Source organism: Plasmodium brasilianum, chromosome 1, assembly GCF_023973825.1.
Source record: "Plasmodium brasilianum strain Bolivian I chromosome 1, whole genome shotgun sequence".
Taxonomy (NCBI): Eukaryota; Apicomplexa; class Aconoidasida; order Haemosporida; family Plasmodiidae; genus Plasmodium; species Plasmodium brasilianum.
Genome location: NC_090114.1, coordinates 302,794 through 436,104, shown reverse-complemented (window position 1 = coordinate 436,104; position 133,311 = coordinate 302,794). Strand labels below are relative to the sequence as shown.

The 133,311-nt window shown below is 25.4% G+C and overlaps 20 protein-coding genes and 1 pseudogene across 21 annotated transcripts; 11 read left to right on the top strand and 10 right to left on the bottom strand.

Annotated features, from left to right (window-relative positions):
- Positions 1 to 860: 860 nt before the first annotated feature.
- Positions 861 to 14,224, top strand: MKS88_000428 (HECT-type E3 ubiquitin ligase UT; the record flags this gene model as incomplete). The annotated part of the gene is made up of 8 exons (XM_067215317.1): positions 861 to 941; positions 1,444 to 12,108; positions 12,449 to 12,545; positions 12,759 to 12,880; positions 13,054 to 13,214; positions 13,441 to 13,575; positions 13,763 to 13,899; positions 14,199 to 14,224. 8 exons carry the CDS (start codon positions 861 to 863, stop codon positions 14,222 to 14,224), a joined length of 11,424 nt encoding a protein of 3,807 aa, XP_067075667.1.
- Positions 14,225 to 15,849: 1,625 nt separating this feature from the next.
- On the top strand, positions 15,850 to 20,063 carry MKS88_000427 (annotated as a pseudogene). Its single transcript has 2 exons — positions 15,850 to 16,846; positions 17,008 to 20,060. Coding segments are annotated over exons 1-2 (4,050 nt in total).
- A 971-nt stretch (positions 20,064 to 21,034) lies between these two features.
- MKS88_000426 (phosphoinositide-binding protein) lies at positions 21,035 to 23,692 on the bottom strand (the record flags this gene model as incomplete). The annotated part of the gene is made up of 1 exon (XM_067215295.1): positions 21,035 to 23,692. One exon carries the CDS (start codon positions 23,690 to 23,692, stop codon positions 21,035 to 21,037), a length of 2,658 nt encoding a protein of 885 aa, XP_067075666.1.
- Positions 23,693 to 25,687: 1,995 nt separating this feature from the next.
- On the bottom strand, positions 25,688 to 34,018 carry MKS88_000425 (uncharacterized protein; the record flags this gene model as incomplete). The annotated part of the gene is made up of 1 exon (XM_067215284.1): positions 25,688 to 34,018. The coding sequence occupies one exon, from the start codon at positions 34,016 to 34,018 to the stop codon at positions 25,688 to 25,690; it is 8,331 nt and encodes a 2,776-aa protein (XP_067075665.1).
- A 3,650-nt stretch (positions 34,019 to 37,668) lies between these two features.
- On the top strand, positions 37,669 to 41,076 carry MKS88_000424 (tRNA m5C-methyltransferase; the record flags this gene model as incomplete). The annotated part of the gene is made up of 1 exon (XM_067215274.1): positions 37,669 to 41,076. The coding sequence occupies one exon, from the start codon at positions 37,669 to 37,671 to the stop codon at positions 41,074 to 41,076; it is 3,408 nt and encodes a 1,135-aa protein (XP_067075664.1).
- Positions 41,077 to 42,170: 1,094 nt separating this feature from the next.
- Positions 42,171 to 53,382, bottom strand: MKS88_000423 (basal complex transmembrane protein 2; the record flags this gene model as incomplete). The annotated part of the gene is made up of 2 exons (XM_067215263.1): positions 42,171 to 44,581; positions 44,625 to 53,382. 2 exons carry the CDS (start codon positions 53,380 to 53,382, stop codon positions 42,171 to 42,173), a joined length of 11,169 nt encoding a protein of 3,722 aa, XP_067075663.1.
- Positions 53,383 to 57,124: 3,742 nt separating this feature from the next.
- Positions 57,125 to 66,511, top strand: MKS88_000422 (uncharacterized protein; the record flags this gene model as incomplete). Its single annotated transcript, XM_067215252.1, has 1 exon — positions 57,125 to 66,511. One exon carries the CDS (start codon positions 57,125 to 57,127, stop codon positions 66,509 to 66,511), a length of 9,387 nt encoding a protein of 3,128 aa, XP_067075662.1.
- A 1,425-nt stretch (positions 66,512 to 67,936) lies between these two features.
- MKS88_000421 (uncharacterized protein) lies at positions 67,937 to 80,095 on the top strand (the record flags this gene model as incomplete). The annotated part of the gene is made up of 1 exon (XM_067215242.1): positions 67,937 to 80,095. One exon carries the CDS (start codon positions 67,937 to 67,939, stop codon positions 80,093 to 80,095), a length of 12,159 nt encoding a protein of 4,052 aa, XP_067075661.1.
- A 1,080-nt stretch (positions 80,096 to 81,175) lies between these two features.
- Positions 81,176 to 83,992, bottom strand: MKS88_000420 (uncharacterized protein; the record flags this gene model as incomplete). The annotated part of the gene is made up of 1 exon (XM_067215232.1): positions 81,176 to 83,992. One exon carries the CDS (start codon positions 83,990 to 83,992, stop codon positions 81,176 to 81,178), a length of 2,817 nt encoding a protein of 938 aa, XP_067075660.1.
- A 123-nt stretch (positions 83,993 to 84,115) lies between these two features.
- On the top strand, positions 84,116 to 84,894 carry MKS88_000419 (uncharacterized protein; the record flags this gene model as incomplete). The annotated part of the gene is made up of 3 exons (XM_067215221.1): positions 84,116 to 84,265; positions 84,634 to 84,698; positions 84,777 to 84,894. 3 exons carry the CDS (start codon positions 84,116 to 84,118, stop codon positions 84,892 to 84,894), a joined length of 333 nt encoding a protein of 110 aa, XP_067075659.1.
- A 2,407-nt stretch (positions 84,895 to 87,301) lies between these two features.
- Positions 87,302 to 87,940, top strand: MKS88_000418 (uncharacterized protein; the record flags this gene model as incomplete). Its single annotated transcript, XM_067215210.1, has 1 exon — positions 87,302 to 87,940. One exon carries the CDS (start codon positions 87,302 to 87,304, stop codon positions 87,938 to 87,940), a length of 639 nt encoding a protein of 212 aa, XP_067075658.1.
- Positions 87,941 to 88,709: 769 nt separating this feature from the next.
- On the bottom strand, positions 88,710 to 90,812 carry MKS88_000417 (uncharacterized protein; the record flags this gene model as incomplete). Its single annotated transcript, XM_067215199.1, has 10 exons — positions 88,710 to 88,796; positions 89,006 to 89,078; positions 89,200 to 89,336; positions 89,463 to 89,529; positions 89,652 to 89,744; positions 89,894 to 89,988; positions 90,149 to 90,238; positions 90,379 to 90,456; positions 90,593 to 90,657; positions 90,809 to 90,812. The coding sequence occupies 10 exons, from the start codon at positions 90,810 to 90,812 to the stop codon at positions 88,710 to 88,712; spliced, it is 789 nt and encodes a 262-aa protein (XP_067075657.1).
- A 1,957-nt stretch (positions 90,813 to 92,769) lies between these two features.
- Positions 92,770 to 99,090, bottom strand: MKS88_000416 (erythrocyte membrane-associated antigen; the record flags this gene model as incomplete). Its single annotated transcript, XM_067215188.1, has 1 exon — positions 92,770 to 99,090. The coding sequence occupies one exon, from the start codon at positions 99,088 to 99,090 to the stop codon at positions 92,770 to 92,772; it is 6,321 nt and encodes a 2,106-aa protein (XP_067075656.1).
- Positions 99,091 to 103,115: 4,025 nt separating this feature from the next.
- MKS88_000415 (uncharacterized protein) lies at positions 103,116 to 105,296 on the top strand (the record flags this gene model as incomplete). Its single annotated transcript, XM_067215177.1, has 1 exon — positions 103,116 to 105,296. The coding sequence occupies one exon, from the start codon at positions 103,116 to 103,118 to the stop codon at positions 105,294 to 105,296; it is 2,181 nt and encodes a 726-aa protein (XP_067075655.1).
- Positions 105,297 to 106,514: 1,218 nt separating this feature from the next.
- Positions 106,515 to 106,943, bottom strand: MKS88_000414 (uncharacterized protein; the record flags this gene model as incomplete). Its single annotated transcript, XM_067215166.1, has 1 exon — positions 106,515 to 106,943. The coding sequence occupies one exon, from the start codon at positions 106,941 to 106,943 to the stop codon at positions 106,515 to 106,517; it is 429 nt and encodes a 142-aa protein (XP_067075654.1).
- A 1,456-nt stretch (positions 106,944 to 108,399) lies between these two features.
- MKS88_000413 (uncharacterized protein) lies at positions 108,400 to 112,146 on the top strand (the record flags this gene model as incomplete). The annotated part of the gene is made up of 1 exon (XM_067215155.1): positions 108,400 to 112,146. One exon carries the CDS (start codon positions 108,400 to 108,402, stop codon positions 112,144 to 112,146), a length of 3,747 nt encoding a protein of 1,248 aa, XP_067075653.1.
- A 1,150-nt stretch (positions 112,147 to 113,296) lies between these two features.
- On the bottom strand, positions 113,297 to 113,830 carry MKS88_000412 (cytosolic iron-sulfur assembly component 2; the record flags this gene model as incomplete). The annotated part of the gene is made up of 1 exon (XM_067215144.1): positions 113,297 to 113,830. The coding sequence occupies one exon, from the start codon at positions 113,828 to 113,830 to the stop codon at positions 113,297 to 113,299; it is 534 nt and encodes a 177-aa protein (XP_067075652.1).
- Positions 113,831 to 115,012: 1,182 nt separating this feature from the next.
- Positions 115,013 to 120,313, bottom strand: MKS88_000411 (uncharacterized protein; the record flags this gene model as incomplete). The annotated part of the gene is made up of 1 exon (XM_067215133.1): positions 115,013 to 120,313. The coding sequence occupies one exon, from the start codon at positions 120,311 to 120,313 to the stop codon at positions 115,013 to 115,015; it is 5,301 nt and encodes a 1,766-aa protein (XP_067075651.1).
- A 1,512-nt stretch (positions 120,314 to 121,825) lies between these two features.
- On the top strand, positions 121,826 to 122,947 carry MKS88_000410 (centrin; the record flags this gene model as incomplete). Its single annotated transcript, XM_067215122.1, has 4 exons — positions 121,826 to 121,900; positions 122,049 to 122,157; positions 122,686 to 122,787; positions 122,907 to 122,947. The coding sequence occupies 4 exons, from the start codon at positions 121,826 to 121,828 to the stop codon at positions 122,945 to 122,947; spliced, it is 327 nt and encodes a 108-aa protein (XP_067075650.1).
- Positions 122,948 to 128,465: 5,518 nt separating this feature from the next.
- Positions 128,466 to 128,968, top strand: MKS88_000409 (uncharacterized protein; the record flags this gene model as incomplete). The annotated part of the gene is made up of 2 exons (XM_067215111.1): positions 128,466 to 128,702; positions 128,870 to 128,968. 2 exons carry the CDS (start codon positions 128,466 to 128,468, stop codon positions 128,966 to 128,968), a joined length of 336 nt encoding a protein of 111 aa, XP_067075649.1.
- Positions 128,969 to 129,852: 884 nt separating this feature from the next.
- Positions 129,853 to 131,811, bottom strand: MKS88_000408 (chitinase; the record flags this gene model as incomplete). Its single annotated transcript, XM_067215100.1, has 1 exon — positions 129,853 to 131,811. The coding sequence occupies one exon, from the start codon at positions 131,809 to 131,811 to the stop codon at positions 129,853 to 129,855; it is 1,959 nt and encodes a 652-aa protein (XP_067075648.1).
- Positions 131,812 to 133,311: the final 1,500 nt, after the last annotated feature.

Below are 133,311 nucleotides of genomic sequence, written 5' to 3'. Positions count from 1 at the left end.
TTTTTGTACACCACAAAACATGCCAAAAAATAATAATCAGAAAAAAAAAAAAAAAAAAAAAAGCACTGTGAAGTTGATATTTATTTTGTATATATAATTTTTTTTTCTGCGTGAAAGAAAAGTAATAATAATAATTGTTTAATTTTACTACTTGAAAAAAAAAAAAAGATGACATAATAAATATAATATTAACTCTTTTCTTTTATGAAGCTATTATTTTTTATAATAAAAGAAATACGTACAGCAGCAACAGTTATACTTTCATTTTATTTTATATTTTAAAATATTTTACTGTATTATATAATTTCTGCTGCTTTTTTTTTTTTTTTTTTTTTTATTTACAGAATTTATTTTACTTTTCCTATTTTACTAAATTCTATTTTATTTTTTTTTCATTTTTGGAATGAATGAAACATACTTATTTTAGCTCTTTTAAAAACAATCCCATACGTACATATATTATATATATATATAATATACACGTATTTATGTATGTATATATGCATACATATACACATGTCCCCAGCAAATATACATAAATATAAATACATTCGCCATATACGAATTTACTTTTATATTTGCACATATTATATATAATGCATTTTCAGATTATATTTGATTACTTTTTTTAAAATAAAAAAGATATTAAGAATATATATATATATGTATATAATTTATTAGCGCTATATCAAGGCATAGGCATATACAGTATATTATATATATACATGTATATATTTTTTTTTTTTCATTATTTTATAATTATTCATTTTATACGAATTACGTATAGTATTATATATACCTTTTTAATTCTTTTTCTACATTAGATATAAGTATGCAATATTGTGATTTAATTAATTATAATGAAAAAATACTTGGTTTTTGAAAATTCTCAGTATTCGTATATCATAAATAGTATAAAAAATGGGGATGAGTCGGAAAAGGTAAAATTTGTATTTTGTTTTGATAAATTGGTGTTTATTTTTGTAAAATCGTGTTGACATTTTGTGTATATACATTTATGTTCGTATGTACTTTCTTTTATGTAATGATCTTCACACCTTTTGCAAAATTTCTTCGCAATTTTTTGCGTTACATCATATTTCTGGGTGTATATATGAATATGCATACTAACACACATACTAAGATACACACTTGTGTATTTGTGCATATACAGTATATCTGTATGTATATCAGAATGTGGGCATATGTACAATGTTATATTATGCAGCTAGTTTCTTGTATCATTAAATAGGACATTGTAACGTTTTATTGATGCCTAGTCTTTTTAGCCCCCCTGTGTTTGCATTTTTAATAATTTCTCCTACTAGATTCATCCATTTTGTTATTCTGTTTATATCTTATATGTTATGTTACATATGTTATTATATGCGTGTATGCGTATGTATACATTATGAATGTATATTCTTTGTGTTATTTTTACAGTTAGCTGCGTTGAACGATTTTTATGAACAACTGAATTTATCAGCAGACGGTGGATTAAGCAATTCGCACCTGGAAGAATATATAAATGTGCTGATTCATGTAATTAATAATCCACACATAAGTTATAATAGTGTATATGAAAGGAATGATAATAATAACAATAGTAGTAGTAACAAGAATACGTCAAAAAGTTGGGGTAATGAGAAAAAATTAAATTCAGATAAAATAAATGACTTAGTTGGTAGTGGTTTAAATAGTTTTTTCAAGATAATACAAGAGCATATTGGAGTTTATACGTCAGATTATGAGGATATTGATAGTGAATTAGACTATAGTGAGAGTAAGGAGGAAAAGAAGAAGAAGAAAAAAAAAAAAAATATAGATAAGAGCAGTAATAGCAATAATGATAAAGATAAGAAAAAGTCAGTCGAAATTTTGGATGTGAAGAATGAGGACGAAGAAGTAGTCAAAGTAGAACAGGAAGATAAGGAGGAAAAGGACGAAAAGGTAGAAAAGAAAGAACTGAAGGAGCTGAAAGATATTAAAGAAGCTAAAGAAACTAAAGAAGCGAAAGAAACTAAAGAAGCGAAAGAGCTGAGTGAGATGAAGGAACCGAAAGAACTGTATAGTGTTAGTAAAAAGGAAATTGTAATAAATTCTGAGGATGATGAAAGCAGCGATTATTTTTCCTACTCAGAAAACTCAAGTAACTCATCGAGTATTACAAGCGAATGTAGTATAGAATCAGAAAATGAAAAAATATTTCTTAACGATGCATGTGCCATAGATGTAAAATATATTAACATTATATATACGGCGACATGTTGTATATATACCATTTTAGATATATACCCCAACTCAATAAAATATGTAATTAATAATAAAGACGGTGTGAATATATTAAATAAAAAACTAAATGATATAGAATATATAGATGTTGCTGAAGTAATCTTAAAAATATTTGAAAAATTAGTAGAAAAGGATCCTATGCTTATATTAAAAAAAAAAAGTATTAAGTATATGTTAATGCATATAGATTTTTACAATGTTAATATTCAAAAAAAAATATTTTTTTGCATCATTCAGATGATTAATAATATAAAGAAATATAAACATATTACAAAGTATATTACACCATATTGTAACATATTTGTTAATTTTTTTCATTTTCATTATATACATATATTAAATATTATATGTACCTTGTGGAGATCCTTACTTGATAAAATGATTTCCTTACGACTGGAAGATGAAAATAATTTACGAAGAAAAGAACAGCGTGAAACATCTGAATCAAATGTTGATGCAAGATGTATATTCAAAAAGAATCACAAAGAAACATCCTATTTAAGCAAGTTAATGGAAAAGGGGAAAAAGAAGAAAAAAAAAAATGATAATAATGGTAATAGTAATCTTAGCACTTATGAGGAGAAGGAAAGAGTGGACATGCTGTCCTCCTTTTATGTATTAAAGGATGAAAAAGAAAAGAACGTAGAAGTAGATCAAGGTGAGGATGAGGAGATTATAGAAATAACAGATGAAGAGCATGGTTGCGATTTTATGAATAAGGAGAATGTGTCATACACTAATATTAAGGATCGTAGTAAAAACGCTAACAAGGAATCAAAGAAAAAAAGGGATACATCGAGTAATAAGAAGATTAAGAAGAAGCCAAAAAGGGGCACCAAAAAAGAAGAGGTGAAAGGAGAGGAAGAGGAGAAGGAGAAAGAGGAAGAAGCAGAACTTGAAGAACAAGAAGAAGCACAAGAATTAGAACAGAAAGAAAAACAGGAAGAAGAACAAGGAGAAAAACAAGAAGAATTAGAAGAAGAATTGGATGAAGAACAAGAAGAAGAACAAAACAGAACGAAAAAGAAAAAAAAAGGAAATAATGATAAAGAAAAAATGGTTGTAACTAAAGACGTGAACACGTCTGATAGTTGTAATTACGAAAAGACGAACAGAAGCAACAGAAAGGAGAACAGCAACTTAAAAGAAAATAAGAGCAATAATAGTGTTATCAAAAAAGGTAGTAAAAAGGGAGTGAAAAAAGAAGAAGACGTATATATTTTAGATGACGAATACTCTGGTTGTGGCACACGTAAAAATATCAATTCGAATAAAAATATTAGTTTTCTTAGCTCCTTTTTGAAAAATATTATGGATGATAGTAAGGTGAAAGAGAATATATCTTCCTCAATCGGTGAAGATTCACTTTGTAAAGAAAAAAATAAAAAAGTTAATACAAAACATGGGAACGTAAATAATATTATTAATAGTAATAATAATAATAATAATAATAGTAATAGTAATAGTAATAGTAATAATGATACCAATTCGGCAAAATTTAGGAACAGCTTAAGAGATGCAAATAAGGATGAAGGAGCGCTTAAAGATGAAATGAAAATAAATAATAATGCGAACCATTCGAATAAGTTGTTACAAAATATGATTCATTTAAACAGTAATGAAAGCACGTATTTAAAGTTAAGTGCAGAAATAGAAAGTATTTATAATATCAACATTCGAAACAATATAATAAAGCTATTAATTGAATGTCAAATAGAGGATAATTTATATGCTTTTATGGAAACGTTTTATATAATATCCATATTAGTGCATTACAGTAATAATATACTAGAAAATTTTTGTAATAGTGACTTTTTAAATAAGTTCAATGAATTTCTGCAAAATAAAAAATTTCAAAATAATAATTTTTTAATAATTTATATTTTGTTTACCTTATATTCTTTTCTTCCTATGTGTACCTTTGATGGTTTACTAATTTACGAATTTGAAAAGAAAAAAAACATAAATGATAAAATGTTTTTTGAAAATATAGAAAATGAGAGGAGTGAAAATGATAGTGTAAATAAAGAAGAACAGGAGGAAAAATCTACCTATTTTGATAAGGAAAAAAAAGGTGGTGAAAATTTTTTTAATTACGACATGTGTAGATATATATTGTATAAATTTCCTGTAGATGTTAAGAAACATAAGTTAATATTTTATAAAAATAATTTTCACTATTTACTAACTTTGATTAGAATAATTATACCAAATATATATTCAATCTATGAAGAAACGTTATATTACGATATTAAGTATTTGTGCATAGTTATTGCTTTATCAGTCTTTATATCAATGTATAAAATTTCGTTTACATATTACAATAATGCACAATTTGTAGAGTGCTTAGAATATATCTTTTCTTTTTATAAAGAAATATATTCTTTTATTAGAAGTATTATTTTAAATAATTTATCCGAATCCTCAGTTATTAGTGGAATTGTTATATGTAGAATAGTTGAGCATTTTATATTTTTAATTTCGAACAATCCAGCTTACTCATTATTGAGAGAAACAATGAATAGGGGAACAAGCGACGTGAACAAAAATATTATGGACAATGTTAGTATCTTACATGGCAGTTATAAACCGAAAACTATTAATCGTAGCACATGTAACAAAGTGGATGATATTTCGAACAATACATACATGCTAAACAGTAGCAGAAGTTGTTTCTACTTAGCTGTTTTAAAAAATATTATAAATAAAATTTTACTAAAGAAAAAGGAGGAAATAGATATGCTGGGAAAAAGTAATTTCATTTGCAGTAATAAAAATATATATAACATTATTTTTTCATATTTTTATGACTTGTATTATAACGGCTCAGATGGTGGTCCAAACAACAACAGTAGTAATTGTGGCAGTAATATTATAAGTGAGAGGAACTTGCTATTTTTTAATAGAGATAGAGAATTGAAAAATGTTGCATTAGAATTTATGACTATATTTTTAAATTATGAAAATATGAAAAGATGTAAAAATGATAACGTTTCACCGCTGGTTATAAGTGAACTAATTGTAGATGAGGTTACGTGCTATAACCAAATGGTTTTGTGTTATTTCTATTTAATTAATTTGTTTTATAATTTATCAAAAATGAATGAAGATGCATCTATATACTTCTATCAATATAACATTGCAAAGCGTTTATATTTTTTTTTATTTCAAAAATTGTTTTACTGTGATGAGCTGAAAAATGTAGAGAAGGAAAACAAACGAGGGAAATTGTTAGTGCAGGATGATGTACTGTTTAGAGAAAAGAACAAAAAGAATGTTTTGAATTTATTAAAAAGTATTGATAGAAATATTAGATTATATATATTTTTATTTGCATTATTGTTTGTTAATAATAAGAAAAAGGAAGAAGTAGTGCATGGTTTATTTTTAAATAGTGTAAAAATGCTGTATTCTATGGTTTATGATTTAGTACAAAGGAATATAGAAGATATTGATGAAAATAAATATAACACAATGAAATTACTAGTAACAAATATTTTTGATTCATATCATTATTATCTGATTATGAATAATCTTTCCTTTACGAGTTGTTCAATACTTATAAATCTAACAAAGGAATGTTTAAACATGTATGATAATTTGCCCATATACTTTTTTAGAGAAAATGCTTATAAGAAGGAATGTGAGGAAGGAGGAGTAGCAGCAAAAGCAGGAGTATTGAGAGAAGGAGAAGGACAAGAAGAGGATTTGGAGAAGAAGCAAAGTAAAAAAGGGGGTAGTGTAATATCATGGAAAGGAAATTACGATGATTTCCCATCCCTAAAAATTGATAACAGTAACTTCACCAATTTAAATTCAAGAAATAGAAGGAGTAATAATGAAACTCTAGTGAAAAGCACAAAACAGAAAAAGAAAAAATGTAAGGATGATCCAAGTAATAATAAAGATTGTTTTATAGAAAATATTGTAGAGAATAAGGTAGATTCATGTGTGCATAATGAAGAAACTGAACTTTTAAAAAATAGAACTTTGAAAAAGGGAAATGAAATAGAAAAACAGAAGGGAAGAAACAAAAATGAACTAAGGAAAGTAAAAGGTGCCGATTTGGATATGAATCATGAGAAAATACAAATAATAAAGAACATACAGAAGGAGATGAAAATGAAGAAGGAGGATAAGGAACAAGAGCGGGAGAAAGAAAAGGATAAGGAGAAGAAGAAGGGCGAACCCAAAGGAACACCTGTTTTAGATTTCATAAAAGAATTAGATAAAGAAGTAGAAATAATAAGAGAAAAGGTAAAAGACAAAGATGTTGACATAGTAACAGATAACTCTATGTTTAACGCACAAATGAGTAGAGAAAAAATAAAAGGAAATAAATTTACTGATAACAAAAAAGAATATAATTTATATGATTATTTTAGTACAAATAATTATAAATATTTGGACTATATACCGAAGGATTCTTTTTACGAATACATATTTAACGATAATAATAATAACCTAACAGTTGATAGGAAAAAAAATAAAAGCATGTATAATAACTATAACTGTCATTTTCCTATGCATTTAAGAAGAAACGGATTATATATTGATAATATTTCTATCTTTAATTCGTTGAACAAAGGAATACCTATTTCTATGCATTTAGAAAAATTGAAAACTGATATGAATGAAGAGGGAGAAGAAAGAGTTAAGGCACAAAGTAGAAGAGAAGGAAATTTTTTAAAAAATGACAGAACTAGCAATTACGTGGAGGAATTCTCCATGAGTTCTAAAACGAACAATGCAGGTTATAAAAAATCGTTAACCGATAATGTTTCAAGTGGAGGTAGGAATATTAGTATTAGCGGAGGAAGTAATGTTAACATTAACATTAATAGCAGCAGTAATAGATTGCAGAGAAGTCAGAAAAATCTTCAATTGGATCGAAATTTATATACCAAGGATATCACACATCGTTTGCTGTACTATGGAAGAAATGCGTTAGAGAAAACAAAAAATATGCAGGGATCATTTAACATATTCGAATCTTTTAATAAGATAGAAAACTATATAAGGAAAAATATTAATAAGAGTAATAAGAACTTTTACCCAAAGTACTACTCAAAAGAGGATGATTTAGTTATCATATCAATTAATGGTGTTGATGTACATAAGGATTCATGCCTCTCTGAGTACTTAATAAAATTAAGTGATTTGTATTACATGAACAGAAATTCTGCTTGTATTAATGAAGAAAATATTTTTTATAATATAGAGAATTTTTATGTTTATAATGATGTTATAGAAAGTTTACCAACAAATTATTACAACGTTAGAAATAAAATAAAATATTTATGGAACAATAATTCTAGTAGTATTAATAGTACTGGTGGAAGCATAGGTAATAGTGCAAATTCTCATAGAATAAATTACAAAATTATTAAGAAAAGAAAAAACAATGAACGATATGAAGAGTTGTTAAATGATGAACTAATTAGTAGTAAAAGTAGCTTGATTGGCACTTCAAAAAAAAAAAGGACTAGTAGTAGTAATAACAATACTGTTGTTGATTTTTATACTGAGGAGAAGAGGAAATTATATGAAAGTCAAGATAAGGAAGATGATATATGTTCCTATGTTGATTCGGTTACTTATAAAAAAATAAAGACAAGCATAGATACACCGTTGTGTTGTAAAATTATTAACGAGAAATATAATTATTACAACATATCTTTCGATTTAGTAAAGCATTTGTATAATTCTAATGAGCTATCTGATATAAATAGGAACTCGGACGAAGTAGAAGAAAGAAACAAAAAAAGGAATTTTTTTGATATGTTGAAAAATGGAATTAAGAGCAATTTTCAGAAAGGAGAAAACAATTATAACGAAATGGAGGAAAGAGTTTGTAGCAGCACTGTACTATACTCAAGTAAAGATAATCATTATGATCATTATAATCATTATGGTGAAGAGGATAATGGAGATGATGATGTTATTATGTGGTGTGACAAGAAATATAATTCCGAGGAGGGAGATGAGAATTCATCTTATTTAATAGATTATATAAAAGATAAATATAAAAACAAAGAAATGAATTTCTTCCTTTCTGAAAGAAAACATGTAGAAAGTGATTCTATGTATTTATCAACCTATTTAAAAATGGAAATGATGAAAGTAACAGAACTTATTTTCCTTGAAGATCATTATATTAACAAGGATGTTATGCTCAGTACCCATTTGCATAACGCAAGTTTTCTAATGAACAAGGAATTTGGAGGTAGAAACAAATATAGTTGTAGAAGTGATATGGAAAATATTGAGAGGCATCGAAATAGGGAAAAAATGCTATTTAAAAAGTATAAGAATAGTAGTAGTTATTCCGAGGTAGGGGCGAATGATGCAGATAGAACTGTGGATAGTACTTCGGAAGAACTGGGCGATTCGTCGAAATGGCATAGTAGCAGTATTTACCATAATGAGAAAGAATTTTATTTGCTATATAATTACATGCCAATGTATAGTGAAATGATTAGAACAAATCATATAAAAAACGATGTAGAAAATGATACGTCAGGAGAAGCAGCATTGGACGAATTTTTCCAAAATCAAGAATCAATAAAACAGAAAGTAGATTCTCGTAGTAGAAACATGCATTACTATATGGGGAAGAGAAATAATGATGATAAAGATATTTTTATAGAGAATATGTACAATTTTTTATTTTATAAATTTTTATTTCTACTGTGTAAACATTTCAAAATGTGTAACATTCCGTCGCTCCTTAGTTTTTACATGAATAACAAACACGAAGAAATGATAATGTGTAGAGAAAGTAATGAGTCAAGCAATATGCTTAATGAAGAAACTATGAACGAAATAAACAATATGAAATATTTATTTTTTGAGAACATCAATGAGAGTGAAGAAAGCATGCCTTCAGTTGGAATAGAAGACATAAAAAAGAAGCACTTCGTTCTGAACAGTTTAAATAACAAGGTAATGTACTATTTAAACAATCCTTTATTTATATTTAGTGAAAAGTTACCATCATGGGTGTATAAAGTGTTTTATCTGTTCAATTTTGTTATCGATATTGATATTAGATTGCTCTTTTTTGAAATAATATATTTTGGGAATTATAGAGGTTTATATAATTATAAACAGAAAATAAAAGAATTAGTAGAAAAGTTTAATGAAAAAGTAAATTTTGGTAATAGAATTTTAACAGAAGAACATTTATTATCTGTATGTGCAAATTATACATATAATTGTGATAAAAAAAAGTTATTTAATTTTTTGTCTGATAATACAACTTTAGCTTTACCGAGAACAAAAATTAAGTTACATCGAAATAAAATGATTGACTCATCTTTTCGCATCTTTAACCATTTACATTTTATTAATTCGAATTATATTACTCCGTCTTATTTAGATATCGAATTTTTTAATGAGGAGGGAACAGGTCTTGGTCCATCTTTAGAATTTTATAATGAAGTAATAGAGGAATTAAAAAAAGAAAAGCTTAAATTATTTAAAATTGAAGATAATTATTTATTTCCCCTCTCCTACAAAATTGATTTGAATAATTTCGATTTCAATTTATTAAAGAAACCCAAAAATTCGGAATTAATGGGTTTGAATAATAATAATAGCAATAATAAATCGTATAATTCGTTAATTTCGCACAATTTGCACAATTCGCACAATTCGTATAATTCATATAATTCCAGTTCATATCAATCCTCATCAGTAAACAAGAGAGTGAATGTGATTAGTGAAGGGACAAATGCAAGCAGTTACAATTCTGTTAATAATTTAATTAATCATTTCCTTTATTCTATGAATTCAAATATATTTCAAAAGGACAGTAAAAGTTTTAATAAGAATTTGAGCAAGTACGATGATATGTCTGAAGTTGAATTCTTAGATACTAAAATCGGAAGTAAAAAGAGTAAGAAGCATATTGAGAATGTTAGGAAAAACAGCAAAAAGGGCGATAATAACACAATCAATGTTGGAAGTAACAACAATGGGAATAACAGCAGTGGTGGTAAAAACAGTGGAGGTAAAAACAATGGAGGTAGCAATAGTAAGAAAAAAAGTACGATGAACGCAGATGCCAGTGAACATATCAACAGTAACAGTAACAGGAAAAAAAAGAAAAAAGGGAAGGATCAAGAAAAAGCTATAGAGAAGAAAAATAATAAAAAAGAGGAATTATCACCCAAGGTAGGAATAAAAAAGACAAAACAAAAAAAGAAAGATAATAACAATAGCAATGATGATTATTATAAAGATAATAGCTATGAGGATGATAATGATGATGACAGCTATGATGAACATTATATGGATGATAACGACGATACACATACACAGAAATCTTCGAGTGTAGCTACTAATACGTTGTCATACAAAAAAAGCGGCACTTTTGACATAAAGGAAGAGAAGGTAAATTTGGGTGAAGAGGAATACGTAAATTCAGAAAAAAATAAAAAAAAAAGAATCAGAAGCTATGCAGGACAGGATGAAACATGCGCAGAAGAAAATAAAAAAAAGAGTACATCAACTGATAGAAAAAGTAGTACCAAGGAAAGAGCAACGAGAAAGGAGAGCAAGGAGGGGGAGATGAATGTAGAAGAAGAGGAAGAAGAAGAGGAAGAAGAAAACGAAGAAGAAAACGAAGAAGAAGAAAATGATGGTGGTGAATATGACGAGGAGAGTAATATAGATAGTGATGAAGATGATGATGACTATGAGGAGTGTGAAGAAGACGACGAGGATTACGAGGAAGGGGAAGACTTTGATGCAGATTATGCAGACGAAGGTGAAGAAGAAAATCAATTGGAATCGATGGAAGGAACAGAGAATGAACAAAAAAAGAAAAACACAGTGAAAAAAAAGAAAAATGAAAAAGTAGCAGGAGGTAATAATAATAAAAATACGTCATCAAAATTTAGCGAAATTAAAGATTTTTCAATACATAATTCTTCAAATAACGCATCAGTAGAAAAGTCTACTGAAGCCATTGTTGATACATCGAACAAGGCAAAAAATAAAAATAACACAATTGTGAAAGATGAGATAAATGGAAAACAATGTTGCAAATTATTAGATAAGAATACAAGTAGTACCAAAGGAAAAAATGTGGATGTAGTGAAGAAAACTAAAATCGAGAAATCGAAAAAAGACAAAGGTCAAAAAATAATAAAAAATGAAGGGGAAAAAATTACGCATAATAAAGGTGAGGAAATAGAGGAAGAAAATGAACTGAATGTTGATATAGCAGATGATTACGAGAAAAAAGAAACATATGATAAAGAAAATAAAGTTGTACAAATGAAACAATATAAATTATTTACAAAAGATTTTGAGGATCATTTTTTGAAGGAGGATAACAATATGCAGATAAAAAAAAAAAGTGAACAGCAAAAAAAAATGAATACTGTAAATAATCAGGTAAAGTTAACCCAAACAGTAACACAAAATATAATTAATTCTCTTTTTAATGAAATAGAAAATAAAACACCTGTACAAGAAATACGAGATAAGCCAGAAAATGAAAGTATTGAAAAAATTGAAAGTACAACGACTAACAAAAAAATGAACGAATGTGTTAATAAAAAAAAGGCCAATGAAAGTATAAGTAAAAAATTAAATGAAAAGAATAAAAAAAAAACAGGAAATAATATAGAACAGGATACGTTAGAAAATAGATTATTTAAATATTTCAAGTTGTTGGGTCAACTATGTGCCAAAATTTTAACAGATAACAGAAATGTCAACATTAATTTACATCCCTTATTTTGGTATCTCGCAATGAATAATTCCGAGTATGTGAACATGTCCAAATTACATCACTATCAAGCGGTAATGCAATGAACAGGAAAAAAGACAAAAATATATAACAATAAAATAAAGCAATATAAACAAATGCGTGTTAAGAGGATGTGTATTTGTAAAATATTGACGTGTACATACGTAAATATGCACATATATATATATATATATATATATATATAAATGCATGACAGATTAAAGCAATAGTATTTTAGCTTCTTAATTCGGAAGCATTGTTTGCCATATGTATTTTTATATTTATCTATATTTATTTTTTTGTGAGACCACGTAAGCATATATAGATCTGCACAGTTATGTTTGTATTTTATTTATTTTATTTTTTTTTGTTTTGTATGTATTCCTTTTGCAGGTTGACAAAGTAAATATGAACAGTATAAATAAGTTATTAGAGTATAGAAGAGAAAACAGAAATGTCGAGGATTTATACCTTGATTTTACCTTATTAGGTAATTAAATTTTTTTTTTTTTTTGCATTTAAATGTTTTAGTTTTATGTTTGTAAGATAGATCAAGTGGGAGTTACATGAATATTTAAGCAAACAGGAATGCAGTCATGTGAAGATATGTACACACTTCTGTAGATACATTTATGTATGTCATTTTTTTACATGGAAAATTTTATTTCAATTTTTATTTTTTTTTCTCCACATAAATTGATAGGAAGCTATCCGCCTATTGAGCTGATTTCGAATGGGTCAAACACTCCAGTGAATAATGAAAATTTAGATTTGTTCATAAATAAAACTATTGAATATTCATTATATGAAGGAATAAAATTTCAGGTAAATAATTTATCACATGCATAAATTTAGCACACTTATGTGTACCTGTTGCATATGTTTATGATATATATATATATATATGTTTAAACAAACGAATGTATACGAAAAATTTACAAGATTCACCTTAACACGAATAAATAAATATACTAATATTAATGTATTTTTCATCGAAGATATGGGCTTTTAGGTTTGGTTTTAGTACTATTGCACCACTAATTTGTACCAATATTTTTGATGAAGACGAAATTTGCGAATTTTTATTTGGAAGTAATATTGAAAATGATGAACACTGGACACAGTTGCATTTATCAACTTACATAAAACCAGATCATGGGTAAAAATAAGAACAAAGATCTTCAAATTAAGGGCAAATATGCTCAAAAATTAGCGTATTTAATGTGTATAATTGTGTATACGTGCATTATGAATTTGTACACGTGTAAATTTGTTATGTATTGGTAAATTTGCATTATATACATTTATGCGTACGTATGTTAATATACATATATATGTATATGCTTATATTTGTACGTATTAATACATATTCACCCCATACGTAGGTACACGAACGATTCTGTAACATTTATTACCTTAATCGAAATATTATCCGAATTTAACAAAGAGGAGAGGAAATTATTTGTAAAATTTTGCACCGGAACGTCAGCTTTACCAAATAATGGATTTGCGGCGTTAAAGTAAATAATAAAACATACCCGTAAAATATTTATTTTATATTTTTAAACTAAAACGAATGAGCATTTTTTTTTTTTTTTTTTTTTTTTTTTGTATTAACGAAATATATTTTATTTTATTTAGTTAATAAATATTCCTTATTTTGATGTTTTATATTGTATATTATGTTAATAATTAAACTAAATGTAGGCCCTTAATGAAAGTTGTCAAAAAGGAAGATAATAACGATTTGCCGAGTGTTATGACTTGTACGAATTACTTGAAAATACCAGATTATAAAAATAAAGAAAAGTTGAGAAACAGATTACTGTATGCTATTAATGAAGGTAAAGGAATATATTACTTTTTTTACGGGTGCATTAAGTTTATATATATATAATATATACACATAAAATATCTTACTATCGTTACATACTTGTATGTACATACGTGTGTGTATTATACAAATGCTTGATGGTAGTAGTTTCAAGTAACGCTTATCTTCTCCAAATCGTTATTATTCATACTGCATACGTGTACATATATATATATATATATATGTATATACATATATGCGCATATATGGAAAATTACCCCATATTTAGCAATATATGTACTTATTTTTGCGTATTTTTTATTTTCTTAGGTCAAAAAAATTTTTCCCTGTCATAGTTGCATACAACCGGGACATTTTTTTTTAAAATATGCATATTACATAAATCAATGTAACTTCAACATATTACCAAATAGCTTTTTTTTTTTTTTATTCTTTTTCTGTTTAGTACTTTCTTTTTTTATGATGTTTTATGAATTGTTGTTTAATGGTAAAAAATGACTACTTTTTTGCAGTATTGTAAAATTTTAAGGGAATATTTAGCACATTTATTTTTGCGTGTACATATGAAAAAATCCTGTGTGTATTTTTTTTTTTTTATTATTATTGCGTGCATAATGATTGTGTAATATATAAAGAAATATATACGTGTATACACCTTCATTTTAGCATTGTTCGTTAAAAAAGAATTATATATATATATATATATATATATATATATATATATATATATATACGTATTCGTGAAAATACGTATGTGTGAAGTATTTATCTGTTAACGGCACAAATTTGTTTAAAAAACTATTAAATAAGATTGTATAAAAAAAAATATGGAAATTAGTAAAATGTGTAATATATTTTTTTATTAGCACAAATTTTCTTGATTTGACCTAGGTGCATAATTCTAATTTTCAGATAAGTTGGAGAGTATTATTACGAAGTAATTCATTTAATTAAAATAAATGTGTGTAATAATGAATTGGTATATAAAAAATTTAATATATAAGTATATAATTAATTTTTTTTTTCTTTATATTTATTGTATTTTTATATTTTTATGGTTGTAAATACGATAGACAACTTTTTTTTTTAAACTGTATTTCATAAATGAAATAGGAAATTTACACTTCAGAACATAAAAAAAAAAAAAAAAAAATTAATTGTAAGTAGGAATAAAATTAGAAAAATTCAAAAATTTTAAAGTTGTAAAAAAAAAAAAAAAAGGATAAAAAGTATACAACATGGTAACAAAAAAAAAAAAAAAAAAAAAGAAAATAGAACAAAATAAAGAAAAAAGTAAAAAAAAGAAAAGAAAAAATTTTCAGTGACAACTCAATTGAATTTTTTGTTAATTAAGTGTTATCATAAAAAAAAAATTATATATATATAATATATATATATTTATATATATAAGCTAACGTAGGACATTTAATACACATTTTATAATAAAGAATACTAATTATTATGGTAAAATTCTAAGGAACACTTTTTCCAATTTAAAAAATATCGTATTCCTAATTTAGTTTGCTTTGTAAATGAATGCTACATTTTATTATACCTAACAACTATGTATACCTATGTACACAAATGTAAGAAGAGTCATAAGCCTTTATATATGTATATACAGATATATGCTTATATCATACATACATCACATAGCGCATAACAGATGCCGCATTTTATATAACCTAGACTACAATGAAGAAATACTGAAGAATAGTAAATTTCGTTAATAATATTATCAAGAGTAAATATTAATATTTATTTTTTGTCTTGGTTATGTTTTTATATTCCATTTTTCTTTTGTAACTCTGCTACTATTTATTTCCCTTAACTAAAATAAGGGAGCTTTATTTGTTCTTTTATTTATTGTAGTATTATGAAAAAAAAAAGCTTTTATATCTTAGCTTTTGTCGTTTGAATTATGTATGTCTCCAAAGAAAAGAAAAAAAAAGTATATAACATGAAAATACATAAATGTTTTTTGTGTAACTATTTACTCAAAATACTCAGAAGGAAAAGGAAAAAAAAGAAATGTAAATTGAATATTAAGACTCATATAGAAACGGCAAGAGACAAATATATTATTGAAAAAGAGGACAATTTAAATAGTACAAAAAATGAAAAGTGTTTGAGTGATATAAATTATGGTTTATATGTAACAGATAATACAAATAATGTGCAAAGCAATGAGAAAGGGAGGATGGTTAGAGACACTTCCACTGCTATAGTTTGTATTGATATTGAGAATATTTATTATGCCAATGCTGGTAGTAATAGTAGTAGTAATAACAATAGTAACGGCAATTGTAACAGCAATTGTAACAGCAACTGTAACAGCAATTGTAACAGCAATTGTAACAGCAATTGTAACAGCAATTGTAACAGCAATTGTAACAGCAATTGTAACAGCAATTGTAACAGCAATTGTAACAGCAATTGTAACAGCAATTGTAACAGCAATTGTAACAGCAATTGTAACAGCAATTGTAACAGCAATTGTAACAGCAATTGTAACAGCAATTGTAACAGCAATTGTAACAGCAATAGTAATAATAATAATAGCACCGCGACAACCATAACATCAAACCGAGATAACAATAATGGTAGAAATGCGAGCGTTACGGGGGTTGGTAATTTTTTCTATAGCAATAATCAAATGGAGAGGGGTGATAATCAGTACTCATGTATGCTACTGCAAGTGCGTGATAAAAATGAAAATTCAGCATATTCTGGAAAAAAGTCATTAATAAGAAATATGAACTTAAAGATGAATTATTCTTTGGACAGGTATTATTTTAAACTTATAACATATTACAGAATTCAAAAAGTAAAAAAATATATTGTAAGATTGTTATATGTTATTCATTCATATTTGTCGTTAAAAAAGTACACCACTGCTATTAACTTATTACAATATATCAATAATTTGGAAGATGAGAATGTGATTCATGAAAATTGTAGATTAAAAAGAAAAAAGAAGAAAAAGAAAAAAAAGAAAAAGAAAAAGGAAAAAGGAAAAAAAAAAAAAATGTATGCTCCTTTTTAAATGTATCTTGTAATTTTACATCTATATGGAATAAATTATATATTTTATTTTTTCTCAAAATATATAAGAAAGAAATTGAAAAAAAATATTTTTACAACAATCCCATTCTTGAAATTCGGAAAAATAGATCTATTTATTTATATAAAGAATTAGTGAGGAAGTGCATAAGAGTTATAAACTTTCTGGAAATCAAGCGAATTAAACATAATAGACTGGAAAAAGAAACAAAAACATTTGGATTGCAGAACTATGGTGATATTACCAAATTTATGAAAAGGAGAATTTTAAAAATAAAGTATTTAAAGAGTGTAATTTCCTTGTACAATAAATTTTTAAAATATATTGATAATACCTTATTTTGTAATATATACAAAATAATTAGATGTTATAATTTTGGAAAATACAGCATAGATACTAATAAAATTAAATATAAGCATTATCATAAGAATAAGAACCCTTGTATTACTTATATATCGGATAAACTATCAAATAAGGCTACAGCTAGAAATATAAAAGACGGGATCCGTATCAATGCAAAATATATGAGGAACATTATGCTTTTTAATAAAAGTAATAAAAAATATATTAATGATGGCAAAATTCAAATGTACGTTAGGGGAAAAAATAGTTTGAACACGAAAGTGTATAAGAATTATAACTTAGGTCATTCTTGTTTATCAGTAGAAAATGGTGCGAGTGCATCTACTATTAGAAATAGTGAAATAGAGAATAAAGGGGATATTACTAATAATGTGTTAAATTTAAATAATGATAATAGTAATAGGAGCGCTGAATGTTTGTCTATAAAGGTCAAAAAGGAAATTAAAACTATTGAGACTAAAAAAATAAAAGTGCAAGGAAGGACGATGAACCAAAGAAAACATTCAAGCAGTAGAAGTGAGTATTATTACTTAATAAAAGGGAAAAACGATATGACCCAACGTAAGGTAAAACGAATGGAATGTGGAATAAGAAGAGTTACAGGAAGAAGCAATATGCATGTTAAAAAGCGTTATGACAAATATAACAATCATATAAAGGAGAGAAAAAAAAGGAAAAATATATATAAAAATAAATCTTTCAAGAAAATCGACAAAAAGTATATTATTACAAAAATTAAGGTGCACACCGAACGAATAAGAAACGGGTGCGCTGTATATAATGCATCAGTTGTTAACAAGGTACACAATGAATGTTTTGAGAAGAAACTATATGAACATAGTAATGTGGAAAAGGAAATAATTGTTAATACACTAAAGGAAGGTGAAGAACATTCAGCTTTGTGCATTCATTTTGAAAATGCAGTTGCCATTTTAGAAGATAAAGAAAAAATAAATGGGAAAGCAGATAATGCAGAAATTTATGAAAAGGACGAAAAAGATAATATCAGCAGTACAAATAACGAAAAATACAATAACTCTAGTGAAAACAACGAAAATTTTTATATCTTGAACGAAAATGAAGAACACACTGATCAATTTAATGTTAATAATTCAAAGCAATACGAGTGCGATAATTTGTGTCATAACGAGTTAGTTGGAAGTGGAAATGAGAAAAGATTTGTAGAATGCTTAAAAAATTGTGAACATATAAAAAATAATTTTAAAATGGTGAATTTGTTAAAAGACAATTGCTCAAATTTTGTTTATAAATGTTATGATTTAAATAATAAAAGAAATGTTGCTATTAAGAGTGTAAATAAGGAAAAGCAGTTATCAATAATGAGTTATAATACGTACATAAATATATATAAAATTGTACAAAAGATAAACAATGAGAATGTAATAAAAATATATGATGTATTAGAAAATCAATCTCATTTTTTTATTGTAATGGAACTATGTGAAGGTACAGATTTAGTAGAATATGTATCGAAGGAAAATATATCTTTTGAGAAAGCAAAAAATATTATCTGTCAGTTGTTAAATGGGATTAATGCACTACATGCACACTCAATTATTCATCGAGATGTTAAATTAGACAATTTAATGTTTAAAGATAAAAAATTTGAGAAACTTGTTATAATTGATTTTGACATGAGTATTTATATTTATGGTAATGATGAGATTCCCATGTGGAGGGATACTTTCTCTTATGCAGGGGTAACAAAAGACGATTTTTACAAAAATAATATTGAGGTTAAAAGGGTTCCGGTCAATAAATTAGAGGAAAATACCGTTCACACAGATGAAATTTATACGGATGGTGTTAGGGGAAAAGACGTTCAAGCGAGATACGATCAAGAGAGAGATGCTCAAGCGATAGACGTTCAAATGAAAGACGGAAAAACGGGTGTGCTTCATATGAATGATGTTATGGCAAAAGAGATGGGCAGGAGCGAGTATAAGACAAATCATTACAACGCGAAAGTGCCCGGAAATATTCTGTATAAGAATCCGTTTCCAACAAATAATTTCGACTTGAATAATGCATACACAAGTAAAATTCTAGGGAATACTGAAGAAAGAAATAATATCATGATGTACCCCCCTTATTCAGAGAATTACAAAAAGATAAATAAAAACAATAATAAAACTACTTCTCTTAATTACAATAGTATAAATGAAATGGAAAATGGGTTATTATCTTCATGTACAGGAAATACTGAAAAAACATTTATTAATGAAGGAGAGAAGGTTATTTACAATGATTTAATTATAGGAACAAAAGAATATATGTCTCCTTACTGCTTAAAAGGTATATATAGTATAAAAACAGATATATATAGTATAGGTGTAACTATCTTCTTAATTATTTTTAAAAATTTCCCATATATATTTGAAGATAAGGCTACAAATAAATGGCAAAAGGAAGTAATTAATAAAAATAAAGAAATCGTCATACCATTTTCTTTTTTATTTCATAATATTACGTGTTCATATTATATAAAATTAATGGATTTACATTTAATTAATAATAATATATATTTCTGCAAAAATAGTTACCTACTAGACAACAATTTAAAAGAAATTGAAAAAATACAAAATATAAAAATTGACTTTAATCAAATCAAAATAAATCCTAGAAATATTTATTTAATAGAAATTTTGAAAAAAGCATTATCACTAGATATAGAAGATCAATATAGTTGTGTTTCAGAGATTCTGGAAAACAAGTTTTTTAGTTGAACAAGCTTTTTCATGTGTTGTTCATATATAAAACGTTCTTAGCTATCCCTATTTTCTAGTAAATTAGCAGGTGAGTGAAAACGTGCATAAGGGTGTACGTGCATAGGTGTAAACAGGGGTTTAAGTTTGTATGCGCGCATACACATGTGTGCATGTATATACACGATCATATATATAAATAAATAAATGTGTATATATATATATATATATATATGTACATATATGTACATATATGTATCCATTTTTTCGCATGTTTACACATAGTTATTCCCAATTTTTTAAGAATGTTTCTTGTTTTTTTAAGTGTTTAAATTCAAAAGTTTTATCCATTTTTCCTTTTCCTTTTTCCTGTTTATTCAACAAATGCAAATTAATGGTTTAAGCACGTTCGATTTTTTTTTGTTAATACTTATTAAGCTCCTTTTTTTTTTTTTTAGTATCTTATGTTTTTGTAATTTTCTTTCATTAAAATTAATTTTACAAAACTTTTGTAAACATATTTAATTTAAAAGAACTGTTTTATTTTATCTGTAAATATTTGCTAATTAAGGTTCCTATGTTTAAAAAAAAAAAAAACTTCACGTGAAGTTCCCATTTCGCGTGCGCACATATATATATATATATATATATATAATGTGTACGTATAAATATATATATATAATAAGCATGAATATACCTGATACTACAATGTAAGACTTTTTTTCATCTTTTTACTCACTTTTTAAATTACTTTATTGTGCGTTGCGATAAAAATAGAGATAATGAAAGATTTCCGTTATTACGCGATAAACAACACATAAATGTTTTCACAAAAAAAAAAAAAAAAAATTGACTATAAAAAAGGTGAGCTAAAAAAATAATAAAATAAAATAATAAAATAAAATAATAATAAAAAATAATTATAAAAAATAAATATAAAAAATAAATATAAAAAAAAATATGGAAATAAAACATACAAAAAAAAAAAAAAGTTATCTAAAAGCTGAAATTAAATCATCGTCTTCATCACTAACATAAACAATATTGTTTTTTGCATTACCAGAGTGATCCTTTTCATTCACATCATTTATGTCATTCATATTATTTATGTCATTCATATTATTTATGTCATTCATATTATTTATGTCATTCACATCATATAATTCATTCATATTATTTTTGCCATTCACATGATTTATATCACTAAAATTATTGATGTCATTCATATTATTCATATCACTGATATGATTTACATCATTCATATCGTTAATTTGAAAAGAATTAACCTTATCGACGCGCGAACTGTTGTGCACCTCGTGGGGTGTGGAGTAGTTATTGTTAATCTCATGTGAATCAGTTCCATAAGACATATATGCATTAAGATCCTTTTCATATATGTAGTTTTTATGAATATTGTTACTACAATTATTTATATACACGTTGTTAGATCTATCTTGCGTATAATTCGGTTCATAGCCTTGATTTACATTTTCGGTCGATATATTATTATCCTTCATATTTTTATCTGATATACTTTCACAAAAAATATTTCGGCTGGAATCATAACCGCAATATGGGATATCAGGAGAATTCATCCTTTTATCAAAATCGAGATCTACACTGTACTCATAATTACTAGCTTGTCTTTTCTCATTTTTATTCGAAATAACACAAACGTCTAAATTACTCGTATGTGAGGAAAATTCATGAGGTTCATTCGTTATTACACTTTTATCATAAAAAATATTACTCCTTGAAGATTTGGTACTGGTTACAATTGTTGACTCATTGTAATTAAGAAAATTTTTTTTATATTTCGTGGTATCACAAAATTTATAATTATGTTTTTTATTGGATTCTTCTAATAAATTATCTATGGACATGGATTCACTTTGTACACTACCTTTGCATTCCTGATCGCTGTTGTCACTTTCGTTAAAATTGAAAGTATTTCCATCTGCCATATTATAACTACATTCCCCATCTTTCTTTTTCCCATTCTTCACTTTATAATTATTTTTAATTTTCCATATTTTAAAACTGTCTAAATCATTTTTCCATATCTTTAAATTTCCTCCATTTCCACCTGACAGTAAAAAACCTGAACTGTTCAGAAATTTTAAATAGTGAACTCCATTTGTATGACCATGAAAGGATGAGATAATTAAACCATTTATTATTGACCAAATAACAATAGCATCTTCGTATCCTGCATATAGAATTTTTTTATCCTTATCAACACTCATAGACAACACTGCATTGTCGTAAAATAACGGGGGAACATATTGTGCTGACATATTATTGTCAATAATTAATTTTATTACATTCTCTTGGTTTTCTTTATTCAAGCTTCTTGAGGAAGGCGTATCAGTTCGATCGGTCAACTTGTTAAACATGTTTCGCTTTACTTTATTGTTGTACGTGTCCAATGGATATTCATCTGAATGATCATAAATTGGATAATTATTAAAATTACTACTACTATTTTTGTTATCACATCTGTTCAATGAAACGTTACTTATGTTGGTGGACATAGAATTTTGTATATTATTATTCTTTGCGCTTTTTGCATCATTACTGTAACGATAATTATAGCATGCAATAATATTGTCATATCCAATGAATAAATATTTATCTGTATTAGTAAAGCAACTAATTATTTCCCCATTTTTTAGTTCCTTAGTATCTAAATAAATAGGAGGGTTAGTAGTCATGTTATACACAAAAAATAAGGAACAACTTGTACCAATAACAATATTGTTATATTCTAATAAATGACAAGTAGTAATTTTATCATTATCTAATCTTTTGTTACATCTTCCTCCACTTAAAATTTTATAATCCTCTAAATTTATTAACCTAAATGCATTATCATATCCGCATGTACAAAAAACTTTATCATTTATTAACATCATCTTTAGTATAGTATCATTATGACAGAAGATATATTTTATATAAGTTAATGTTAATAAATGTGTATCTATTTTGTATATATGTATTTTCCCATCATCTCCTGAAATAATAGCTTCATTTTTATTTTCTGAGCATATAATGTTCCTCGCTTTGTAAACTGTTTGTTCTCTATATGTTTCAATAAAAGTAGAGGTAAGATCATTATTATAAGAAAATATTTTAATCTCTCCAACCATATCAGGTTCAATTATAGACCATAATTTTCCTAATTTACTTAGATTACTTTTGTCTTCATACACGCAAATCATAAAATTATGTTCTTCATTAATATATAAATCACTTAACGAAAATCTTTGTGAACCTATACTATTTAACAATTTCGTTCTTACTATTTCCACTGATAAATTAATCTTGTCATAAAACAAAATAAAATTCAAAAATAGTGCACAACATCTAATGTCCGGTCTAACAAATAAATTCTGTATATAAGAATGCAAAACTCTTTTTCTATAGTTTATATACTCGTCATTTTTATAAGACATCAATTTTCTTTTTGGTAAATTTGGTAATGCTGAAAATCCAAAATGTAATAATTCGCAATGTAATTCTTCAAATTCGCTATACCTTCTACTTATTTCATATTTCAGGTCTTTGTATTCAACTAAAATAATGTAATATACTTTTTCATCTTTCACTTCTACTCTTTGTATGCCAATATTAAATTGTTCTAAGTCCATTATGTGGGCACAGGGAATATTGTACAATTTGCTGCTGCGTTGTGGCCGCTGTGTTGTTGCTATTGTATTGCTGCTACTGCGCTTTTACTAATTTATTTTGATTTCCACTTTCAGCGCTTCGTAATAATTAAAACAAAAATAATGACGTTAATGATCTGAAAATTCTTTTTATGGTAACCTTTTAAAAAATAAATTGTACATTAGGCTTGTTTACAAATCCAAAAAAAAAAAAAAAAAAAAAAAAAAATGGGAATAACTGTAGCTCAAAATGCTTTACAAGGAACATAAGGAAGAAGTAAAAGATATGTAACAAAAGGAAGAAAACAGGATATATATATATATAAATATATATATAATTACGAAAGAAGAGATTATATATAACTAATGGGAGAAAAAGAAGATATTCAACAATACATAGAAAAATTACAATAATTATCAGCTTTACAAATGAAAAACAATTACAGAAAAAAAAAGTGTAACTCTTATTAAAAGTATATTGCAGCAGGAATAATACATTGTCAAATAATTTAGTTCATTTTCAGAGCTTGAATTAAAAATTATATACACATTTTAACGTGTTAGATTAAAAGAAATAAAAATGTACATATATATTTAACATATGTAACGACTAAGTTTTACTGTATCACACAAAAAAAAAGATGATAAAAAAAATTAAATTTCAATGAAGTAGGAAATTTTTTTTTTGTTTTTTATTGCTTTTATTTAACAATACATAATTATTTAAACCTCTTAAGTTATTATAACAAATAAACAAGCAAAAAAAAAAATATAATATAAAAAAAAAAAAATATATATATTACCTCAGTAGGTTTACATAGTATATATGGTCGGGCATATAATTTAAATTTGATCAGTATGCCAATTCAGAATATTACGCAAAAAAACAAAAAAAATAAAAAAGGAATGCGGACAAAATATATTAATAAGAATTGGTTAAAACTATTTGTATAAATATGAAAATGTTTTATTATTTTTCTTTTTCTTTTTTTTTTAAAATAATATATATACAGGTTTAATATATGTACACCGAACATGTAGAAATTTGTATACTTCGTTGATAAAAGATAAATGTTATTGTGTGCAAACATTTTTATGAAATTGATATTTTTTTTCTCTTAGAAATATATTAAACGTGTACCCAAAACAGGCACATTTCATGTGCATATTTGTGTATTACCTATTTTATAAGTACATAAATTTAAAACTAACTGAAAAGAAGAATCGCAGTTTTTTTTGTTCTTTTTTTATTTTTTAGTACCAAATAATGTTATATTTTTTATGCTGATACTGAGGCTTAACAAATAACATACAAAAAAGAGGGCTGTTGATGAACATCAAATTTATTGTAATATTTTTTAATAGACAAATAAAATATTGTTTATAAGTTTTAATTTTATTTCCCTATAATATGTAATACTTTATTACGGAATGAAAATAAAGTATTAGTTACTCATGTAAAGTATGAGGGAAAATAAAAAAAAATAAAATATTTTTATATTAATATACACAACGCAAGCAAAAGTTTCATTGATATGACAAAAAGTGTAGCAAGGAAAATTTTGTGTACAATGAAACATTTTTCTATATTTAAAAAAAAAAATAGGTAAAATTATATAACTATTTCAATGTTACACGTTAAAAGGATAAAATTAAACTCAAGATTAATCCTTTAATCATTCACTCATATATTATTGTTATAAAAATGTATAAAAGGGGTGCATATATATACATATATAATTTTACCAGTATGGTTAAACTTTCGAAGTCGTCTTCACGCATTGTTCGATTTTTATTTTTTAATTTCTATCAATATGCTCTACCACTATTCTTATTACACTATTATGTTTTATATAATGATATTCCATATCATGTAATGCATTACTACTAACATTTTTTTTTTTTTTTTCTCACCTCTTAATTTTTGCTCATCATTTATGCAATCTTTTTTACATATTTATATACACCTATCCTCCCTCATTTTTTTTTATTTCTTTTTTTGTTATTTTTCTTATTTTTGGTTTTTTCATTGTTGAACGTAAATGTATTTTGTTTTTGAAGCTTTTTGATTTTTCCCTCTTTCAAGGAATTTGCTTCGTTAATATTTCCTTCGATATTTATTTCTCTGTCTATTTCGGTGTCTATAAGATCTATCGTATTTTCCTGCATTATGCGACTATTTTCTTCATTATTTGAGGATTCATTTAATAAGGTTAAATTATCAAGGGAAATTTTAGGCATCGGAATATTATTTTGGGTTTGTTTGTTATTTAATGTTGTTGCTTTTCTACATCCACCCATATTTGTATATCTTAATAATGATATTTTTGGGTCATCTAACTTTTCATTATTTTTACTCAATTCACTAGGACCTTCATCACCCTGGAATGTTTTTTTTTCTTCTAAATATTCACTTCCTTTATCTATAGGATATATAGAAAAACTTGATAAATCAGCTCTACTGTTATCAGTTACACTATGAAACTCTTCTTCATCTGTTCCTTTGTTAGAATAAATTTCATTATTTAAATTATTCATTCTACTTATTACATCTTCTGAAAAAACGTCTTCTTTAAAATGATTATTTATTATATTTGTTTTAACCACTTCCGTACTATTAATACCTACATCCGATAAATGTTCATCACTACTGTTAATATTATAAATTTCTTTATTTTTCTCAGTTACGAGGTGGGATGCTTTTCCCATGTGGTCTTTGAAAACGCTATTATGTTCTTCCTTATTTTTATTATCACACTTGTTAGCACTTTCTTCATTTGCTATCTTTTCAGTTTTATCTATTTTTTCCTTATGCTTTTCATTTGTTTCTAACGCTCCTTTTTCCTTGTCAGCAAGATCTACGGTTTCCTCCTTATTTGTTTTTCCCTCGTCTTTGCTTTCTTGTGATAGCTTGATAACCTGTTTTATTTTGTGTTTGTCACCATGTGCTTCCTCACTTCCTTTTAATTCCCTTTTTTTTACCTCTTCACTACCTTTTACTTCCTCACTACCTTTTACTTCCTCACTACCTTTTACTTCCTCACTACCTTTTACTTCCTCACTACCTTTTATTTCCTCACTACCTTTTATTTCCTCACTACCTTTTACTTCCTCACTACCTTTTATTTCCTCACTACCTTTTACTTCCTCACTACCTTTTATTTCCTCACTACCTTTTACTTCCTCACTACCTTTTACTTCCTCACTACCTTTTATTTCCTCACTACCTTTTACTTCCTCACTACCTTTTATTTCCTCACTACCTTTTACTTCCTCACTACCTTTTACTTCCTCACTACCTTTTATTTCCTCACTACCTTTTATTTCCTCACTACCTTTTATTTCCTCACTACCTTTTACTTCCTCACTACCTTTTATTTCCTCACTACCTTTTACTTCCTCACTACCTTTTATTTCCTCACTACCTTTTATTTCCTCACTACCTTTTACTTCCTCACTACCTTTTATTTCCTCACTACCTTTTATTTCCTCACTACCTTTTACTTCCTCACTACCTTTTATTTCCTCACTACCTTTTATTTCCTCACTACCTTTTATTTCCTCACTACCTTTTACTTCCTCACTACCTTTTATTTCCTCACTACCTTTTATTTCCTCACTACCTTTTATTTCCTCACTACCTTTTACTTCCTCACTACTTTTTCTTTGTTCACTTTTTTTTTTCCTTTCACCTTCTACTTCCTTGCTATCTTTTACTTCACTTTTTTTAGTCTGTTCAATTTTTTTTACTTCCTCAGTAGGAACCTGTACTTCCTCCTCCTCTTTCCCCATGGAACTAATTACATTTTTGTCATCATTTTGTATGCCACCACTCTTTCCTTTTACACTTTTTTTTTGTTGACTATTTTTAAATTTTATAAAGTTGACTAAGTCGGTAAAAGGGTTTTTTTCATTATGATAATGCAGATTACTGGAGGGGGCAGGTAAAAACTCGACATCTTTACTAGGGGCGTGCTCACTTACTAAGTCCTTTTTGCTTATATCTTTGAATTTATTACTAGACATTATATTTTCACTCATATTTTTAATATCATTAGAATTAATATCAGAGATAGGATTGTTTGTGGATATAGTTTTTTTTTTAACTTCTGTAAAAGATTTTTTTTTTTCTCTATAATTTTTAATATTATTACTGTCTAATAATATATCCAAGTTATTTTCTTTAACATGTATTGCTTTACCATAATTGTTGTCATTTTGCACTCGATCAGCAACAAAACTATTTACACTATGACTCAAATGGAAATATAAATTATTGTATGTATCATTGTTAATGGAATTTGTTGTAATATCGTTCTCCATTTGAGTAGTTATTTTTGAACTAATCTCAATATCTTTTTTTTGGTTAAAATTTGAGTTATCAGTTAAATGGTTAAGTGTACCTCTTTTCAAGGTTAAACCATCAAAATTTTTTTTTTTGTCAGAGTCGTAGGGTTCATTAGGTTTTACACTGTCCTTAACCATTTCACTAGATGATATATCACCGCGTTCAAATATAACAAAATATTCTGTTGCTTTTTTTTTATTTTCTACGTTCTTATTTTCCTCAACGATTTTTAATTTCTCATTTTCATTAATATTAGTATCACAAAGGTTTGTTGCTGATAAACTGTTCGACAAAAGAAGTTTTTCATTTTTTTCTGGACTTGTTGTTTTGCTATTTTCTTTTGTACTACTTTTCATTTTATCATTTATAATATAATAATTATCCTTTAAATTATGTACTTTTTGTAATTTTGAAAAATTTTCTACCATATATTCAAAATCCTTTTTACTATTAACATCACCATTTAAATAAGATTTATCATTTTTTTTATCAGGTGATGGTAAATTCTCTTTTTTTTGCAGGTTCATAGAAGAATTAAAATTTAATCTTTCATTCACAATTTTGTTGTTTTTTTTTTTTAAAATTTCTTGTTCATTAGTATGTTCCATTTTTACAGAATTGCTATTAAGAGATTTGTCTCTTTTTAGATTTTCAAAAAAGGACTTTCTTTGTTGGAATATGGAATTTGAGTTAGATTCTGGGAATCCTTCGGAGTTATTCCCCCCACCATTGCTACTGTCATTGTTGTTATCAAATTTACTGTTGTTACTATCATTGTTATTACTATCAATAATAACATCCATATTTGTATCATTCATGGTACTGTTTAAACTGCCGACAACATTCATATAATCCATTGGACTTGAAGATTCGTTTATGACATTTGTACCTTTTATGTTTGCACGAGAACTACTTAATAGATTGGTGCCATCATTTATCACATCACCTATTTTAACTGTTATTCCTCCTGTATTATTATTACAGTTGTTGCTATAAACGGCATTAGTGTTATCACTTGTACTAACTAAACTTCTAGGACCTATTGCATCATTGTGATTTATATCCTTGTCTAAACGACCATTATATAAAAGCTCTCCATCAGTTTTGGATTCCATTTTTAAATTATTTTCATAATTTCTATATCCTTCCTTTTCAGTATTTTTTACATCTAAGAGCATGATATTGTTATAGTTGCTTATATTTTTCAAGAAACTGCTTAAGCCTTTTTCATTAGGTTTTTCTGCTTTACTATTTTTACTTTCCTCATTTTCATAACTCTTCGTGTGAATAAAATCCATGATCCCTTGGTAATTTTTCGCTTCATCTTGCACGATATTTTGGTTAAGTTCTTCTATTTTTTTTATCTTTATATTATCCCTATAAGTGTACTTGTCAAATTGATTTATTTTAGAATTGTCATCAATATCACATATTTTAACAGTGTCTAAATTGGGGGGAATACTACTTTTAACACTATTTACGTCAGATGTATCATTTATTTCTAAATTCGTTATTTTTATTTTTTTCTCCATAATTTTTGCATTAGTTGTTTTGTCTTCTTCTTTCCTCTCTTTTGTATCTTCCTTTTGATCTTGTTCTATATTTATATAAGAAGGATTACCATTATTAGAATTAATGGAGTATGAAAATAAATTTTGCTTTATTTCTTTTTCTTTTTTATATTTTATATAATAATCATCAATTGGTATATGTTCAATACTGTTTATATTAACAGACTGCTTCAATATTTCTATATCCTTTTTTTCTAATTTTACCCATTCCTTTTGATACGTTGATGAATCGTTTCTTTTAATTAAATCTTTACTTTCCTTTGTATTAATTACAGTATCACTTCCGTTAAACCTTTGATTAGATTCGCATATCTTAGCTTCCCCTTTTGCATCAATATTGCAGCTTTTTTTGTTTTTATCATCATATTTTTTTTCATCCTTATTATTTTTTGAGCCGAGAATTTGGGGTTCCAAGGAACCTTCGGCTTTTTTGTATTGCTCATTGTTTTGTTCATTCATCGTTTCCTTATTCCGTTCATTCATCGTTTCCTTATTCCGTTCATTCATCGTTTCTTTATTCTGTTCATTTATCGTTTCCTTATTCCGTTCATTCATCATTTCTTTATTCTGTTCATTCATCGTTTCCTTATTCTGTTCATTCATCGTTTCCTTATTCTGTTCATTCATCGTTTCCTTATTCTGTTCATTCATCGTTTCCTTATTCTGTTCATTCATCGTTTCTTTATTCTGTTCATTCATCGTTTCCTTATTCCGTTCATTCATCGTTTCCTTATTCTGTTCATTCATCGTTTCTTTATTCTGTTCATTTATCGTTTCCTTATTCTGTTCATTCATCGTTTCCTTATTCCGTTCATTCATCGTTTCCTTATTCTGTTCATTCATTGCTTCCTTGTGTTGTTCATTTTTCATTTCCGTTTGATGTTCAATCTTCATCATGTTCTGTTCATTCTTCGTCTCTTTTTTTTGTTTATTATTTATGTCCTTTTGCAATTCATTTTTCATTTCCTTGTTCTGTTCGTTCTTCGTCTGCTTATGCTGTTCAATATTCATGTCCTTGTTCTGTTCAGAGTTCACCTCCTTTTTCTGTTCATTCTTTGTGTCCTTCTGTACAATCTTCATGTCCTCATTCTGTTCATTTTTCATATCCTCTTGCTGTACAATCTTCATCTCCTTGTTCTGTTCATACTTTGTCTCTTTCTGTTCATTTTTCATATCCTCTTGCTGTTCATACTTCATCTCCTTGTTCTGTTCATACTTTGTCTCTTTCTGTTCATTTTTCATATCCTCTTGCTGTTCATACTTCATCTCCTTGTTCTGTTCATACTTTGTCTCTTTCTGTTCATTTTTCATATCCTCTTGCTGTACAATCTTCATCTCCTTGTTCTGTTCATACTTTGTCTCTTTCTGTTCATTTTTCATATCCTCTTGCTGTACAATCTTCATCTCCTTGTTCTGTTCATACTTTGTCTCTTTCTGTTCATTTTTCATATCCTCTTGCTGTACAATCTTCATCTCCTTGTTCTGTTCATACTTTGTCTCTTTCTGTTCATTTTTTATATCCTCTTGCTGTACAATCTTCATCTCCTTGTTCTGTTCAAATCTTATCTCCTTCTGCTGCTCTTTTTTCTTTTCCTTGTAATAATCAATTTTCATCACATCCTGTTGTTCATTTTGCATTTCCTTTTGCTCTTTATTTTCCATCTTATTTTTTTCATTCTTCCTATCCTTGTGATATTCATTTTTCATTTCCTTTTGTTGTTCATTCTTCGTCTCCTTCTGTTCATGCTTCATCTCCTTATTCTGATCATTCTTGATCTCTCTGTACTGCTTACTCATTGTTTCCTTGTTCTGTTCATTCTGTCTCTCCTTCTGTTGCTGATTCTTCATCCCCTTGCATTGTACCTTGCTTTCTTTTGTTCCATAATAAAGTACACTTTCGGGCACTTTTATATCCTCAAAACCACTTACATTTTTTGGATCATTACCAGCTCCTTTTGCTCCTTCTCTATCTTCTTTTCTTGGAATGTTGATTGTAGGTGTCTGCTGATTTACAAAATTTATTTCTTTCACTACGTGGGGGATTTCAAAATGTTTATATTCTCTAACTGTTGATCTTTTCTGGTCCATTCTAAGTGTCACATTTTTTCTGTATTCCTTCTTATCAACTAAATTATCACAAATTAAGTTATTACTACCGATATGACCAATATTTTTAAGTATTTCCAGAGAATTGTTTTCATCATATTCTTTACATCCTTCAGAGTTAATCCTTGTTTTGGACTCCTTTTTTTCATACTTCTCTTCCATGAAATTATTAGTAAGGTTAACACTGTATTGATTATCTATGCCTATAATTCGTTCATTACCTTTTTCTTTATTTGAATTTTGCGAATAGCTTACAGTTTTTTTTTTGTTTTTATCTAAAATAAAATTATTTATTTGTTCTTCCACCTTTAATGGGTAAGAAGTAATACAGTTTTTTAGTTTTGAAATCTTTTCATTGTCTTTTTGTTTAAATTCTTCATTTATTTTGGTACTGTTATTCGACAGTAGAAGTATGGTGTTCAATTTTTTTATTTCTCCACCCTCTCTTTGTACGATATTTCTATTCGTATAACTTGATTTTTTCTTAGTTTCATACTGGTTCTTCATCTGTTTTGTAATATTATGTTTATAATAATCATCACTTAGAGTATTTTTATTCTCTTTCAGCAGTTGTTGCTTTGTGGGTTCCTGGATTTCCAAATTGGGTTCTATATTTTGTTTTATTTCTTTTTTGTTTCTTCTTCCTATAAAATTTTCAATAATGCGATTTTCTTCCTCATTAGTTACTACAAGGATTGTGTCTTTTTTCTTTAAATGTGGAGTAACATCATTTTGTGTGTCTTCACTTACTTGAGATACCATTTTCGTTACAGATATATTTGAATTTGCACATAACGAACTGTTCGAATGTTCCTGAGTATGTAAAGAGTATTTACTTGGTGTTAAATAATTCTTGTTATTATTTACATCTGACGAAAGTGTGTCACTTTTGTGTCCTTTTTCATTTTTTGCCAAATAATTGGAAGAATAAATATCAGCGCTTTTATTATTATCGACATTTTCGTACTTATCATCGTTTTCGTACTTATCATCGTTTTCGTATTTATCATCGTTTTCGTACTTATCATCGTTTTCGTACTTATCATCGTTTTCGTACTTATCAACATTTTTGTTCTTATCCATGTTTTTATTCTTATCAATACTTTTTTCTCGTTTGTTGGATTCCTTTTTTCTATTTGCACATTCTGAGTTATTTCTGCTTCCATCACTGGTTTGTACATTTATCCTATTTTGATTGTTTATATTTTCATTCTTCTTACTTTCCTTTTGTATAATGTTACTTGTTGATGAATTACTGTTGCATGGTTGATATTCTTCTTTTTTCTTATTTTTATTACTTTTATCTTTTACTTTACTAAGTTCATTTTTTTTTGTATATTTTTTAATTCCTGCATGAACAAAGCTTAAATCTTCGCTTAATCCATTATAAGATATACAATTGCTTTGTGAGAAGTCTCTGTATTGATTTTTCCCCACATAAATTGTTTTATTTTTTTCAATATCCCTATCTTTAAAATATAAGGAGAAATCGTTCTTCTCATAATAACTATTATTATGATCATTGTTATTATGATGATTATTTTTATGATTACTGCTATTACGAAGCTTGTTACGATGATGTTTGTTATGACGATACTTGTTATGATGATACTTGCTACTATAATTTTGATTACTCCAGTTATTATTCAAATCATCGTCATCACTTGAATAATCCGTTTTTTTTTCTATGCATATGTATTTTTTATTTTTGTAATGAGTTAAATAATATTTATAGCTCCTATCATATGTGTTTAGTTGGTTTTTTTCTAAATCTATTTGTAGGGACAACAGTTTTTCTTCTTTTACTTTGTCATTTTTTCCATCAATAATAATTTTTAGCTCTTGTAACCTCCTCTCTATATACCCTCTTTTTCTTCTTTTTAAACATATATATATTATAGCAACAAGTAATTCTAATACAAACAGAGGAAAAACAGTATACAACACTGACGAAAGAAATACTTCTTTAAAAGCATTGGATATATAATCTACATGTATAATTTCATAATACGACAATAATATAGATGTTAATATAGAAAAATGCACGAGTATATATAAGAGCAACGTCTTAAATGTGTTTACTATAAGTGCGTAAAAAGACACTACTACTGATATAAAAAAAATAAAAAATAGAGGTATATGATTATACAGAAATAACAATATACAAAATACAGTTTTTATTCCAAGTACAAATACTAAAAACGTAAAGTTTATTCTGCTCCAATCCGTTTGTTTTGAAAACAAAAACCTGGTGTTTTCTATTGCTTCTTCATTTTTCGGCATTTTTCCGTAACGTATGGATTAATTCTTACTGTCAAAATTTTGGTTGATTGGGAGAAATACAGTTAGTGAGAAAAAGAGAATGAAATATAAGATAACGCACAAATTGGTGAGCAAAAATAACGCACAAATTGGTGAGAAAAAATAACGCACAAATTGGTGAGCAAAAATAACGCACAAATTGGTAAGCAAAAATAACGCACAAATTGGTAAGCAAAAATAACGCACAAATTGGTGAGAAAAAATAACGCACAAATTGGTGAGAAAAAATAATGCACAAATTGGTAAGCAAAAATAACGCACAAAATAAAGGACAAACGAAAGGGGGAAAATTATATGCTTGCAAACAGGAATATCTTACATTCGCGCGGTATAATTATAAAATTAAAAAGTCACACACATGCAGACATACACAGATGGGGATGAGTAAATGGAGAAAAAAAAGGAGAGAGAAGGCATACAAAATACGATACATTAAGATAACAATATTGTGAAATAGAATAAATATGCAACAATATTCTCAGAAATATGCTCTAATTATAAACATGAATACGTAATAATAATAGAATATAATAGCATTACACCACGAAAACAAAATGAAAAAAAAAAAAATTTTACATTATATATTAAGAGAAACATTATGGTTGTAACACATTTCGTTTCTAGACAAAATTACATGAACTTTTAAAAAATGAAAAAATTCATTTTAAAAGATATGTAAAAGGGCTATTTTAACTTTTTTCTTTTTTTTCAAAGAATTATTAAAACTTAAAAAAAAAAAAAAATGTTAAATTTTTGTTACGCTTCAGCATTTGAATATATGTAACATATATGTATGAACACGGGCATTTGCTGATATTCTTGATAAACTATACACGTGCTGACATATATACATACACACATATATATAAACATACAATATATGACAAGTTCTCAATGTATGCACCTCAGCTGGGTAAAAATTTCATTAGCACATAAACATACATATATGTATGCAAATGTACAATAATTGTTACAGTTTAATTAAAATGAACTGATTGTTTTCCATTAAACTAAAAAAAAAAAAAATGTACATCCCACAAAGTCTTATAAAAGGCTTATTATTAAATAAGTTTCTCTTTTGAACAAAATTTTTATTTTTTCTCATATATTTTTTCTTTTATGCACATGCATATTTCCCTCATTTTTCATAAATAAGTAATAAATATATTTAATATATGTATGTCATATATATAAATATATATTTGTTATACATATAAATATGCATCTTTTATTTATATAGTACATATATATATATATTCATATATAAAAGGAATATTTTTCTTTTCGTTATTAGGTTACATAAATATGCATTTATGTATTCTAGCAAATTTTTTACGTATGAACAGCAAAAAATAGAGTTATATTTTTACTTTTTTTAATAGTTCATACTTTAGCATGGGCGAGATTTAACAATAAAATAAATAAATATATAAATATGCAAATAAATAAACGATATGAATAAGCGAAAAATAAACAGAAAAAATTGCTTAAGAATATAGCGTAATTTTATGCAAAAAAAAATAATTTTACTGAAAAATAAAATTTCAAGACCAATACAAAATAGCTAAGGTAAATTCTAAATCTAAAATGAACAAATCTTTCTAATGTGTTTTTGCTCCTTTTTTTTTTTTTTTTTTTTGTGTGTGTTGTATTAACATTAAAAATTAAATCCATCGATTCATGCGAAAAATACTTCTTTTTTCCTCTCATTCGTATTCATTTGTATAGGCCTTTCAGTTTATAATAAAAATTATTTTTCATGAAAAATATGCAATAATTTGTACTCCTTATATGCAGGTGTTAACATATATATATTCAATATATGTGCACTGTGAACCAAGCTAAAAGAAGTAACACAAAGCATTAATATTTCCATACATAAATACATTGTTTGGATTTGAATGTTGTGCATTTATCTTTACACAATTTAACATTGATGTTACCATTTAGATGTTTAATTAAAAGTTTTCGTAAGCGGATGTAACAACCAATCATTGATAATTTTTTTTTTTTTTTTTTTTTGTAACCATTTAGTCTTTTAAAACAGTACAACATTATCATACATACCAAAAGACAATAAGCAAATATAACATGAATACATAGAGTATAAAAAAAAAAAAAAAGTAATAAGAAAAGCAGTTTTTTGCAAATGGTGAGTATTATGTAGAATGCCATCTCCTTTACGATTTAAGGCCATTGAGATGTTGAAATGGAGTGCCTTAGAGTATTTGTTATTAAATAAAACATAGAGGATATTACATGTACATCCCCTAATTCTACGAATAATAAAAGTACAATATATAGTCATTTTATAGTATAATATAAATTGTACTTTTTATTTGAAGCATTCGACTGAGTCCTTTTAAGTGCACATTTTCCATAAAATAAGAAAAATACGAAAATAAAATTTCTGTTTTTTACCCTTTTCCTTTGCTACAAAAAATTAGATTAATACTGTCTTTTGAGCATTCATACACAATAGCGACTATATTTTATTATATATATATATGTATGCATATATAAACATGTATGTATATATAAATTTAGATGTATATATAAATACTTAAGTGTGCATATATGCACTAAGAACATTTCGAAAAAGCTCTGACACTACCAGGATGTAAACATTTAAGAAAAGTTTAAGTAATTTTAGGTAGATTTATATATATTAGTATATATATCTGCGAACAGTTTATGTTTTAAAAACGAATAGTAGTACTGTAAATAACAGGTACAATACTATACCGTTATATTAAAAAGAATATAATTTTATATCTAATTATATTATAATACTTCAAAGAAGAGGGGAAAAAAAAAAAACACTATTTCGTATTTGAACAATTCGTGATTTTATTTTACAAAATTTGTTAAAAAGAATTTTTTCATCTTTCAGCATAAAAAGGGGGGTGTGATAACAAAGAGTGTATTCTTTGTTGCATCAAAAAATTAATTAAAGGAATTTGTATCTTTCTTCTATTAAAGAATTTGCCCTTGAAAAACTTTAAAAATTGTGTCGCATGTATTGCAACGTGGCAATACAAGTAAAAAAGAGAAAATAGCCTAAAATGAGCATTCTTTTTTATATATTCGTAAAAAATAAATAAAAAAAGAAAAAAAAACTCATATACACGCTCATTTAACTGTTATTTTTGTTAATTATTTAAAAATATATTTTATTGAAATAAAAAAAAAAAATAAAAGCGAAAGTTCACAAATTTATAAAAATGAACCATGTCATATAAAAAGCAGCCTAAAAGGGGAAATATCGAATGAGGAAATATAAAATTTGAACAAAGAAAGGAATAAACATAGTATCTTCTTTTAAATTAAAGGAGATAAAAATAAATATTAGAACAAACACAATAAAGTGGTTAAATTAAATGCAAACGCTTTCCGTATCAACTGAGAGTTTAATGTTTATCTTTTTCTGCTTCCGTATATATATGTATATGTATATACATTTATATAAGTATATATATTTAAAGATATAAGTACATAAAACGAAGCGCAAAATATTTTCTTTTGTGAATATACGAGCATTTGTACATGAGTATATATATATTTATATATATGTATATATAGACATATTTGCAGCGTGGGAAAAGGCAAAAATGAAAGGGAGCACGAAAGAAATACCGTATTATGATAACAGCGTTGTTTTAGAAAAAAATGAGGGCTTCTTTAATTATTATGTGAATCAAAATATAATAAAAAAGGAAGAAATTGATAACTTTATGGAAATAATAAATAAAGAATTACCCATAACATTTCGTGTTTTAAAGAATAATAAGTATAGTGATTATATTCATGAGAATATAAAAAAGAAATTAGAATGCATCTGTAAGGACAATTATTCCATAATAAAATTAAATGAAGAAGATCATATGTATGAGATATATATAACACGATCACAGATAAAGAAAAATGAAAATTATAAAAATTTATGCAGTTATTTAATAAATTTAAATGAAAGTGGTTATATATTTAGGCAAGAATTAGTTAGTATGTTACCTATATTATTTTTAAAGTTAAAAGAAAATTTTTTTGTTTTAGATATTTGTGCAGCTCCTGGCTCGAAAACAGCTCAAATTGTAGACTATATGCATTTGATAAATAAAAAAAATGTAAAAAATTATTTGATAAAAAAATTTATTCAAAAAAATTGCTCAAGTATTAACAATTTAAGAGAAAATGCGGGTAACCAGGATAGCGATTCATGCTGTTCTGATATACGGGATTCAGAGGGTATTAATAGCATCGAAGGAAGTAATGGCTACAACGATGATGAATATGCGTATATGTGCGGAAATAGAAGCACAAAGTTTAGCGGTAGGACTCCTGTGGAGGGGAATGTGAAAACGAATGAACATAAAAATGTAAAAGAAAATGATGAAGGAGAACGTAATAAAACGGACACAGAAAATATTTATAAAAGTTACTATACCATATTAGATAACAATTTATATGATGAAAAATTGTTTGAGTACATTTTAAATGTAGACAATAATTTGTATAATGACTATAAAAAATTGATATCTAACAATAACCCTACGGGTGTAGTTGTAGCTAATGATGCTAATTTTAAAAGATGTTGTATGTTATTCCATCGCTTGAAAAATATACACAGTAATTGTTTAGTCGTAACAAATAATAATGCTATCAATTTTCCATATATTTATATAAAAAATGGAAAGGAAAATAAAGTTGAAAAAAAGTTCTTCGATTCAGTGTTATGTGACGTCCCATGTAGCGGTGATGGTACTTTGAGAAAAGACAGAAATATATGGTTAAACTGGAATCCTTTAAATGCTTATAATTTATTTCAAGTTCAAGTAAATATTTTAAAAAGATCAATTGAATTAACAAAGGAAAATGGAGTAATTGTTTACAGTACTTGTTCACTAAATCCTATTGAAAATGAAGCAGTTATTTGTGAAATTTTTAACTCAGTAGAGAATTTTAATTGTTTAAAATTAATTAATTTTGAAAATGAACTGATAACGAAATTGAACTTTAAAGAAGGAATAACTCAATGGAGAGTACTAATTGATGATATCTGGTTTGATACATATCAACAGTTTTGTGATTATTTAAAAAATAAAGAATCAAGTAAATATAAAAAAATTTATGATAAAATACAAAATGGAATGTTCACTCCTCCGAAGGAATTCATCGAATTAATTAACTTGAAATATGTGAAGCGCTTTTTTCCACATCATTATAACGCAGGGGGGTTTTTCATAGCTGTTATTAAAAAATGTGGTAAACTCAAATGGAAAGAAAAAGCGAAAAGGGAAAATATGAATAAGTGTATTGTAAATAAAAATGTAATAAGTAATAGAAATAAACTCGAAAAAGGGGAATTGAGGAAAAAGTACAAAAATAGAAAATACAAGAAAAGTAACAAGAAGAAAAAAAATAAAAATGGTGATCTTTCTTTTAATGGCTACAATATAAAGCAAAATTTTTCTCGTGAAATAGAAAATGAACAAAGGAAAATACTTGAAATAAAAAATAATTCACCTGAACAGGTCATACAAAATGGTCTTCGGAAAAGTTGTTCTCCAGTGAATAGTGATGGCTCTGTGATGGACGATGAGCATATTGAGAAAAATTACAACGTGGTAAACCATGACCTTATTATGAAGAATTATAAAGTGATAGACAATATTAATGATACCCGAAATTATCAAGTAATAGGAGATGAAGATATCACAAAAAATTACAACAATGAGGAAAATGGAAATGTTACAAAAAATGACAACTTGGAGGAAAATGACAACTTTGAAAAAAACTACAATGTGATCGATAGTGATTTTATCATAAGTAGTTGTCCAATACGAAGACCTCATGAGACAAGCAAGGGTGATGTAATAATAAACCTAATAAACAGGAAGAGCGAAGAGAAATTAAATAATTATAGCAAAAATGAAATGGATAGTAGTGTAGAATATACAGAACAGTATGATATTTTGAAGGAGAATAACAAAACAGCAAATGGATATGTAAAACCAAAAGGTAGTGTTCAAACAAAATGTAAAGTAGAAGATCAAATATATATGGGAAATGAAAAATTGACAAAGCAACAGGAATATGTAAGTTTAGATTATTATGAAAAGTTATTTTGTATAAATGATACATTAGAAAGAATAAAAAATTATTTTAATTTAAATGAGGAATTCTTGTCTATTAAAAGTAATTTATATATTCATTTAAAGGATGATAGCAATTTTTGTAAATTATCTATTAATGAAAGAATTAATTCGAATATTAAAAAAATTAATTTTGTTAGTAATTATACAAAAGATATTTTAGAATGTTATACCAAAATAAAATTAAAAATTATCAGTGCAGGAATAACAGTAATTCAAATAGATAAAAATAAAAAAAATAAAGTAGAAAATTATTATAGAATTAACTACAGTGGTTGCTTGAATTTTGTTCCTTTTTTTAAGGATGTTGATGCTTTTTTGTTAAATAAAATATATAGAAAGGAAATTATTAAAAATTATTTTTCACCTATATATGAAAATAAAAATAGGGTCTTTCATTTTGAAAGTTATATGAATCAGTTGATCGGAGAGAGAAAAAGCACTTTATCAAAAGGGACTACAAATAATACTAAGGTGGTCAAAAACGTAGGAGAAAATACGCATCCTGCGTCTTATGTAAATAATGAAAAAATCACGAATAGTCTAGGAGGTGAAGAAAATCTTTCAGAAGAAAAAAATAAGCATAATAAATATTCCGATGAGACTGAAAAAAAAAATATGAACACTATATGGGTAAAAAGTGATGTTATTTTAGATTTGATAAAAGTAGATAAATCAAAAATTAATAATATAACTAATGAAACTATTAAACAAACTGAAAAGTTAACAAAATATTCACCTAATATTTTATTAACTTTAAATAAAAATAAACAAATCTTGGCTATCCCATCAAATAAGGGAAATCTGTATGTAGACATTAGCATTGACAAAAATTCTATCATTATGTTGCCATATATATTAAATTAGAATTTTATGCGCAAATAGTATGCATGGGAATTATATGGACATGTAATTTTACTATTACATTACTATTATATTATTATTATGTTATTATATTATTATTATGGTATTATATTATTATTCTGTTATTATATTATTATTCTGTTATTATATTATTATTCTGTTATTATATTATTATTCTGTTATTATATTATTATTCTGTTATTATGATATAATATGGTTATACTATTATTATATTATTATATTGTTATTATGTTATTATGATATAATATGGTTATACTATTATTATATTATTATATTGTTATATTTCCACGTCTCTTAATATTTATTAAACATTTTGTTATTTTTCAGTTAAATTAAGTTGTTCCTCTTTTTACAGTTAAAAACACGTTATCCTTTTTAGCCTCTTTGTTGAACGCTTTAAAATGAAACCATATATTTTGATCGTGCGCATTCGGATATGCCTTTTTTTTTTTTTTCTTTTTTTTTTCTATGTTTTAACTTATTTGTTTATCTAGGACTTCTATGTGTGTATCACTTTAATTTTTTTTTTTTTTTTTTTTTTTCGTTTCATTTTTCCGAATTTTTAAATAGTTGCAACGTTGTAATATTCGTGCGGTTCTTATTTAAAATTCAGAATTCACACAAAAAATAAAAAAAATTTTGTTATTTATAATATAGTAAAACTTTTAAATAATTATAAGTTTGTTAATATTTTCAGTTTTTTTCTTTCATAAAAAATTATTAAGGAAAAAAAAAAAAATTACTTTTAGGAATTTATCTCAAATAATTGTGCTTTCGTAAGAAACGTATTTTTTCTTAGTATATTGTTGACAAAACAAAAAAACAAAAAACTTAAATATTTTTATAATCAGAATTGCAAATTAAAAAATACGCTAAATATATTGCAAGGGGTATGTCAATAAAATGTATAACAAAAAAAAAAAAAAAAAAAAAAGGATGAGTAAAAGGTTTAAATAAGGAATGACGTGTTGTTAATCTGCACCTCCGCTTCTTGTGTGTATTTTATTTATTTTTTTTTTTAGTTCTGTATATTCAGACACAGGTATACAATATTTTACGCGGACTATTTGGTTTTTTCATTTGCTATTACTCATGAACATATTTTCATCAATATCTTCTTCACTATTAATAACATTGTAAAAGCTATCTACTGAATAAGGAAATATTATAGGTAGAGCCTTATTTGGTGTGTGCGTATTTTTTTTGGGTAGTTTTACCTTATCTGCTTTTACATTGGTTTCACTTATTTTTTTAAAATTTTTAAAATTTTGAATAACATTTGTAAGCTTTTTGGGATCAATATGACTATTTCTTCTTATTATTTTGTTGTTGTTGTGTACAACATCGGTAGTATTTATTTCATTTTTGTTTTCTATACCTTTTCTTTGTATCTTCCTTTTTATTTTTTTCGCTGACAATTTTCTTCTCAGTTCTTGTACAAATTTTTTTTTTGGATCATAACTTATACTTCCCGGTAAATTACTATTTGCTTTTTTTATTTTATAAGCTAAAGCATTTTTCTCTTTATTTCGTGGGTTTTTCTTTTCATTTTTCTCCTCTGTATCCAACTTTTTCACATCACTTATAGCGCTGATCTGATGCTTATTACTGTCATTATTATAATTATTATTACGATAATTATTATTGTAGTAGTATTCTAATATTTTTTTTTTAATTCGCTCATCTGGAATATGTATATCTTTGATCGAAATTTTTTTTTTACGTAAATTTTCATTGTACTTAGATTCGAACGAAAAATCCGAATTTAGATGAACAGACTCATAATAGGGCATAATATTTTTCCTAGTTAGATTATTTTTTATAAAATTTTCTTCATCGAAGGAAATGACGAAGGATGCGTTATTTTGTCTTCCTTGTTTTGTTAAATCTCTATCTAATTCATAATTAGAATCAAATGTTATCTTAGAAATACTTTTATGGTTAATTTTTCTATTCGTTTTTGTGTACTTGTGTAGTTCACCATTTTTTTCGTACATTCTGTGTGTATTTATTTTTTTCAAAGAATTTTCACGAATGCTGCTTACTCTTCTTGGGTTGCTATTAACGTTCGTAGTAGACCTTAGCATTTGTTGTGTACTGTTATATAATGGGGAATAGCTGTTATTCTGTTTACGAGCACTATCATTACTGTAAGCCTCATCACTTAAATTTTCATTCTTATATTTGTTATGAATACTACTCTTACGATAATAGTTATTTGAATATCCTTCTAAGGTTTTTAAATTGATAGGATTTGCTCTCTTTGTAGAATTTTTTTTTTTATAATTCGGTTCATTCGTTTTTTGGATAACTTGTTGGTTTACCATTTTATTAATATCTTGATCAATCACTTGATCAATTTCTCGATTAGCTTCTTTATCATTCTCTTGATTAATTTCATTATTCGTTTCTTTCCAATTTTGCATGGTGTATTCATCGTTAAAATCGTCATCTGTGAATATTTTGATATTATGCATACTTATATCATTATCTGATATATTTATAAATTCACTTGCATCATCAATCTCCTTAGATATGTAACTCTGAACGCTACTATTTAATATGTTTTCACATTTATTTGAATAACTTTCATAGTCAATAACTTCTAATTTGTGTGATTCTTGCTTTAAAACATCTCCTACTTCAACGAAAGCATTTTTAGGATTATCTACGTGAACACCATCACTTTTACTACTTTTAATTTTGATGGTGGGGAATATATTACCTTGTTCTATCAATTCGACAAAAGATTCGTGTGTATCTTTTTGTAATTTTTTTATATCTTCTACGGTTTTGTACTTTTGTTGTTCTTTAAATAATTCTGTACGTATTTTTAAAAAAGGATACAAATTGTTTTCTGATTTCCATCTTTTATACTGTTTCGTTTCTATGTTTTCATAATTATTTGATGACATATTTGAATTAGAATTATCTTCTAATGCATCTTTTACAAAATTGGTTATGCTGGATGCATCACTATCTTCGGTACTACCTGTATCTGCACAAAAGCTATTTTTTTTTAAGGAATAATTATTTTTTTCTATATGTAGATTTTCAGGAGACCAAGAATATGTGCTAATAATGCTGTTAAAATGTTTAATGTAACCTGGGTTATAGAAGGGATTATTGCTGCTGCTGTTGTTATTATTGCTATTACCTTGACTATTATTATTGTTGCTATGACTATTTTTATGAATGCTATTATTACTATTGACATTGTTATTACTATCTTTCTCGCAGTGTCTATCTTTTTTTTTTTTTTCCACCTCCTTTTTTTCACTGTCCTCATTTATATTATTATAATTGTTTCGCTTCAAAAGTTCTGATGTAATTTTTGCATTTTTCTTGCGCACATTACAGTGTTTATACTGCGACACTTTTAAATTTTCAGACTTTGCTTTTTTAAGTGTTATTTTTGTGTTACTACCAGATCCGTTTTGTTTTCCCTTTTTTCTTTCTGTTTTCATTTTGTTCTCCTTCTGATTAGCTATTTTTTTTTTTTTTTTTTTTTTTCTTTGTTGGTTTATTACTGGAATTTATCATTTCGTCCGTGTCCTGTTTATTTGAATATATATTGCTTTCCGTTTTCATGAGATCATTTTCATATAAATTGTTATTTGCGTTTTTATAATCATTTTTAAATTCATCTGTTTTTACATTATTCGATATTATTGATAAATTACTACTTTTCAAATAATTATCTGACATACACTTTTCTGAATCAACAGAGTTTTTATTTATCAAAGAAGAATTATTCGCAGTAAAGAAAGAATTACTTGAAGTGCTTCTATTATAGCTCGTTGATTTTTCACTATAAATATTTTTATGCGTTAAGTAATGTGGACCATTTGAGGAGGGTATGGGCGTATCTTCAGTGTCTTTTTTTTCACCATTGTTTCCATTATTTTTGCCAATATTCTTACATTCGACATTTACCCAATTATCATTTTCCTTCCCTTTTATAATAATCTTATCCTCTTGATGGTGCGTTACCAATGTCGTAGAATGGTTTTCATTACCTATAACTAAGCTCTTGTTGTATGCATTATTTTCATCCTTTTTTTTCAATCTCATATAGCTCTCACTAAAATTCGCTTCTAAAAAATTGTCAATATTAGTGTGACATGTACTGTTCCTAGTATCATTAGTATTAGTATCACAGTTATTACTGGGATTTGTTTGTTTTGTTTCAGTATGCAACATTTCAACATTCAACGGTATTTTACCATCTTTTTTATCACTTGCGTTGTCCTCTTCTTTATCTTGTAAATAACCACTATTCCTCATGTTATTTTTTATGTTAACGTCTACTTTAATTTTTGAATTTTCACAAATTTCATAATTAACAAAATTTTTTTTTAAAAATGTACTATCCTTTTCTTCACTCTTTTTATCATTGATATTTTTATCTAATTTAATATATTCCATATTACATTTGTTCCTGTATATGTAATCTTCATTTATTTTTATATTCTCCGTATTAACATGTAAATCTTTTATTTTATATGAACTGTTCATAATTTTTTTATCAGAGGAGTTTATTATGTTGTCCATGTCATTTTTTGGAGGAAAAACAGAATAGTTCGAATATAATTCCCTCGTTTTTTTTTTCTTGTCCTTCATTTCTTCTGCAATTTTATTATTCCTTCTGCTTATGTTATTAGTAGTATTTGTTATATCACTATAGTGATCCAATAGTTTGTCATCCTTTTGCTCAAAATGTTTGTACTTATTGCCTGTGTTGAATTTCAGGTCTCGTTTGTTTATTTTATTTTTTTTGGTATTTGAATTATCATCATCTCGTGATCTATCATCTCGCGATTTGTCGTCTCTCGATTTGTCATCTCTCGATTTGTCATGTCCTGATTTGTCATCTCTCGATTTATCATCCCTTGACTTGTCATCTTCCGATTTGTCGTCACCCGACTTATCATCACTTGATTTGCCATCATCTAATATACGATGAACTTTAAAAGACGCTTCCCTTTCATTTACCTCCTTACTTGCATCCGCTGCCATTGCTTTAATACTATATTCGTGTATTTTCCTTTTAAAATCATCAATATTTGCAAAACTATTATATGCAAAAGACTCATAAAATATATCATTGCCAACTAATAACCCCGTTAACTCATTATCAGTTGATGAACTAGCTTCAGATATTTTGTTTTGAAAACCATAAATTCTATTAAATATATTTTTATTAGGTTCATGTATATTTATTTCTTTCTCTTTATTTAATATACCCATATTACGTTCATATTTTTCGTCTTCACAATTTACATAATCATTTTGTTTTGGATTTTCAAAAGAGCTATCATCATTTCGTAAAAATAAATTTAAATCTGCTTTTTTAATAATTTGTTCATCTGTGTAATCGTTATTGCCGTCTTTTATGTTAGAAATATGTTTTCTATATGCTTCATTTATGTTTAAATTATCAAATGAGTTTATTCTATAATAGAAATTATTGTAATTATTTTTTTGTTTCATGTTTACTTTATTATTACTCTTCTTACGTTCAAGGATTCCTATTTCATTCATTTTATTAGACCGTTCTACCTTAGAATTATTAAACTTATCAAAGGAACCATATTTACAATTCAAAGACGGTTTTACGTCTTTCGTGCACTCTTTATTATCATTATATATGTTTCTATCATTTTTATCATACCATTTATTATGATACTTACCATCTGTAGAATTGGAAAACAGCTCATATGTTTTAATTTTAGATAAGTCTCTTCTTAAACATATGCTTTCTTTTTTTTTTAAATGAGTTCCTTTTAAGGGAATATTTGTCATTTTCTTTTTCTTTTCCCCCTCTTTGTCATTATAGTCGTTCGAATCATTTTTCTTTTCATCTTTTTTATGCAAAAGCAGAGGTGACACATCTAATACTCCATTTGATTTACTTTCGTAATGCTTATGGTCTATATTATTATCCTGTTTCACTCTTAAATGAGTATTTTTCATCAATCCACTATTATTTTCTAATATATATGAATTCAGAAAATTTACTATATGTTCATCATAATAATTAGAAGATGGTTGAATATTTACGGTTCTTTTATGATCCTTTAGTGATTTCTTTTCATTAGGGATGTCGTAATATTTTGTTTTTTTCTCTTCCATTTTGTTAATAGTAGATAACTGGCTATCCATTCTGCTGTTTTCTTCATCTTTATTTTGTTTTGTTTTATATTTATATAAAGCTACTTTTGTCAGATCATCTTCCTTTTTATTTCCTTCTACTATTACTTCATTATATATATTTATATTATAAGAATCATTATTTTCTAGGTATTTATTGACTAATTCTTTTAGGAACGTATCATTAAGTTTACTACTGTCGAAATCGGCTTCGTTAGGTGATGAAGATAAATATTTTTTTAAATCTCTTACCAGATCATAAGTGTCTAAATTTAAATTACTACTCGTTAGATAATTATTTGAATATTTTGGAGAAAAATTATTTTTTTCTTCAATTAGTTTGATATGCTCAGAATTATAACCAAGCTCCTTTTCATAATCATCATTTTCATTTTTATTAATTTTAATATCTTCAGCAAAATTTTTTGGGGACGAATTAGGACTGAAATTACAAGTTATGTCGTTGCTATGTATGCAGTATTTTTCAACAGCCGTTCTCCCTTTTGAAATGTTCCTTACACTACTAACATTTGAACTTGTCCTTTCATAAGTCCACTTATTACTTTCCTTGTTATTTTGTTGAACTTTTGTTTTGTTACCCTTTTGTTGTTCGACTTCCCCCCTATCTTCTACTTCTACTTTTGCTTTTGCTTCCATATCTTTATTTTTAAGTTGTTCATTAGAAATAAATTGCATGTTTTCCCCCATTCCATTCGAACTTTCGAGGATACTATTAGATAGAAACTTTTTTTTAATACTGTAATTTATATCTAATTTGATCTCTCTTTTTTGTCTAGGTTCTTCCTCTTTATTTTTAAATATTTTCCCCTCATTTGGTAGTATGGATGAGTGAACATATTCCCTTGAATCGCACAAAGGATAGTGGCTTGTATAATAATCTGTTTTATATTGACATGTCCTACTTTTGCTTGTTGTATCTCGTCTTTTTTTATTTTGGCTTGCTTTATTTTTTCCTGTTGTAAATAGTTCCCCCTTCACTCCAACATTGTATGTTTTGTTTTCTTTCCTATTATGATTCCCTATGTACACCTCCATCTTTTTATTAGGCGTTGACTTGTCTTTATTGTTGTTACAATATAGGGATTTCCTATTTAAATGACGGTCTATTATCAGTTTGTCTTCTTTAAATCCATCTTGGATTTTCTTTATGTGAGAAAATTTCATCTTCTCATTGTCATCCTCCTCCTCTAACTCTTGAATGAGTGTCTTTTTCTCATTGAACAGCACAAATTCCTTGTTCGAATTGGATAGAAAACTGTTTTCCGCAATGTAATGACTAACAAGACTATTCGAGTACTTATTTAAATTTTTGAACTTATTTAACGTTTCTATTTTGTCCAAATCATTATCCGTTTCACTATATGAAAACTTAGCTTGGTTATTTCGTTCATTTTTTTCATCCTTCATTGTTTTGATATGTGCTATATTGTAACTCGGCTTCAGATACATTACCCTATTTTCATTTAATTTTTTTGAAAAAGTGTAATCAGGCCAAGTTAAAAACAATTTGTTATTAATTTTGTTTTTTTCATCTTTTAGATCATTGTTGATGTATTCTTTGAGTGAATTGTAGGAAAATTCATTGAAATCTTCATTGATGTCTTCATTGATGTCTTCATTGATGTCTTCATTGATGACTTCATTGATGACTTCATTATATTTTTTTCTTAAACATTCAGTGCTCTCTCTAGATTTACTTTTTAATATGTTAACTTCATCCATGAGTTGTTTTTTCATTATGCAGTTACACATTTCACTTAATTTGCTGCTACTAATACTACTACTACTACTATTATTATTATTATTACTATTACTATTACTTTTACTATTACTTTTACTATTACTATTAATTTTACTATTAATTTCACTATTATTATTATTATTATTATTATTAATAATAATAATATTGCTATTATTATTATTATGTTCGTGTTCGTTTTCGTTATTTGCATCCCTATGTTTTACTATTAATTCATCTTTCTTTGTGTTATTCACATTCTCTACCGTATTATTTGGGTCGCATTTTTTTAAATATGTTTTCTTCTTCTTTATGTTCATAATATGTTGTTTAGTTGAACACTCATTTCTTTCACTGTCTATACGATTCTTATTGCTTGGTAATAAAATTTTGTTACTATAAGATAAAGTTTTATCTGGCTTTATACTCAAAAGATTTAACTGTTTTTCACTGTATATTGTTTTTTTAATATTTGAATATATTTCCTCTATACTTTTCAACGAGCCCATTTTTTCCCTAAAACTCTCTTCATCTTCTTTAAAATTGGTGCTATCACTCTTACATAAAATTTTTTTTATAAAGTTACTTAAAATTTCTTCAAAGCTGTTTATGCATAGAGAATCTTCTTCAAAATTGTTTGTTATATCGTTGGAAACGTTCTCTATAAGACCTTCCTTAATACCGTCACTTCCGTTGTACTGTATCATTAAAGATTCTGCATAACTCAATAAGCTATTTAAATTAAGATGGTTACTCTTTTCCTTCAATATGTCGTACTCTGCTCCACCATTATAACTCTTACCATATTTTGCCAAGCCACTTTCAAAGTCCCATTTGTTGAGCAAATTTTCCTTTTTCTTATACTTATGATCATTTTGCAAATTTATGTCTGAATATTCATTAAGTGGAATATTTGCATAATCTTTTTTTTTGTCATCCATCATTTTAGTATCCTGTTGAGCCTTATTTTCTGCTATGATTTGATCTAACTCGTGAATTAGACTTTGCATTATTTTAGATGGTGATGTACTCATTTCTTCATCAATAAACTCTAAACTATGTTTACTATATAGTGATGATAAGAAATGTTTTATATTATTATCTTCAAAAAATGACTGTAATATTTTCGAGTTTAAAGAAAAGGAGCTATCTAAGTTTATGTTGACATCTGTTAAGAAATTACTAATAATTTCATTTAAAGAATTACTATTTAATATATCATCGCTTAAAAAATTTGAACACTTCAATGTAGAATAAGAAGTTTTCATTTTATTTAATATGTTCGTATTACTACTTAAAACTTGACTGATATCAAATAATTTGATTTCTTCCTGTTTTTCTATGTTAGTATGATTGCTTTTAAAAAATTCATTTAATTTATTTGAGTTTGCAAATAGATAATAGAAATCATTGTTAAATTTCTTATAATCTAAATTTTTGCATTTAAGCCATTCTTTGTATACCCGTCCAATAATACCAGGGTAGTAATACCAAAAATAATTTTCTTCTTTTTTTGTACTTTCATCAGAGGATATTTTAGTTGTAGTAGAATATATAGGTATATTAAAATAATCACTTGTGTAATTGCTAAATAGCGAGTTACATTTACTAGGTTTTGTAATTGTGTTTGAGTTTAACCAGTACAACGAGCAGATATCATTGGTGTCCTCAAATATGCTGGGAATATTTAGATCAATTAATGTGTTACTTATGATATCGCTTTTATGCGTGTACGAATTTAGAGAGTAATTTCTTTTGCTCTTAGGACTTAAACATTCATTTGTTACACATGCACTGTTCATTTTAAACTTAGAATTTGTTTTTAAATAGTTGAAAATGCTTTCTTCATATGATGTAACAGTGATATCTTTTAATCCGTAAGTATCTGGTCCCATATAGCGTAAAGAATAAAAATCATCCTTATTTCGTACAACTCCTTGTGATGAGGATAGAGGAGTACTTTTTTCCTTATCTAAAGTTGAATTAGCACTGACTACAATGAGTTCTTTCATATCATCCCTTTGTCCATATTTATCATGACGAATAATTTCCTCACTGTCTTCTGTTGAAGCTTCTAACAATGTTGTTTCGGTTAACTTGGTGATAAATTTCTTCTTATTTAAATAAAACAATAACTCGTCATAGCTATCTAATAACATCTCGATTATGAATGCATATTTACTATAAAATAAGGAGGTGGTGGAATAATTTGCATGTTCGCAATTACTGAGGTAAAATTTTTTACTGTTTAATGGGTACATCTTGGATTTACTTTTATTGCTTCTTTCACTCTGAATATTGGACACGTTTTTAAGCAAAAAACTAGTGCCTGTATTTGCATCGTTTGTAGTGCTTCTATTTTGATGTGCCTTATATCGCGCTAAATTACTATTATTGTTATTATTATAGTTAATATTATTATTATAATTATTATATTTAATACTATTATTATTATTATTATATTTAATACTATTATTATTATTATTATATTTAATACTATTATTATTATTATTATAGTTAATATCATTATTATACTCGCCACTGCTAAAGCAGTCAGATGATGTGTCACTTATATTTAATACAAAATCTTTTGAGCCCTTGTTACCCTCCTTTGGCATGCTTCCACCTCGTTGTACAGGTTTAAAATTATTTTTTTTTCTACTTCCATTTAAATATACAAGTTTCATGTCGTTTTTTCCTCCATTTAATAATTCCTTCCTCTTGTGAACATTTGACGAATTCTTAAAATCGAGAGCTGTGTTAAGTAATAGATGCTTAAATAAATGGTATTCATTATATATGTACTTGTCTATATCTATATTTATTTCTTTGCTCCTTTTCTTCTCAACATTTAATATTTTATTATTATCATCTAGGCTTAAGACATACTTGTCATATTTAAAATAAACATCCTTATTTTTATCATCCGCATTGTTCTCAATGTAGGGAAATATATTTGAATAATGTGCTCTTCTTTGAGAAAAGCATTTAAACAAAAATTTTTTATATGAAAAAAAAATATAAAATATATATAACAAATGAAGAACCAAAAAGAATATCACGAATATCATATAGAATAAATAAACTTTATTATGCAAAACTTGTAATTCATCAAAAGATGTAGTTTGTAATTTCACTAGTTCTGTTGTATTGCTTGGTAATGAAACACAGGCTATAATCGCATTTGTAATAATTATAATCATTTGAAGAATTAACATTGTAACCATACTATATGTACGGAGGGTATATGTAAGGACACTGCTCAAAAATAAGATGAGAGAACATACAATAAATAAAATATCTCCAAAACAAATAAAGATAAAAAAGAATGCCAATGTACCAAAAGAAAAGAGGGTGCACATATCAAGGTAATTAAAATATGTAACTACATTATAATAAATCCACATATTTTTCCTCTTATATTTCTTTATATATCGTACTGAAAACATATATACAAAAAGAATAGAAGCATAGATGAGACAAAGAACTGTTTCCAATACTAATAAATTCTTATTCGTGTTTATATTATTTATAGCATTTTGTTTTGTCGTCGTTTCAATGACACTCTCCTTATTAATATTTGAATAGGAAAAAACGGTAGCGATTGATATGAATAATATTCCAGTAATAGAATTCAACAAAGCCATATTAGTTCTACTATATTTTAGCTGTATAGATATTATAAAAAGTAATAGTGATAGCAGAAGCCCCATGTATTCGCTCATTATAGCAAAAATTATTAACAACGACAAAAACATAAAACTAAATATACAATTTATATCTCTCATTTGGAATATTCTTGAAAAGTACTGCTTTTTATTTGATCCTTTATATGCTTTATATACTCTATTCAATATATCATTTATCTGTTGATTTATTTTTTCTAAATATTCCTGATATTTTTCTGTAGACATGTAAGTATTGCATTTATATTTTTTTCTCATTTTTCTTTCCCCCTTTGTTTCTTCCTTTGCATTATGTTCATAAAAATGATTATAAGGGCCACTACAATTAAAATTTTCCTTTTGATTTTCTACTATTTGTAATTTCTTCTTGTTCCCTGAATATCTGTCATTATTTATTTCGTTTACTCCATAAATCTCTTTATTATCATGCATAAATGAATTGTTATAATTTAACCTTCTTTCATTGGTTGTATTTATCCTTTCGTCATTTTTATCGTATACATCTACATTTTGCTCATTCTCTTTATTTTCTTTTCTTTCTTCATTTACTTGTTCTTTGTATATGTCCATGCAATTATTATCCATCTGTCGCTCTTCAGCCATTTTTTCAGTGACATTTGTGTTAAAGCTATCTCTAGCATTTTCTAAAGTCCTTGAATTTGTTCTAATCGAATCACGTGCGTCCTTCATATTTCTATGGGTGTGTTTGTAACCGTTAGGTTTTGTTTCCCTTTGTTCCGTTAAAAATATGCATACATATGTACATATATATATAAATATATATATATTATTATGAGACAGAAAAAGAGCACACCGTATCTACTTCAAAAAATTATATACACAGCACTAAATATACGCTTACAGTCCGTAATAACACGTACCTGTGTCGTGAAATTCTCATAAAATACACAAGTGCAAATCAGCAATGTGAACATGTAATAAATTCATAAACAAAAAGTAGCGATGTAAAAATGTTTTATATTGATAAAAACATTTATACAAAATAATGAACATATGCATGTGAAAAGCTCACTTACAGCTGTTCCTCTTACATAAAACAATTTCTTCACAAGTTGGAGTGCAAATAAATAAGAATATATATACATATATACGCATGCATATGCTATAGATACGTATGAACTCATATATATGTATGTTTCTATGTGATGGCTATGTTCACACAACAATTTTACATTAAGAAGATAAGCTTGCTTTCTTCTTTCTTTTTGATATGTCTCAGCTAATTCACACTAACAGGCCAGCTTTATTTCAGAAGAGAAGCCAGCAACTGAAGAATACAAAAAAATAAGGAGACAGAAATAAGCAAACATGTATACATAAGTACATACATATACGTATATACACATGCGTATATATAAATACGTGTACATATGCACAATAAACAATACTTAAACATGTTTCACAACTCCTATGCTATCTTTAAAAATTAGACAACTTTCATTCCCTTTTAATTTGCAAAAAAAAAAAAAAAAAAATTAACAAAAAGACAATGGTTGCTATCATTTTTTTTGAAAAAACATAATGATACTGCCAAAAAATTAATCGAAAAAAAAAAAATAAAATAAAAAGTATGGAAATATTTATACAAATGTTATAAAAAAAATTAAATAAAAAGTTCAATTTTTGTTGTCATATGTTTTGTGAACTTATTTTTGCCTTATTTCCAAGTTTTTAAAAAATTATGAAAAAGAATGTGTACAATAAAATAACAAGATAAAAAAAAAAAAAAACAACACAAAAATCTAAACACAGAAGAATTATATATCATTCGTATATATTTTGTGAAAACAAAAATTAATAAAATATTTTTTGCAATTATAAATTCCGTAATGACCTAATAAAAAAATAATACAATTTATATGAATGCTCGGTGCTTTCTTCATTTGCCTATTTGTGCATATGTTTATATAATAATATGCAAAAGAAAGAATTTTTTTTTTTTTTTTTAATTTTTACACGTTAAGATTAAACATTTTTACAATTAAAAAAAAAAAAAAAAAGGAAAGAAAAGAAAAGAAAAATAAAAAGAACAATATTAAGGAAACACAATATGTAAAATAAAGAAAATTATTCTATTTACTAAAAGAATAAACAAACATTGACCTGACATTTTTTCTACTATTATGTGCGCGAAACAAAAAAGTGTATTTCTAAAAGTTTTGCATACACATATATATGTACAATGTCAATTTTACTTACACAAAAATGGTGTAAATTCTTTTTACTTTCATTCCATTATTTATTTATTTGGAAAAAAGTATATATGCATATACGTATATTGTATGTATGTATGTATGTATGTATGCATGTATGCATGTATGTTTGTTTTTTTTTTTTTAATTTACACATTTGTGTTCTTTTTGTGCCTAAGCAGAACAGTATTTCTCTTAAGAAAAGTTCTAGTACTTCAAGTGTTTCAAAATTTTGAAAAATAAACCTTTAACTTTTAAAAATATCATTGCACAATAAAAATTCATATTGAGAAAGTATGCATAAGTACATATAAAAAATAAACACCTGAATTTTTTAATTCTATCATTTTTGGAAATATATAAATTATAGCATTGAAAAATAAAAATTATATTAGTTATCTTTCGTAAACGTCCATTTTCTTTTGAATTTTTAAATATAACATTCTTTTAAATAACATAATACAAATTTAATTTATAAAAAATTCGTTTCCACATTTTTTTTTTTTTTTTAAGAAATAAAATTATATCTTATTAAAAAAATGAAGTTCATTATGAATAGTAATTTATAATGTAACACAAAATTGTGTAACGTTTGAATGTTACATAAATGTAAATGGATCTTAGATTCTCCTTAAAACATATAATATTATGCTTAATTACAAACTCTTATAACATGTATACATATCTTACAGATACTCAACAAATTTTATATTATATCTATCTTTGTAACGTAAAAGAAATGTGAGAGGTAATTATCAGATATACTTTTTTCAAAATGTTCGTGTGTTCAGCGTACACGACAAATTTTTTTTGCGGCTCACTATATATATTTGTATATATATCTCGTGTTGCAGAAAAATATAGCACGATAACAATATACAGAAAAAATGACAAAATTAGTAACACAAAATATGTTAAGACATCTTTTTACCACGAATTTGTAAATCTCCTTATACCAATTTCTGAAAACTTATTAACTGATTTAACATAATAACTGAAGATATTATTGAATAAACTGTACACAACAAATAAAAATTCAATAGTTATTAACACATAAAATTGGAAAAAATAATGTAAGTGCGTTAAACTAAATATATAAGTGGTCTTTTTTAACAATCATATAGAAAAGATAACATGTTGCTAATTTTCAGATCTTTAAACAAGTCAAAAAAAAATAAAATAAGGTTTACATATGTACATTTAAATATATATATATATATATATATTTATATATTTATATATATATTTATATATATTTATGGGCCTACAACGCCATATCTAGAAAACCCTTCATATCCACCAACAGGAATTAGTATCACTTTAAGCTAGTATTCAGAAAGAAGTTTCCGTACATATATAAACAGCTTATATGCAATGGTAAAAGTGAGTTTTCAAAATAACAAAAAAAAAAAAAAAAAATGAAATAAAATGAAAATATAATAAAAGGAAACAAATTAAATATAAGAAGACCACTCTAATTTGTTTATGCGCAAAAAACTGGAATATTATGAAATAGGCTGCGTAGTGCATAAGAACTAAATACTTTTTCATGCAAAAAAGAAAAAAATAGCACTAGCAAAATGTTTATTATTTGCTTAAAAAATTATGTGTTACAGCACAAAAAAAAAATGAAATTTAAAGTAAAATAAGATAAAAAAAAAAAAAAAAAAAAAAAAAAAAAAAAAAAAAAAAAAAAAAAAAAAAAAAAAAAAAAAAAAAAAAAAAAAAAAAAAAAAAAGTAAAATAAGAAAAAAAAGAAAATGAAAAAAAAAAAAAAACATATAATGGTATAGATACAACTGCCCGCACATAGACGTACAAAATATGCAATTGTTTAATTATAAAATAAGCGCTTTACACTTTAAAAATTGAAGAGTTAAAACAATACTGCGATATACCCCAATTTATTCATATATACGTATTCATTCTGGTATATACATATATACATGTACATACCCTATTGAATAGTCTGTTGGTTATTTCCCCTCATGCTATTTAAGAGTGAGGGAAAAAAGAAATTCTTACCGTCAGAGAGGAGTAGGTTTTTCTTCAGTTTTTATAATTTTTTAGTAAATGAGTTGAAGTTATATATAACAACTCTATACACATTACTTGAAGCAGTATTACACAACATTATACAGTGGTATATTATACAGTATCAACTCAAGAGAGCACCATAGCACAAAGCGCGGTGTAGAGCAAATAAAAGAATAAATAATATGAACGATAAAGAGCAAAAGAAGCATGCGAAGATTATCGAAGGTATAAAATATTTACAAAATGAAAATTTACTCCTTGAAAATTTAAGTGCGATTGATAAAAATTGTAGGAGACAAGATAACCATGTAGCGATAGAACTGATTGACATATTCCTAGATGAGAATAGTTATTGTTGTAATGAAAATTTTCTTTTTAATTATAATATATTAAATAAAAGTAAGGAATTAAATTTAAATGCTGAGAAGAAGAATAAGTCAAGTTTTGCTAAACAGTTTAAAGTACATGTTAAAAATAAAAATATAGAAAAAATAAATGAAGAAGATGCCTATTATTTTTTGTTAAAAAAAAAAAATGTATGTAGTTACAGTAGGGAATTTATAAATTCTAAGAAAATACTGTTTCAGTATATTTGCAATTGTGTTTTAAAAAATTATGTGCATATAAATTATTTGATAGATAAGATATATGTAGATTTTGAGGTTAAAAATAATAGAAATAATAGAAGTAGTAATAATGGAATTAATAGTGCTAGAAATAATAACACCAAACGTGTAATTTGCAATGACGATTTAGTAAACATTTTAATAGAAACAATATTTAAACTTTTTATTACGAGCATTGACCGTCAAAGCGACATAGATGATGAACGAAGTGAAAATAGGGTTTTTCAGTATGCAAAAGATATTCAAAAAAGCTATTTAATGCATTCAAAAGAACAACCACAAGAAGGAGTAGGGGGAAAGTCTGGAAATCAGTCTATTAATTATATTAATAACATTAATTATACTAATTACCTGAGCATTTTAAAAAAATTAATTACCATTGATAAAAGTTTTGTAAAAAATATATTTTATATATTTATAGAGAAAATAGAAAAATTAACCTCAACAAATATAGAAAAAGTATGTAAACACATTTTTAATATATTTAAAGAAATTATTTGCCACTGTGAAGAATTTGAATTAAGTACAGTTTATAATATATTCTTAAATAATGAGGTAATTGATAAAAATGAAGTCTTGTATAATTATGCCATTATTCTTTGTTTAATAAATCTTCGAAATGTGTACAATACGTACAATATGATGTTATGCATGAACGTAATTTTAGGTAAATTATGCTCAACTAATAAATCTAATTTAAGGCATTCCCTTTTTATAAATGATGAGAGATGTTGTAGAAGGGGTAGAAAAATTGAACATGTCAAATATCTTGAATGTGAAAAAAGTGAATCAGGAATATATGATGAAAATGATAGAACAAGCTGCGAGGAGGACGTTACATTGTATGATGGCGATGAAAATGATGGGGATTTTCAAATAATTGGGATAGGTGAAAACGAATCAGAATACAATGAAAACAAAAGGAGTAAACAGCTAAATAATGGTAGGTGTATGCAAATGTATAAAGAACAAATTGAGGAGAGAAAGATCAAACATTTTATTATATTTCTACTAATCTATGCACTAAAGATTTACGATATAAGTTACGTAAATGGATGCTTAAATGAGCTAGTTAAAAATTTTTTTTATTTATTAAAAAAAAAGAGACACTTGTTGAATAAGAAAGTTCATCATATTATAAAAACGATAGTATTCCTGCTAATCTTAATATTCTACAACTTAAATATTGACAACAATAAAACGGTTATATATATTTTAAAATGTTTAGATATTTTGCTGCGAATTTATTACAAAAATGTGGTATTATGCGAAGAACTGGGTGAAAGGTCATTGAACATGAATAATAGTAGCAGAGAGGAAAACAACAATAAGAATGTAGTTAGTTTAGATGATAATGTAAATTCTCCTTTTGATGTGGATAGCAAACCATTTATTGATAAGGCGAAGAGAGACGGGATAAGAAACTCAAAAATGTTTAAGAAAAATGCAGTTGTGAAAAAAAAAAAAAATTATGATATTGATATTACACATAACAGTATTGGATGGGAAGACGAAAAAAGAATTGACCCTTGTAATATTTTGGGGATAAACATTTTTGAATTCAACGTATCTCCTCTTTTATTATTTTTAATAATTCCTATAAATCTTGAATACAACTTGAGGAAAAAAGATGACCTTGTTTTGAATAATGTAAATGACAAAGTTATGAGGCTCTCAACAAAGTTAAAAAATAAATGGATGTTATTCTTTAAAAATTATTATAGGCATTTCCTGGACTTTTTGAGAAAAAAGGAGAGAATGATGCAAAAGGGTAGGGGAAATGCGAACATCAACGTGGAGAGAGGAAGCGAGGGATGCAGCGGGGGAAGCATCAAAAATAATGCCGAGAACAGCAAGCAGAATTGCAGTCAGAACAGCGATGAAAGCAATAACGAAAGCAATGACGAAAGCAATAACGAAAGCAATGACGAAAGCAATGACGAAAGCAATGACGAAAGCAATGACAAACGCATTAACAAAAGGAATGACGAAAGAAGTGATGGTGATAGTAAAAACAACGATGGAGATGACGTGAATGGACGATGCTTCAGTATAATGGAAAACATAAGGGAAGAGGTGAGGTACTTAATCAGCGAAGTGCATGATTTTTGCGAAGAAGATCTTTTTAACATCCTGTGCTTAAATAATATATTATTTTATTTATATGATATATTTACGCACATTGACTTGATATATTTAATATGTTTTTTTCAATTATGTACGAAATATAATGACTATTTTTGCTGTGTAAATATTAAGAAGATAACTTACCAGCTGAATGCCCTCTTAAATGTGCATACAAAATTGTGCATTAACACATTTGAAAATTTAAAAAATGAGAATATATCAAAATGCACATATATATATATAAATTTGTTGATCTTGTCCTTATTTGAGTACAATTTATTTTTTGTTTTTAAATTTATTTCTTACTACTGTTTAATAAATCCGTCTGAGTTGCTAAAATTGCTTCCTTCCTTATTGTTCATATATAATATGTCATATGAGAATCATTCTATAGATATTAATGGAGATTTTAAAATAAGAAAGTGCTTAAACATTCCAAGTGATCAAAGAAATGTGTATTATATGTTTGTGATAAGAAGTTTAATTCTGCATGTCTTATCGAAAATTGGTTGTAGTGATAATAATATTCCGGTTATTTACAATTGTATTTACATTTTACTGAGTGAGGGAAGTAGTAAAATGAAAAAAGGAGAGCCCTCAACGGATGATTCGAGAAGAGGAAGTGGATACCTAATCGTATGTGGAAATGTAAAAGTAAATGCAAATGTGAGTGCAAATGTACATGTTAAGGACGGTCTTATTAGATCATATAATGTAGACGAAAATAATATCATAGATACCGATTTTTCGTACGACGGTATGTTCAACACGCTTTATCTTTTATATTTCTATGATAAATTAATTGACAGCAATGAGAACATAATGAGTAAATATTTCAAATATGTAGAAAAAAGTACTCTTCACGTACAACAGGGTACAGATGATGATGATCAGTGTAACTACGCAGCATCTTCTAATCGAATGAATAACAACGTAAATGATGATTATAATAAGGACAACATTAATAACACTAAAACGAATTACAATGAAAAACTTGTGAATTGCTTGGAGGAAGATATAAATATATTTTGTGACCTTAAGAACGTTTTGATTTTGCTAAAGATAAGCAGATATTACAACGTTAGTAATTACATAAATAGTATTATTAAATTAATAAACATATATTTCCGTAAATATAAGAACCAAGTTATTTATAATAATTTTTATAATAAGATACAAAATAGTATAATAAAAATAAGCATACTAATTTTAATTGTGTTATCAATGAATAAATATGTAGAATTTGAAATTATTTATAATTTATTGAAAAAAAATTTTCTAAAAAATAAGAATTATAATGAATTTAATACATACAGCACAAACATAATTTCGTCCGTCATTATATTCACAAGATATTATATCAACAATTTGGTGTATAAAAAAGATACGGTGTGTAATGAGCAGTACGATATTTTATATCACTCTAAAATAAAGTATATTTTTAAAGATTTTTCAAAATTATTAAGCCTAAATAATGAAAAAATTTTGGAAGAAGTGATTAATGTTTTGTCATCCATATATTTAATATATTACAAAAATTATCAAGTAGAGGGTCAAGATACTATTGCTTATTATGAAAATAGAAAAAAGGAATGCAATAACACAGGTTTAGACAATAGCACAAACAGAGTGTACAGTGTGAATAATAATTTGATGTTCAATTTAAACATGCATGAAGAAAAAGACTTAATGAACTTATATTTTGATAAACATTTTGTGCATAAGTCTTTTTTAAAATGTAAATCTGAGAATAACATTTACAAAAATTTACAAAAAGTTATTCTTAAAGATGAAATTAGTAATCTTTCTTTGTATCATTTAAAAAACATGAACAGTAACAACAATAATCATTTAATAAGGGTATTGTACAAGCTATTTAATGCAAATATTAAAAATGACAAAAATTCAAATTTTAATTATTACATTAAATTACTTTTTAGTGATAAATTTCAAAACATTCAAGAGATAATTTTAATTTTTAAAAATTTGCACTTTTTTAATGTTCATTATATTTCTTTATTTTTTTACATAGTAGACTGTTTTTTTCAAAAATTAAAGAACAAAATAGAAAATAAGGAAGAATTCATTTTACACCATACCCACAAGACAAGAGGGAAGGATAATTCGATGGATGATGAATCGAACGGAGATGAAAATGTGTTGGGGGGTACCACCAGAATTAACATGGTAAATACAAGCAAAAGTAATGTCGTTAATGTGATAAAGGAAAAGGGGAAGGATAAAAGTATGAACTCAACTTATGAAATTATTTGTAATAATATATATGAAGAAATAAAAAGCATGATTTTTGAAGAGAATATAAATATACATGTATTTTACCCATTACTTAGCATATTATGTAAACATAACAATGATATAAATGAAATTTTAGATTTTTTTTACAAACGAGTCGATATCTATATGAAAGATAATGATACCAAATTAAATGTGAGTAAAAACGAAATGATAATAATTTTTCTTTGTTTAAATTATGTGCATATGAATGTTTCTCAAATACCAAATTTTTATAACTTCTTAACGAATTTGCTTAAAGAAATATCAGATAAGTACATTAAAAACATTCTTTTATTTTGTTTAAGTTCGTGTTGTAATTATACTGATGTAAGTAGTTCTCATATTACTGCTATATTGGAAGTACATAAGGAAAATTTGAAATGTATATTAAATTATGACAATGGAAATACTTCTTCTATTAGGTTAGAGGAAAATATAAGGGAAGATTATAATAATAAAAATAAGTTAAATAATGATCTTTCATACATAGAAAATACGAATTCGAATGATACACACGAGTTGAATAATGATGATAATTTCTACTTTTTTATTTCTTTGAGTAACTTATGCTTTTATTTATATAAACATTATAACAACAGTAAATATGATCACATGGTAAAGGATATTTACCATATTATAATAAATTCGCTGCAAAAGAAAATTAGTAACGTTATAGTTAGTGTAACGAACATCTTAATGTATTTATATATAAAAAAAATAATTAGTATGTACGAAATAACAAGCACTTTGAAACTTCTTATAACACGTATAGGCAGTAATCATGTGTTTAACTCAAAATATGTTGTATACGCCTTATGCACCATTTATCGCTTCGTATCATTTTATTATAAAGAGAATTTTGGTTGTATTACGTATGAGCAAAGTAATTCGAATGATGGTAGTAATATTGGAAGCAGTAACAATACGAGTAACAATACGAGTAACAATACGAGTAACGTCATTAGTAATAACATTAGTGGTGAAAGATATAGTACTAGTAACAACTGCTGCAAGAGTGTGAAAGGAGCGGTAGGGTTTATATTGAATAATTTACAGAAAATTATAGTGAAATATTTCGACGAATTAGAAGACAAATATATCAGCTTGATTTCGTATTGTTCTTTAATAGGATTAAAAATTGTAGGGGAATATATTTCGTCTGACTATTTTAATAATTACGAATGCTGCAATATGGTTATATTATTTATAAACAGATTTATAAAGAAAGATTTTGAAATAAAAAAATGCATAAACACAACAAATAGAATTTTAGCAAATACTAGCGAGTCGGAGGATGAAATTGAAAATGGGGGTGTTTTCGGCGATAAAAATGCTCAATATAATGAAGACAGGAAGGGAGAGCAGCCGGAGCAGGAGCAGATCGAGAAGTTGAAGCCGAAGGGAATTTTGACTAGTGATGAAAACCTTTTTGCGTATAATAATAACAACTACAAGTTGAATACCGATATTATAGTGAATGATCATGATACCAATTTAGTACTTCTGTACATGTTTTGTTATAAATATTATGAAGAATTAAATGACTCTTTAATTAAAATTGAAAATTTAGATAAAAAACATATGTTGTATAACGTATTTTCACACCTGTTAAGTATTGAAAATTATTTGAAAACTTTTTTAAAAACATGCAAACTTTTAGACATAGATACATTTTCATTAAATAGGGACAAAGAATATGAAGATATAAAATTGAATATGTCATTTGATAATAAGGAAAATACTATGAGTTACTTAAACTTTTTTAGCGATGAATTATATGACTATTTAAATAACTTTTTGAAAATAATGAAATTAATAAATTATATAAAATTTGATGTTCAGATAAAGAACAATATTCAGAATTTGTATTCATATATATGCAAATTCATAAAAATTCATTACATAATATTAGATGTGTTAATATTAAAAATTATGGAAAATATAAATGATAATATAAAAAGTTATTATAAAATTTATAAGGAGTGCATAAAAAGGGTTCAATTATTATACGAATGTAGAATTAGTATATTTAATTATTTCACAATTTTTAGTGCATTTAGTAATTCTTATAGTCATATTTTTTGTATCATCAGCAATTATTTTAATACCTTCAGTACATATGAAAAATACATGTTTATTAAAAATATAATTAATATTAAAAAAATTAAGAAGGAAGAAATTAAATTCATTTTTTTGAACATCCTGAAAAATGCAAAGCTGTTTCATCAAGACGCCTCCCTATGGATTTACGCTATTTCAGTTTTAAAAATTTTATTAAAAAGAATATATAAAATTGTAAGAAATGGTGAGGGGGATAAGGAGGATGGAAAGAACTACTATGATTTATTATCTTATATAAAATATTCCTTTATTACTGTTCTTAACGAAACGGTCTTAACTGTATATAGGGAAAATTATTATAATCATTCCACGTTATATGGGTGCGGTGAGATAGTGAAAAGGGAGGAAGTGTTACCAGAGAGGATCCTACAGGAGAAAATGCTAAGTGAAAAGAGTGGAAGAGAATGTAATAAGGTGAAAAAAGAGGAGAAATATAATGCAAAAGATAGGAGGATGTTAAATAATTCCTCAAAAAACAAAGGAGAAATTAATCGGGAAGATACTGTTCCTATAAGAGGCGCACAGACGAAGGACAATATCAATCTATATAAACGCACTTATGTAGATATCCCGCTCAATGTTATGTTATGTATAAGTGACTTTTTATTTTGCTTGTGTAAAATAATAATTAAAGAAAAACTACATGAGGAAATAAACATTGATGAGATGATAAAAGATTTTCCAATTCTAATACAAGGATATGTTATATTAAAATTAAAGGAACCGTTCAAAAAATTAAATATAATTAAAAGCAAAATGTTATTTCATGTATTTAAGTATAATTTTACATTTAAAGAAAATATACAAGACTTTTATTGTGCTGAGGAAAAATACTGTAGTAATAATAACAAGAGCGTGTTAACATTAAAATTTAATTATAACAAGTTAACTGAGTATTTTCAAAATATTTTCTTGATTAAAGAATGTATTTATTTATCATACATATATTCTCATTTTAATGAGAAACAGAAAATATTAGAAAACTTATTATCAATGTGTAATGTTAGCCAGCTTAATAAGGATTATCTCTATATAATAATTTCTTCTTTTGTTTTATTTTCCATGAAAAGTAGTAATAGTTCATTTTTTATTAACAACGTTTTGTACAACTTTTATGTTACAAACGATTTAATTGACAACATTGGTAAATTTTTAGCTAGCGTAGAAATGAATATTTCTTTTTCAATTAAGAGGGAAGAAAAACAGAGCTCAAGAATAAAAAAGGCAAATTGTAATTTAAACCATGAAGGTGTAAGGAGCAGAATTTTTGAATATAATGGGAATAATAACATAAATAATGAGAGCAAAAAACTAGAGGAGCATAGTGATAATGGTATAACAACAACTAAAGGAATGGTAGAGAAACAATGTGTGAGAGAGGAAGACGAAAGTGCAAAAATATTTTTTATCATTGAAGAAGAATTTGTAAGAACAAAAATGAGAAATTCCTTTCGAAGTAAAAAAAATAAGCTACTTAAGGAAAGTAATTTAGTGGACGAAATAATTTTAAAAAAAGAATTTTTTTTTTTAAAAAAATTAGGAATATATTATTTGATTAAAAATAATGAAAGAAGTACAGAGTTGTCAAAAAAATATAACAAATTGCTTTCCCATTTCCGCAAAAGCGAAAAACAAGATTTCTTTATTAAACATTATGATATACATGCTTTAAATTATAAGGATATTAGTAGATATTTATATAATCAGGATATTATCGATGACTCTTATTATAATAATAATTTTTTTAACAAAAATATAGAAGATAATTCTTTTGTTTCATTTGACTATGAAATATTTTCAAAATATCTGACTGTTCCCTTATTTATGAAAGATGTCTTCACATTTTTCGAATTAAATTTAAACAAAAATATTGTCACGCACAGTTTTGGTGAACTATTCCATAAAAATAAAAAATCTGATAAGAAACAGAAGGAGCATGGCAAAAATTTGTATGATTATGATACCCCTATGTCAGATTCGTCAGAGGATGAAAATAGCATGGAAAAATTATTATTTGATCAAAAACAGAAAAAAAAAAAGAAAACATTACTATATGATAACACTCTGCTTAATTATTTAAAAAGTAGGTCCCATTGTTTAAATAATTATGAACTGTATATAGCAAATATAAGTTTTTTAAGTGAAGATATCAAGAATATATTATTCGATAAAAATGCGTTTAACAAAAATTGCGTTCATAAAAATAGTTATAGGAATGATTTCGTTAATCATTTTCACTTGTTACGGATGTTTTTTAAAAATTTAATCTTGTTTTTTATGATTTTTCCCAAAAGCATTATTCTGAATAATTCAGAATATTTTTTTCCCGATAATAAAAATCATTTCCTTTTTAAGGTTATAAATTTCCTATCAGAAGATTTTGTGAATAAGTATTCATGACTATAGTAATAGCACTTTTGGTTATATTATAATAAAATAATTTTGTGCGTGTATTTTATATATATCCTAAGTATTTTGTAGGTAATTTGTTTTTTTGATGCCTTATGTAAAAAAATTTCATTTGTTTTTTGAAGGGGCATATATGATTTTACGCATGCTATATATGGATGTGTATATATTCATGCTTATAAATGGACATATATACTTAAGTATGTATTTTTTTATATTTGTATGTTTACATGGATGCGCATATGTGTATATGTAAGTGCTTTAGAAACAGAAAAAATGAAGTATATACGCCTATGTATTTTTTCGTGTAATAAATCATGTGCAAAAAAATAAGTACAGTAACGTTTTGCAAAAGGGGACATCTTGTACATGAATGGGAAAAAAAAAAAAATATATATACATATACAAGTGTATATTATTGGTACACGTATGAATAAAACAAGTTTCAAAGGAAACCTTTTATAAGGATCATTTGTCGCATGTAAATATTTGATGTAATATTTTTAAAAGAACGTGACAATTTTTTTGTAACAAATTTTGAACTAATTAAAATTATTGTTCATTTTTATCTCGCTTAAGAAAAATGTAGATATAAATTTATATCACTTCTTCTACATCCTTTTAAAAAATTTTTTTTTTTTTGCATCTGTACTATTTCCGTTTAAATAACATAGATATTTTTGTTGTTACTTTTTAATTTTCATGTTTGCTTTTTTTCATTTTTGAATAATTTTTTTTAAATTTGAATTTTTTGTGTTTTAAAGATATATGTTCATTTATATTTATTATTACATCTATGTATTTATTTTAAATTTTCTCATTTCCAGTTGCTTATTTTTAATTTTTTAATTTTTGTTTTCGCGAATGTTGTTGCATAGAATGTGCTTCTTTTAAATATTTGAGTTTGTTATTTGTTAACAGAGATAATTAAAACGTGAAAGCTTGGCATCGTCACATTAGGTATGTAAATAATCCTAGTATACATATATATATATATATATATATATATATAAGTACATACATACATATACGCAAATACATAACATTCACCTATGTAAACATATGCTAGGAGGCAAAAAAAAAAATTTACTAAAAGCTTGTTTTTTGTTTGTAACAATATTAAATGAAAATAGTTAAAGAGTTTGTTGAATTACAAAACATTTTCACTGAGTACATCAGTATATATCTATTTTTTTTATATATGAGGAGAGTTTAAATACGCTCTATTATGCCTTATGTCATATGTTCTTATATCATTATAAGCCTTATGAACTCTCTATATATGTATAAATAGCACGGCATATATACATACATATTTAGGGAGCTTCCTATTTATGAGTCTATATTACATGTATATATATATATATATATATATATATACTCCTGTGACTGTTAAGAGAACGGAAAAGAAGCAAAATGACAGCTGTCAAAAATAAAATGAAAGATATATGTATTCTATTAAATAGTAAGAATGAGAAAAAGATACAGGATGGAATAAAGAAGTTGTGTTTGTTCATAAAAAATAACTGTGCCCTTTCTGATAATGAATATAACATATGTGTCAACACATTAATAGATAATAATTACTTAGATATAATTATTTATGTATTAACAGCTGAAGTAGAGAAAACAAAGTTGTCGAAAATTATGCGCGATGTTAATTTGAATTATATAGAAATTGTGTTTTATACATTAAGTTGGGTACTTCGGAATAAGTTTCAACAATTTTGTAGATATGAACAAAATAACAAAATGGAAAAAATTGACATTATTGAGAAGCTCGAAAAATCAGAAACTTTGCACCATATGGGTGTATTTTTTTGTGAAATTTTAAACTTTTTAGAAGTCATCATTTTAAATAAGTTTTGCTATAACAGAATATTTATTTTGAATTGTATTTTTTATCTTTTATTATTCCATGAAAGGTTTCATAATTTGTTTTTAACCTCATCATTGTTATTAAATTTGATAAAATTAAAAGAAAAGATTCAAATAATTTCCGATCTGAAGCGTAAAAATGAATTATATAATATAGAGGAAAATATTAAAGAGTTCGATGACTTTATAGATGATGGAATAAATGACGAAAGAAGTGAAATAACAGATGATAAAAGAGAGTCAGAATTTGAAGAAAACACAAACGAAGCAATGAAAGAAGAAGGGTTACTTCCTAACAAACTTTTCATAGAAAAAGAGATCCTCTTTTGCAATTATAGCTTCGAGAAGGACTTAGTTTTTTTATATAAATATTTAGTATATAAAAATAGGAATAGTTTAAGCAGTGTGAGTATTAAGAGTATTATGCAAAATTGTGATTTTTATAGCGAAATATTAATAAGAAAAAAGAATGGAAAAAGTAAAATATTTAAAGAAGACATAATAGATAGAAAAAAAAGAAAGGGGAAAAAAGAGATAACAAAAAATGATTTTGAATTTTTAAGAATATCCATCTTAATTTATTTAACATATTGTTATTTATTTAGTACAAAAGATGATAACTTGCATAAAAACTTTTTTAATATATGTAATGAAATATGTGATATATATTACACATGTTGCAATGAAACGTTGAAATATTACATTCTCCTATGTTTATATGAAATTATGAAGAAAAGTGAAACTTATAAAAATATTAATATTTTTCTTTTTCTAATAAAATTATTAAGCACCTTTTTAAATGATGTTCAGAATAATATCAATTTTACTTTGCTTTTCTTTTTAAATAATTTCTTAAGGGGTAAAAAATTTACTAGCGTTTACAAGAATTCTACGTTTAATAACAAATGCATTTTTCTTTTGAAGGTTTCCTGTGAAGAGGTGAATGAGGGGAAAGCACACGAGACGAAAAAAATAGTGAAAGAGGGTTGGAAAAAGGGGAAGCAAGAAAGGAAGGAAGAAAAAGCGCTGTACTTCTTAGTGTTAAACGGCAAAAATAAAAAAACAACAGAAGGGGTTATTACTAATTATTGTAGCGATATTGTAGAAGAATTGCGAAAAGTGCAAAACATAAATTATGTACAGGTAAAAGACTTTTTCGCTTTGGAAATTAAAAAAAAAGAAATTCGTTCTATTTGTTTAATTTTTAAAATTTTAGAGGAATACATATATTCCTGCCTTAGGGAAACAAAGCATTTATTTATTAATCATCATTTGAATGAAGACAATAACTACACTATGGATGATTCAAAAAACAGAGGTTATAATAATGAAAAATGTATTCCGAATAAAGTGAATGATTCTATTCTCTCCTTTTTAACGAACTTAAAATTAAATTATGTTATTAATCACTATGTCATTGTAAAAACTATAGACAAATATCAGCATCTTATTAATATGTATTATAGCGATGATAAAACACGCACATGCTATTATAAGGGTAGATTCTATCTCTTTTTATTTCTTAACCTTTATATTGAGTTAAATAAAATATTCTTCATATACAATTTTCAGTTAATAGAAACAAAAAAGGAGAAAGCGGCGCTTTGTAATAGAATAGCATCCAGTAGCTTATTTTTATTTAGTGAGAAGGAATCCATAAATGATTCCCCAAACCGAAGAGGAGAATATGAACCTGAACATGATCATGTAAATGAAACAGGGAATGATTGTAAGAAAAATGTTTTTTCAAGAAGTCAGAAAAAGAGAAAAATGAAAAGTGATGAAGAAGATGTAAAAGAAAGGGTGGAATTAAAAAGGAAAAAGACGAAATTAGAAAAAAATAACAAGATAATAGAAAACACGTTACACACGTTAGAAGAAGAAATAATCGTTCCTCTTGATAGTATAAATAGGGATGATGCACAGTGGGAAAATAATTATAATATGCATGAGAAGCATAATAAGTACCATTATAAATATATTTATAAAAGGATTAACAGTGAAGCTATGCGAAATACGGAATTTTTAAATTTGTGGAAAGAGCTGATAAATTATAAAATACTTGTAGAATTATATATAAATGTAAAAAAAGCGAATATATATAGTTATAATAAAAGTGGAATAATAAATGATGATAATGTTTTAATTCAGAATATGAAACAAGCTAATGATTATTTATATCATTTTGAAAATAAGATAAATTATAATCAAAAACTGCAAGAAATTATATATTTTTTTATCCCCATCCATGTTACGAATCATGTGTTAAAATATTTTACCAAGAGAGATAAGCATCATTATTATAATTATTTTATAATTTCTTACTTGTACTATGTGTTTGAAACTTATAAGTGCATTTCTTTGTTTGTATTATCACTTGATGATTTTATAATAATACCTAAAGGAGTTAATAAAACAATTTTATTGAAAAATGTGAAAATAGATTTAGATACCACTTTTTATAATATGGTATATTCGTATTATCTCTTTGATGTTGCATATATAAACAAGTATTTGTTAAATATCAAAACCAGAGATGTTCCAGGTGATGTATTAAACAATAAAAAAGAGAAACAATCGAAAAGGAGAAATCAGGAGTATGAGAAGTTAAATAGAGTTCATGGTGCAAGTAGTGGCACCGAATCAGATGATTATATTTTCAACATAGATGTTAAGAAAAAAACAATTCTGAATACAATACATGACGGAAAGAACGAGGAAGGTGATATTCTCGAAGGGTTGCATTATTTCATAAATAATGTTAAGATAGATAATCATAATTTGTGGGCATTCCATTTTATTTTGCTTAAAAATTTTATTAATTTATTCGACGAATGTGAACTGAAAAAAAAATTATTACACGAATTGTACAATAAAAGGGGAATAATAGAAATTGAGAATTTTACCTTGTTTATTAATATTAACGATAATATATACAAAGTATTTCTTAAACTGTTTATTGAAAAGTGCTATTTTACCATTGAGGGTTATAATTTGTTAGAAAATTTATTTCTGATCTTCATATACTACAAAAAAAGGTTAATCATTGAGAGCGGGAAGGAAGACGGAGAAGTGGAAAAAGTGGAAGAAGAGAAAGAGACAAAAGAAAAAAAGCAATATGGGAAATGCGAAAAATGGGTAAAACACGAAAGATGTGCAAAGTACGAACAACATTACAACTTCATAGAATCATTTTTGTTTCGAATACTAAAAAAAACCAATCATTTCGATGCTAGCCATTTTGATGATTTACTTATATTTTTTAAATTCTTAAGAAGCATAACTTCTTTGCGAGAATTTGTTGTTGCCTTGTCAGTTTTTTATAGATTTTTTAATATATATAAAACAATGTTAACGTACTTAGATAATTTCAACGATGCTGAAAGAACACGAAAAGAAGGACAAAATGCAGTAGCAGCAGAAAAAAGAAGAGGAGGTAGAGGAAAAAAGAGAAGTATGTTTAACTGTGAAAATTCGTTATTTTTCAATTTAATAATCGATTTTTTTTTTTCAAACAATCAAAATTTTGTCCTTAATGGAATCCCAATGCTAAAAATCATTAAGGATAGTAGGGAAGGAAAAATTTCAAAAAATAGTTTGAACAACGTGTTTGACTACACAGTTAAAGATATTGTACGAGTGTACCTAAATTATGTAAATTATATTAAATGTGTATTACTGCATAATCCATATATATATTTGAATTTTAATAAAAAGCTAAGAAATAAGAAGACCGTAGAAGAGTTGTTTTATTCTTTTACAAGAAGGAAAGGATTTACCCAATATGAAGTTAGTAGTAATTTGGAAGCTACTGAAAAGGCGGCAGTTATCAACACCACAGGAAATATTATTTTGAACAAACAGGGAATTAAGCTTAATCCTATGACTAATGCTAATAATGGACATTCTTCGTATAAAAACGAAATAGAGGAGCATGGTGCAGTATATAATAAGTTTTTAAAATTTCAAGAAAACGTAAAATTATTTTTAAAAGAAATTAAAAATGTTCAAAGAAATAGGAAGAGTTCTCATGAATATCTTTCAAAAGTAGAAAAAATATGCAAGAAAAAAAGTAAGAAATTGATGAAAAAAAATTTTATAAAAAATAAAAAAGGTTGTATTTTAATGCATAATGAAGGAGCAGAATATGATAGGCCTTTTGGGAAAATCTTAAATAATTGCAAAAATATGCTAAGCATTTATTTAAATGATCATTTCATTCTTAATGTAGCTAGGGGGAATGCAGAAGAAAGTGAAGTGGCATGGCAGGTATCTCATGAGGAAGATGTATTTTATAATTTGTCCAATTTAACGAACATCTTATTTAATTATTATTTCGTTATTTACACATATGTAAATAAAAATGATAATGTGCATATGGATACCTTACTTCTTTTAATATATAATATTAATGAAATTTTAAAAGTGTACATAAACCGTTGTGAGAATATAAGTACAAATTATTGTTCTTTAATTAAACGTTATAGAAATTATGACGATATAGAACATTTCCTACGATTAAAAAATGAAGAGCAAGATGAAGAGACGTTTTATTCAAATAAATACTTCGTAAAAGTGAACAAGTTAAATAGACGAACGTTTTTACTCTTTATCAAAATTTTTAAAAAAGGGTTATTCAAAAAGTTACTGGAATTGCTACTAAATATATGTGATATGAATGTAGGAGCATTTTACGATTTTGTTAATCTTAATTTGTGTTTTTTGTGTAAAAACGTATATTTTTTTAGATTAAAAAAAGAAAAATATATAAAATTAGTAAGTACAAATTTAACATATTTGATGAATATTATCCTACAACAAGAAGATACTAGTAAAAACAACAAGCATTTTATAAGAAAAACCTGTTTCATGATTTTATTTTTATTAAAAAAAATAGAAAGAAAGGAAAGTTTTATAAATAAGTTAATCAAATGTTATTATTATGATGATAAGGCCGAAATTTTACGCATTGGGGGAAATAGTACTTACAGCCGTGAGAATAATAAAAAGAATTCTCTTTTAGAACACATTTCGAACTTTTTTATACGTTATATGGCTAATGAAAGTATGCAGAAAAGTTTAGGCAGCATCTGCGATAAGAGTACTTGTGATACTATAACTGTGCTAATTAATATAATAATGAAAAATAAATATGTGGATGTCGAAATGAGGAATATTTCAAACGCATTGTGCAAATTGTACCGCAGAACAATTTACAAGGAAGATAGTGTGTCAGTTAATTATGATATTATAAAAAAAATTATGCTTCACGATTTAAGTATGAAAAATGATAAGAAAGGTACATCTTGCATTTTTAAGAGAATTAAGAATGATCGTATATATATGTTAAATTATAAGGACATTGACAGAGAAAGAGATGTATTTATTATGTATAACTATGTAAAAAGTTCTAATATTAACACGTTAAAGAAGAAAAATATACATAGTATAAGCAAAGAAAATTATATTATTATGGCATTTTTATATTTGATGAACGATAAATATAGACCTCCAGGTTTTGATGATCAGTACAATCATTTTATAGATAATGTAACGTATGAAAAGATGTACTATTTACAGAAGAAGAAATATCCAAGCATCATGGCCGAGAAATACATAAACAGAATTATTTATGCTTACGAAAATGTAAAGGAAAAACGTATGATAAGCTTTCTTCTGTTAAATACCAAAAAATTAAAAAATAAAAATTGTTTATTTATAGTTTTATCAATTTTATTCTTCTTGGGCAATGTATTGGGTAAGAAAAAAAAGAGAACATTACTGTTCAAGCAGTATAACAAATATATGGTACGTAGAATGTGCAAGATCATTTTTTTTTATTTTTATGGGTACTTTTTTAAAAATGACATAAAAAGGGATGAGCATATTTTTAAGTCTTACGAAAGAATTGTTTATTTTACTTGTAAAATTTTGTTGAAAGATTTTAAAAAAAGCGAACAAGAAGAAGAAAAAGTAAAAGAAGAAGTAAAAGAAGTGGAAGTAGAAGAAAAATCGCAGTTTAATAACAAGGCATGCAAAAAAAATGAACGCGAAATACTTCCTAATTCTGAAATGGGGAAAGGAAGTTGTGTAAAATTATCTTCATTGTATCGTGAACAAATTAATCAGAATTATAACTTGCAAAATGGGTATGATGAAAAAAATAGATATAGGAGTGCGGATACTGGTAAGAGGGCTTCTACATATGATAAAGTCAGTGAGGAGGTGCATGTGAGTAGCAATCGTTATTTGAAATATAACAAATCTTTTATAAATGGCACTTTAAAAAGAAGAAGTGATTATGACTTTATGTTAGTATTGCTAATTAACTTACTGAACAAGAATAAGGGAAAATTTAATATAGAAAAGTTAATAGACAAATATATTTATTCCTTACTGATTCATATTTCTTTTTTTCCAAAGGAGAAAAGAAAAGTTTTTTATTATGAAAATGTCATGCGAAAATATATATACATGTTTAGTGAGGAGGAAGATAATAGTTTAGAAAAGAGAAAGCGGACGTATATACTATTCTACTCATATTTTTTACTGTTTAAATATATGAAATTAAGAAATTTAGATGTTTTAAATATGATCAATGTTTTTTTTAAAGATGTGTATATAGAGAAACTAATTTTAGCTCAAATAGAAAAATATAAAAAGGTAAAAGAGTCCCCAAAAAAAAAAAAAAAAAGTGAAAAGATGCTAATAATTTTCCTACTAAAATTAATAAAAATGTTTTACGAGGAATGGTATCGCATATGTAAAGATAAAGGTGCAAGCCAAGATATATATTTAAAAACATTAAATAAAAATTTATTCCACGAATTGAAGAACATGTACAATTATACGTTGACATGTACAGATATTCATATAAGGAATATTTTTTTTGTTGATTTGTCTTATTATTTAAAATCAGTTACAATGGACAATATACTAAACAATAATCTAATCGATGAGGTTTTAAAGTTTAAAGAATTTAACTTAAATTATGATAATAATTATAATTGGTTATATATGAACCCAAGAATGTTAAGCAAGACATGTCTCTATTTTTATATGAATGAAGATGTACGTAAGAAATTTGAAAATAGAGAATTTGATTTTTTAAGTTATTTCAATATGAACAGTTCAGGAGAAAAAGAATGTTGTACAGGTGGTAGGATGAAAAAGAGCGTCTATAATTATGAGAATAATGGTTTAAGTAGCGGTTTCAACGAAAGTAGGAATGGATCAAATGACAGGAGTAACTATTATTGTAACAATATTGCACAAGAGAGTTCACACGAATTTTACAATAAAGAAGATGATATGTATGATTATTATGAGAATAAGGTTGAGTTAATGGAAAAGGGAATTTTTTTAAAAGATTGCAGTGGTAAAAATCCGTATTGCATATTAAACCAAAATGAATTTACGAAAAAGGAAACCTTTTATTTGGCACATAAAATAAAATTAAAGGATAATATGTATGATTACATATTTTTGCTATGTATGATTGTTAGTAAATTAATTTTTTGCTTTATATTAATGTCTGAGAAACTGAGAGTTTTTTTTTATCATTTTAGAATTTTATACACGACATACTATCGTGAAAATATCTTTTTGAATTATGATTTATTAAAAATGCAAGAAATTAATAGAAAAATAAAAAATTATATAAAGAGGTATCCAGATATTCACTTTTATATAGATTATGAAAATAATAACAAGGAGGAAGAGGAACAGCAACAGTACAATAAGATGGCTAGTGTGCAGAGTTATTATGACAAATTTTATCATAAGAATGGAAATATAGTAGATGACGGTTATAATAATGTAAATGTAAATGAGTTTTCTGGTACCAGAAATGGTATATTTGGAAATGATAAAAATCTTATATCGTATGATGATGAAAAAGAACATTTTTATCATTTGAAGAAGAATCAAAAAAATAGTGAGAGTTGTAAATTTTGTATAAAATTTAAACAAATTCACAATATTAGTAACTCAGAAAGAGTTTTAAATTTATTCAGTAAGGATGAAAAGGATCACATAAAAAATATGATATATTATGGGAAGACAATTCGAACGTACTTATTTTTACATAGCCCATATGAAGATAACATATATAAAAACTGTAACACCTTTATAAATGTAGAGAACATTTTACATGATAAAGAAAAAACAGACATGAATTGTTCAACTACTGCTCTTGGTCATGTTGCTACTAACGATGAAGTAAATAACAACAATAAGTGTAATAGCAATTCGAAGAGGAACATGAATGTAATGGATTTAATAAATACCTATTGTATTGTGGATAGTAGTGATTTATTATATGGAAGAAAAATGAAAGAAAATCATTTTAAGAAAAATTATAAAAAGGTGTTGAATAAGTATCTTCTAAATGATATTGATTTTTTTGGAAAATGGTTAAAACCGTTTTCTTTGAATGCTTTGAAAATTTTGATATTTTGCTTAAGTAGTAATGATTTAATAGTTAGAATAATTAGTTTAAAAGGATTATCTATTTTTTATCAGTTGTTAGAGAATTCTTTTTTTCTTTATAAAATTAGAAAGAAAATTCTTTCTTTTAAGAAGCGTGGTGTTATTTTGGAAGAAAAGGGAAGTAATATTTTGTGCAAAAACAAAAGGGATAGGAAGCTACTAATTCCGTTCAAAGAGATGTTTTATTTATATTTTTTTATGAAGAAATTAAAACTTTCAGTAGATCCTCATTCGTATTCTATTAATTCATTTGTATCATCGTATTCCTTTTTTTTAATAAACGGTATTTTTCAAAAAATGGATCTTGTAGACACTTTGAAAAGTTTGATTAGGAATAAAACCTTTTCAGTTTATTTTATTCAGGAATATTTAAATAGACAATTTAGAAAGAGTAAATACATATCTTCAAATATCATTAACTTTTTTATTATGTCAAACCAGGCTCTTTACTCTTCAAGATATGATCTGAAGAAAGGAGATATTGAAAAAGAAGAAGATGTAGAAAACGATGGAGGGGGGGAAAGTGAAGGTGCAAGTGGAGCACAAAATAGAATGGAAAACGGAATAGAAAACGTAGAAGAATATCCGAATGATAACATGTATTCCTCAAAAAGCAAGAGTCAGCGATATTATTATGAAAAAAATAATTACCTTAAGGAAGACTCATATAATAATAAAGAAGTTTATGTTGAGCGGAAAAACAAAACGATATATATAGATAGAAGTTTCTATGCAACATCTAATATCAACAGTAGAATAACGATGCGTGATTTTGGAATGGCCGATAATGAGATAGGAGAAAATGTATACCAGGAAAAAACAATAATTAAGAAGAAGGATAGGGATAGGGGTAATAATAATAGTAATAATAATAATAATAATAATAAGGAAGTTATGGATAAATTTTATTACATTCAGATAAATCATAAAAATGCCATAAAAAACATGTATAATGTTTTAAATAATAGTTCTATTTTCGAAATTTATTTATCCTTATTTTTTAATAATTACTTAAATTATTATTTGCTAAAGAAGTTTTTAATTTTGCTTATCACCTCTAGTAGTGTACTATGTATTGAATATATGAAGCTTGAGTGTGCTGAAGGTGAGACTCCTCTATTTAGAAGTAATGAAGGAGATGGAAATAATTACAAAAATGGTTTCATTAAGTATGAAAATAATAAAAACCATTGCTCTGATCATGTTAGTACAGAAGAAAAGGGATGGAGAAACACAAATGAGAACAGTAGCGTACAATTGTATCTTTATAAGGAAAAGGACGTAGCTGATTATTATAATAATAGAGGAAATATTAACAAAACAAACAGGTCAAATTGCAACGTGAACTACTACATTAAAAAAAATTTAGTTCTTAAGCTAATTACACAAAACAATATTCTCCTATGGCTAGATTCGATGATGCACCAAAAACTGTTTAAAGAAGAAATAGCATTTCATTTTCCTTCTTCTTTTATGTTTCCCCTCTTAAACTTTTACGATTTAATGAATGAAAATGAAAAGTATTACATGAATATTATTAACAGGGAAATAGTATTATTAGAAGAAAGTGGTGCTCCCATAACTTTTCATATGAAAAGGGATCTAATACCCATTTCTAATTATAGATTTTTTGGGGGGAATGGAGAAGCGGAGTATAAAAAGGAGAATGTTCCTTCTAATATAGAGAACATAAGTACAAAAACTACCTCAAATGACGTTACTGCAAATAGGGTGGAAAAGGTAGGAAATATTTTCATACATGAAAAGAATTGCACAGGAAAGGAAGTTAAAACAAAAAATGGCAAAATCACGGAAAAAGAGAGTAGCACTAGGATAAGAAATATAGATAGCAGAATAATTAGCCGTATGAGTGGTAGTATGGATAATATTACATTTAGAAATAGAGGAAATGATATGAATAGTCGTGATCTTTTGTATTCTTTGTCACATATGGAAAATATGGTGAGAAATCGCTACATCATGGGGTACATTTTTAAAGAAAGTTATGATAAAACGTCAGATGTATTTTTTTGCCTTTCCTTATTTATAAATAATATAGTGTCTAACTTATTTTACCCAAGCATAAGTTACTATCATATTTTTACGAATATGGTACTAAATCAAGAAAAGAAAAGAATTAAAAGATTTATACTAAGTAATGCATATAATATAATTTGTAAGAATAAAAAAGATAATAACAAATTTGATATATGGAATTTCTGGTTTAACAATTTTCACAAATCTATTTCTTGTAAAATTCGAAATATTCTTTTTATTAATAAGGTAGATGGTAGTTTGAGAGGTAATAATTTAAATATATTTTACGATTTAATGAAAATTATAAGGTATTTATGTAGAAGCTTATATTATATTTTTATAAATTTATTTCATAAAGAATATTTCTACCTATTTATTTATTATAATAATAAAAAAAAGTATTTAAATAAAGAAGATATTGCTTGTTTGAAGAACACTAACAAGAACAACGTACATATATGTAAAACATTTCTTAAATATGTCTACTTGTTATTTAATATTGTGTTTAACATATGTACATGTTTATATGATCAAGGAATATCAAAAAATAATTTATTTAATAACCTAATTTCAACAAATGTATCTGTAGACTTACATTTTGTGAATGATGACATAAGTCTGATTATGAATGAAGTGATGATTTTTTTTGAAAATGTGGTAATCCTTTATAATTATTTTAATACTTGCAATTCGAAACGCTTGAAAAGGGATAGAACACAATATGATCGTAATCGGTTAATTAGTGGTGAAGAAGCTCAATATGGCAAAGTGGAAGGAAAGGAACACAAAGGTGTTGACGAAAATGGTGGACAAATTAATGGAGGAGAAAATAATGGTGAAGTAAATGGCGCCGATGACGAAAATTCCAAAAAAATTGAGATGTATTACATGGACATACACAAAAAGCTATTAAAAGAAACGTACAATAAATCTCCACACTTTTCAAATTATTATTTATACAGAAAGATAATATTATGTGTATTATGTTTGATTCATACGAAATGTTATAAGAAAAGCAAATATTTTTATTATATATTTTTAAATAAATTAATTACAATATATCATTTCTTAGAAGAGGGAAGCAGACCAAAGGTTTACTTATATATATATGAACTATTTAGCATTATCAGAAGGAACACTCTTCAATCTTTGCTAAAACAAATTATTTAAAATGTTTATTATGAAGAATATATATACATATATATATATGTATGTATACGTTTTTTTTTTTTTTTTCGACATTTATTTTCCTGTCACATATTAAATAATTTATTCCTTCAATACCATTGTATCGCTTAAATAGTAAGAAGAATTAAAGGAGTGTTGAATTTTATTTTAAAAAGTGTTAGTGCGCAAAATTTTGTTAGCATTTTTTCATCATATTTTTTACGCAAAAGGGATAGCGGAACGAGTTGGAAGTGTATTTATGTGTACGTGCATATCTGTATGTATCTATCTATGTATATGTGTGTATGTTTTTTATGTGTATTTCTTTTTTTTTTTTTTTTTTTTTTTAATACTCTTTGCTGTTTGTTAATTTTAAGTTTGTTTTATTATGTTTGTACATCTTAATAATTTTAAAGAACATTTAAAGAAAAACTCAAAAATAAATATTATAACACTTTAAAAAACGTTTAATTTTGATATGTGGTGTTTTATAACATATACTGTTAAAAAGAAAAAAAATGCGATGTTTAGTTATCCTCTTACATATAGCAGAAAAGTCTACCTATACTAGGTGAATCTTTGGTTTTCCATTTTTTTTTTTTTTTTTTTTTTTTTATAAACAAAATTGAATGCAAAAAGGGATTTAGATAAATAGAGGTCTGAGTACCCAACAACTTAGACGATTAAATATGTACATGTATGTATTTCCACATGTGTACATTTTAATTTTCCCTTGCGTAATGCCTTAAAGTGCTCTCTTTCTCTCTCTCTCTCTCTGTGGGGAATACGTAAAGAAAAAAAAAAAAATTTTTGTTTCATTCTTCACATAATTTGAAAAAAAAAAAAAAAATTAAATTTACGACATTTATAGCCTTAAAAATGCTAAGAAGTTTTTTGCGAACAAATTAATACAATTTTTAAACATCTTTAAAATTTCAAAAAAAAATAAAAATCATATATATATCATATATAATATTTTATTACACATAATGTGCGCACTAATATAATTGGAACTGTTTCCTTTTATATAGCCGCACATGTGTAGTAGCATATGCATAATTGTACATACGCGTAACAACTCGTCTAATTTGTGGTGGTTGTATTGTTTTTAGAAGAATCGTATTTGCTAATTAAGAGTTCACTTGGAATTTCCTCTTTCAGTTCATCATATTCAATATTGCGAGAGCTGAAATGACTTAACATATAATTCTCATTTCCTTCATTTGTTTTAACACTTTTTTCTTCTTCGCTTTGTGCCTTGCTATCTTCGTTATCAATATGTGCTTTGTCATCTTCGCTATCATTATGTGCTTTATTATCTTCTTTATCGATGTTTGTATTGTCATCTTCTATTTTGCTGTGTAAATTGTTGTCTTCTTTTTCGATTTGCAAATTATCCTCTTTTTTATCATTTTGTAAGATATTATCTTGCTCTATTTCTTTTTGCAAGTTGCTGTTGTTTGTTTTCTCATCTTCTAAGTTATGACCCTCCTCTTGTACGTCTTCCAAATTATGACCCTCCTCTTTTACATCATCCAAATTATTACTCTCCTCTTTTACATTATCCAAATTATTACTCTCCTCTTGTACATCATCCAAATTATGACCCTCCTTTTTTGCATCATCCAAATTGTAACTCTTCTCTTGTACGTCTTCCAAATTATGGATCTCCTCTTTTATATCCTCCAAATTATATTTCTCCTCTTCTATATATACGTTTTGACCCTCCTCTTCTTCATTTACGTTATGATTCTCCTCTTTTACATCTACATTTTGATTTTCCTCTTTTACATCTACGTTATGACTCTCCTCTTTTACATCTAAGTTATGACCCTCTTTCATTCTATGTTCTGAAGTATTCTGCGCCTCTTTGTCTCTTTCCATGTTATGATCATGCTGCTCCTCCTTTTCATTTCCTGATAATACATCATCTTCCCCCCTTTGATTGACCTCATCTAGTTCATTGTCTTCTCCTTTATTCGTAATTTCTCTATTTTCTAAATGTTTATTTAGTTCTTTTGTGTGTTCTACATTTACTGTTTCTTCTTCATCATTGTTGTTAATATTTTTGGTGGAAGAATGCATTGATAAATTATTGCTATTGTCATTATTCATAGCATTTCTATCAGCGGTAATATAACTTTCATTGCTATGTGGAAGCACCATTTCAGTTTTGATGGGTTCATTTTTAATGTTTATATTTTCTGTAGAAATGAATTCGTGCAATTGGTTGGATGCATTGGTTTGGTAATAATCCATAGAATTGAAGGGGATGTTATGAAAATTGGGATTTTCTATAAGAAATTGTTTATAATTAAATGGAGGTGTAGGAAGGTAAAAGTTAAGTGCATAGATATACTTTTCAATAAATATTAAGAAGTCATTTAAATGATTTTCATCAACTAATATTTCTTCATTATACTTATGAATATAACTGAAATGGAAATTTCTTTCTTTATTTATAATTTGGTTTCTTAAATTTAATTTATCGTTATTATTTTCATATTTCTTAATAAATTCATATAAATATTTTAAATAAGTTAAACATTCATGAAAACATTTTTTTTTTAATTTACACGTTTCTTGATTATTAAGTAGAGAAGTTTTAATATAGGTCATTTTATCATTCATTTTGCTAGTAATTTCTTTTTTTAAATTAATAATTTCATCATTATCAACATTTATATTTCTAAATTTTTCCTTCATTTTTTTATTTAATTTTATTAATACGTTTGTCTCATAATTTAATAGATTTATTCTTGATATGAGACTATAATTCTTGTCCTTTGACGCATTTAAGTTTATTATGATATGGTCGAAATCTCCTTTTTTAGATGTTAATAAATTTATAGAGTTAATTGCACTGTTCATATTTTCTATATTTTCTTCTAACTTTTTGATGTTCTGTTTTTGATATTCATTAATGAATAATATCCTTAGACACAATTTTTTTAGGAGCACAATTTTTGCGTTCAATTTTTTCTTCTTTTCGTCTTCATAGTCTTCAATTAGGTAGGCATTATTCATAGCGCTTTCGAAGTTATTGTCATTGTTATTGTTACTGTTATTGTCACTGATATTACCACTGTTACTGTTACTGCCGTAGTGTTTTTCTGTTATTTGTCTCACCGTATCGTCTTCCTCCTCTTCTTCATCGTCCTCTTCTACTTCTCTTTCATGTTCCATAGTTTTATTGCTTTTTTTCCTGCCCTTAATATTGTTTTTCATTTTTATCAATTCGTGTATTTTTTGTTCTGAGGATAAAATTTTTTGCTCTTTTAATTTTTGCTGTAGTGTTTTAAAATCTTCTCTGTGCTTTTTTTCTATAGTATCTTTTTCTTTATTCAGTTCATTTAGCTCGAATTTTAGCTTCTCGTTTTGGGAAGCTTGTTCTTTTTCCTGTAATGTTAAATTGCTGATACTTTTTTTTAATGTGTTATATTCATTAATTAGAATTTTCATGTTATTGTTGTATATAATTCTCTCATTCCTTTCATCATCTATAATACTTTTTAAAATATTTATATCGTTGGTAATATTATTTGTGTACTCTTCAATGTTATTTATATTATTCTGCAATTTCACAGTAATTTTTTGGTAATAGTCAAGGGAATTTTTCTTTTTTTTATCTGTTTGATCAATTAATTGTTTCTTTTCTAACTCTTCCTTGATTATTTTATGATGTAAGTTTATTTTTTTTATTTTACTATTTTCTTCATATATTTTACGAGATATTTTTTCGATTTCATTTTCCTTTTCCTCTAAATATTTTATGTCATAATCGTCTGATTTTTCCACCGTCTTTTTCTGCCCCTTTTCTGAGCTTTTATCAGTCATTCCATTCACTACATTTTTTAATTTTTCTTTTAAATTTGTATCTTTTTTTTTTTTCTTTAGCATTTTGACTCTTTCTCAAAGGAGGATGCAATAATAGGAAGGTTTGAATGTGGGTAACTATGCATCTACACGAGTTCTTTTAGAGGTAAGAGTAGGCCATATATATATAGGCGCAGAGGTATAGATATGGAAGCAGAAATAGGTGTACATATAGATGTAGAATTAGGTGTAGGTGTAGATGTTGATGTAAAGATGTCTAAAATCATTAGGAGTCTTATCCGCATAAACATTGCTGCATTGGCATATTCTATATATCAGATACTTATGTTTATGGAGGTTTGCATAGGAAAATGTATATAAATAGAAGGAAAGGAAATAAATATGATAGACTTTTTTTTTTTTTTTTTTTCTTACCTTTTTTTTTATCTTATTTTTCTTTTTTTTTTCTATATGATTTATTAATGGTATTCCTATATCGACAGAAGTATTCACTATAAAATGTGATTTTCTTTCTTTTTTTTTTTTTTTTTTCGAATAAGTAGATGTACTTAGTGTGATCAACTTAATTCTAATTATTTTCTCACGCACAATTAAAGAAATAAATACGATAATACAAAGCATGACCAAATATAAAGGTATTATGTGCCCATGCATATATATATGTATGGACATACTCTTTTTATCGCATTTTCGAATAAAGACAGGCTTCCCACATTGCACGCATCTCAAACAAAAGAAGAGGATACAAAATTAAAGCGAAGGATAAAAAGTAGATTCTTCAAAGTGTATATTCATCCTGTAAGCATTTTTTTTTTTTTTCTTTTTCTGTCTAACTTTTTTCTTTTAGAGTAAAAAAAAAAAATATAATTGCTTTTACCGTATATTATGGGGATAGTATGACCTTTGTCAGGAACATATTGAAATATATATTTGTAACTTTAATTAATAAGAGGAAGGAAATGTAAAACTTTTAAAAAGAAATTTCTTTTTATTTAATTAAGTGAGAATTGTTAATATTGAAGTAATAATTCGTATAAAAATTTATGACGTATTTTATTTAAAAATATGCATTAAGCGGGTAAATAATAAAAAGTATGGGGAGAAATATTATTAGAGCCTTTTTCCAAGAGTTATGCGCAAAATACTGAAGTGTACATGGGTTTCGGATTTACTGAGTCTTCGTAAACATATATATATATATATATGTATATTTTTAAAAAACCTTGAAATTAAAACTTTTATTTCTGAACAAAATGATAAAAAAGAAAAAGGCAGTTACTGAATGGCGCCTAAGAGTAACATCTTTTTTATAAGCATAGCTTTTTAATATATCTTCTCTTGAATCACTTTTCACCAATATAACAGAATGAATAACATAAAAAGATAATTTTAATAAGGAAAAGGCTCAGAAGTTGTCCTTAACTGTTCCCTCTTATTAAGACGATATATAACGAAAATAACAACTTAATGTTTTAACATAAAAAAAAAAAAAAAAAAAAAAAAGAGGAAATAAAAGGGGAAATAAAATATTAAACTTGTTTTGTGATGATAGCAATAATAAAATAAAGGTCTTAAATGTGTATGATTTAAACAAATGTCACAACTTTAGGATATGTTGGAAAGTTATTATATATTATACATTATGTATTATATGACATTTTTCAATTTTTCATCATTTCAGCATATTCTACCATTTAATTGTTTAGAAGAATTTAATTTTAACACTTTTTTTTTTTTTTTTTTTTTTTTTTTATTTTAATAACTAATGCTAATTTTAATTTACATCCTACTACTTACGTACATACATACATACATACATACATACATAAATATATATATATTTAACATTTCTTTATTCGAATATTATATTAATTATTTTATAAAAATAATATTATTCTAACATTAATTTATATTTGTTTTTTCAGCTATAAATTTATTTTTTACAATTTCTTTTTTTTTTTTTTTTACAATTATTCCAACATAAATGATGCAAAACGGGTATTATATGCAACAACAATCGTACCAATTGAAAAGAAAAATTGTATACTTTATCCTTCTCTTTCTTAACATTATTTTTTATTAAAATTTACCTAATTTAATAAATTTTCATGATTAAAAAAATTATATAAACTAATTTGCGTTTTAATTTTTTTCAATATGCTTATTTTTCATATATTTTTTTTTCATGTTATCTTAGGGTAACGTAAAATTTTGAATAGTTATATATAAATATATTTATAATACAATATATATTATTATATGCATAAATTTAAATAAATGTAACGTGCGTGTTGCTTATATATTTTTTAGGAATTTATTGATCTCATAAATGGTGGTAAAATTAATGCAGTTTTTTTTTTTCTCTCCTAGTTTTTTTTCTAAAAATGATTTTACATATTTTAAGGTAAGTAAAAAGGGAATTTATTGTTTCACGTGATCACATGTAGCTTCTTATTTAAATAATTAAATAAAAAGTGTATATTATATATAAAAAAACACACGCAGCAATTATAATGTTTCTACCGCTATTCTTATCAATTTTCTAATTGCATTAGAACGGAAAATTTTTTTTTTTTTTTTTTCTTTTATAATATGTATATACATATATATAAGTACGTAATAATAATTAGATGCTTCTAATTACTTTTAAGATTAATTTAAAAATATAAAGCACATTATATTTAACAGTATATAAATTATGTAGGTCTAAAGGCTAGTATAGAATCTCTCATTTTTTTTTTGGATATTAGTTTGAGAAAATTCTTTAATTTTTTCTCCTCTTTCTATAAAAATACCCTATGTTTACATAGGTATTAAGTGAGTTCGTAACATAAAAATTAAAGCATAATAATAAAAATATAGTTTTGTACCCCACACTTTTATATTGCAATGTATAACATCTATATATATATTTATGTATAATTGTCAATAGCAAAAATTTTATAGAATTAAGATTTTAAACACATCCTTATGTATTAAAAATAATGTAAAATAATATATATATATGTAGTATAAAATAAAAATAGCTATTTAATTAAAATAAATTACGGAACAAAATTAAATTGTTTTAAAGTAAAATCCATCTTTCTTTTGTAGTAATAATTATACCACGTTGAAATTAATTTTTTTTTTTTTTTTCTATTTTACCTAATTTTTTATTATAACAAGTTAGTACATACAATTTAGAGTTATTTTGCATAAAAGTGAAACAACATAGAATTTATAGATGTATAAATAAAAAAATATATCTTAAAAATAAAATATAATTGGAAATAAAAATAAAACATAACTATTATATAAAATATAATAAAATAAAAAATAACAAAATATATATAACATTTTAAATTTATATTATTATTTTCCTTAAAAAAAATGAAGCCCATATCAAAGTGTTTAGTTTTTTTTGTTCTACTTAATGTAGTATGTAAAGGTGTTGTAAAATGCTCAGATGGAATAACTAACAACGATAATATTTCAAAAAATGAAAACAAAATGAATACTTTAGGCATTTTTTTTAAAAAGGATGATAACAAAGGGTGTACAGGAGCAGTTGAACAAAAGTTAATAAATGGAGAGAAGTTTTTAAAGAATGATTATCATCATCATATGGAAAAAGTTGATGAGGAATTGAACAAAAGTGCAGAAGATTCAATAAGAATAAGAAGCAATCAACCAAAAGAACTTTTAATTCATTTATTTAAAGGAGATAAGAATAATGTAGCATCTAATGATTTTTACAAAGTACTCCTTGATTGTGCAAAAGTGTCATCAGCTAAGCCATATTTAATAGATATTTGTGTAACAAAATATTTAAAAAAATATAACATTGAGTTTTCACCTACATGTTTAAGTTGCTTCTCCACATTCATAGGATGTTCTTTTATATCTTGTAACAAACAATGTGCAAAAGATCAGTGTAATAATGAATGTAAATCCTGTACAGAGAAAAACTGCTTCAGGAGCTTATTAAACTGTACTAAATTGGATGCATTGCCAGATCCCTGCAAATAGAAAACTCGCATACATCACTGTGCTTTTACCAAAAAAATTAAAAACATTTGAATAAATTTGAGTAAATTTGATCAAATTTGACAAATTGATCTATTGGAACAAATTTGAGTGAAATAAAATAAACAGGGATTCTTTTTCATTATGATGTTATAAATATAAAACTTTACAAATACTGTATTTGTTGTTTCGCGTATTTTAGGTTGTATTGTTAATTGTGATTTCTGTTAAATTTTTTTTTTTTTTTTTTTTTTTTTGGAGTGTGTATGGATTTTTATTCATTAAGGTATTTTCTTTTCTTTTTTTTTATTTCCTTTTATTTTCTTTTATTTTTTTTTATTTTCTTTTATTTTTTTTTATTTCTTTTACTTTTTTACCTTTTTAATTTTTTAATTTTTCAAGTTGGTATTTTTTATTTTGTATTTTGATAAACAAAAATGCAAATTTATTAAAAAAAAAAAAAAAAAAAAAGGAATTTTAAAAAATATATATTAAGTTGTACAAACGGAGACAGCAACGAAAAAAAGAGATAAACGGTTCTAAACATATGTACATATATATGCATATGTGTAAGTATGCCCGTACATATATACGACAACACAATGGAGATGTATCAAAAACAAATAAAACAAATGCAGAAATTGAGAAAAGTTATTCCGGTGAATCATTTAAATGATACAAAATAAAAATTACATACAAGTGTGGAATTTATAATATTATGAATGAGAATTTAAAAAAAAGATTATGGAAATTTTTTTTTTTTTTATATTTTTTATGCAAAAGGTATGCCTATTTTATCCAAAGCTTCTTCCATTAGATGAACTAGGGTTTCTTCCGTATCTTTCCTTTCCAGTCGTTCCTTTGAAAATTGAAAAGATAAGCGAATAGATGAATATATAGTGGTACAAACGAACAAATATAAGTACACGTCTGCACACATATTCTTGTTCTGGATTTTTCTACAAAATATTTTTATTGCATAAATTGTAGAGTAGTATAGTTTTTTTTTTCTTTTTTTTTTTTCCTTTTTTTTTTTCCTTTTTTTTTTTCTTATTAAAAAATTTATACTTTATCTATTTCTTTTTTTATTCTTGAAAAGTATTGCTCAATAAGGGATACTAAATTTTCAGAATAATTTTCTCTAAATAAAAAAGAAAATTTTGGAGCATGTAACATATATATATATATATATATATAATGGGATATGTATGTCATTATTTGTTCCTTATTTGTACAATTTTACTTTTAAAAGTATGAATTACCTTGTAATTTTCTCATTCTTAATAATTTTAATAATTTCGTTTATTTTGTCATCTACATCCCTTAGAATTTCCTTTTCTGTTTTTACCCTTTCGCTTATTTCATTTTGAACAATAGATTTCAGATTGTTAATCTCGCACTGGGGAAGAGGGTTACAAAATATAAACATATATAAATGAATATACATATCGATAAATTGGTTAAAAATTATTTTTGTGTAAGACTAATATACATGCAAAAATATTATGAAAATGTTAATTCTTACGTCATAATATTTTTTTAACGAATCTTCCTTTTCCTCCAGAAGGTCATATTCCTCTGTAATCTCCTCCCTATGGCGGTACACACATAAGCTATATGTATAAATCTTTATATTTATACATAAACGTACAAATAATATATTTTATACATGTGTGATGAAATATTTAAAAAAAAAAAAAAAAACTTATAATACTTTAATAAGCTAGCTTTATTTTGAAAATCTTTTATCAATTTTATTTTAAGTTTGTTCCACTCTTCCTTTTCTTTGTTTATAAAATCTTCCGCTCTGCTCGAGTAAAGAAAAATGTCATAAAAAAAAAAAAAAAAAAGGGAAGGAAATTAAAGCTATATATCCACGAGCACATATACGTATATATTGATATATATAACTGTGGGCATATGTAGGCAAGAAGCCACATTCTCATTCTTCTTTACTTTTGCTCAAGGGCTTGTAATTTCATTTGGTGGTCATTTTTAAATTCCTCCAACTCAGCTTTATAATTATTAACATCCATTTTAATATCGTTAAGCTGACATTTGCGTATGAATGTATATGGGTTGTGTGGGAAGAACAGAATAAAAAAAAAAAAAATTAGAAATATTTAGCACATTTTCTAAAAGGGGTAAGAATATGCATATATATGTGAACTAATTAGTAAAAGTTCACAAAGTTCTACCATCTCTCCTTACCTTTTCATTCAATCTTTCGAATGTCCTATTAGAGTTTTCGTTCATTTCCACAAGCTTCTCCTCTAATGCGTTGATCTTTTCATTTAATTTCTTGAGTTTTAAAAAATAAAAATTGCTACATTAGTGTAAGTATATAATATGAAACTATTTCTTAATATTTATTTTAAAAATTGAGAAAAAATAGTAAGTAAATATATACTTTGTAGATTTTTCATTATTTCAAATTATACTTCTATTTTTTCATTTTTCTGCAACTCAATGCTAAAGTGTAACCCACTTAATCTTTTCTCAAGCCTCTGAAGTTTCTCCTGTAGTTTGAAAAAGACACATATATAGGTAATTACGCAATAACGTGTTTATGCAGTTGTGAAGAATTCTAAGCATGGATGCGTAAAAAGTATAGGTTATAACTGTATATATATATTCATATATTTCTTTATATACACTATTGTGCTTGTTCTGGCTTAAGGAAAACTGTTTACTATAAATTCCGCTCTTACTTAAATCTTCTATACATAAGAAAATAGGAGGGAAAAAAAAAAAAAAAAATGTATATATATTATATATATGTACAAACATGATGCAGATACTCATAAGCAAATCATTACTACGCCTGTAAAAAAATAAATGCATTTTTTTTTAACATTCTTTTTTTTTTACCCATTTTAAAACATTTTATAGCTGTGAGAAATTACATTACATAATTGGAATAAATCAAAAATTTATTATTATTATTATTATTATTATTATTATTATTATTATTTTTTTTTTTTTTTTTGTTCCTTAATTTTGCTTATCTAGACATATGGATAAAACATACAATTGTATTTAAAAAAAATAATAAATAAAAGATTCATTCATTTACTTCATTTCTTTATAATATCCTAATGTAAATGTTTCTTAATTTTAATTATGGTTTTTATGAAAAGTAATTATGTCCAAAATAATAAACGTAATGAAGTATTTCTTTTTTAAAAATGTTATTTTTCAAAATTTCATTTAAATTTTCCTAAGTATATTCGAAAATAAAGAAATGAATAAAAAAAAAAAAAAAGAGAAATAAAATTGCATTTTCAGCTTCATAAACGTATATTAAAAGAAAAGGGAAAATATTTTTCTATTTTTGAAATAATCAGGTGAATATATTAAATTTTGATGTGCTCTGTTTATATTATTGCCTCATTTTTTTTCGATAAAAAAAATATGTACAAAAAAAAAAAAAATATTTTATGTGATAATGCATATATAGTTTCTGGGGATATTGGTGTTTTCTAACGTTATTATGTATATACGTACGTATTATTGTGTACGTGCATGTATACCTATTTATACTTCTATACATTTTGTCTGCTTTAACAGTCTTGGCGTTTATCCGCCTTTAATAGCAGTGAGAGGTTAATCGGTATTTATTATGTATCTACCAGTGGTTCTTTTTCTTTTAACGCTTTTATGAGAAATAAAGAAAGTAAAATAAAAAAAGTTTAATTTCTGCATATAAGGTTAACATTAATTGTTCATGGATAAAAGAAAAAAATAAAAAGAATAAACTTTTTGCCTAAATGACTATTAAATGTATAGGCAAAATAATACTGATAATATATTAGAAAAAATTATATTTTAAGAGCAGCTTAAATATAATACAGATTTTAAAACTGTATGAAAAATTCACCGCAGCATTGTAAATTGAACAAGGAAAAAAGGAAAGAAAAAATAAATACCTAAATTTGTACATATATAAATGCGTATATGTATGAATATGCATAAACATATGTATATATACATTATATTGCGAGATGGTTGAATGGGTAATGCGTGTTAAATAATACAAGCATCGTATGTATTGAATGAATAGCATAATTCCTCTGTATGGAATATACTGCATGCATTTTCCATGTAATTTTGCGTACAATTTTTAACTGTTGTTTCAATTTACGGAAAAATTATGAAAAACTGCAAGAATATTTTACGTAAGCATATATATATATGTATGTGTACATTAAAGCAACTTTAATTAAAGTTGAATTTTTTTTTTTATCTTTGTGCATGAATTTTATTACATCCATATATATAAAAAATACAACAAAATATTTTTAAATGCACACAAAAGGAATAACGGCATACTTTATTGGAATGCCTTTTATATTAATGTGCAGTGTGCACGATAAATTTCTGCACGTGTATATATGTATGTATAAAATATATACATACGAATATATATTTATGTACATACATGCACGCACTGATAATCTATAAAAGACGAACGATATAAACTACTTGCGGAGGTTACTTGTATGTTTGTAAAATGGCACTCATATTAATTGCCATTTTTATTATAATTCTTTCTCATGACCACAATTATACTTGTTCATAAAAATATATATATTTATTGCTTGCCACTATTCATTTGTTCTTATATGTATGGAAAATTTTCATTAAACTGTTCACATATGTGTTTATGCTTGTAGTTATATGCTGTAGTCGTACAGTAATTATTCTCCTACTATAATACATCGGTTCAAGCATTAATTTAGAATAACCTTTTTTCTTTTCTTTTCTTTCTTTCTTTCTTTCTTTTCTTTCTTTTTTTTATTTTTCCTCAACCCATTCTCAATTTACTGTAATTAAAGCAAGTCTTCCCAATTTTCTACAATTTCCTCCACCTGCTCTACTTCCTCCTTGGCATCGTTTAAGCTCGAATTAAAATTATTATCATCTATTTGGTTATAGTTGGGGTCACTATAATCATTTGAGAATCCTGTATCATTTCCATAGAAATAGTAATTATCAGAAACAGTAACATTTTTAAGGTTAACAGCTTTATTTATTTTATTTAGTTTATCTAATAAGGAATAGTCAGCATTTTCTAAATGCTCGTTTAATTTAGTTATATGAACAACAGCTCTTTTAGATGTTATCCACTTAAGCCAAGGTAACCAATTAGCTTCATCATTTGCTAATGTATACTGATCACCAAATAATATAACTCCTCTTTTTGCTCTTGTTAACATAACATTTAATCTTCTAGCATCTCTTAAGAATCCTAATTCGTTATTTGCATTTGATCTAACAGCTGAAAATAAAATTAAATCCTTTTCCTTTCCTTGAAAACCATCAATAGAATCAATTTCTATTCGGTGAGCAGCTTCATATGGAAAGGATTCTTGAACCGCTTTTTTTAATTTCATCTTTTGTGCATCATAAGCAGTTAATATACCTATTTCATCAACTGATACACAACCTTCATTAATAATTGATTTTAGAACCGATATCAAGGGTTCAATTTCATATAAATTAAATTTTGATGTACCATATGCATTTTCAAATTTACTACCTGGTTTTCCTAAAGATACATCTATAAATGCTAATCTACACTTTGGGTTAGGCCATAAAAAACCTTTAATAATAGGTCTATTTTCTTCGGTAACATTTGCAGTTTTTAATTTATTATCATAAAAATGAAAATTTGGAAATGTACAAATACTTAAATGCATACGCCTTTGTGTGGTTAACAAATGAACAGGTGCAATTTTGGCCATAACAAACCTTTCTAGTAGGGATTTATCTAAACCTAATTTAATAGCATCAGGTGAGATAATAGTTGGAGGTAACTGTTTATGATCTCCAATTAGAACTAGATTATTACAATAATGACCTAAAGGTATAAGATTCGAAGGTTCAATTGATTGAGCACATTCATCAATAATAACTCTTTCAAATTTTTCATTATCAAAAATTTCATGTCCTGAACCAACACACGTAGCTATAACTACATTATATTTCTTAACAGCTTCAAGAAATAAAAGAGCTTTCATAACTTTCGCTTCTTTCTGCATATTATTTTTTCTTAATTTTAATAAATCTTTATAACGGTGAAATTCCATAATAGCTTCTTCATGGAAATCGCTATCACTTCCTGCCCCTACTCGAACAGCTTGAATATTTCTTTTTTTTAATCCTTCAACTAAGTTATTTGCTGCAACATTAGAATCTGCGACGGCTAAAATTTTTTTATTGCTATTCTGTCTATGCCAACTGTCTATAATAGCACAAGCAACATGTGTTTTACCTGTACCTGGTGGACCTTGTACAAGGGTAAGTCTCCTTGTTAACGCACTTAGGCAAGCTAATTTTTGAGAATCATTAAGGGGCAAATTTGTTGGTAAGTTAATACTTTCAATTAAATATTGATCAATTTCGTCTACATGTGTATTTCCAATTTGTTTATTTAAAGCTTCATTAAGTAAATCTTCATACGGGTTTTTTGCTTCTCTGCTGTACTCTCTTAATATATCATCATGTGGATTTTTTAAAGATTCATTATTATGAAAATCCATTTTAATTTTTTCATAATCTGCTATTTCTTCATTCAATTTCCCATTTTGTGCAATAAATTTTCCATGTTTATTATATGTATGTAGTATTAAGAAACGTATTTCAGGTGTGAATACATAAGGGGATTGATATTGTGTTGGCACAGAGCCTATAAAAGTAATTGATCTTAAAGCTTGTAACATTCTTTCATGTGTAACTATATTTAATAATAAATATAATTTATATTTAGTATATTTTACATTGGCTTTTTTAGTATTTTCAGCAGAAAAAATTCTTACATTAATATTATAACTTGTATTATCACTTTTTGTGCTTGTAATACTTCCTATTAAGCTATTAGACCATGCATCTTCATCTTTTAATAATTGATCACATGGTTTTAATAAAACAATATCATCTTCTCTCATTTGGGTGGATTTCATCCATTCTTTTTCTTCTGTCGTTAGAGTACATGTGAATGATAATATGGGTAATGTGATACTTTTCATTTTTAACAATAAAGATTTGTTTTCATGTAAATATTCAAAATCCCTTTTTTCTTGAATACTTTGTGCTAAATTGGCTTGTAATTCTAGAGCTAACATAATTCGATATTTTTTATAATAATCATGTGCACTTTTTGATATAAAAATGGAATAATCTAATTCCACTTCTTGTAGTAAAGTAATACAATGGAAACACAGTTTGTCATTCAAAACTACTACACATTCATCTATTAATTTTTCCCATAAATCTATGGAAACTAGTTTATGCACATAATTGCTATTATCACATTTATTTTGAATATACGGATTACAAAAGAACAAGTTACTTGAACTGTTCGTATATACTTCCTCTCCAGCATTATTGTACATACCTTTCGATATTTCTCCGTTATAATTATTTGCATTACACATATTGTTTGTATAATTGTTCATATTATTAGTTGAACTAGAATTCGTGTTATTTAACTTATTAATATTGTCTACTTCAATCCTCCCCTCTTTACTGACCTCTACAAGTGTATTTAACAATCTATTTATATTATCATAATTGCCATCTATTAATAATTCCCTTAATAAAAATATTAGAAATATAGACCATGCACTACTACTATATTGAATAATAAACTGAACTGCTAAGTTCAATGCTTTGGTTAAATCTTTTGATATTAAGTCTCTAATATATTGAGCATTTTTTCTATCAGTTGAAGAAACATATTCTATTAAATTATTTTTTACTAACATGTCATATGCAGCCTCACATTTCGCTAAACTTTTTGTACTTCCATATCCAACACTTTTGGATTTACAAGTTACTTTTCCATTTTTCCATTCCCATTCTAATGTACATTTATATAAATTATATACTTGTTCAAAATTCTCTGTTTGATGAATTTTATATCTAGATGCAATATTATTTCTTAACATCTGTATACTGCTCGCGTCTTGTTTTGTTAAGCTGTACGTGATAAGTTCTGAGGGATCTGAAATTCCTGCTGTTCCGACTCCTGCATTGTTTAAACCATTCATACTATCCCCTGCACCCATTTTATCGTTCATATTTGACATAATGATATTATTATTATTACTACTTCCACTATTAGCAAAGTTCATATTACCTGCATTGTTAATAACGTTACTCATGTCTATGCTATTATTCATGGTTCTTCCGTATAATGTGGCTACTCCCGGTTGTAACATCGGGTTATCAGCATTAAGAGAAGTTTTATCATTCGCACGGTAAATGGCATTATTATAATGGTTACCACTGCCAATACTACTTGAATTTTTATATAACATGTTGTCTCCAAAATTTCTGTTTGCACCTTGACCTTTCAAATGATCATATTTTCCACCCATGTTACCCATCATTTTTTCAAACACGTTATTATTATTATTATTATTATTTTCGTACATTTTATTCGTATTTACATGCATGTTTCCTCCCCCTTTTTTTTCTTCGACCATTTTCATGTATTCTGTTTCCTTTATTAATTGATCTTTTATATCATATAAAAGCATATACAACTTTTGCGTAGCAATAATTTCAGCTATTTTTTCATGAGCATGGACTCCCGTAGATTGATACATTTTATTATTAACTTTCCATTCTATATTACTACAATAAATATTGTTGTTAGTATTTAATTTGTTTTCCATATTTTTATGTTCAACTTTTAAAATAACATTTAAGCTATTTATCATCCATTTTGTCATTTGATCTAACTCTAAAAGGGATATATTTTTTAATTTTAATAAAATTTTTTTCACACACACTTTTTTACTTAACTTTTTTGTATTATGTGTTCCAGAAACAGCTATCTTTTCATCATTTGCAAACGTCCAAATGATTGAGTATTTTATTTTGTCATCTTCATTTACAAACTCTTCGCGTGATTCAGCTTTTAAATAATTCTTTCTTATATAAAAAAGCGTTAATATATTTTCATCCTTATACATATAATTTAAAAAATCGTTAAAATCATAAAAAGAAAATGCATCTGCATCCAAGTTAGGGGACGATGTTCCCGAATTCAAAGAACTTTGTCTGTTTATATTATTTCCGTTATATGAATCATCCATTTTGTTTAGCACCCCACTTGCATTACTTACACTGTTCACGATATTCATATTTTTTAAACTACTCGAAGATGCATAATTCCCGTAGTAGTCATTCTTCTTAGCTTCGTAACTCTTCAATTTGTTCATATCGTTATTGTAATTGTTTGTTTTGTTTTCATAGGAAATGTTTCTTGTATTCTTATTCATTCCACTGTTTGCTCCTTTTTCGTGTTCGCCTATCATTTTATTTCCATAATCCACGCTACTCAAGTTGTTTATACTGTTCACGTTGTTCATGCGACTCCCACTTTTTACTGGACCGAACATGCCGCTCATTGTGTTCATAGCGTTATAATTATTGGATATCATCTTATTTCGATTTCTATTATTATACACAGGCGAGTTATCCATCATGCCTCTTAAATTATTCGTCTTTTCATACATATAGTCTTTGTCATGATGGGCATTCTCAAATTTTTCACTTCTCTTAGATTCTTCATTTTTTATCAAACTATTTAGCTTATGAGTCCTCATACTACTGTTACTTCTGTGAGTGTTGCTACTAGGGTTATTCGTGGTAATTGCTTCACTGTTTGCTTTATCATTATAACCCATGGAATCGTCTGCATTTGCCATATTATTCATGTCAACGTTGTTCATACTGGGATCTCCAAACATTCCAAATTTTTTATTTAAATCGCAGTTATTCATATTATTATTGTTACTACTGCTATTATTGTTATTATTACTACTATTATTCATGATATCTTCTGATATTTCCCCTTTATAATTTTTCTGCATATATTTTACATTTTCCAAGTTTTTGCTATATTGATGGCTTGCAGCATTGTTTAAATTGGTGTTATATGAAGACATATTTTTTTTATTTGAACTAAAAGCATTTTTCATTTTAGATTTCATGTTACTTGGATAATTATCATTCAGATAACTAAATCGCTCATTACCCTTTGTAAAATTATTATTATTACTTATTCCTTCCATGTTTAACCTTTTTTCATTTACATTACTTTTGTAATTAAAGTTTTTCATCGAATTTTCTTGATAAATTCCATTAACAGCGTTAGTTGTATTCATATTACTACCACTTCTTGCACTTACATTATTGCTGCACATATTTTTATCCTTTGCATTTTTTAGAAGCATGTGTTCTTTATTAAAATTATTCATTTTGAAATTATTAATATTTACGTCGTTATCATTCATATATGGATTATTATTATTATTATTATTGCTATTGCCATTATGATTATGCTGGATATTCATGGAATAATTTTTACTATCTTTAATGTTGTAATCTGTATAATTTGCACTCGTATTTACATTCAATTTCGTTTCACTAAAGGAGTGACTCTCCTCATTACTTTTTTTTCCACTTTCCCTGCTAAAATAACCCGAATGCTGAGGACTATTATTTGTATATTTTGTACTAATACTTCCACTAACGTTATTGTTATTTACGTAATTGCTGTTACTACTAATGTAACTGCTGGTCATCTTGTTTTTACTTTTGTTACTGCTGATATTATTACTATTACCACTGTTATTATTATTGTTATTGCTGCTATTATTATTGTTATTGCTGCTATTATTATTGTTATTGCTGCTATTATTATTGTTATTGCTGCTATTGTTATTGTGAGTGTACTGTTTACTAAATACAGAATTTCTAAATTGGCTAAACCCCCTATTATAATTCTTTACATCATTGCTATTTTTGTTAAATTGAGTAACATTGTTTTCATTTAAAATTTTTTCATTTTCATTATTCGCATTCATACTTATCGAATTTGAAAATTTATTACTCATTTTATATTTTTTAGAATATTTACATATAAAAGCATTATAATTCTTCTTGTTAGGCCTGTTACGCAAACTTAATATATTAGCTTTTTTTGTTAAATGTGGTAGAAAAACTGAGTTGTAAAAACACGTACAATAATAGTTGGGTTTAATTATAGCAGTTGCTGCTTTCAATACGTTAATTAATGAAAAAATATACATGTATCGGTTTGATGGTAATATTTTTTGGGGTTTTCTTAAAATCATATCATATATAAATCTTTAAAACTGTTACAGATTGCCTTCCTTTGGGATTATCTTACACAAGTACATATATATATTTATATACTTATACATACATGCACACGTACATTCGCACACACATACATATATATATATTATATATGTACACAAGGGACGAACACGTTTCTTTATTTGATATTTCTAACGTTACAAGATTGAATGGCATACGCCCTCAAATATATGTATTAAGTACAACACGCAAATATATATTATATATATATGTATGTATTATGTAAATATATCCTAAATATGTATGTGTGTAAACGTATGTTATAAATGTATGTACAAAATATATAATTATATATTTGCATTCAAATAAGATGCATATATAAATATACATATAAAAAATACAGATAAAATAAAATTTTACAATATTTGGTAAAAATGAAAAAAATTGACATGAACTTTCGTACAAAAGCAAAGTATGTTAAAACTTTAAAAGAAAAAAAAAAAAAAAAATATATATATATATATATATATATATATATATATATATATATATAGAAAATGTAGTACAAAGGGTTAAATTGAAAAAGTAGTTAATATGCTTTTAAATACGAACATGTAATGTATATATTTATATATATATATGCATACATATACATTTATTTATACATTTACATAGTTATGTATTTAAATATATGTGAGCATAAGTTGTAAAATAAAAAATGTAAACTGTATCAATATAAAATGAGTAAATATATTAATTCAAAGTTTTTTTTTTTTTTTTTTATCTTGATTAGTAAGTGTACGAATTATATTTTTTTTGTATGTAAATGTTATTAATAAAAATTAATAGGTAAAAATTTTTACTATTATATCATGTTTTTATGTATTTTTACCTTTTTTTTTTTTTTTCTTTTCCAATAACATATATATATTTTGCTTTTTGTTTGCTTTATTTTAGTTTTATTATTATTATTCTTATACTTAATATTTATTCTTATTATATTTAAAAACTTTTTTCTCTTATATTTTTATTTTTTTTTATTGTATATTTTTTTTTTTTTTTTTTTTTTATAATAAAAAAAATATGGGTGTCAAATATATAATGCTCTTATGCAAACAGTTTAGTAATTACATTCATATATTTATGTACATGTACACGTATAAGTAATACAATATATATACATATGTATAATATAGTTTTACATGTATATATTATTACATATATATAAACATGTATGTAATAATATATTTGCAATTGTACGCGTATGTACATATATGTAAGAATTTATATTGTTAGTATTTATTTAAATTATATTTTTTTTCCAACTGAAAAGTTTTTAAATAATACTATAATAATAAAAGCCCCATACGAACGTTAAAGAAATTTAATGAAATTATATTATATTATATATATATATATATATATAAAACACGGTGTAAAAATTTACAAAAACAATGTATTATGATAAAATACATTTGTTATGTCATAAGAAACTACTATTATATATAAATTAATAGCTTAAAGTATAATAAAATTTGTTATAAAATATTTTTACAAAATTGTTGTTAAGTATTTTTATTTATAAAAAAAAAAAAAAAAAGATTATTTTTATCATTTCTTATATATAATTACTATTCCTATATATTTATATATAAATGTAGTAAAAAAAAAAAAAGGAAAAAATACAAAGGAACATGAATGATTTTTTGCATATAAATTTATATATTTATATATGTATGCAAAGTGTATGAAATTATTCATATGTTAAATTTTGGATATACTAGGTATAAAAAAAAAAATTAAATAACTTAATCATACTCTTATATATGAACTTTTAATGGATAAAAATGTAGAAAAATACAATGGTAGAATTATTCATTTGCACATACACTTTTTTTTTAAGTTTTAATTATTATGTCGATTGAAGTGATATTCCTTTATATTCTTTTGTTTTATAAAATTTTTGCTAGTTTATGTTTCTTTTGTTCAAAGTTTTATATATATTGCAATATCAAAGAGATCTCACACAATTTTTTTTTTTTTTTTCCATTAATATTTGAATGTGCAATATAGATATTTAAAAAAAAAAAAAATGTAATTTTTTTTAAATAAATAAAAAAAAAGCCGTTCAAAGATATGTCATAATAAGAGGAACCCTTATATGACGATTTAATATGCCCTTTTATATATATCTATTTATTTATGTTTATACCTATTTTATTACATTTGTTAGCTCGACATAATTCTTTCCAGTATAGTATTTTTTTCTTAGTTATGTATATGTTATTATAATTATGTGATCCAAATTTTATGTATATCATAACTTTTTTTTTTTTTTTTTAATTTTTAACATTTGGGTAAAGTAATGAAATTATAAAATAATGTTTAGTAAAACGTACAATTTAGAATAGTACAGTGACTCTTTCTTTTTTTTTTTTTTTATATGTCATATCTTTTTATTTTGAAATGTTATACACAAATTGCATGAAGGTGTATAATATAAAAACTCCCTTTAAATGAGATCAATTTTTTATTAAGTATATACCGATATTGAAAATATAAAGAAAAGAAAAAGAACCCTTGAAATAAATTCTTTTTTTCTTTTCTTCTTGACTAAAGAAACGGTATTTTGAATAACTTTTTATGTGTTATGCATTTACGATTTCATTGTTTAACTCATGTCGCAATATTAGTTCAATTGCGATAAAGCATTTTGTACAAAATGTAATCATCATATATGTAATATTAATTTATTATATACATAATATATATATATATAGTATATTTTTATTCAACATTGTCGGAACTGTGTGATAGTAAGCACATCTTAACAATATATATCTATTTCATGAAGTATTCATATATTTATTAAACCTGTTGGTTTTGCAGTATTCTCATATAGAAATAAAAAAGAATAAACCCACATTTTACTTCCATCTTTTTATAAAATAAATTAAAGAAAATTTCCCCTTCGTAAGAAATCTAAATGAACGAAAAAAAAAAAGAAGTAAAATTAAAATAACTAAATATTAATATATCTACAAAATTATGTTATAATTAACAGTATTGGTAAAATTTTACTTTAAAATTATTAGCGAGTAAAGGAAAGAAATCATTGCTGTTATAGAAAATAAGTATTGTGTGTTATATATGAACCACATATATATATTAAAATACATTAAATGTGTATTACTTATGTACACCTTATATATATAAATGTATTCATATATTATTTTTAGTTGTTCACCTAGCACCTTTACAATTTAATGTGCTTGAAAAATTAAGAAGAGCAAGCACTTTTTATGCTACTCTTAAATAATGTATATACGATATTGTCATTCAAAAAATAATAAAATCGCAAATCAGCGAAATAGCAACTCGTTTGAATTGCTTATGAGCTTGTGTATTATGTAAAAGCTATTTCTTATCTATGCTTTTATTCTTCAAAAATGTATTTGTCACCGTTTGTATTTTTTGCCCTTGAATGTATAAATTATACTTAAAAAATTTTCCATGTATTTCGTTGTTTACTTGATTAATTAACAATAAGTGTAATTGGTTTTCACTTTCATTAAAAATATAATAGAAGTGAAAGCATTAAAAAGAAATTTTTTTTTTTTTTATAATTATCTGTAAAAAAGAATAATGAACTAATTTTTCAAAATCCGTGTAATAATTGAGGTAACATTCGTAGTGTAATATAACGAATATGTTTTTTTTTAAATTGAAGTTATGTTATATATCGAAAGTTTAATAAAGTTCTTTTTTTTTTTCTGAAGGAAAAAGAATTACACTTAACTCAAAAGCAAATCAAATGAATATGTGAATATATGGGTAATGAGTCATAGACTAGCTCTCATATAATAAAGTGTAAATGTATATATATATATATATATGCATGAATACATATGGTGGGAGATATCCCGTTTAATCTGCACAAAATAGAGAAAACGTAATATATTGGAACCTCCATGGCAAAGTGAAAAATGACAACATGGAGGACTCGTGTATCATTTTTGCTTGAAGAGAAAAAAGGAAAATGATTAATTTTTTTAGCTCATCACATAAAAAATGTTCAATAAAGGGGAGTAGTTACATTCGTAATTGTGTTATACAAAAGTACATGTTCAGCTCAAAACAGATACCCATGATATATGTTAAAAGATTAGATGAAATTAAACAAATGGTACGTTATATTGAAAATATCTATTCAGATTGTAAGAATGAAAAAAGTGACCTTTTCGTGAAATATTTCGGAAGTTATAAAGTAGCTGCTTTTTTGCATTCAGATAATAACTTTGAAAAAATTTATAACGAATGGAATACATACCATTTTTACCCTAAGCAAAATATAAAAGCGGAAAAGAAGACAACAAACGAGGTAGGTATGCGTACAAACTTTAGTAATAATTATGAATACCTTAATTCTGTTTTTAAGTTGTGTTCTGATGAAGATGGAAACAAGAATATTATGAAAAAGAATATAATAGGCATTTACATTCCTGCACATAGAAGTACACATTCTGTAGATGTAAATTATTTTTATATTTTTAAAAGTTTGAAAGACGTAATGAAGGGTAAATTCTTTTATGAGTTATACTTTATATTACCAAATTGTGTTTTCTTATTTTCTTTTATTGAAATTTTTAAGGAATTAATTTATTATGAAAAAGTTGTAGAATGCATAAAAAAGGAAAAGGAAGAAACAAAAATACAGAAAAAACAAAAAAATAAAAAAAAAGATGTATCAATTTTACGGAAAAAAACTAAAAATAATTTATTAATAAAAATATACAGATATAAAAAAAATGCATTAAAAAAGGAGCTTAAAGGAGAACTGGAAAAAATTTTTTTCCACAAAAAATACACAAAAATAATGTACGAAGATTCCTTCGAATTGTCATCATTTTTATATCATTTTTTAAAAATTAATTCGATAAATTTTATAGATTTACATCATTTGTACCAATATATAATAGCTTTATATGAACTGAAAATTTTAAAACTCAACATATATACGTCAATTCCTATTTTGTTTCCAAGCATTTATAATAGTACATTGGATTATGCATGTATGGAGGTACCAAATAGTGAACATAAATTTAAGGAGGAAAAAGAATCATTATATTTATGTACTGATGGGAAGCGTATAGATCTATGTAGTAAGGAGAGCCGTACAAACCTATGCAAAGATGAGATGCATATAGACTTATGTAGCCATATGAAACAAATTGACTTATTGGAAAAAGACAACGAATGCACTAGTTCAGAAAAGCGAACACTACAGAATGATGACCTTTCAGAGAAAAACCTTTTTAAATCTAAGAAAAGAAAAATTATATCAGTATATAACAGCAGCGATGATAGTAACAATGAGGTTTTAAATTTTGAAAAGCAGTTAATACATATTTTATATATATTTCCGTGTGCACATAAATTATTAATTAAATATAAAGACTTGGAAGGGTATAATATCTGCTATAAAATGAACGAAATAATAAAAAAATACAACTCATTAAATATTTTTAAATATAACCATTCAAATAAGAAGAGTGCAAGAAAATGCTTTAATAATTACACACAAAAAAGAGAGGTAGTTGAATACTCAAATTTTAATGAAAATATGTATAATAACGTTAGTAGTTCGTTTATCAACTCGTTATGTAGCAAAGTAAATATTAATGAAGAAATAATATATAACCATCAATTAATCATAGGGAAAAAAATATATGCATATATTTATGAAAGAAATAAGTGTGCTAAAAATATAGTATTCCGCTTTAATTTAAATTCAAAGAATATAACATTCAGAAATATACTATCTTTTAAAGATAGTTTGACACATAATGAAATTAATAAGAAGAAACATAAATATAAGTATTTATTAAAAGAAATAAATAACAACCTTTTTTCAAACAATTCAAAAGTACTATTTAACAGGAATAAGAAAATATATAATTATAAAAATAATATATTAGTTGGATTGTTATATGATAAGGAAACTAATTTTCATTATTTTGATGATAAAAATATAGGTGATGTAGTTTTATGTACAATATGTGACATTTCGCAGTGCGGAAAATATTTGTATTTACAAAGATTTGACACAAAAAATTTAATTTTTCATTTTCGAAAGGAAAAATATATTAATATAGAAAAAAATTATGATTATGACGATATTACTAAGGTAGACGAGGATATATTGAAAGAAATTGCATAAATTTTATTCTTTTTACAACAGTGGAGTTCCTTTTCCATATGTCCAATAAATATAGACCAATGCAATAACTTTTTTATTGTATGGCTTAGTATATTTTTTTTCTGTTTTTCATATATACTTAATGTTGTTATATTTTTTCGTATAATTTTGTCAAAGTGATATAAACACTTTATTTTATTATTAAATCACATTTTAATAATCTGCTGTCTTAGTATATTTAATAACTATTTTGTCAGAATAATTCATACCTTATTTTATGCCTTTTTTATGTATTATTTTTTTTAAATTACAGTTTGACATTGCTAATCATCATAAAACAACTTTTCAAAATTATGTTAATCGAATTTGTTTCTTGTATAACCTATCAGTGTTAATGCCTTAATATGTCATAAAAATTGCTTACAAAATTAATTGTATGTTATTGTGATGTATACGAAAATAGCAGTCTGTTTTTACAGTTACGTGGGTATAATAGTTAACAATGGTAACAATAAATGTACAAAAAAAAAAAAAAAACATAATAAATAAAAATATTTATATATACTCAATAAACAAACATATGTGCATAAATGTTGTTAAGTGTACAATTAGAGAATCGAAAACAAAAAATTATATAAGTAATAAAATTAAAAGAATAATATGGAGGTTGGGGGGGGGGGGTTTAAAAAATATAAATTAAACAAGTGTAATAATGAAAAAAAAAAAAAAATTGTCAAATGCGATAGATGAAAAGTCTCTTTCGGACAGAATTTAATTAAACGCGTAATATTTTTCTTCCCTTTTTACGAAATAAATATGCTTACAAGAAATTTTATTTAAACATATTTAAAAAGAATGCAAAAGTAGGGGAATATAAACCTATAAGATAAAGAATTAAGTTCGTTATATACACATCTGGGAATGTTCTATTCTACACGATCAAATATTTTATGGGAACATTTCTATTTAAATAGTTAACTATTAGAAATGGTACCAAAATTAAGAAAAAAAAAAAGGTGACAACGTATTAAATTCATATGGCTATTGAAGGTCTTTAATTTGTAATTAATGTACATACTAGTATATATATATTCGCATGTGAACACTTAATTTCCTTTTTCATAACTCATTTATTTAATTAATTTTTAGAAATGCTCAAATTTTCATGGCTACATCTCCACCGCTTCCTTATTATCCCTGCAATGACTGCTCGTCACTTCCTTATTTTTTATTTTCCCTTCAGAACTCAAATGTATCATCATCAAGACCTATGTCCTGTTGAAAATCATTATCATTAATTGTTGGGTCACTGTTATTAAGATTTTCATTGGGGTAGCTATTCATATTGTCATTAACATAACTGTTTGCATTTTCATTTGCGTAATTATCCGTATTATTATTAAAGGTATCGTATGAGCGCGGTCCGAATATTTGATCTAATAATCTGTTACTTAAAAAAAATCCACAACCATATATAAAACTTTCATAGAAGGTATTGAGTAACCCACCACCTACTTTTGCTACCTTATTATCATTTTGTTGATTCGCAATGTTGTCATTTGATGTATATTTATTCTGCGTTAAATTTTTATGAAAATTTTTTCTTACGCTTTTTTTTGTTGTATTGTTATTTATAAATCTTGAGAAATTCCTTTTAACAATTAACATTTTCTTCAATAAAATAAAATCTTACATTTACTTTAAATGTGGTAAGGGTTTTTTTTTTTTAAGATGATGCCACATATATATAAATATATATATAAATATTTATGTACTTATAAATATACTTATGTATATATGTAAAAAAAAAAAAATATGATTTCATAATAAAACATTTTTGTGCATATAAAAGAAAAACTGCCTTATTTTTTATTATTATTATTTTTTTTTACTATTCTGGTTAAATTCTTTTTTGATATAAAAATAAAAAAATGGCTCCTTTACTTTTCATTTAAAAAAATAAAGAATTAAAAAGACATTAAAATTTTTTATTTAGTTATGATTTTCAGGAATGTGAATTTAATAAAAAAAAAGGATAATGCAAAAAATGAAAAAATGTTGAAAGCAAATAGAGAAGGTTAAATTGGTTTGAGTTTACCTCTAGTTAATTAAAAAAAATTTGTACAAAAAACAATAAAAACATTATAAATTCTTTATTTCTTTCTTTCATTTTTTTTTTTTTTTAAGTTAAAAGAAAAAAACAAAAAATGTGCACTGTGAAAGTAATATATGAATAAAGTGGCAATATTTTTATGGCGAAAAAAACATATATGTGCTATTCTTATATTTGGGTATTATTATTTAAGCACAAGTGAATACATCTGTGTATATTACATTGCATACGATTTGTGAGTATATTTCTGTATATATATATATGTATATAATTCATAATTTTTGTAGATAATTTGATTCTATTATAACTGCTTTTTGTTTTTTTATTTTGTAAAGAGGTATACACATAAAATAGAAGAAATAAAAAAACAAAATGTAAAAATGTAGTGCTTTTTAAGGTAACACAAATTAGGGTATTTTTATTGAAGTGTAATAATGCAACTGTTCTTTAAAAATTGAAAATTTTTAAATGAGTTATACGCTTTTGAGAGGTAACAACTTTTCAAATTTAACAAGGTGAAAACAAAGAATTGAAAAAAAAAAAAAAAAAATAAATAAAGGAAGGAAGGAAGAAATAAAGAAATAAAGTTCCATTTTGGAAAACACTTCTTTTTATTTTAATTTTAATTTTTCTTAAAATTTTTTTATTCCACCTGGTTAAATATACAAATGTGCATAAATCCATTTGTTGTTTGTTAATTTCAGTGATAATATAGTAACAGTATTCGTAAACTTGTAACACTGAAATTTTTTTTTTTATCGTTTTTTAACATTTTAAATGATACTTAAAGATTAATACACGTAACACTACTGTTTTTATATACTGTAATAATAAAAAGAAAAGGGCGTATTTTTATGTAATAAAAACAAAATAGGAATATACTTATTAAAATATAAATATTTGAGGGGGAAAAAGTCTATATCAAATGAATTATTATATAGGAAAAAGAGGGGAATAAAAACAAAAAAGGAGGAAAAGAAGGAAAGAAAAAAATGGTATCGTAGTTATATGATGGATATTTGTATAAGTCATCTTTATAATAGACAAATAAAAAAAAGTATATTACAGGATGTATTTTACAAATTAGAAAATTATGATAATGAAGGATTTTTATGTTTTGATATAAATTCAAGTGGAAATCTGCTGGTAGCTTCCTCTAAAACATCTCTTTATTTTTTCCACATTTTAACTGGTACTTTGTTAGTACAATATTGCTATTCTAATGAACAAGAAAAATACAAACATCTGAAAAAAGACGTTTTCGAAGAAGTAAATATAAATTCCTTTGACTTAAATGGAATAAATAATGGTTATAGCCAATATAGTAATAAAATTGGGGATGATAAAAATGAAGGAAACTTTAGTGGGAATCAGAATGGCATGAACCATAACGATATTGAATATGATCAAAAAGACGGAAATGATAATAATAACGAAGATGCGAACAGTGGTGAAAATACTAATAATGATGAACATGTGAACTATGATGAAAATGATAATAATGAGGAAGAAGTCAACAATAACGAAGATGCTAACAATGATGGTCATTGGGATGAAAACAAATATGCACAGTATAAGCAAAGCAAAAATTGTGTAGAAGACTTAAAAAATAAAAACGAATATGATAAAAATTGTGCTACTGCAAACATGACAGATAACTTGCAAAACGAATATTCTGAGAAGTTGTTTACAGGAAATATCTCTCCTTTTAATAATGATTTTGAAAGAAGAAATAATAAAAGAAAGCAATTTTCATTAAAAGGACAAAAGATGAAGAAAGTAAAGAAACGTTCTAGACACCCTCAGAAAAGTTTAAACAAAAATCAAGATAATACAAATTGTTCAAAAAGTAAAAATAATGACTGTAGCAATAAGAAAAATTCAGAAGAAAAATTGGAAGATGAAAATATATATATTAAAAAAGTACAGTTTATAAAAAATGATGAGTATTTACTATGTATATCAAAAAGATATTTGCACATATATAAAATATGCAAATACCCTATTACTAGAATAGTGTATATTGATTTATTATATTTGTGTATTGGAATTGAAACAATTATATCGGACAAGTTATTTTTTCCTTGTTTCTTTTCCGAGTATTTTTATTTTTTATATAAAACAAATGAATATAAACGATCAGAAAGGGTCATTAATAATGCTTTAAATAATTATGCTATACATTCAGTGACCCCCAATTCGGATATAGATATGACTAAATGTAAGGAAAAGTCCGATTATTTTGATATGGGCAAAGAAGTGGATATTACGCACCTATGTATTGGGGATGCTGCAGGAGAAAGAGGACATTTACACATTTTAAAAAAATTTTATAAATTGTATGAAAGTTTAAATTTTAAGAAAATTAGAAATTTTGAAATGTGTGAAGTTAAGTGTATAAGTTTAAAAAAAAAAAATTATATAGATAACGATGAAAAAAAAACTGTTTATATAATAGATTTGATTTTATGTTTAAAGGAGCAAATTCCATATGTGTCAAGAATATATATAGAACAAATAGGTGAGCATATAAATGAGTTAAATAAAGAATATATGAATGATTATATTGTTGATATAAATCAAACGTTTCCCCTAATTTCTGTTGAACATATGAATATTACATTTCAAGAAAGCGCAAGAGAAAGGTGTGCGCATGTGAAGAAGGATACGGTATATACAAAGAGTAAAACAAAAATTAAGAAAAAATATTTGAAAGGATTTTTAAAAAACTTAGTCAATAATCAAGGAAGATGTGTAAATCAAAAGGAACGCAAGTATATGATCAGTGGTGTGGGAAACGTTGAGACGATAGAAGATAATATAAAAATTTTAAATACCACAGATGGTCATATCAACCAAAGTAGTTGCTTATTAAGCATTCATTCAGATAACGTTGATGAGAAGGATAGCTCATGCAATGAGGCAAAAGATAAGGATGAAAATATTGGAGAAAGGAAAAACGAAGAAATTTCCGATTTGACGAAATATTACGAAAATTATGAAAAAAATAGAAAATACTTAAAAAAAATAGTGAATGGGTTTTTTCCTATATGTTTTTATAAGAAAGGATGCAAAAGGAGGTTTAAAGAATTACCAACTGCGCTAAATATATACGACAATTTAGATAACCTTTTGAGAGAGAATGCTGAGAAAAAAATATGCATTTTGGAGGGAGAAGAAAAACTAGAAGGAAAAGAAGAAAAACAAAAAGACGTAGCAGAAGAACAAAAAATAGTATATAGGAGAGAACACTTTAAAAAGGAAAATAACCACTACATCTTTGACTATTCTGGAAAGGATAAAAACAACTATTTTAAATTTCCATGTGATTTACTAAGAAATAAAAATACGCTTAAAAATGTGAATAAATATAGGAATGTAGACAAGAACAGTCACTATGTATTTGTGGGTACGTATTCTTATATACTTGCGTTCGAGTTACATTATATAAAAGAAGGTGCTATTATAGAAGAAAATGAAAGTAGTAAGATGAACCTGTTCACAAATAATATCGCATGTGAAAAAATAAAAATTATAAAAGATGAAGTATATAAGGTATATAATAATTTCTTTAGAACTGTCAAAACAAAAAAATTGTTTGAAAAAAAAATAGAATTAAAATTTTTATTTAAAATATATTTGGGAATAGTAGCACCTTTAGAAATTGTTATAAGAGAGAAGGGAAACATTTTATGTGTTAGAACACAAGAGAAAGTTTTTTTGTACAAAATTAATTACAAATATAGTGTTGAAAATTCTTTAATAAATGAGAATGAAAGAGGAAATAGTAGTAAAGGGGTTCCAATCTCTGCCGATACAAATAGTACGTCGAACAAAATGGGAGACAATTCTTCATTAATTGAATCCGAAAAAAAAGAAAACGAGAAAGAGAAAACATTTATTTACAGTCGTATTGATCAAATATGTTTATATCACACAATTCATAATCCTATTCAAAAAGAAATACATGAGTTATGTTGTTTTAGTGAAGACATTTATCACTCCAGCTTATTAGTTGTATCTTTAAAATCAGGAATATACACATTATATATTTATGACTTAAAAATGATGGATTTACAAAATGCCGTTAAGGTGAACATTTCTGCACATAAAGGGTTTAAACAAATAAAATGGGTAAAATGTTATGATATGTTAGTAGCTTTGTCAAATGTAGGGAATTATATATTAATTTTAAAAAATAAACATTTAAATAACTGGAGTTTTTTTATATCTGACTTTGAATTGATAGATTCAAATATTGAAGTAATTGAAGAAGACAATGAATTTGATTTTATTGAAAACATTCAACCGAAGCATAAAAATATAGATGATGATATATGGAAATATTTTATAATTTATTTAAATATATTTGTAAAAAATAAAATATGTATTCAGAATTTAAAGCACCCATCTTGTCTCTTTCCAATGTTATACACGGGATATTATAAAAATTGTCCAAAATATTTTTTTTACGACTCAAATTATGACTTTTCAAAAGAAAATTTCTTGAATTTCAATTTAGATGCATCTGTAGAGAAAAAATGGGAAGATACAGGAAAAAACGGAAAAAAAAAAAGTAATAAATTTTTACAAATAAGAGAAAATTTGTTTCATTACACAAATTTAAAATTTGAAGAAAAAGACGAGACGCAGGAAAATGATTTGTTCATTGTGGACAACTCTAATACTGTGCACTTATTCACAAGTAGCCCAATATATTATTTATATTACAAGAATATAATAAATTTTTCAATTTAAATGTAAATTGTGTCATATTATATTCATTACTTTCTTTCATTCATGCTTTCTTCTTTACTTTTTAAGCTTCACTTTACATGCATCGTGCATTGACGTTAAATAGGAATAAGTTCTTCCACCTGTTTTATGTTATTTCATTTTATTATGCGAAAGGATTGAATAAATAAACCTGTGCGTTGTGCGCAATGTGAGGTATGTATTTATATATAGATATCACATGATCTTTATATTTTACTGTTTTATTGCTTCATTTAATTATTTTATTAAATTGCTTTATTTTACCGCTTCATTTTACCGCTTCATTTTACTGTTTCATTTTATTAGTTTATTTCGCGGCATTATTTTATTGGATTATTTCACTGCACCATATTATAGGTTTATTTCAATGCTCCATTGAGTTCGTTTATTTTTTCTCATTTTTTACATTTTTATCAAGTATGATTTGTTAAGGGTTATTAGAAATTAATGAACCTTCTGACTTTTTGAAATATCCACTTTTTTGAATACATTTTCATAGTTGTCATTAGCATATTTATTTTAATAAATATATGAACTTTTATTTAAAGGATTCACCATACTTTTGCTTTTATTATCATTATTATTATTATTATTATTATTATTATTATTATTATTATTATTATTATTATTATTATTATTATTATTATTATTATTATTATTATTATTATTATTATTATTATTTTATTTCATTATTATTTTTTTAATTTTTCCTAACTTGGGCACGTAAATCATTTTGTGCACAATTTTGCTAAAATTTACTTGTCTTTTTATGGGGGCAAAAATTTAAATAATTTGTATCTCATTAGTAGAGCAGGTAAAGATGATCCATGTTTTGTTTAAGCAAAAAGTAAACAGATTAAAATAAAAATATGTTAACATAAATGATGAAGAAGTTTACTAATGAAATAAAGACAATTTTTTTTTCTTTCTGTAACAAAATAATAGTGCTTCAGTTTATTCAAAATTCGTAAAAATTACTACTTCTTGAATGTTCCTATTTTTAATGTTTTATTTTTTAGGTTTGGAGCTGCAAACTTATAGGGATAAGGGCTGTTATTTATGCTTAATTTATCTTTGTTCCTTTTTCTTATTTCTTCACATACATGATTCTTTTTTTCCCCACAAAGAATACTCAAAAATTAATGACTGGGTAATTGTATGTAATGCTATTCTTTATAACATTAAATAAGTGCGAATTTTCTATTGCCGCTGCTATTCTCTCTTTGTCATTTAGTTGTTTATTTATGGAGTGCTCCGAATTGTGAGAACCTGGGTATATGTAAATATTTGTTTTGAAATTATTCGATAGAGAATATTGTAATTTTATGCTTATCATTAAACCAATGAGTGTAGCTAGTGAACAATTTGGTATTGTTGGAGTAAAATACACAGTAATCATTTTTTCTTCAAGATTTATATAAATATTTTTCTTTTCAATTATTTTCAAATTTTCTAATGTATAAGAATATTCAGGGTCTTTTATATCTCTTAACAAATCAAAAATATCATCTACGTTTATTTTATCTTCTTCATAATTTAAATCACATAAATCGCTTACATTGTATAAGCTCTCTTTTATTGTCTGTTCGTTTAAGAATATATATCTTTCCTCTTCATTTGAGTTGTAGAGAACAGGGTTTTCATTCTCAGGTATGTTATTATTCATTTTACCCTTGGAGAGTGGGAAAGAAAATGTGTTACTCAGTGGGCAAAACTTTGGGGTGGATGTTCTGTAAGTTACATGTTACACGTTTTACTTACAATACATGCATACATATATATGTTATGTGTACATGTACGCAAACATATATATACAAACGTATATATATATATATATATGTATATATTCATGTGTCATAAATGTGATGCTTCTTGTATACCACGTGCCAGGTATTATTTATTCCTTTTTCATATATTACAAGGTTCACATAATTTTTGTATCATTTAAATAAGCAAATAAAATTTTCATAATTTTCATATCTTTTCATTCATCATTTCTGGAAAAGTGTCTTTTATTTTAAGCTACTTTTTTACTATACTGCTTCATACTTTGAAGTTAAAATAATGCAGATTATAATAAAAAAAAAAAAAATATATTATATAAATATGCTCAAGGTATCCTTTACTATTAATGTTTTGTAAAAAAACAATAGTTAAAAAAAGTAAGTTTAAAGTGAAAAATATAAAAAGAAAAAAAATAAATTTTCTTTTTAAAAAATATAACGTATAAATTTCAATCAACATAAAAAAAAAAAAACGAAGGTTAATATTTGTGCCAAATGTTAAAAATAAAATAAAATAAAAATATTAAAAAATGATTAAATAATGCGATAATGAATTAACGAAATAACGAAGTAACGAAGTAACGAAGTAACGAAATAACGAAGTAACGAAGTAACGAAGTAACGAAGTAACGAAATAACGAAATAACGAAATAACGAAATTTTATATTACAGGGTAAAATATACCGCTTCCATATAAATTTCAGTAAATAGGAAGTGTACATAAAAGAGCTCATTGTTTAAATGCACCTTCGTATATATGAAGAATGGAACATTTTTTGCCCCTATAAATGAATCATAAAAAAAGTAAAACATAAAATAAGGCCTCGTACGGAAGGAAACATGTACAAATTTACATTCTTGTAGAGTGTGCAGAATGCGTTTAGGGAGCATATATTTGCATATTAAGCAGATATGCATAAAAGTAAACGCATATAAGACCATATGAATAAGCACAAAAGTATATGCACATAAGTATAAAAACAACTGTGTACGTACATATGTACAAACACACATGTATAAGCGCATTCGTATACATGTACATGCATGGCCACGTGGAAAATTCATCACTCCCCAGACACGAGGCGCGATTTTATTTTTCCATCCATGCTTCTACAGATGTCTATTTCATAACGGTCAGCGTATCTATTAGGGACCATTTTAAAATGTTCATATTTTAAAATAATAGAATGTATATGTTTAAATTGGAAAAAATCGTAGTTAGAGCTTTTTATTAAACGATCAAGTTCTTCTACGTTACAAAAATGTAAATCTAAATATTGATCATAATACGTAGTTCCTTTTGATAAAAATATATAGTAAAATTCGTACCTTTTGCTATTACAATTTTTTAAATCTTTATAAAAGCTCATATAAATTGTATTTTGTATGTTGTTGTTATTCTTCTCATATTGTTCTATTTCGTTTTCCAAATTTATTATATTTTGAATTATTAAGTTGGAAATTTTTGAAAAATAAAATTTCAATGTATTTATCAAATAGGAACTTGTATCATCATCATCATTTTCTCCGTCATATGAATTCATTTCGTTTGAAATTACTTTGTCATTACTTACAAGGTTAGTTCTTAAACCTTTTGAAATGCTATTAGGCTGTACTAAATTGTTATTGGCTTTTTTTTGGGATATCTCCTTAATTTCTTTCCCCATTGTACCCACATGACAGCTATTTGTAACAAGATTTTTATGTACTTTTTCTGATATATAAGTAGCATAATTTTTTTGCTTCTTATTTTTACAAGTAATTATAGGCATAATTGCACTTTCTATTTTATGTATAATTTCAATATTATTTAAGTTAAAAATGTAGTTTATTAAATTCCATAACAAATAATGAATGACAATTGATGCAACACTTTCACAACAAAAGAGTAATTTCCTTTTGGCATCGTTCAATATATTTATATATAAATCTATGTACTGATTAAGATTTTTTCTGAGGTCATTCTTTTTTATGTTTGAATCGTCGTCGAGTATTAATTCCGTTTTGTCTTTTTTATTACCATAAGCAACATTAATCAGATTTGATATTTCGTTGATATAATTATTACTATCTATAATTTCATATAACGAATCACAGTAGGTCAAAATACGAAGTTCATCAACGATACGTAATTTTTGATCTAAGAACATGAGAAAGATGTCCTCTTCGTTTCCTTGTTTTCCACTACATGTTTTAGTACTAATGCCACTTTGCTGTTTTATATATGCTTTACTGTTAACTGTATTTTTTATTTGTCTGTGCTTAATGGTATCATTTTTCTCATTTTCTTCTTCCATTTTTGAAACATCCCCTGTGTTTATTACATTCTCTTTTAATTTCCATATTAAGGAATACAACGATTCGACTGATATAATTTTTTCTGATAGACCATTGAGTGAAACGGAACTATATATTTTATGAAAATTTCTCAAAAGAAAATGCGGGTTGTTTTTATCTTTAAGATTGTTATTAAAATTTCCTACATTATATTTAGTTTGGGAAGAATTAGGTAGGCTTTTATCTACATATAAAAAATGGTACTTATCAGAATATTTTATAATTTCCTTATTATAGAAAATTAAAAAATTATATAATTGCATATATTTTTCTCGCTTTTTTATGATAAAAAAAGTTTTATTTATTCCAAGTCTACTACTGCATCTACGAAGGTCAATTACAAGCTCTTCAATAGTTTCTCTCTTCAAGAAGTAGAAACATAATATATATATGTAAATATCAATTATTTTGAAAATATAATCGTTTATTTCTTCTTTTATGTTGGGTAATAATTCTTTAATAGTGAAATAGTTGTGTAGTATTGACGTTAACATAATGCTAGAATTTGATACAACAAGGTCAAAGTTAACAATTTCAAAATTTTCGAATCTGTATACCTTATTTTTTGTTTTATTCACATTGGACTTTTTACATATTTCACTGTCACAATGGTTGTACGTGTTTTTTTCCATCTCTTTCATGTCACAACTAGCAATAAGAGTAATAGGGGTGAAGTTACTTTTCTTTATTTTTTTTTTCTTACCTAAATATGAGCTCATGTGTAAATCTTCAGGTTCACTTAAGTCCTTATCTGAATATAATTCTTCCTCTAACTTTTTAAAATTAAAATTGATTAACGGGTTTTGTGAGAAAGGTATATTTAAATAAGCATTAAACTCTTTCTTATAGAAGGATATAATATTGAAAAAATGAAGCCTTTTTTTAAAAAGGCAATGATTTATCTTTACAGGTACACGTGACCAACTGTCCTTGTTGATAATATCATTTAATTTTTTACTATTTTGGTAAAAAAAATTTGAAAAATTATTTTTAACTTTTCTTTCTATTTCTTCATAAATTATGTTATTTTTTAGCAAATTTTGAAAATAATGAATCTTTTCCTCCTTTCCAAATGTTTTAACTTCTTTATATTTTTTGAGAAAATATTCTTTGCATATGTCTTCTACGTTCAATTTGTGTTTATCATTCTGCTGTTGACATTTATCGTCTCGTTCTTTATTGGTAACATATGAATTTATGTGCAATCTTTCTTCGCTTTTTCCGCCATTTATTACATTGTTATTTATTACACCCCCAGGATTAACACCGTTATGTACGATCAATTTGGTTGCACTTTCTTTTTTTACTTTTTCGTTAAAATTTAAATTTACCCTAGGATGAGCTTTCCCTTTTTTTCTCCTTTGAACCATCATAGGATATTCTGCCTCTACTTCCAAAAGTTTTTCCTCCTCTTGATTTACATGCAGACCATGACGGATGTCCAACTTGTCATTCAAATTTTTATTTTCTTTATCATTTACATATTTCTTGTCCTCCATATTTGCAATTTTTTCTTCCTCAAATTGTTCACATCTTTCATTATCGTCTTTTCCTTTTGGCTCTTCTCTTCTTAATTCATCCTTGGTCAAATTGTATATGAGGTTGTTCGAGCAATTATTCTCAAAGAGAAAAGAATTCACACAGAACATAATAGTAATAACTATATATGTAAATAAGTCATTAAAACTAAAATTTTCAAATCGAATATGCTCAATAATTGTTTTAATTACTTTTTCTATATTTTTTATAAACTTACTTTTGGCGTTTATCAGTTTCTTCGCATTTCCCCTGGCAAATTTTATATATTCCTCACATTGTTCATATTTCGAACTTTTATCTCTTAGGTAAGTTTCTACCTTTTCTTTAATATTTAAACAATTTTCTGATGAGGTGAAATTTTCCTCATTCAGATTTTTCATGAAATATGTTATGATGGGCAAATCGTAACACTCTTTTATCTCGTAAAATTTAGAAAAAATGGAGCGGTCCTTTTTGTTCTTACAAATATCGAATAATTTCTGCAAGCTCAAGTTGTCATCATGGTCATCATTTATTGTTTTATCTTCCAACAATCCACCTTCTGACTTTTTATCTTCGGAGTGGACCTCCTCTGCCTTCTTACCTTCCGGGTTATTACCCTCCATTTTACCAGTACCCTTACATTTATTTTTATCAATGTGCATACTTTTTTGTTGGAATTTTTTTTTATTATTACGATCTACACATAATTCGTTAACATGATCAATCAAGAAATCTTTTTTTTTTTTTTGCTTATGTTGTCTTGATTCTTTTGCATCTTCCTTTGAAAGAAACTTCAACACATAGTTTTTATGACAATTTAATAAATAAATGATGATGAAATTATACTTATTCAAAATATCAATTACAATTTCATAAATTTTAAGAAGAGAAATTAAACTATCTTTTTCTTTTAATTTTTGTACTAACTCATTTAGTGGAATAAATAAAAAATTGTCTTCTTGAAGTTGGTTTTCTCTGTTTTCATACGTGCCAGTTGTTTTATTCGTATCTGATAAAGAAGTTTTATCCTTTTTTTTCTCTTTATTTAAATCATATGAATTTTCATAGGTATTTATGAGCATATCATTTATACTAACTTTTGTTGAAAAAAGAGGGCTTTCCAAATTTTCCATATGATGTTGTTCTGTGTCTGTAATTTTCATATTACCTGTGTAATCTACTACGTGTTTATTTAAGTCTGCATTTTTATGAGGAAGCAAGGTTTGTATGTATTCATTATTTTCAATTATTATTCGATTATCGTTAGGAAGAAATAAACTTTCTTCTGTTTGTTTCTCCCCTTTTTGGGAATATTTCACTTCTTCGATATGTTCCTCTTTCAGGGGTTCCCTTTTTTCTTCCCTCTGTTCTGACTTTTCTCGTTTCTTTTTTGTTTCCATCTCTTGTTCTCTGTCCCTCCTTTCACTCACTATTACAAATGAAAAAATGACCTGCTTTGAAATTTTTTGAAAACACTGATAGACATAGGCCAACAAATTCTCAATAAAATTAAAAGGTTTTGATTTAAAAAGTAGGTAATAAATTTTGAACGATTTTTCCAGTTGAGTTTCCAAGTTTTTTTTTGAATTGTCTGCAAATAAAAATTCAACAAAGTTTGCTTGATTTTTTTGTTTTAATCTATTAAAATATTCCGAAAACATTTTTTCCTTTAAATTACATATGCATTTAATGTTGTGTAACAATGTGACATTATTATTTATAAAACTGAACAACTCATAATATATTACAGTTGCATATTCATAATCTCTTTTTAAAATATTTTTAAAAATTAATTTATCATATATAGATATGATATATATAATTAAAATTATTAAATTAATTTTTTGAGACTTTTTTTTTTTTGTAACAAGATCTATAATGTTTAAACTTTCTTTGTATTTCTTGTCTTGTAGCATTTTTAATTCGTTTATATTTTCTACTAATAAATCTTTAATATTACTAATATAATTTTCTATATCTTTAATTTTACTTGTATTGAAAATAAAATCTTTATATTTTTTTTCCATTTTTTTATATATTGCCGTTTCTATTTCTTTTCTTATGGAATTTAAATTATTTATTATTTTCATAATTTCTTCTACATTGTAAACATTATTAACTTTTTCAAATTCATGTTCAAAAACGAATTTTTCTCTTTCTTCATAGGTATATTGTTTATTTGTGTTTTCTGAAATGAAATAATTATTTACATGACCCTGACTTTTTCTCATTAATTTACATAATTTATTCCTTTTAACCTCTCCTTCGTCCCTATTTTGGTTTAATATAATTTTTTTATTTTTATCATTTTCGTTCTTTATGTCTAAAATGGGCGATGTGCTACTACTATCGTTTATATGTTCTTCGTGTAATTGACATAAATTGCCCTCATTGTATGTTGATGCATCATAATTTGAATAAAAATAAATTTCATTCCCTGTAAGGTTATTTATGCTACTAGTGTCAAAAATTAAAATTTGGTCATATGGGGTTTCTTTATTGTCCATCTTTTTTTTTTTTGTTGTTTTTTTTTTTTTTTTTTTTTTACATATAATTATATTATTGTTGCATTTTGCTTATATTATTCATTTTTTTTTTTTTTACAAAAAAGAAAAGCGAAATAGGAAGACCATAATGTAACACTTAAATTGACATTACATTTGGTAAATAAAACAACACAAGCGAGATAAAAAATAATAAATATATGAATGAATTATAAGAAGCGTTATGTGTACAATTCTTTTTACGTTTAATCTTTCGTTGCTTTACTAAAGGTGGAAAAGCAATTAAAGAAAAAAGGAGAATAAAAAGAAAATTATGTTTCTACTTGGAAGTTCAAATGTTTCTACGATTGTTCATTTGCTTCCCTCAGTTTTGCTCAATTTTACTTAAAATTAGAAAGAAATAATATACTGTACTTCTTATGCGTAAAAGTTATTTTTTTTTAAATTTTGATGTTGATGGAATAATAAATGAAAATACACTCGTTTTGAAAAATTAAAAAAAAAATTTACAAAGAATAAAGATTTTTTTTTTTTTTTTTTTTTTTTTGTATATATTTGTAAGAAATGTATAAGAGAAAACATAAACTAGAAAAGAATATTCTTTTTAAAAATTAAAAAATCTTACACATATACCCAAATATACATGCATATGCATATACAAATTTACATGCTAATGTAAGTAAACATGTATTACATACATTTACTTTCGTATATGAAAAACAAAATAAAATTCTATATATATTTTTTAAAAGATACAATATCTTTTAAATCAGTATTTTTTCTTAATTACTTCATGTGATAATGTCATAATTATTTCTAGTTTAGTTTAGACTTTTTTAAGTTTGTCCGTAGTTCTGTTGGTCCTTGGTGCTATAATGCTGTTTTATTAATTTTGGGTGTTGGGCGCGTGTTACGTATACATATATATATATGTTCATGCCCGCATACACACATAATTCTAATAAGCGCAATGAGACAAAAGGATTATTTTAAGAACATATTTATGGATATTTCTTTTTTTTTTAAGATTTATTGAATATTTTATTTTTTCCCCATGTAAAAACCATCATGTTGCAAAGTCAGGAGTATGGTTACAGTACATATATTTAAGGAAAAATAAAAAGAAAAATTAAGCATACGTTTATTATTATATATACATAGCCTTAGATATTTCCTCCTATTAGGAGAATATATATATATATCACGATAAAATACTTGTAAATACGAATTACAAGTGAATGTGTATATGATTATTTATTTTTTTTTTTTTTTTTATATTTCAGCATGAACGGTTCGTAGTTTTAAATTGAATTTTTAGAACCAGAATAAAAATAATTATAAAAAGAAACTCAATTGAAAAATAATGTTTATACATATATAACGTGACATTAAAAAGAAATCCCTGTTTTTATTTTTTTAAAAAATATTTTATAAGAATATTATCCATTAATCCCTGATCACGTTTTCTTTACTGATATATATTTTTTTTTTAAATACCATAATTTGCGATATAATATGAGATCACCCTTATGGAAGCTAGTTTTGTTAGTATTCCTGTTTGTAATATTTTGGGATAAATTAAAATCTCATGTAAAAAAAAAATACGTATTTATTTAGTACAAATATATATATTGGGCAGAAACTATGCGCAAAGTTAAATGTATGTATATATGTATATATATATATATACCATTCATAAACATGTTTAAGTCTTAACATTTGATTTTTGTTAAATCAGAAAAGCAGCAAGGGGACGGATGTTGGTAATCAAGCGCCTCCTGATATTTCAGAGGGGGAGAAGGAAGACATTATTAAGGAATTTGCTGAATATGATTTAAATAGAGATGGTATGTTATTTTATATAAATATATAAACTAAATTCACGATTTTTTGGAAATTATTAAATATATACACATATTTGTAAATGCTTATATATATATATATATATATATGTACATATAAACATACTAGCGACTGTTAGAATGTAACCCGTTAAAGCGGAATTAATATTTGTTCTGTAAAATGAGAAAAAGAAAATATGGCAATAAACTTTTAAAAGATATTAAAATGTTTTTATTTCTTTTTAGCATATAATTTACGAAAAAAGAAACCTACAATTATATATAATAAATGTATTACCTTGTTTGTTAAAAATTACGTGCTAAAATATATTATTTTGATTTATGCTATGTATGCATACATGTGTACTGATTTGCTATTATGTATTTCGTTGTTATTTGTTTTATTTTACTTTGTTTTGTCTTATTTTATTTTCCTTATTCTTTATTCTATATTGTGTGCTATGTATTCTGTAATCTTTATTCTATATTCTGTATTCTTTATTCTTTTTTTTTTCTTTTTTTTTTTTTTGCAAGGCTTAATTGACGCAGAAGAAATTTTGAGAGTCTTAAAAAATATGAAAAAATCAGACTTTGTTAATTTCTTTACTGAGGTAGATTCTAATTCTTCGGGAACAAGTAAGGAAGGCGTTTTTTATCCTTTTACATTTATGCGGATATATTATTTTTACTAAAAATTTTTATACATTAGTTAAATGATTTATTATGCTCAAATATTTATTCTTTTCTTATTTTAGTTTCACTTAAAGAATATATGATATTTATAAGCTCAAACTAAAACAGTGTGATCATAATATAAAAGTCCCCCAATAATGAAGCTTAATACATTTTGGAAATGGTATGGATATTAAAACTATCGTTTAAAGGGTATAGTTCTATGTAGAATTGTGTTAGATAACTTAGTGTTTTTTTCAAATTATTAGATCATGCACATATATAAACTTGTTTGTATATATACACAAAATAATTGTGTTTTCATTAAATCTTTACTATATAAATAATAAACTTTTCTTATTTTTGAAAAAGAGTGGGAGAAAAAATTTATTTTTAAAAGGGTTTTGTAATGTGGATATATTATTATTTTATTTTTCTTAATAATTCTTTATATTATAAACTTATATATTTTTTTTTTTTATAAAAAGATGAAGGAAAACTTTTGTACTAAAGTAAAGCAAAAAAATTAAGTTAATTTTTTATGCTTTTAACTAATTGAATGTGGCATAAAAGCAGTAAGCGCACATATTATCATATATAAGCATATGTGTTGTTGTCATTATGTATATATATATGAATACCCACTTTTGCGTTCTAAAAATGAAAACCCACCATAGTTTAATGCACTAAACTTTATTTACTATAAAGAAAGATGTGCTGAAAAAATTTTTATTAATAGGAACTCTCAAAATTCATAACCTTCTCTGTATTAAATATATGAGAATAAAAATAATACGTAAGAGTAAAGTAGTTCGTGAGGGCTTAATACCATGTTCCTGTAACTGTAACATACCAAGGACAGTAGTGCAGATTGTTCTATATATACTAAAAAATATATATTTATTTTATTTAATAAAAAAATATTTGTCCTTTCTTCTGCGAAAAAAATTTTTTTTTTTCTTTATAAAGCATAATTGTAATCTTACTGAGTTAATTACGTATTGTACATTAAAATATTAATTTTTCTAAGTGAAAATTTCGATATTATGAAATTCTGTGAAAAATTTTTAAAATGGGGGGTAAACAGTATACTGATTGTTATGATTCGCTATTACAAAGAAAAAAAAAATGTTTAAACGTAATTTAATGATACTTTTTTCTTTGTTTCAAGTTTTTTATTTAAAAAATTTTTAAATATTAAATGAATTTTAACTTCGTATCTAAATGTAGTAAAATATGGTTTCAAATTTTGTGAGATTTATATGATTATATAGCGGAAAACATGTAAAAGTGTGAAGAATATTAAGATGGTATATTTTAAAAAATAGAAAATAATTTTCATATTGTAATATTATAATATATATATATATAATTTGTATATACTTAAAAAATAATAATAGTGAACAGCAACAGTATTTATTTTTAAGTTTAAAAAATTTTCCGATGAACCGGAATCGAACCGGTGACCAACAGATAACCATTACAACTACAGTCTGCCGCTCTACCAACTGAGCTATCATCGGTATACTTTCTTTTCTATGTAAAAGTATATATATATATTAAAAATAATATTTTTACTCTAGGGAAATTTTTTTTACAAATTGTTATACTTACATATTCCAAATTGATTTAATATTAATTTAAAAAAAAAAAAAAAGTTAATTATTTTTAAGTGTATTTGTCAACACATCAAAATTTAAATAAAAAAAAAATATATAAATGAAAATTTCACCTTTTATTTATATTTTTATTTTTTTTACATGTAAAAATTTGAAGATTAATTTCTTTACAAAAAAAAAATGGTAAAAACACTGTTGTTAATGGAATGTTTTATGATGATAATTCAAGGTTTACAAGGTTTACAAGGTTTACAAGGTTTACAAGGTTTACATAAAAAAAGTAAGAAAAATTATAATGAAAGATTGGAATTAATACATATATATTTTAAGACGTTTATTATCTTCATTTTAATTTTTCATTCACTTTTTAATGATTAAGGGCGGCTAGCTCAAGTGGTAGAGCGCTCGCTTAGCATGCGAGAGGTACGGGGATCGATACCCCGGTCGTCCAACATTAAGAAGTAAAATTAAAAATAAGTTTCATTTATAAATATTGAATCACCATTCACCATTATATTTATGTAAACAAACAGTAAATAGTAAATTATTTAATATTAATATATATATCTAAAAGAATATATATAATATGAACAACACATTATAAAATATTTCTATTATTTCTTATATATATTTATCACTAATATTATTTATAAAATAAATACCATAAATATTGTAAAAAAAATTAAAAAATTCTTATTTTTAAAATAAAAGATTAAGCATCATACCTCTTATAAATTATGTTTATAATATTTATATATACATATGAAACTTAAAAGAAAATCCTTTACTCTAAGGATAAGGCACGTTAATAGTTTCCCGTGTTTATATATATACTCTTAGCTAACAGAACATTTTGATTTTTATAAATGTATGTGTAAACAATTTTACATGAAATTAAATTAAAACATTTAAAATTGATGATTAATTCCTTCGATTTTCTTCGCATTAAGATACAAAAAAAAAAAAAAAACACTTAAGAAAAAATTTGCTGCTGCGCTTTCTATTTTTTTTTCTTTTCATAATATTCTGTATATGCTGCGTTTTATTAAAAATTATCCATACACAATATTTTCAGAATTTTTTTTACGTATGAATTACTTCAGGAGATTAATATATTATTTATTCATCATTTTTGAAATTATGAAACTAAATTAGTATTAACGAATAATAAACAATAAGTCAAGTTGGAAAATGTTTTATTAATTTTTTTTATCTTTTTGAAAAAAGCTCAAAATTCGTTTTAACATATTCTTTCAGAGCTCTCAGCTAATAAAAATAATACTTCAGTAGTACGAACTATAATAAAAAATAATTTAATTTTATGAAGTTCTAAAAAATGATCTTTTTTCTCTACTTTTTTTTTTATAATATGTGTGGAAATTATTTTATTTTTTTTTTTCACTGATGTTAATATGTTACTCCTTTTAAGGTTTTTTGATTATATCTTTGTTTTCCCGCAGTTCACATTTGTTTTCCACTGTAAAATAGTTTCTGTAAAATTGAATGGGAAATAAATTACGATTTCATATTTGTTTTTCCATTTATTTCCTAGCCAATATGTATAATTATAATTTTTCATTTACCTCATAAAAGCAGTATACGCCTCGGATTTGCTATGCGTGTTTATGCAAACATGTATGTACATACATATACATATATTTGGATGAATGTACTAATTGTTACCAAAGATGCCCATGTTACTATTTGTATTGCGTATTACACACATTTTCAATTATCATCATTGTTTCAAGTATTTCTAGAAGTAATATATATATACATGTATGATTTTTTGGGTAACGTATGATATTTTATATGCTCCTCAAATGGGTTACTCCATTGTAATGCTTCATCATTCATATGTACTACTTTAGTGTTTTATTTGTATTCCTGTTTTATGATATCATTACAATAATATATATAGATTTGTATCATAAATTTAGGTAGAACAAAAAATGCATAAGCTGCGAAGGAATTTTTTAAATAAATACTTTAAAAAAAATACTTTGTACTAGCATCTTTTATATTTTGAAAATTCAAAAGCTTTGAAATTAAAATATATATATATCCATAAATATAATATTTTTAATAATAATTAAAAAAAAAAGGATATTTAAAAAATGATTTATTATAATTACACTTGTAGATGGGGAAAATATTAGACTGAAGCATGTATGCAAAGTCTAAGAGGAATACAAAACATGTTCACCCAAAAAGAAAAGAAAATTAAAAAAAATAAAATGAAAAAATACTTACGTAATACTGTAACTTCAACGTAATTAAATGATTCTAGGGAACAACTTAAAAATATAACCATTTAAATTTTATTGTGTATTTAAAGTTTTTATATAACTTCAAAAAGAATCATGTTTGTGTCCTACGTTTAAATGAATACGTTGTATTATATTATCTGGCTGTGTCTCTTGGTTTCTCGATTTTTTTTTTTTTTTTTTTGATATTTAATGGTCTTCTTTTACCTGAGACGCAATTCAAAAAAAATTCTCCTTTTATAATAAATGTATTTTTGCTTTTTTTAATGGTCTATCATCCCATTAATTAAAATTACAAGCTGCGAGAAAAGTCATAATAAAAAAGAATTATGTATACAAAAAGTAAAGCACAAGTATGAATAGTTCAGAAGTCAATGATATAACCTTAAATAGTACAGTAAGAATAAAAAATATAATTCAAATAATGTATTAAAAAAAAAAATTTTCCCCCTTTTCATTTCACCCCCTTTAACATATTTATAAAGTTTGAATCCAGAACATGTAAAATCTTTATATAAATGCCACAAAAAAAAAAAAAAACAAAACAAAACAAAAAGCACTCTATTATGTGTAGAACAGGTAAATTTTTTTATTTTTAATAAGGTATCATTTTATGATATTAAAGAATTCTTATTCGAAAAAGGAAAAAAAATGGAGATACCACATTAATGTGTAAAAATATTTAAACAGAAATAGTCAAACAAATATTAACAATACATTAACGTGGTTACAAAAGGATATATATATATATATATTTTGTTTTCTACTAAAAAAAAATATATTTTATTTTATTATTTTTTTTTTCTGTAAAAATTATAAAAAATATAAAAATTTAAAATAAAATAACATTAAATAGTTTATTAAAGATGCTTAGAACACCATAACAGAAGTAAATTAAAAGATTTAATTGCTGGTTCTTTTATATTTATTTTTAGCTACACTATAATATTTACAAGAGCAGAATTAATAAAAAAATCGCTTAAATGGATTTTTGATTATGTAGTTTTATTTTATTCTTTTTCTCTATTTATATGTATAAAGTATGAAAAAAAAAAATTTTTAATAGAAGAGAATAAAATTTTTAAATAAAAGACAACAATTACAAAAAGATAATAACACAAAACATGTTTAAATTTTTTCTTATTTTTTAATTTATTTATTTTATATGCGTAAAATAAATTAAAATTTTATTAAATTAAGTGTTGTAATAAGGCTTTTTATAATTTTTAAGAATATTTCTTTACTTTTTTTCTTTGCAGATTTATAGAACAATTCTTATTCTTTGGATGGTTGTGCATTTTAAAAAGAATAGTTAAATAATCATAATAATTTTTAAAATAGTTTAGTTGTACCATTTTTTTAAAAGAAATAATGAAAGAGGAAACAAAAAAAAAAAAGAAATATGCGTATTTTTGTGTTTGATATATGATGTATTAGATTCATCAGCATAGTAATACATTCGACATTACGCAATCGTTGAGTGTAAAAAGATCAAATAAATACATATATATTTATTTATATTCTCGAATTTAAAAGATACATACAATTTCTTGAAGTATCTTTTTAGCAATTTAGTCTTGCTCCCATTGGACAACTATATTAGAACGTGCTTGCCAGATCTTAATTATCATTACCATTTTTTTTTTTTTTATTGAATTATATAAGCATGTTCTCATTAAAAGAGTATATAATATACACAATATTGAAGAAACAAAATAAGAGTAATTATTTATAATTTTATATTTGGATAGTTATAATGGAAAAGATAAATTTAAATACAAATTTATCACCTGTTGCAGAACTTCGTGAATTATTAATAGATAACAAGGACTTACAAAGCATTATAAAATCTTGTCATAATGATACTACATTATCTCCTAATACTAAGGCTAATTACTTATTTTTTATGATCTATATTATATTTATCATGTTACTGTTATTAATGTTAATATTTTTTTTACTTAACATGTTTGGTATACATGTTCAAATGATGGTAATATAAAGATTCCATTTATATGAATATTTTTTCGGATATATATATATATATATATATGTATTTATTTATTTATGTACACATATATACATAATTTTAAAGGAATTATAATAAATTATAAAAAGGGGATTTTTTTATAAAAATGTTACTTTTTATTTCTTCTATAGAATACTATAAAACATAAAAAAAGAAAAAGGACCAAGTTTGGACTCTTGGCTGGTGCGCAAGAATATAACAAAGATAAAAGGCATCGTTGTTTAATATAAATTTAGAAAATATATATTTTGTAAATACCATATTCTACACAGTATAAAAGGACTTGCATTTATTTTTCGTTTCCCATACATATATATATGTATATTTGTTTTTTATTAATAAGAAATATACAAAAATTACAAAGATTTAGAGGTAGAAGAGCAAATTTATGGAATATGTATTATATCTTTTCGATAACACAGAAAAACGTTTGCTTGTACGTATTATTCTATTGTTCATATATTTATTCTTTAATCTATTTTATGCAATGAGAGAGCAGGATATTTTGGATTTATAGTTTCTCCTATTGTTTTAAAGAAATTTGTGTATATCTACGTATAAAAATATAGACGTATACGAATTTACATATAGATATGTATTTTTTTATTGGATGGTTCTGTAATAATGAGTTTATATTATTGTATTATTTTTTTTATTTTACATTTTTTCCTTCAATTTAATACGTACAAAAAAAAAACAAAACAAAACAAAAATGTATAATATAATATGGTGTAATAAAAGGCAAAAAGAAGTAAAATTAGTTAACTTAAAAATTAATACAACAAAAAAAAAAGAAAAGAAAATTACAAATTATTATGGAACATGTTCATTGTTCATATATAGCGTACTCCTGAGAACATTACTCTATTCCTGTTTTTGATTCTTTAAAAGTTGTAGAACTTTTATAGAAACGTATATATATATTCTATGCTAAAATAACTGTAATCACTTTTAATTTTAAGATTCTCATATAGTTTAGTCTTCTTTCTTTTCCTAGGAGTATTCGATAAATTAGTTTGGGATATATATATGTTAATGTATGCACATGTGCATGATGTGGGTATATACTTCTTTCCTGTGCAAATAGCTCATAATTGTTGCAGTTAATTTGCGTTTATATAGATACGTCTTGTTCTTGTTCATATGGGACATCTTCTTCAATTGACTTATGAGGGTATTTTTTGTTCCATTCTTCTAATCCTGGGCATTCAGAAGCATCCATTTTTTCATATGCCTCTAAGGCTGCACCTTCGGGAGGTCCTGATTGCCACCATTTAATAGTGTATGGTTCTCCTTTCCAAATAACAATAGATCCATTATCATAATTCGTGTTATAATAATGAGTTGCTTTACCATTGCATGTTTTTTCATAGCAGGTTTTGACCAAAACCCATTCATATCTATCAACACCAGGTGCATTAGTTGAATAGTATGCAGTTTTCCATATAGCTCCATTGTGTTTGTAATATTCTCCTGCTTTAGGTATAACAAGTCCTGAAATGTATTCATCTATAGTACTACAATCATCTGGATTTTGTGTTATTTCTACATCCTTTGGAGGGTGAACATCAGGATTTAAATGTTTCCAGAAATTTGTAATGAATGTTTCTATGTCATATGTTGCATTTGGTAATTGTTCTTTCAAAAATAAGTGCCATATTCCTGCTCCGTCCGCTCTGTTATGCTTATGATTTTCATCATGTATTCTTTTTGCTACTAATTCTACTAATTCTTTATTATCTGGGCTGAATCCACCTCTATTATGCTCCAAAGAAAAGCCTAATAAAACTGTGATATCGTATTTTAATCCAAAATATAGATGGGATAAATACATATCTAGCATAATACTTGGATTTGTTGTGTCTAAATTATATGTTTGAATAAATACAAGATCGATATTGTCCTTTGCTGTGTTAAAGATATTAACGAAAGTTCCTGAAGATAACATAGTTGCTGCTTTGTATAATTCTTCATTTTTGCCCATTTGCTCAGATAAATATTTAGTATTATATGTTGATCCTTCGTCTTTACAGAATGTTTCACCAACTGATACACATGATAATGCTGCATTTGATGATCCAGATATAGAAAGTAATTTTTCTTTTGGAATATTACTTCTTATTAAGTTAACTAATTTTATATAATAATTGGAATACTCTAACTCATTTAAATTGTTAAAACTACCATGTGGTTCCCAATCAATATCTACACCGTCTAAATCAAAGTCACTTACAAACTTTGCTATACTGTCTACATATTCAATATCTTTTTTAATGTCTATCATATATGTTTCTCCTCCTAATGATAAAAGTAAAATAATATCTGGGCGAGCTTTCCTTATACGTCTCATTTCATTAAGCATCACTGCATAAGTTTCATATTCTAAACCGTGTTTTCTTAATAAGAACTTTTGTTTCCCATTAAATGGCCTATTCACATCATAAAGAATATCTATACGAGCAAAAGCAATGTAAAGTATGGACACCATTGGATTGGAATCAGTCATGTGTTTTGCTCTATCACCTTGACTATTCCATGAGCCGTAATACCCGGCTATTAAACCTTGTTTTCTTTTTTTATATTCCTCTAAAATTTCTCTTGGAGGTTTTCTACCATGGCTTCCACCTGTTGTAGGTCCACCTTCTGTTCCTTGCCCTCCCTCCGTTTCGTTTCCACCTTCTGTTTCGTTTCCACCTTCTGTTTCGTTTCCACCTTCTGTTTCGTTTCCACCTTCTGTTTCGTTTCCACCTTCTGTTTCGTTTCCCCCTTCTGTTTCGTTTCCTCCTGTTTCAATTCCTCCCTCAGGTCCATGTCCATGACATCCTTCGGAGCAGTTTCCTTCGGTGTCATTACTGCATTTACATTTGCATTCACATTCAAACTCTTTAGGATTATGACGGTGTGATTTTATATATGACGAAGATTTACGTCCATTTAATAGGTCTTTTTTATTTTTACCATTCCAAACCGTATTCAATGCATTATTTTTGCTACTGCTACCCTTAAGACCTATAGCATATGTATAATACAGCAACGAAGACAGAATAAAAAATAGTGACAAGTAAAAATTCATCTTTTCAAAAAGTAACAAGTTGATGATAATAAAAGAAATGAAAATGTTAAGATATTAATATAACATACAAAAAAAAAATATTACGGAAAAAATTAACTAAAAATAGGAAAATATAAAAACAGGAAAAAAAAAATTAAAGACATAAAAAAAAAAAAGAAGAAATGAATACTAAATAAGAAATAAAATATAATTAAAATTTAAAAAATAAAATATATAAAAAAATAAAAATAAATTTAAAAATGAGATTAAGAATAGGAATTTAAAAACAATAAGATTGATAAGGATCTGTTTATGCAACCAGCAACAATAAAGAAAAAAATTTTTTTTTTTTATTGCGATGTAATATTTAGCTGTAAAAAATAAAAAAATTGTGTAAGAATGGCTATTTAGGATACAAAATATAGAATAGGTACCAATATATTACAAATAACTATAAATGAAAAAAAAAAAAAAAAAAAAAGCTGTATAAATGTGTATATAAAAAATATATAGCTGTTGTCACCTGGCTATATAGCTAAATAAAATTTATACACCTGTCCAAAAAAAAAAAAAAAAAAAATTGTTTACATTTATGTAAATTTTTATTTAAAAAAACTAAATATGTGATATAATTCTCTCATATATGTTAGTGATCCATTAGAACAATCCTTTTTATACTTACTTTTCTAGTGTACAAATATTTCTCCTTGAGTTCACTTATTATGAAAAAAGCGTTTCAATGTAAATTGTGATTGATCGTTCGAGCAATTTAAAGAAAAGTTGCGTTTAACAAAAAAATAAAATAATATTTTAAGGATACCTTTATGTTTAAATTATAAAAATATTCTTAAGCACATATAGTTATTATTAAATATTGTTTAACAAATAAAATTTCTAACTTTTTTTTTTTTTTTTTTTTTTGAACTAAATAAGTATCACCTCATTCTACAAATCATTTATTTTATATAAAAAATATATAACAATTTAGTAAAAAATTTTACACACTTTAAAAATTAAAAGAACGTTAGAAACCTTTAATAAAAATGTTATTAACCAATGTTTTGTAGTAGCACAATTAGTGTAAATTAATGTTCAGGGTTCCTTTACTCTGCATAATCATAGTAAATCATAATCTATTCATCAAAGGAAAAATGATATATACAAATAAGATTAAATAAATAAATATATATGTATGTAAATATAGAAATGGTATAGGTCAAAAAACAAATAAAAAAACGTGTGAATAAAAGAATGGCATACATATGTATATAGAAGAAAACGTTTATATGTAAAAATAGATACGTGAGTAAGCGAATAAAGAAAAATACTATCTATATGTCTTTATATATAAATATGTGTTATATAAAAAGTTTATAATGAATAAAGTATTTTTATAATCAATTGGCAAAATACATTGTGATTTGTACTTCTGTAATCATATATTATACATATATATTTTTAATTTTTATCCTGTTTAAAATGTTTATATTTGAAAAACCTAGATACACAGTAAAAAATGTT